Source organism: Heterodontus francisci, chromosome 28, assembly GCF_036365525.1.
Source record: "Heterodontus francisci isolate sHetFra1 chromosome 28, sHetFra1.hap1, whole genome shotgun sequence".
Lineage (NCBI taxonomy): Eukaryota > Metazoa > Chordata > Chondrichthyes > Heterodontiformes > Heterodontidae > Heterodontus > Heterodontus francisci.
The window spans coordinates 5,620,572-5,764,750 of NC_090398.1; positions in this window are offsets into that span (position 1 = coordinate 5,620,572).

Genomic DNA, 144,179 nt, shown 5'->3' on the forward strand with positions numbered 1-144,179 from the left:
CGGGCCTTTATTCCTCAGGCCCCCTTTATATACATTTTTAAAATAACTGCTTTTAAATCGAATAAATAAACCAAAAAATCAAATTAAAATGCCATTCTTGGCATCGATGATGTACTCCAGTCCCTGCAGTGCCCACCAGTCACAGAAGGCCTCAAGCGTACTAGTGGACACTGCCTGCTCCTTCTCCAAGGGCACCCAGGCATGAACGTAACCACGGAAGAGGGGCAGGCAATCAGGGAGGATGGACCCCCCATGGGCCCACAGCCTGGACCTGTGAGTTGCTACCTTGGCCAGGCGCAGGAGCAGACCGATGAGGAGATACTCCTCCCGGCCAACGAGCCCCCCCTCACCGGGTGCCCAAAGATCAGGAGTGTGGGACTGAAGTGCAACCAGAACTTGAGGAGCAGCCCCTTCAAATACTCTAAAAGGGGCTGCAGACTCGCACACTCCATATATACGTGGAACACGGACTCGTCCAGGCCACAGAAATTACAAGTGGCCTGGGAATCCGTGAACCTACTTAAAAGCCTATTGCACGGGGCTCCGGAGGGAACCAGATGCCAGTTTTAAGCAGGTGGAGATCGCTCCTTAGGCAGCAGAACGATGACCACCCTGCACCATGAGAGGGGCATCTCCCTGATCATCAGGCTTTCCCCCAGGATGCGCACATAATCATCCCGTGTGGGATGTGGTCACTGTGGATCACACCGGCGTCCACCAGCTCCCACATACTACAGATACAGCATATCACCTACCCAGCCATCACTATTCTATTTAATTAATTAATTTGTATCTCAGTATTTTTTAAAAAAGAATTATTTAAGTGTACTCTTAACCTGTAATGACGTCTCCTGATTTTCTCACTTGGCTAAAACAAAAGAAAACACAAAAAGAGACAAGGTAGAAAGAAATATCCACCAATCAACTACCAGCTCTCCTGTAACATCACACTTTAATTTCTGATGGTCAAGCAGGTCCACTGAACAGAAAAGAGCGATTTCACCACCGTCACTGCTTCTGGTCTCGGGCCTCGGCTCTTTTGTCTCCCAGCTCCTCTGGCCTGTTCCCACTTTCAACACCACGGCCGCTGCTTCTTAAACTGTGTCCCCTTGTTCTCGTCAGTTATGTTCGCCTTCGGCACAAAGGGTTTCGAGTACAGGAGTAAAGAAGTCTTGCTGCAATTGTATAGAGCCTTGATGAGAGAGAGAGAGGGGCAGAGACACGCAGAGAGAGAGAGAGAGAAAGCGAGAGGGAGAGAGACGTTGTGAAATGCCTCATCACAAATAGCAACACCAGATCCAACAGAAACTGAGTTGTGAAAATCCAATAAATTTCCTTTTTGAAAGTTCCCCATTGAATCTGCCTCCACCGCCCTCTCAGGCAGCGTGTTCCACATCACAACTCACTATGTGAAAAAACATTTCTCCTCATCTCCCCCTCTGGTATTTTTATTACCGATTATCTTAAATCTGTGTCCCTCTTGTTACTGACTCTCCTGCCACTGGAAACAGTTTCTCCCTGGTTACTCCATCGAAACCCATCGTCATTGTGAACATCTTGATTAAATCTTCCTCTTAACCTTCTCTGCTCTAAGTAGAACAATCCCAGTGTCTCCAGTCTCGTCACATTAACTGAAGTCCCTCATCCCTGGGACAATTCTCGTCAACCTCCTCCGGACTCTTCAAAAGTCTTCAACTCCCTTGTCAAGTGTGGTGCCCCCATAACTGAACACAGTACTCCAGTTGGGGCCGAACCAGTCTTTTATAAAGGTTTGTGCATTCTATGCCCCGACTTATAAAGCTCTGCATCCCGTACGCTTTCTCTACCTGTCCTGCCACCTTAAATGATTTGAGTACATGTACCCCCAGGTCCTTCTACTCCGGTCCTCATTGTTCCTACCAAAATGTATCACTTCACACTTCTCTGCATTAAACTTCATTCGTCATCTGCCTGCCCATTTCACAGGTTAGCTGTATAAAATGTGCATAGCAAGATTCAAGTAAGTTAATCTATCTGGTGAGATATTTGGAAAATTCTAAGAGAGCATTTCTTGAAATTTTACTCGTGTGGAAAAAATTACAAGAATACATTGGGAAATATTATACCAACATGTCTGATTAAACACCCAAAGCATTGTCAGTCTTTCACTCATCAATTTAATTCATAGTTTGCAGAGATAGACATGAACAGGAGGAGGCCATTATGCCCCTCCTCGAGCCTGTTACAGAGGAACAGGAGAAGGCCATTCAGCCCCGAGCCTGCTCCACCATACAGTAAGATGATGGCTGATACGATTGTGGCCTTAACTCTACATTCTTGTCTGACACCGAGAACCCTCGACTTCCTTGTTGATTAAAAATCCCATCCACCTCAGCCTGGAAGATGTTCGATGACACAGCCTCCACTGCTCTTTGGAGAAGAGAATTCCACAGACTAACTTCCCTCTAAGGGAAAACATTTCTCCTCATCTCCATATTAAAAGGGAGACCACTTATTCTGAAACTGTGCCCCTTGTTCAAGTCAGATATGTTGGCCTTCATCGCAACTGGTTTTTAGTACAGGAGTAAAGAAGTCTTGCTGCAATTGTATAGAGCCTTGGTGAGAGAGAAAGTAAGGCAGAGAGAGAGAGGGGGGGGGGCAGAGAGAGAGAGAATGTGTAAAATGCCTCACCACAATACAAAAACACCAGTTACAACATAAACTCAGTTGTGACATTCCACTAAATTCACCTTTTAAAATAATCTATTAAATCAGCTCTGCTGTCCTTTCAGGCAGCGTGTTCCAGATCACAACAACTCAATATTTCTCCTCATCTCCCCCTCTGGTTCTTTTACCGATTATCTTCAATCTGCGCCCCGCAGGTTACTGACTCTCCTGACACTGGAAACAGTTTCTCTTTATTTACTCCATCGAAACTCATCGTCATTATGAACATCTTGATTAAATCTCCCTCGTAACCTTTTCTGCTCTGAGGAGAACAATCCCACTTTCTCCAGTCTCTCCACATTAACTGAAGTCCCTCATCCCTGGGACCATTCTAGTCAATCTCCATTGAACTGTTCGAAAGTCTTCATGTGCTTTGCAAAGTGCGGTGCCCACCACAACTGGATACAATACTTCAGTTCAGCCCGAACCAGTGTTTTATAAAGGTTGAACATGACTTCTTTGTTTTTGTACTCTATGCCCCCACAGTGTGTACAATTACCTGAACATGGAGTGTGAGAGTGTGAGGGACACAGTGTTTACAATTATTGGAACATAGACATTGTGAGTGACACATTATGTACAATTACTTGAACATGGAGAGTGAGAGTGTGAGGGACACTGTGTGTACAATTACTGGAATATGGAGAGTGAGAGTGTGGGGACAGAGTGTGTACAATTACTGGAACATGGAGACTGAGACTGTGAAGGACAGAGTGTGTGCAATTACTGGAACATGGAGAGTGAGTGTGTGAGGGACACAGTGTGTACAATTACTGGAACATGGAGGGAGAGCGTGTGAGAGACATAATGTGTTTAATTACTGGAATATGGAGAGTGAGTGTGTGAGGGACACAGTGTGTACAATTATTGGAACATGGAGTGTGAGAGTGAGGAACACAGTATGTACAATTACTGGAACATGAGGAGGCAGCATCTTTGTGACACCTTGTGTAGAATTGCCCAATTGCTGTTTCCACGAAGTTGTGAAATTTTTGTCACTGTTTTTCCTGCTGTGTTGTCTTTCAGCATTCGGTGTTCGCACAATTCTGGGTGGCGTTAGCTGCCACTTGCCCCCTGGCTGACCAGCATCGATTATAATTTGCTGAGTTATCAGGAAGGATGTTTCAATGTGTATATAAACTCACTATGGGAGCTAGAAAACCATGGAGTGATTTCAATGCTGCTGATCACATTGAAATCTCAGAACATCTACAACATCGCAGTCAGGATGAACAAGATTATCCTGTTTGATTAGACACAATTCTCTGGCCAAGGGAAGGAGTTTATTGTCAGTGTACCTGACCTTGGTTCTGCCTCCTTCTCCTCCCTGAAAGTGGAGGGGAAACACTGGGTCGCTTACACCGGCACAAACTACCCCGCAGAGTTCACAGTTTATGGTGCAGGTGATCATGCAAATCTTGGTGAAATGGATAATAAGATTCAAATCATTACGCCTGGTGAAGGAAAATTTATTGGACTCAGAGATCAATTTATACAAAGACATCAATTTTCAAGGTGACAGCTGTCACATCACTGAAACCATTAACGACCTGAGTGTTATTGGGTTCAATAATCGGCCTCATCCCATGTGATGAAGGCAGATCTGTGGATTCTGTACCAGGAGGTGAATTTTAATTGGGCGCGCAAGCTCCTCTTTCCGGGTGAAAACTGGCCTGACTACAGCATTTTTGGCTGCGATAATAAGCTGTCTTGTGTCAGAGACTAACAGAACAGTGATCACAAAGTGTGAAAACTCAGCTGGAGAAGAGTTTGAGCAGGTCGGTGCCCAGGCGGATCCGCTCTGAATGCTTCGTGCCCTCTGATGATAGACTGAAACTCACCGCAGCAGCTCTCAGACTTTTCCAATTTTGTACCAGCCCCTGTCGGCTTTCTGAACCCACAGCAAGAAACCATCTGCACATCCCGCTGCCCTAAACATTCCCGATGAACAGTCTGGAGACAAATTCCCATTTAACCCTTAGATTCTATCTCTGTAAAACCCTTTCTCATTCCACCACCAGCACTGCATTGTCACTCAGTACTTCCAGTCGATCCGTTGCTGACTTTATTCACTTTCTGTATTAATTTACAAATTCATTATTAATAATTGCATTTTAAACATTTCACTGTGGAAAAGCACTGCCCAGGTCAATGAATCAGTTTTCACTGTTCGATGCAGCAACAAAGCTGGAAATGTCAGCCCAGATCCTGTCAAACTGTTGCTTTGTCTCCAGGTCTGATCAGTAATGTTCTGCTTCCTTTTCTCTCTCTTCCAGTTAACTTGGTGGCAATTGTGATCCTGTCCCGAGGAAAGTGCTGTCTCTCCAAATGTACCACTGTCTACCTGGTGGGAATGGCAGTGGCTGATTTCCTCGTCGTTATCAATCATCTCATATTGTTGTGGATTGTTTTATTTTATTTCCCAGTATCATTCCTGAGTACTATGCCCATGTATGCTCTTATTGCAGTTCTGAGTTCTGCAGCCACAGATATTTCTGTCTGGCTCACAGTCACTTTCACCTTTGATCGATTTGTGGCCATTTGTTGTGAGAAGCTGAGAGCAAAATATTGCACTGAGAAAATGGCAGCTGTGTTTGTAGGAACAGTGAGTGTGCTGGGCTGTTTACAGTCTGTCCCCTGGTATTTTACACTTGAAAATAAGGAAATTATTGATAATGCTCTCTTGGGATGTGCTTTTAAACCAAGCTTCTTCACTTCCCCCACATGGGGGGCATATGATTTGTTGTACTACATTTTAAATCGTTGTGTCCCGGTCTTTATGATTTTTCTGCTCAATGTTCAGACGGTCAGACGTATTTTATTCTCCAGTAAAGTCCGCAGGGGTTCCCGGTGCCACAGCAATGGAGAGAATCACAAAGACCCAGAGATGGAGAATCGCAGAAAATCAATTATTTTACTCTTCAATATATCTGGCAGTTTTATATTGTTATGGATGACCCGGGTTGTGTTTATCATTTATAAACGATTTGCAGATATTCGGTATTATCCGTCCTACACTGACCCTCACTTTATCTCTGAACACACATCACTAATGCTGCAGGCTCTCAGTTCCTGCACCAACATGTGTATTTACACTGTGACCAAAACTAAATTCAGGCAGGAGCTGAAGAAGGTGGTGAAATACCCTTTCAATCTCATTGTTAAATTAGTGAAATCATAGAAAGAGAGAAACACTGGAACTAAACCCCATTTCGTTTTCCAGTCCGTACACTTCCCACAGGACAGAAAGCCTTGATTACATTCAGAGCACTGAGCACGGAAATGATTTTAAATCTGATTCTGAGAAGATATTTTGTTGAGAATCTGACCTGTTGAGGAGGGACTTGCTCTGCCCGCCCTCCCACTATCTCCATCTGCTGGTGTTCCTGTCTCACTGCAGTTACTGTGCCCCTCTCAACATCTCGTTCAGCTGGTGTCCCTGCCTCACTGCAGTTGCAGCCCCCTCTCACTATCTCCATCTGCTGGTGGCCTGTCTGAATGCAGTTGCTGCCCCTCTCAACAACTCCTTCTGCTGGTGTCACTGTCTCACTGCAATTACTGCCACACTCTCACCACCTCCATCTGTTGGTGTCCCTGTCTCACTGCAGTTACTGTCCCCCTCTCAACACCTCGTACAGCTGGTGTCCCTGCCTCACTGCAGTTACTGCCCACTCTCACCATCTCCATCTGCTGGTGTCCTGTCTGAATGCAGTTACTGCCCCTCTCAACATCTCCATCTGCTGGTGTCACTGTCTCACTTCAGTTACTGCCCCTGTCACCATTTCCATCTGCTGATGCCCCGTCTCAGTGCAGCTGAAGGCCGCTCTCACCATCTCCATCTGCTGATGACCCTGTATCATTGCAGTTACTGTCCCCCTCTTACCACCTCCATCTTCTGGTGTCCCTGTCTCACTGCAGTAAGTCCCCACTCTCAACAATTCCATCTGCTGGTGTCCCTGTGTCACTGCATTTACTGTCCCCTCTCACCATCTCCATCTGCTAGTGTTGTTCTCTCAGGGCAGTTACTGCCCTCTAACCATCTCTATCTGATGGTGTCCCTGTCTCACTGCAGTTACTACCCCCCTCACCATCTCCATCTCCTGCTGTTCCTGTGTCACTGCAGTTACTGCCCGCCGCTCACCATCTCCATCTGCTGGTGTCACTGTCTGACTGCTATTCCTGCCCTCCTCTCACCGTCACCTTCAACTGGTATCCGTGTCTCACAGCAGTTACTGCCCCCTCTCAGCTTCTCCAGTTTTTAGTGTCACTGTCACACTGCTGTTAATGCCCCTTCTCATCATGTCCATCTACTGGTGTCCCTGTCTCACAATGCAGTTGCTGCCCCCCCCCTCACCATCTCCATCTGCTGTTTTACCTGTCTCATTGCAGTTACTGCCCCTCTCACAATCTCCATCTGCTGGTATCCCTGTCTCACTGCATTTACTGTCCCTCTCACCATCACCATCTGCTGGTGTCCATCTCACTGCAGTTACTGCCCCCCACTTACAATCTCCATCTGCTGGTGTCCCTGTCTCACTGCAGTTACAGCCTCCTCTCACCATCTCCATCTGCTAGTGTCCCGGTCTCACTTCAGGTACTGATTCCTGTCACCATCTCCACATGCCGGTGTCGCCGGCGCACTGCAGTTACTGTCCCACTCTCACTATCTCCATCTGCAGGTGCCCCTGTCCTACTGCATTTCCAACCCCCTCTCACCATCTCCATCTGCTGCTGTCCTTGTATCACTGCAGTTACTGCCCGCCGCTCACTATCTCCATCTGCTGGTGTCACAGTCTGACTACTGTTGCTGCCCGCCTCTCACCATCTCCATCAACTGGTATCCGTGTCTCACTGTAGTTAATGCCCCCTCTCACATTCTCCAGTTTTGGTGTCACTGTCACACTTCAGTTATTGCCCCCCTCACTATCCGCATTTGCTGGTGTCCCTGCCTCTCTGCAGTTCCTGCCCCTTCTCACCATCTCCATCTGTTGGTGTCCATGTCTCAGTGCCGTTACTCCCCACCCCCTCCCACCATCTCCATCAGCTGATGTCCCTGACTTAATGCAGTTACTCACCCTCGATTTCAATATGATAAAACAGGAGCTGGCCATAGTGGACTGGGAGAAGCTACTTATAGGAAAGTCTACATCAGACCAGCAGGAGCCATTCAAAGAGGAAATAGTGGAGGTTCAAAGCCAAATATACCCGTTAAGGTGAAGGGTGGGAGCAACAAGTCCAGACAACCCTGGATATCAAGGGATATACAGGATTGGTTCAGGGAAAAAACGGAAGCATATTGCAGATTCGAGCGCTGAAAACAGCCGAGGCACTGGAGGTGTATAGAAAATGTATTGGGTACTTAAAAAATGTAATAAGGAGAGCGAAGAAGGGAGATGAAAACATACTGGTGGGCAAGATAAAACTAAATTCTGAGGTGTGTTCTAAGTATATTAAGGGCAAGAGGATAACCAGGGAAAGAGTAGAGCCCATTAGGGACCAAACTCCCTCCTAGTTTAAACCTGGAGAAACTCCCCTCCCATTTTAAACCTGGAGAGGCTCTCCTCCCATGTTAAACACTGGAGAACCCCCTCCCATTTTAAACCTGGAGAACCCCCTCCCATTTTAACCCTGAAGAATCCCCCTCCCATTTTAAACCTGGAGAACCCCCTCCCATTTTGAACCTGAAGAATCCCTCACATTTTATACAAGGAGCTGCTTCCTGATGACCTGCAGTCTTTTCACTCCAAACCCCACTGGAGACAACATTGCTACAATTTACAGACAGACCTTTGCAGCAATCAGCTCCATTCTGTTCCCAGACACTGTGAAATTCTCTCTTTAAACTGAGATGAATGTTCCAATAGTTCATCACTGGGCTAGCATTTAATTTCACTGAATATCAAGACACACTCGAGGGTTGGAGATGGTGCTGTGGGCGGGGGAGCTTCTCTACAGGGGCTGGGAGCTGGGCAGTGACTAAACACTACAGAATCCCGCCCCCCCCAGAGTCTCTGTGTTTACCCTGTTATTTCCAGCTGTCTTTCTCTCTGTTTCTCCCTCTATTTCTCTGTGTGTCTCTCTACATCTGTTTCTGCCTCACAGTAAAAACACACAAACACTGGTGACCCCAATCCCCTCTCCCACAGAAGGATAGAGAGAAAAATCAACATTCCCATCCCTGGAAATCTGAGTTCAGATGGTCCCCAGGTGTTTCATGTCACTGTCAGATTCAACCCACAGCCTAAAACACCAGAATTACTTGGGAATGAAAACATGCCTTTTCAAACCATCGCATTTCGGCCATGTAACTGCTGAGTCACTGAAGCATTTGACACTCAATGAATTAATTATTAAAGTTGTCATCACTGTTGCAATGTTGGAAATGCTGTAGGCCATTTGTGCACGGCAAGATCCCACAAGCAACAGTGTGATAACAGCCGGCTGCCCCTCCTCTCCCCATCTCATTCCCTCCCCGTTTCCCTCACTCTCCTGCATCTCTCCCTCCTGTTACTCTCATTCGGAGAGACAGATGGAGAGAGAGAGCGAGACAGAGAAATCCACTCTCAGAACATTACTCCCAATTCAAATGGCAGCTGCATTTTTCATTTTTTTGCTGGTGTTCCTGGCTCACTGCACTTACTGTCCCGCCTCTCACCATCTCGATCTGCTGGTGTTCCTGTCTCACTGTAGTTCCTGCCCCCTCTCACCATCTCGATCTGCTGGTGTCCCTGTCTCACTGCAGTTACTGCCCACCCCCTCACCATCTCGATCTTCTGGTGTCCCTGTCTCACTGCAGTTACTCCCCATCCCCTCACCATCTCGATCTGCTGTTGTCCCTGTCTCACTGCATTTCCTGCCTCCCTCTCACCATCTCCATCTGCTGGTGTACTTGTCTCACTGCAGTTACTGCCCCCCCTCTCACCATCTCCAACTGCTGGTGTCCCTGTCTCACTGCAGTTGCTGCCCCCCTCTCACCATCTCCATCTGCTGGTGTCCCGGTCTCACTGCAGTTACAGTGCCCGTCTCACCATCGCCATCTGCTGGTGTCCCTGTTTCACAGCAGTTCCTGCTCCCCTCTCAACATCTCCATCTGCTAGTGTCCCTGTCTCACTGCAGTTACTGCCCCCCCCCCCTCACCATCTCCATCTGCTAGTGTCCCTGTCTCACTGCAGTTGCAGTGCCCGTCTCACCATCGCCATCTGCTGGTGTCCCTGTTTCACTGCAGTTCCTGCTCCCCTCTCACCATCACCATCTGCTGGTGTCCCTATCTCACTGCAGTTACTGCCCTCCTCTCACCATCTCCATCTGCTGGTGTCCCTGTCTCACTGCAGTTACTGCCCACCCCCTCACCATCTCGATCTGCAGGTGTCCCTGTCTCACTGCTGTTACAGCCCCCTCTCATCATCTCCATCTTCTGGTGTCCCTGTCTCGCTGCAGTTACTGTGCCCGTCTCTCCATCGCCATCTGCTGGTGTCCCTATCTCACTGCTGTTGGGATCCCATTTGCCACTTGCTCGTTCCAGACCTCTCTGTGAGGTGTGGGTTGAGTTGTGGAGAGCATTGATCAGTTTGACTGGGGTCTCTTCTTGTGGCCTAGCTTTAGTGCAGAGCCTGTGAGTGGGTCCAACAATGTTATAGTATCAAACTGCAGTAATGTTCCATTCTGATCGGGTGAGCGGAAGGTGGTGGGGGGGCGGGGTAGCGGGGTAGTGGGGGCGCGGGTGCGGTTGGGTTTCAAGAGACACAGGATCTGGAGCTCTCCAGGGTGTAGTTACTGCCCAGCTCCCAGCCCATGGAGTCAATCCTCTCAGTCACACCCTTCCACAAGGTCTGATTTACATAAATCATTCCTGGGACTGTAATTTTGAAAAGTAAAAAGTTCCCTTAAGGAATTTAAAGAGGGAGTTTTGCCCTTTCTGGTGACTAAGGGTAAGTCTGGCTATTATCACATTACTACTTGTTGGATCTTGCTGTGCATCAAATGCCCTGCAGCATTTCCTACATGACAAGAATGAGGAAACTTTATAATTCAGCTTCCTGAGGGTTTGACTGCGGATTTCTCTGTGTTTTCTCTCCATCTTCCTCTGCTTTTCTCTCCCCCACACTCTCTCTATTTTAACCATTGATCAATAGGTGCCACAATTTGATGTGTGGTTATTTTAACCTGTGATACAAACACTTCAGAGGACGTTTCAATCCATATTAAATTGGAGATCGACAGAAAAAGGAACGGATGTGGATGGTGTGGCGGGAGCAGTAGAAAGACAGGGAGAGGGGTGTTAGAGATTTTCAAACTGTAGGAATTTTCTTCTCTCTGGGATCCCTCAACTAACATCAATAAACAGATTATCTGTGCACTGTCACACTGCTGCTGTGGGATCCTGCTGTGCACAAATGGCCTGCACTGTTTCCAACTTTACACTAGTGACAAACACATTAACACTCAGTTAATTGAGTGTCAAATGCTCCTGATTCAGTTCAATTCATTTTACTGAAGTTCTGAGTTTAGAATTCTCTTTCTGTCTCTCTCCAGCTTTCTTTCCCTCTGTCTCTCGATTTAAATCTTTAGTCGTTAAAATCACGCACAACAATGTGAATTGTTGTTGTTTTAAATGGTGAGACGTAAATATTTCATAGCTCATTTCAATCAAGATTACATATGAGAAAGAGGGAAGAAAACAGAGATCTGGACAGAGAGAGCGAGGGGGGGGGGGGTGAATGAGATTGGAACAGAGAGAGATTCAGAGCCAAGGAGAGAGATACAGAGACAAGCAGACTCACGCACACACAGAGGTGGAGGTTGCTGTCTGATTCCTTTTAGCCTCTGGTTTATAACTGTGATTTGTCTGCATTTGGATGTTGCTGAGAGATTGTCTGTGTAACTTAGGAAAAATCTTGGGCTTTTGCTGTGCCATTTTGTTTAAAAATGTTCTTGCCTTTTAATCAGCTTGACTGGGGTCTGTTATTGCCGCCGTGGTTTGATGCAGAGTCTGTGAGTGGGGTCAACACTGTTATATTTTAATAACATCATTAAAAATAGATTATCTGCAGACTATCAGAGCACCCCGTGGGATCTTGCTGTGCGCACCTTGCCGACAGAATTCCCTGCATTGCAACAGTGATTACATTTTAGAAGTGAATTCATTGTGTGTAAAGCTCTCCTGAAAACATGGAATTAAATTCCTGAAATTGAAGCCGGTATAATTCCCGAATAATGCTGGTGTTTTGGGCAGTGCCGTGAATTTAGGGGTTAAATGAAATGTGCAGCAGCGATTTGAATAGAGAGTGGTGTTCTGAGAGTGGATTTCCCTGTCTCTCACTCTCCATCTTTCTGTCTGAATTACAGTAACAGGTGGGAAAGAGTCACAAAGGGTGAGCGAACCATGGAGGGAATCAAAGGAGAAGAGGACAGGGTGCCGGCTGTTATCACACCGCTGCCTGTTGGATCATTCTGTGCATAAATGGCCTGAGCATTTCCAACATTGTTACAGTGGTGACCACTTTAAAAATTAAATCATTGATTGTCAAATGCTTCTGTGAATCCGCAATTAAATAACTGAAATGAAAAGGTTTGTAAAGGCTTGTTATCATTCCCGAACAATGCTGGTGTTTGAGGCTGTGGGCTGAATTTGACATTGAAATGAAACACCTGGGGGCCATTTGTATTCAGATTTTCAGGGATGGTAATGTGGATTGCTCTCTCTATCCTTCTACAGGAGTTGGAATGGGGGTCACCAGTGTTTGAGTGTTTTTATAATGAGGCAGAAACAGATGCAGCGAGACACGCAGAGAAAAGGAAGGAGAGAGAGAGAGAGAGAGAGAGAGATGGAAAGAAACGGGTAAACACAGAATGAGACACAGAGGCTCCGGGGGACTTGCAGTGTTTAGTCACAGCCCAGCTCCCAGCCCCTGTGGAGAAGCTCCCCCCTCCTCCTCACATTCCCCTCAGCCCCCCTCCTCAAAGCACAGCTCCCACTCGAGGGTGTCTTGATTTTCTGTCAAATTAAATGCTGGGGCAGTGATTAAGTGTTGGCACATTCGTCTCAGTTTAAAGAGAGAATTTTACAGTTTCTGGGAAGAGAATGGAGCTGATTGCTGCAAAAGTCTATCTGTAAATTGCAGCAATGTTCTCTGCAGTGGGGTTTGGAGTGAAAAGTTTGCAGGTCATCAGGAAGTATCTCCTTGTCATGTCTCTGCTCAGAGCTGGCTCTGTTACCTGGATTAACAGGACAATGAGCATGTACTCAGCTCCCAAAACCGTCTCACACATCTCCAAAGACTTCCCATTCTCTGGCTGTGTATCGGGGATGCGTTTGTAAGATGGGGAGTCACTGAGAGATTGTTTTGTGTTCAAAAATGCTTTGCTTTGTTTAAATCAATTTTATTTCTCTTATTCCCAAGGAGAATCTTTTCGGAAGCTGCAGCTTTGATGATACAGAGGGAGAATCTTCCGGCCACGTGGAATTCTCAGACAAGAGCTTTAACCAGAGAGGAGAATAATAATAAATATATATTTGTCATTGTCTAATTCTTTTCTAGATACAGAAAAGAAGACTGTGTGTTTTCGGGGCTGATTGAAAAGCAAAGTGCTGAAAATGCTCAGTATTTCCAGCAGAGTTTTTATTTCAGATTTCCAGCATTTATAGTATTTTAGCGTGGGTGGAAGGGGCTTTTTACCACAAGAGAGGGGCTTGAGGGGCCTCTGAAGCAAGTAGTTTGTGAAGCGCTGCTCCAGAACAGTCAATGTAATCCCGTAGATTTCCCTCTCTCCATCTCTTGCTGCAACTTGTTCCCTGCATCTTCCTCCTTGTTCCTAACTCTGTTTGTTCACATCTTTAAATCCCTATCTCTTTATCCCTCAACATCCTTTCTATCTCTGCCTCTCTAGAGTCTCCCAAGTTTCCATTGTCAGTCTCATTCTGCGATTCTCTGTATCTTTATCTGTCTCTCTGTCCATTCCTCGCTCTCATTTCCACATCTCCTTTCCTGTAAGATTATCTCTGCAGCTCCCACCCGCTCCCTCTCCCCGGGACACCCCTCTCTATTCTGAATGTGCATCTTACTTTGTATCTCTGCCCCTCGACATCTTTCGGTCTCTGCATCTCTCTTTGTCTGGGATCTTTCTCAATATCGATATCGCTGCTGTATTCTCTCTCTACACCTCCAGCTCTCTCTGTGTATTTCTGTATCTCTCTCTCTCTCTCTCTCTTTCAGCCCTTCTGGGTTTTCCTGCTCTCTCCTCTTAGTTTCTCTCACTGGTTTCTGACTCCCTGCCTCTCTTTCTTGGGAGATGGAGCCACACACAGGAAAGTGCTGAAGGTTGGAATTACACAGTGGGGTAGGGGGTGTTCGCTGGGATAAGATTTACACAGGGAGGGGAGCTGTTCACAGGGGAGATGATAAAGAGTTGGGAAATAGTAGAGGGTGCTTTTATAGGGCAGAGGGGTATTTTGAAGGGGGCTGTTTACAATAGGGCCGGGGGGGAATCAGAGGGCGATAATCAGTGAGGGACTTAGTTATGTTTAAAATGGGAGGGGGAGGATTGTCCATGTTTAAAATGGAAGGCAGAGGATTGTCCAGGTTTAAAATGGGAGGGAGAGGATTGTCCATGTTTAAAATGGGAGGGGGAGGATTGTCCAGGTTTAAAATGGGAGGGGGAGGATCCTCGAGGTGGAATGTATTCGGGGGTTGGGGGAATTCTCCGGCTTGTTCATGGGGGGTTTAGATGTGGCACTGTTCACAAGGAGGGTGGGGGCGGGGGAAATGTGGTAATTCCACGGGGGCCTATTTACAAGGGTGTAATTAGATGGGGGCGTGTTTGGGGGGAGAGTAGTTAGATTGGTGTCTGTTACAGATGGTATGAGATGTGATAAGGTCTGTTAACAGGGGTTAATAAGATGGGTGTCTATTCCAGGGATGGGGAGGGGGGTTGAATCAGATGGAAACCTGTTCCAGTGTGCGGGTTAATAAGATGGGGGTCTATTCATGGGGGGAACGAGGGGTGTCTGGTCATAGTGAGGATATTAGATGGGGATCAGTGCATGGGGGGTATTAGAGGGGCGTCTGGTTATAGTGAGGATATTACATGGGGGTCTATTCATGGGGAGTACTAGAGGGGTGTCTGGTCATAGTAAGGATATCAGATGGGTATCAGTGCATGGGAGGTATTAGAGGGGTGTCTGGTCATAGTGGGGATATTACATGGGGGTCAATTCATGCAGGTATTAGAGGGGTGTCTGGTCATTGCGAGGATATCACATGGGGCTCTATTCATGGGGGTATCAGAGGGGTGTCTGGTCATAGTGAGGATATTAGATGCAGCCCTATTCATGGGGGGTATTAGAGGGGTGTCTGGTCATAGTGAGGATATTATATGGGGGTCTATTCATGGGGGTTATTGGAGGGGTGTCTGGTCTTAGGGAGGATATTAGATGCGGGTCTATTCATGGGGGTTATTGGAGGGGTGTCTTGTCATAGTGAGGACATTAGATGGGAGTCAGTTCATCGGGGGTATTAGAGGGGTGTCTGGTCATAGTGAGGATATTAGATGGGGGTCTATTCATGGTTGGTATTTGAGGTGTGTCTGGTGATTGTGAGGATATTAGATGGGGGTTTATTCATGGGGGTATTAGAGGGGTGTCTGGTCATAGTGAGGATATTAGATGGGGGTCAGTTAATGGGGGCATTAGAGGGGTGTCTGGAAATAGTGAGGATATTAGATTGGGGTCTATTCATGGGGGGCATTTGAGGGGTGTCTGGTCATTGTGAGGATATTAGATGGGGGTCAGTTCAAGGGGGGCATTAGAGGGGTGTCTGGAAATAGTGAGGATATTAGATTGGGGTCTATTCATGGGGGGTATTTGAGGGGTGTCTGGTCATTGTGAGGATATTATATGGGGATCAGTTCTTGGGGGTATTAGAAGTGTGTCTGGTCATAGTGAGGATATCACATGGGGGACTATTCAAGGGGGGATTTGCGGGGTGTCTGGTCATCGTGAGGATATTAGATGGGGGTCTAATCATTGGGGTCTTTGAGGCGTGTCTGGTCTTAGTGCGGTTGGGGATCTGTTCATGGGGGGTATTAGAGGTGTGTCTGGTCATAGTGAGGATATTAGTTGGGGATCAGTTCAAAGGGTGATATAAGAATGGGGTCTGTAGATGACGGATCTTAGATGGGGGATCTGTTCAAGGGGGAGGGAAGATTTGGGGCGGGTGGATTTTGCCGCAAATTTTAGGGGGAGTTTTCTGGGGGGCATTCACGGGAACGGGGGTGAAAATTGCAGAGGGTCATTATGGCATACATTCGCGGGGGCAAGGCGGTCTACTCCATGTTTAAAACGGGTGGAGCGTTCTCCAGGTTTAAAATGGGAGGGGGGACTCTCCAGGTTTAAAATGGGAGGGGGGATTCTCCAGGTTTAAAGTGGGAGGGGGATTCTCCATGTTTCAATTGGGAGGGGGGATTCTCCAGGCTTAAAGTGGGAGGGGGGTTCTCCAAGTTTAAAATGGGAGGGGGGATTCTCCAGGTTTAAAATGGGAGGGGGGATTCTCCAGGTTTAAAATGGGACGGGGGATTCTCCAGGCTTAAAATGGGAAGGGGTTTCTCCAGGTTTAAAGTGGGAGGGGGGATTCTCCAGGTTTAAAATGGGAAGGGGGATTCTCCAGGTTTAAAGTGGGAGGGGGGATTCTCCAGGTTTAAAATGGGAAGGGGGATTCTCCAGGTTTAAAATGGGGGGGGGATATTCTCCAGGTTTAAAATGGGAAGGGGGATTCTCCAGGTTTAAAATGGGAGGGGGGACTCTCCAGGTTTAAAATGGGAAGGGGTATTCTTCAGGTTTAAAATGGGAGGGGGTATTCTCCAGGTTGAAAATGGGAAGGGGGATTCTCCAGTCGATTCATGGGGCCTTTGGAGGGCGGTGGTGGGAGGGAGGGTCATAAGATGGGGGTCTGTTCAAGGGGGGAGGCATAATTTGAAGGGGTCACATGGGGGATATTAGATAGTGGTCAGGTCACAGTAGGGGGGAGGGAAGCGTATTATATGGGATCCGTTCTCTGGGGGCTAATTTTATGGGGTATTTTCACGGAAGGAGGTAATCCTGTGGATATTCACAGAGGGAAGTCACTAATGTTTAAATTGGAAGGGGGTGTAATTTCTCCAGGTTTAAAATGGGAGGGGATGTTGATGTGTGCGGATTTATGCAAAGGGTCAGGGAGCGAGAGAGGGCAAGGGGGAGAGAGGACAAAGTGAGGGAGAAGGAGACAGAGAAAGAGGGAAAAGTAATTGACTGGGAGTTGTTCAGGGGACAGGGGTAATAGATGAGGAGGGGGGCTATTGTCAGGAGTGGATATTTGCAGGAGGTGAATTTGCAGCGGGGGCAATTTGCGTCGGAAATATTGGCGAGGGGGCAAAATTGGTGGTGGTCGGAGGGAAGGGGGGGGGGGAACGGGGACATTTACAGCAGAGAAATTTGAAGGGGAGAGTTTGCCCAGGTGGCGCCAAAATTTATTGGTGGGGGTGAAAGAAATCCAGAAAGAGAGAAAAAGCCAGAGAACGAGAGAGATCAAACAAGAGAGACAGCCAGAGAGAGAGAGTGAAAAAGCCAAAGAAAGAGATGTCAGAGGAACAGCTGAAGATAAAGCCATAGACAGAGATAGAAAGCAAAGCCAGAGATTGAGAAAAAAAGACAAAGCCAGAGAGAGAGAGATTCAAGCAGAAAGAACCAAAGAAGGAAAGGGAAAGCAAAAGAGAAAGAGAAAACGAGAGAGCTAGAGAGTAATCGATAGACAAAGCCAGAGAGCGAGAGTCAAAGACACAGAGCCAAGAGAGAGAGAGAGAGAAAGTCAAGGAGGAAGAGCCAGAGAAAGAGAATGAACCAGAGAGAGAGAAAGAGAAAACCAGAGAGAGTGAGAAAAAGAAAGCTAGAGAGTAATCGATAGACTAAGCCAGAGAGCGAGAGTCAAAGATATAGAGCCAAGAGAGAGAGAGAGAGAGAGAAAGTCAAAGAGGAAGAGCCAGAGAAAGAGAAAGAGCCAGAGACAGAGAGAAAGAGCAAACCAGAGAGAGCGAGAAATTGACCACTGGAGAGTAATCGATAGACAAAGCTAGAGAGCGAGAGTCAAAGACATAAAGCCAAGAGAGAGAGAGAGAAAGTTAAAGAGGAAGAACCAGAGAACGAAAGAAAGCCAGAAAAAGGGAGAGAGAGAAAATGCTTCAAAGAGAGAACCAGAGAAGAGAGAGAAAAAGCCAACGGGGCAGAGATAGAGATGAGAGACAGAGAGTGAGAAAGAAATATAGAGAACGTGAAAGAGAGAAATGTTCATCATTATGTGTAGCTTGTTTACTCTATGCCTCCCATCCAAAAAGCCTCTATAACTTATTAACTGCTTTCTCAATCTGCCCTGTCACCTTCAACGATTTATGTACATATACAATAAGGTGCCCGGCTCCTGCATCACCTTTAGAATTGAATCCTTTATTTCATGTTATGTTCCCTCCTTCTTCCCACATTAAATTTATCTGCTGAGTGTCTCCCTATTCCGTCAATCTGTCTGTATCCTATAGAAGTCTATCACTGTCCTCATTACAATGTTGCATCATTTTCAAACGGTAAAATTGTGCGCTTCACAAGTCTAGGTCAGTAATATCGACCAGGAAATCAGCAGTCCTTGTATTGACCCCTGGTAAACCCCACTATGTAAGTCCTTCCAGCTAAAAAAAAACTATTCTTCACCACTACTTTCCATTTCCTGTCAGTTAGCTCGATTGAATTTTTCAACGTGGTAACTGGATGTGTAGATGAGGGTAAAGTAGTTGATGTAGTCGACATGGACGTCAGTAAGGCTTTTGATAAGGTTCCACATGGGAGATTGGTTAACAAGGTAGGAGCCCATGGGATTTAGGGCAATTTGGCAAATTGGATCCAAAATTGACTTAGTGGCAGGAGGCAGAGGGTGATGGTCGGGGGTTGTTTTTGTGAGTGGCAACCTGTGACCAGTGGTGTACCACAGGGATTAGTGCAGGGACCCTTGCTGTTTGTAGTGTAAATTAATAATTTAGACGTGAAGAGAGGAGGTATGATCAGTAAGTTCACAGATGACACAAAAATTGGAGTTGTAAATATTGAGGAGGAAAGCCTCAGATTACTGGACGATATAGATTGGCTGGTAAGATGGGTGGAGCAGTGACAACTGGAATTTAAACCTGAGAAGTGTGAAGTGATGCATTTTGGCGGTCTAACAAGGCATGGGAACGTACGATGGATGGTAGGACCCTAGGAAGTACAGAAGGTCAGAGGGACCTTGGTGTACTTATCCATAGATCACTGAAGGCAGCAGCACAGGCAGATAAGGTTGTTAGGAAGGCTTATGGGACATTTGCCTTTATTAACCGAGGCATAGAATATAAGAGCAGGGAGGTTTTGATGGAGCTGTATAAAACGCTAGTTAGGCCACAGGTGGAATACTGTGTACAGTTCTGTTCACCACATTATAAGAAGGATGTGCTGCATCCTTGCATCCACTGCACTACCCTCATCAATCCTCCTTGTTACTTCATCAAAAAACTCAATTAAGTTGGCAAAGCATGACCTTCCCCAAACAAATCCATGCTGACTATCCCTGATTAATCCGTGCCTTCCTAAGAGACAGTTTATACTATTCCTCAGAATAGATTCTAACAATATAACTACCACTGAGGTCAGACTGACAGGCCTATAATTATTTGCCCTATCCCTCGCACCCTTTTTAAACAATGGGACAACGTTCACAGGCCTCCAATCATCTGGTATCTCGTCTGTATCTCGTGAGGTTTTGAAAAATATCCTCAGCGCATTCACTACTTCCTCTCTGGCTTCCCTGATCAACCTGGGATGCAGTCCATCCGGTCCTGGTGATCTACCGACTTTCAGGGATGTCAGACCTTCGAGTGCTTCCTCTCTCATTATGCTTATCATATCTAATATTTGACACTCCTCCTCTTTAGCTACAATGTCTGCATCAACCCTCTCCTTTGTGAAGACAGAGACAAAAAAAACATTAACTATCCTGCCCACATCTTCAGCAACGACGCATAATTTCCCCTGTTCATCCCTGATAGGCCCTACCCTTTCCTTAGTTATCCTCTTGCTCTCAATGTACTGATAAAACATCTTCGGGATTTCCTTGATTTTACCTGCCAATAATTTTCATGTCCTCTCTTTGCATTTCTAATTTCGTTTTTTACTTCACCCCTGCAATTTCTATATGCCTCCAAGCTTGTTGATGTATTAAGGAGTTTCTGATCTCACTTTTCCTGTAAATTATCATCACGGACCTCACGCATACTGTAAATACTCAAACAGATGAATTAGTGATCTCACGTTTACTGTACATACAAAGCCAAATATAGCACTGACCTCACTTGTATTGTAAATACCATCCAGATATATCATTGACCTCACTTGTATTGTAAATGTCATCCAGATATATCATTGACTTCACTTGCATTGTAAATAGCATCAAAATATATCTTTGACTTCACTAGTATTGTAAATACCATCCAAATATATCTTTGAATGCACTAGTATTGTAAATATCATCCAGAAATATTATTGCCCGCACTTTCTTAAACAATTCATTCACGTGATGTGGGTGTCGCTGGCCAGGCCAGCATTCATTGCCCATCCCTAATTGCCCTTGAGAAGGTGGTGGTGAGCTGCCTTCTTGAACCGCTGCAGTCCCATGTGGTGTAGGTATACCCACAGTGCTGTTAGGAAGGGAGTCCCAGGATTTTGACCCAGCGACAGTGAAGGAACGGCGATATAGTTCCAAGTTAGGGAGGTGTGTGACTTGGAGGGGAACTTGCAGGTGGTGGTGTTCCCATGTATTTGCTGCCCTTGTCCTTCTAGTTGGTAGAGGTCGTGGGTTTGGAAGGTGCTGTCGAAGGAGCCTTGGTGCATTGCTGCAGTGCATCTTGTAGATGGTACACACTGCTGCCACTGTGTGTCGGTGGTGGAGGGAGTGAATGTTTGTAGATGGGGTGCCAATCAAGCAGGCTGCTTTGTCCTGGATGGTGTCGAGCTTCCTGAGTGTTGTTGAAGCTGCACCCATCCAAGCAAGTGGAGAGTATTCCATCACACTCCTAACTTGTGCCTTGTAGATTGTGGACAGGCTTTGGGGAGTCAGGAGGTGAGTTACTCGCCTCAGGATTCCTAGCCTCTGACCTGCTCTGGTAGCCACGGTATTTATATGGCTACTCCAGTTCAAATTTTAGTCAATGGTAGCCCCTAGGATGTTGATAGTGGGGGATTCAGTGATGGTAATGCCGTTGAATGTCAAGGGGAGATGGTTAGATTCTCTTTTGTTGGAGATGGTCATTGCCTGGCACTTGTGTGGCGCGAATGTTACTTGCCACTTATCAGCCCAAGCCTCGATATTGTCCAGCTCTTGCTGCATTTCGACACAGACTGCTTCAGTATCTGAGGAGTTGCGAATGGTGCTGAACATTGTGCAATCATCAGCGAACATCCCCACTTCTGACCTTATGATTGAAGGAAGGTCATTGATGAAGCAGCTGAAGATGGTTGGGCCTAGGACACTACCCTGAGGAACTCCTGCAGTGATGTCCTGGAGCTCAGGTGATTGACCTCCAACAACCACAACCATCTTCCTTTGTGCTAGGTATGACTCCAGCCAGCGGAGGGTTGTCCCCCTGATTCCCATTGACTCCAGTTTTGCGAGGGCTCCTTGATGCCATACTCGGTCAAATGCTGCCTTGATGTCAAGGGCAGTCACTCTCACCTCACCTCTTGAGTTCAGCTCTTTTGTCCATGTTTGAACCAAGGCTGTAATGAGGTCAGGAGCTGAGTGGCCCTGGCGGAACCCAAACTGAGCATCACTAAGCAGGTTGTTGCTAAGCAAGTGCCGCTTGATGGCACTGTTGATGACACCTTCCATCACTTTACTGATGATTGAGAGTAGGCTAATGGGGCGGTTGTTGGCCGGGTTGGATTTGTCCTGTTTTCTTTTGTGTACAGGACATATCTGGGCAATATTCCACATTGCAGGGTAGATGCTAGTGTTGTAGCTGTACTGGAACAGCTTGGCTAGGGGCGCGGCAAGTTCTGGAGCACAGGTCTTCAGTGCTATTGCCGGAATATTGTCAGGGCCCACAGTTTTTGCAGTATCCAGTGTCTTCAGTCGTTTCTTGATATCACACGGAGTGAATCGAATTGGCTGAAGTTTGGCATCTGTGATGCTGGGGACTTCAGGAGGAGGCCGAGATGGATCATCAATTCGGCACTTCTGGCTGAAGATTGTTGCAAATGCTTCAGCCTCATGTTTCGCACTGATGTGCTGGGCACCCCCATCAATGAGGATGGGGATATTTGTGGAGCCACCTCCTCCAGTTAGTTGTTTAATTGTCCACCACCATTCATGGCTGGATGGTGCAGGACTACAGAGCTTAGATCTGATCTGTTGGTTATGGGATCGCTTAGCTCTGTCTATCGCATGCTGCTTATGCATTTTGGCATGCAAGTAGTCCTGGGTTGTAACTTCACCAGGTTGACACCTCATTTTGAGGTATGCCTGGTGCTGCTCCTGGCATGCCCTCCTGCACTCTTCATTGAACCAGGTTGGTCTCCTGGCTTGATGGTAATGGTAGAGTGGGGGATATGCCGGGCCATGAGGTTACAGATTGTGGTTGAGTACAATTCTGCTGCTGCTGATGGCCCACAGTGCCTCATGCATTCCCAGTTTTGATTTGCTAGATTCGTTCGAAATCTATCCCATTCAGCACGGTGATAGTGCCACACAACAGGATGGACGGTATCCTCAATGAGAAGGCGGGACTTTGTCTCCACAAGGACTGTGCGGTGGTCACTCCTACCAATACAGTCATGGACAGATGCATCCGCTGCAGGCAGATTGGTGAGGACGAGGTCGAGTATGTTCTTCCCTCGTGTTGGTTCCCCCACCACCTGGCACATACCCAGCCTAGCAGCCATGTCCTTTAGGACTCGGCCAGCTCGGTCAGTAGTGGTGCTACCGAGCCACTCTTGGTGATGGACATTGAAGTCCCCCACCCAGAATACATTTTGTGCCCTTGCCACCCTCAGTGCTTCCTCCAAGTGGTGTTCAACATGGAGGAGTACTGAGTCATCAGCTGAGGGAGGGCGGTAGGTGGTAATCAGTTGGTTACCTTGCCCATATTTAACCTGATGCCATGAGACTTCATGAGGTCCGGTGTTGATGTTGAGGACTCCCAGGGTAACTCCCTCCCTACTGTATACCACTGTGCCGCCACCTCTGCTGGGTCTGTCTTGCCAGTGGGACATGATGTACCCGGGGATGGTGATGGCAGTGTCTGGGACATTGTCTGTAAGGTATGATTCCGTGAGTACGACTATGTCAGGCTGTTGCTTGACTAGTCTGTGGGACAGCTCTCCCAACTTTGGCACAAGCCCCCAAATGTTAGTAAGGAGGACTTTGCAGGGTCGACAGGGCTGGGTTTGCCGTTGTCGTTTCCAGTGCCTAGATCGATGCCGGGTGGTCCATCCATTTTCATTCCTTTTTATAGACTTCGTAGCGGTTAGGTACAACTGAGTGGCTTGCTAGGCCATTTCAGAGGGCATGTAAGAGTTAACCACATTGCTATGGGTTTGGAGTCACATGCAGGCCAGACCAGGTAAGGACAGCAGATTTCCTTCCTTCAAGGACATTAGTGAACCAGATGGGTTTTTTAAAACAATTGACGATGGTTTCATGGCCATCATTAGACTAGTTTTTAATTCCAGATATTTATTAAGTTCAAATTACACCTTCTGCTGTGGGAATCGAACCCATGTCCCCAGAGGAATACCCTGGGTCTCTGGGTTACTAGTCCAGTGTTAATACCACTATGCCTACCCGGTATTGCATTGTAAATACCATGCGGATATAGCATTGACGTCACATTTACTGTAAATACCATCCAGATATATCATTGACATCACTTGTATTGCAGATACCACCCAGATATATCATTGACCTCACTTGTATTGTAAATACCATCCAGATATATCATTGACCTCACATGTATTGTAAATACCATCCAGAAATATCACTGCCCTCACTTGTATTGTAAATACCATCCAGATATATCATTGACCTCACATGTAATGTAAATACCATCCAGATATATCATTGCCCTCACTTGTATTGTAAATACCATCCAGATATATCATTGGCCTCACTTGTATTGTAAATACCATCCAGATATATCATTGACTTCACTTGTATTGTAAATACCATCCAAATATATCATTGACTTCATTTGTATTGTAAACACCATCCAGATATATCATTGACCTCACTTGGAATGTAAATACCATCCAGAAATATCACTGCTCTCACTTGTAATGTAAATAGCATCCAGATATATCATTGGCCTCACTTGTATTGTAAATACCATCCAGATATATCACTGACCTCACTTGTATTGTAAATACCATCCAAATATATAATTGACTTCACTTGTATTGTAAATACCATCCAGAAATATCATTGACCGAACTTGTATTCTAGATACCATCCAGATATATAATTGCCCTCACTTATATTGTAAATACCATCCAGATATATCATTGACCTCACTTGTATTGTAAATACCATCCAGATATATCATTGACCTCACTTGCATTGGAAATGCCATCCAGGTATATCATTGACCTCACTTATATTGTAAATACCATCCAGATATATCATTGACTTCACTTGTATTGTAAATACCATCCAGATATATCATTGACCTCACTTGTATTGTAAATATCATCCAGATATATCATTGCCCTCACTTGTAATGTAAATACCATCCAGATATATCACTGACCTCACATGTAATGTAAATACCATCCAGATATATCATTGCCCTCACTTGCAATGTAAATACCATCCAGATATATCATTGCCCTCGCTTGTAATGTAAATACCATCCAGATATATCACTGACCTCACATGTAATGTAGATACAATCCAGATATATCATTGGCCTCACTTGTATTGTAAATACCATCCAGATATATCACTGACCTCACTTGTATTGTAAATACCATCCAGGTATATCATTGGCCTCACTTGTATTGTAAATACCATCCAGATATATTATTGGCCTCACTTGTATTGTAAATACCATCCAAATATATCATTGACTTCACTTGTATTGTAAACAACATCCAGATCTATCATTGACCTCACTTGCATTGTAAATACCATCCAGATATATCACTGACTTCACTTGTATTGAAAATAGCATGCAGATATAACGATGGCCTCAGTTGTATTGTAAATGCCATCCAGATATATCATTGACCTCACTTGTATTGTAAATACCATCCGTTTAACAAATTGACTCACTTGTATTATTGATACCATCCAGATATATCATTGACCTCACTTGTATTGTAAATACCATCCAGATATATCATTGACCTCACTTGTATTGTAAATACCATCCAGATATATCATTGACCTCACTTGTATTGTAAATGCCATCCAGATATATCATTGACCTCACTTGTATTGTAAATACCATCCAGATATATCATTGACCTCACTTGTATTGTAAATGCCATCCAGATATATCATTGACCTCACTTGTAATGTAAATACCATCCAGATATATCATTGACCTCACTTGTAATGTAAATACCATCCAGATATATCATTGACCTCACTTGTAATGTAAATACCATCCAGATATATCATTGACTCACTTGTATTATTGATTCCATCCAGATATATCATTGACTTCACTTGTATTGAAAATAGCATGCAGAAAATTAACGATGACCTCAGTTGTATTGTAAATGCCATCCAGATATATCATTGACCTCACTTGTATTGTAGATACCATCCAGATATATCATTGACCTCACCTGTATTGTAGATACCATCCAGATATATCATTGACCTGACTTGTATTGTAAATGCCATCCAGATATATCATTGACATCACTTGTATTGTAGATACCATCCAGATATATCATTGACCTGACTTGTATTGTAAATGCCATCCAGATATATCATTGACCTCACTTGTATTGTAAATACCATGCAGATATATCATTGACCTGACTTGTATTGTAAATGCCATCCAGATATATCATTGACCTCACTTGTATTGTAAATACCTTGCAGATATATCATTGACTTCACTTGTATTGTAAATGCCATCCAGATATATCATTGACCTCACTTGTATTGTAGATACCATCCAGATATATCATTGACCTGACTTGTATTGTAAATGCCATCCAGATATATCATTGACATCACTTGTATTGTAAATACCATGCAGATATATCATTGTCCTGACTTGTATTGTAAATGCCATCCAGATATATCATTGACCTCACTTGTATTGTAGATACCATCCAGATATATCATTGACCTGACTTGTATTGTAAATGCCATCCAGATATATCATTGACATCACTTGTATTGTAAATGCCATCCAGATATATCATTGACCTGACTTGTATTGTAAATGCCATCCAGATATATCATTGACATCACTTGTATTGTAAATACCATCCAGATAATTAAACTGACCACAAATGTTTTTTAATAGAATGTGGATACATCACTGACCTCACCTTTACTGTAAATACCCATCCTGATAGATCACAAACCTGATATATAATATAAATACCCATCCATATATATCATGGACCTCAGTTTTATTGTAAATAGCCTTCCATATATATCACTGGCCACATTTTTACTGTTACCTCCCATCCACATTTTTCACTGACCTAACTTTAATTGTAAATACCCTTCAGATATATGACGGATCTCACCTGTACTGTAACTATATATCCAGGTTTTCCTGTGACCTCACTTTAACAGTAAATAACCATCGAGCTATATCACTGATCTCACTTTGTCTGTTGCTGGTCGGCTAGATATATGATGCATCGCTATTATACGGTTATTACTCATCCAGATGCAGTACAGGCATCAAACATATTGACACAACCCTTCCAGTTATATAATTGACTTAAATTTACAGTTACTGTCCAGCCAGGTATATCAATGCCCTCACTTCTACTGTCATTAGCCATCCCCGTGCATCACTGATGCTTGTTGCAAGATGTCGCTGCCTCAGAAAAAAAAGACTCTATTTCAGTGTACCTTAATTATTTTTATTCTTTCACTGGATGTGAGCGCCGCTGGCTAGACCTGCAATTATTTCCCATATCTAATTTCCCTTGAGAAGGTGATGGTGAGAACTGCAGTCCATGAGGGGTAGGTATACTCACAGTGCTGTTAGGAAGGGAGTTCCAGGACCTTGAACCAGTGACAGCGAAGGAACAGCGATATAGTTCCAGGTCAGGATGATGTGTGATTTGGAGGGGAACATGCCGATGTTGATGTTCCCAGGACCATGAGCTTGCTGATCAAAGGTAGTGTTGTCCAATAGTGGGAGAGTTACCTGTTCAGTAAATTTATCTGCGCTGACCATTGTTTTAATTAAATGCTGAGCAAAGAACATTTTTCAGATTATTCCAAAGATTGTGGGAAGGAAACATGGTGTGAAAGCAACAGAAATGTCCGATTTCCCCTTGTCAAATAATTTTTCGGATCTAACCTGTTAATTGGGTCAGTTAATTGGGAGGTGGTGGAAGCAGGGACCAGAGAGACGTTTCAGAGGCATCTTGACAAATACCTGAATAGGAAGGGAATAGAGGGTTACAGACCCCGGAAGTGCAGAAGGTTTTAGTTTGGGCAGGCATCAGGATCGGCGCAGGCTTGGAGGGCCGAATGGCGTGTTCTTGTGCTGTACTTTCATTGTTCTTTGTTCTTTGTCCATGTGTGAGTCCTGAGCTTAATCCTAAGAAGTGGATTTAAAAACTATCCCCGAGAATGAAAAGATTACATCAGATCATGGAAATAATTCAAAATCTGTAAAGAAATCAGTTCCCACTTCATATTGTTCTTGTCAGATTGAGAGATTGGTTTCAGCTGTTATTTCTAATAGTCATTCAAATGATTATATTCAATTGTTTGTGCGGGTATTAATTTACATCTGTCTAATACCTGGTTTAAAATATACAATGTTTAAGAACAGCTAGATTGTAAAGGGTTAATGCTGCTGCTCAATGACTTGAATTAATATTACTCAGTTGGAAAATACATCTCTGCTTTTTATTAGTTACAGGTAGTTAAGACCAACAATTTTACGCAATTCCCCAGGAATATTTCTTAGGGCACAGAATGTAATTTAATAGATTCTCCGAACTCACACTCAGCTCAATTAAACATATTCAATCCCAATTACTTGTCACATTATATTCACTGATTGTTAAACGTTAGAGGCATCACAGTACAAGCAAACTGAAAAACTATATTCTGCCTCAAAACCATGTGAGGGCCGCCCTGGAAATGCTGGTCGATAGTGTTCAGACAGTCTGTAACTGCCTTGGGAATGTTTAATGAAGCAGTCTTAATTGGTAGTTTGATCTGTACCTCATCTGCTCAGCACATTCCACCCTCAGGTTTAAAGGGACAGTGTAGATGGCGCTTTACCCTCTATCTAATGTGACAGATAAATAAAACATAATTCTTTCGAAAGCTGGCCACTCCCTCCCAGGTATGGGCCTGTCTGTCATGAGACCCTCAGAACAGAAGGAAGTGAGTGCAGGAACAGAAAGACCTGGGGATATCTGTGCACACATTGAAGGTGGCAGGGTTAGTTGAGAAAGTGGTTAAAAGGCAAATTTAATCCCAGGCTTTGTAAATAGAGGATCAGAGTATAAAAGCAAGGAGGTTATGATGAAGCTTTATAAAACACTGGTTCATCCTCAACTAGTATTGTGTCCATTTCTAGACACCGTACTTTTGGAGGGATGTGGGGGCATTTGAGAGTGTGCAGAAAAAAATCACCAGCAAGGTTTCAGGGATGAAAGACTTAGTTACTTGCATAGATTAGAGAAGCTGGGATTGTTCTCTGTGTCTCTCTGTCTTCCTCTTTCTATCTTTCCATCCTGATATCTCTGACACTAGGAGAGAGATAGAGGGAGAGAGGGTTAGCTATGCAGACAGAGAGTGTGCTGTCGAGAGGGACACGGTTGGAGAGAGAGAGATTGTGGGGTCGATTGAAAAGGAGAATGTAAGATATATTAATTTGATGTAATCCTTCACTGCTGTGTGCACAATTTTGGATCTCGCTTCTGCAAACGGCAATTCATGCTGGCTTAATTGTTAATTTTTAAATCTGGGATTGATGGACTTTTGCTAACAAAAGGTTTTAAGTGATATGGGGCAAAGACGGGTATATGGAGTAAGATCACAGATCAGCCGTGATCTCTTTGGATCACAGAACAGGGTCGAGGGGCCAAATGGCCTCCTCCTCTTCCAATGTACTCTGACAAATATCCTGCTATCGCTCTCTGTGCCTGGGTCACCCTCTTGGTCTGTGTCTCCCTCTTTGTGTCTCTTTCCGGCTGTCTGTCTCTCTCTCTCCCTCCTCTGCAAAAACATTAGTCAGCTATTTTAGGTTTGTTCTTGGTGGCCATTATATGTTCCCACAACACTGGGACATTTATTTCAGAGATGGAGTCCGCACTAATGGAAGATAATGTTAGTGTTTTAAACTTGACAGGGAAATAGATCCTGGGATTCACTTGAATGTAGCTTCTCATCCCAAATAGTGTTAGCAAACGTGTTTTTCAAATCAATTCAGGAACAATCTCAACAGCAGAAAGAACACCAACAATGCAACAACACCCTCAACAGGAGAAAAAACACCAACAAATGCAACAACAACCTCAACAGGAGTAAAAACACCAACAAATGCAACAACAACTTCAACTGGAGGCAAAGCACCAACAAATGCAACAATTTCAACAGGAAATGAGGACAAAAAACCCAAATACAACAACAACTTCAGTAGGAGAAAAACCAGTAACAAATTCAACATCATCAGAAGGGGAAAACACACCGATCAATAGGACAATGGCACAAGACCAGTGCAGGCTTGGACGGCCGAATGGCCTGCTCCTGTGCTGAACCGTTCTGTGTTCTCTCGTCTTTGTTCAAACAATCAATTACAAATAAAAACTCTCTAAGTAAGTTGTGTTGAGTCCTTCATCACTAACGTTACAACATCTCTCTCTCACGTCTCTCTCTATGCTGGTATCTTCTCTACTATAACTCAGAGTAACTGAAGTTTTGATCCGATTGTCTTTTGAAAGTTAATATTGAATCTGCTTTCAGAAACCTGTTACAGTGAATTCCAGACCAGAACAACTCCCTGCCTATCTGGTTCTCTCCACTGCTAGTGTAAACATTCTCTCCTCCTGTCTCCAAACTGAGGGAAAGATTTTGAATACAATTAATTTCTCCAGAACAGCAGCTGCAGAGGAGCTGGAACCTCCTGCATGTGGACAAGCAATGAACATAAATCCCTCTGAATCCCCCAGGAGAGCAGAGGAAAGTAACAGTCAGGAAGCAAATGGAAATACGTGACATTTTTGTTACAGCAGTAAAAACTCTTTGTCAGAATGTGGAGGTCGTTATTGCTGAGCTTTATATGAACTGGAGGTGACAAGTGGAAGATCTTTAATACAATTTGTGCTAAATGTCCATTTCCCAGCTTTGTAAACCCTTGTAACATTAAACTGGTAAATGTTAAGAAGGTTTTTTCCGATTGATTACAGGCTAATGCATAAATACAGCAGCAGCACTAACAGTGCAAAGTATCATTGAGAAATATAACTGTAAATATGGGTGAGAATTGTTGTGTTAGATGTCACCAGTTGTTAAAGTTCTCTTGGCTGCATCATTAGAGGATTCCTCGGGACAGTATTTACTCCCATTTGGAAACAAATGAACTTATTAGCGAGAGACAGCATGGTTTTGTGAAGGGGAGGTCGTGTCTTATTAATTTGATTGAGTTTTTTGAGGAAGTGACGAAGACGATTGATGAGGGAAGGGCGGTGGATGTTGTCTATATGGACTTTAGTAAAGCCTTTGACAAGGTCCCGCATGGCAGACTGGTACAAAAGGTGAAGTCACACGGGATCAGAGGTGAGCTGGCAAGATGGATACAGAACTGGCTCAGTCATAGAAGACAGAGGGTAACAGTGGATGGGTGCTTTTCTGAATGGAAGGATGTGACTAGTTGTGTTCTGCAGGGATCAGTGCTGGGACCTTTGCTGTTTGTAGTATATATAAATGATTTGGAGGAAAATGTAAATGGTCTGATTAGTAAGTTTGCCGATGACACAAAGGTTGGTTAAGTTGTGGATAATGATGAGGATTGTCAGAGGATTAAGCAGGATATAGATCGGTTGGAGACTTGGGTGGAGAAATGGCACATGGAGTTTAATCCGGACAAATGTGAGGTAATGCATTTTGGAAGGTCTAATGCAGGTGGGAGGTATACAGTAAATGGCAGAAACCTGAGGAGTATTGACAGGCAGAGAGATCTAAGCGTACAGGTCCACAGGTCACTGAAAGTGGCAACGCAGGTGGATAAGGCAGTCAAGAAGGCATACGACATGCTTGCCTTCATCGGTCGGGGCATAGAGCATAAAATTTGTCAAGTCATGTTGCAGCTGGACAGAACCATAATTAGAATATTGCGTGCAATTCTGGTCACCACACTACCAGAAGGACGTGGAGGCTTTGGAGAGGGTATAGAGGAGGTTTACCATGATGTTGCCTGGTCTGGAGGGCATTAGCTATGAGGAGAGGTTGGAAAATCTCGGATTGTTTCACTGGAACGACGGAGGTGGAGGGGCGGCATGATAGAGGTTTACAAAGTTATGAGTGGCATGGACAGAGTGGATAGTCAGAAGCTTTTTCCCAGGTTGCAAGAGTCAGTTACTAGGGGACATAGGTTTAAGGTGAGAGGGGCAAAGTTTAGAGGGGATGTGCGAGGCAAGTTTTTTACACAGAGGGTGGTGAGTCCTGGAACTTGCTGCCAGAGGAGGTGGTGGAAGCAGATACGATAGCGACGTTTAAGAGACATCTTGACAAATATATGAATAGGAAGGGAATAGAGGGATATGCGCCCCGAAATTGCAGAAGGTGTTAGTTTCAGCAGGCATCAAGATTGGCGCAGGCTTGGAGGGCCGAATGTCCTGTTCCTGTGCTGTACTGTTCTTTGTTCTTTGTTATTAACCTGTCTCTATTTTCAGACTTTGCCACATAGTGGAATTGAAAATCTGAATAAAAACTGTCTGTTTATACTGCAGTCAAACCGGCCTCTCCAGCAAAAACTCTTTGTCAGAATTTCAAGGTAACTGCAGTGAGACACGTTCAGTCATTTTCTGTACTTTCTGTTCAGTGGAGGTGAATAGTGAAAGACATTTAATACAATTAGTGTTAAATGGCCGTTATCCTAACCGGCCCCTCCAGGTTTTAAATTACAACAGATTTTCTGCTCTGTTAATGACGTTTTTGGGGCGAGGGAGACAGACAGACAGACAGGTTTCTGTCTGGAATGGTCCATTTGGGATATGGCTTGAATATCCCTCTCTCCCCCATTACCTGTTTCCACAGAGACTCACCTTGGATTGTCCCATACCTGGGAGGCAGTGTCCACATGGAGGAAGCTGAGAGCTGGTTGGATGAGCTGTATTTTGGGTGGACTGTCTGTTTTGAGTGACAGGTTCTGGTATATAGTAGGACAATATCAGCCTCCATTCTTTCTTTCCATGCGGCTGGTTTGTGAAGGTGAGATTCTGTGTCTCAGTCTCTGTGCCCAGGTGAATTGCAAGCTGATTCCAGTGTGTGTGAGAGAGTCCAGTCTGAATCCCCCACTCTCTGTCCCAGTCCTGACCCTTGTCTCCAATTCCCACCCCAATCTCCCTCTCCAGGATATTTTCCCTATGGACGAGCTGACGGAGGGAAGGTGTTAGAGTCCAACGATGGAGCGCAGACCATGTGGGATGGTGAGTATGACATCTTTATTGTCTCTCTCTGTGTATCTCCATCATTCTGACTCAATCTCTCTTTCTATCAATCTCTCTCTCTCAATCTCTCTCCTTCAATCTCTTTCTCAATCTCTCTCCCTCAATCTCCCTCAATCTCTCTCCTCCAGTCTCTCTCCCTCAATCTCTCTCCCTCAATCTCTATCTCTCTCTGTCTATTTCTCTCTGTTTCTCTCTCTCTCTCTGTGTTTCTCTGTCTGTCTCTGTTTTTCTCTCTCCATTCCGCAATCTCTCTCTCAATCTCTCTCTCAATCTCCCTCTCATTCTCTCTCTTTGTTTCTCTCTCTCTGTGTTTCTCTCTCTCTCTCTGTTTCTCTCTCTGTGTATTTCTCTCTCTGTGTTTCTCTCTCTGTCTCTGTTTTTCTCTCTCCATTCCGCAATCTCTCTCTCAATCTCCCTCTCAATCTCTGTCTCTGTTTCTCTCTCTGTGTGTTTCTCTCTCTGTGTTTCTCTCTCTGTGTGCTTCTCTCTCTCTCTCTCTGTTTCTCTCTCTCTCTCTCCCTGTTTTTCTTTCTCTGGTTCTCTCTCACACTCTCTATTTCTCAATCTCTCTTTCCCTCACTTTGTGCTTCTCTTGCTCTCTGTGCTTCTCTCTCTGTTTCTCTCCCTCTCTACTTCATTCGCTCTCTGTTTCTCTTTCTATTTCATTCCCTCTCTGTTTCTCTCCCTCTCTGTGTTCCTCCATCTCTCTCTCTCTCCCTCACTTTGTGTTTCTCCCTCTCACTCTGAGTGTGCATCTTTCTGTCTCAATGGCTTTCTCTGTCCTTCTCTCTCTCAATCTCTCTGTGATTCTCTGTGTGCCTTTCTCACTGGCTTTCTGTCTGTCTCTTTGCTGCCCGCAATTTCTTTGTGACTCTGTTCTTTCCCTCCACTTTTTTCCCTCCTCTTTTTCTCTGTCTCTTTCTGTCTTTCCTCTATTTCTGACTTTCTTCAGTCTTTTCTCTATTTCTGACTTTCTGTCTTTTCTCTATTTCTGACTTTTTCTTTTCTCCATTTCTCTGACTTTCTGTCTCTTTTCTGTTCTCTGTCTGTTTCTGCCTTTTCTCTTTCTTTGTCTCTTTCGATCTTCTCTCTTTCTCTTTCTATCTTCACTCTCTTTCTTTTTCTCTCTCTTTCTTTGACTCTTTGCTGCCTGCAATTTGTTTGTCTCTGTTCTTTCCCTCCTCTTTTTCTCTGTTTCTTTCTGTCTTTTCTCTATTTCTCTGACTTTCTGTCTCTTTTCTGTTTCTGTCTCTGTTTCTGTCTTTTCTTTCTTTCTTGTTCTCTCTTACATTGTCCTTTCTATCTTCTCTCTTTCTCCTTCCATCTTTACTCTCTTTCTTGTTCTCCCTTTCTTTGTCTCTTTCTATCATTTCTCTCCTTTACCTCACTATTTCTTTGCCTCTCTATCTTTGTCTCTTTCCATCTTTTCTCTCTTTATCTCTCTCTTTCCTTTCTCTCTTTCTTTTTCTCTCTTTCTTTCTCTCTTCCTTTTTCTTTCTCTCTTTCTATCTTTTCTCTCTCTTTCCGACTTTTTCTTTATTTCTTTCTTTCTCTAACCCTAACCACCCACCCCCGCAATTTATTCTCCCCACGATATATACCCCCACGCAATTTATTCCCCCCGCAATTTATGACCCCCCGAAAATTTCCTCCCCCACGCAATTTTTACCACCACACAAATGTTTCCCCCCTTGTCCAGACCCCAACCTAATTATCCCCTTATAATAGCCCTGTTACAAATACCTCCCCCCCCCCCACGGGGACAGACTGCCATCTAAATATACCCCAGGAGAACAGACTCACATCTAAATACCCCCACCCCACTGGGGACATACCCCCATCTAAATACCCCCCGGGGACAGGCCCCATCTAAATACTCCCCGGGGACAGACCCCCATCTAAACATACCCACCGCCGGGAACAGACTACCATCTAAATACCACTGGGAACTGACCCCCATTTAAATACCCCCCCGGGAACAGACCCCCATCTAAATACCCACCCGGGAACAGACCCCCATCTAAATACATCCGCGGGAACAGACCCCCATCTAAATACCCACCCGGGGACAGACTCCCATCTAAATACCCCCCCCCGGGAACAGACCCCCATCTAAATACCCACCCGGGGACTGACTCCCATCTAAATACTTCCCCCCCGGGAACAGACCCCCATCTAAATACCCCCACCGGGAACAGACCCCCATCTAATTACCCTCCCCCCCGGGAACAGACCCCCATCTAAATACCCCCCCGGGAACAGATCCCCATATAGATACCGCCACCTCCAACCCCCGTGAACAGACATCCATCTAAGTACAGCCCCGGGAACAGAATCCCATCTAAATACGGCCGCCCCACTCTGGGATCAGACTCCATCTGAATTACCCCCCCCCCCCCATCCCTGGGAAAAGGACCCCATGTAAATACCTCTCGGGGAACAGTCCCCCATCTATTAACACACCCCCCATTAACTGACCCCAATCTAATTCTCCCCCCTGCCCCCACTGTACACCGTCCCCCCCATTCTAAGTACCCTCCCTGTCCTGTAAAAGCCCCCACTCTACTAATTCCCACCCTGTATCATCTCCCCCGTGAACAGTCTGTCTCCCCTGTGTAACTCCCGTCCCAGTCAACAGCCCCCTCTCCCCCCCCTTGTGTAATTCCCATCTCAATCACCTTCCTGGGTTTGGCTGCATCTCGCAACAGTCTTTAATTCACTTTAATTCCAGGTCTGGATAAGCCACTGGAATTCCATCAACTGGCTCCCGGAGGCCCCGGCACCTTTAACTCGTGACCAGCCAGACAAAGGTCCGGGTATAAAGCCAGGACCTCCAGAGGCTAACTGGAATTCTGAGCTTTTAATGCACAGGAAGATCCCAGACCCCGACACGCCACTCTCTGCAGAAAGGTGTTTCACCTGTTCTGTCCATCGGCTTCAGGGAATCAAACAGAGGGAGACACACACAAACACACACACTGACTGGCACAGGGACGGGAGGAGGCCATTCAGCCCTTCGATCCTCTCCCACCCCATTTTAGATCATGGCTGATCTGTCGCTTCCCCCATTGGGCCACAAGGAGACAGGCAGAGACAGTCGGGGAGCAGATACACAGAGAGGCAAAGAAACACTGGGCTGGACTGGGACTTGGTACCAATGATGCAAACCAGGGTGGAAGGGAGGAGGGTGGTTGTGAATCGGCTGCCCGTTCAGCATCTCTCCCCTGTTTTTACCTCAATGAGAGAAAAACTGGGCAGAGATGGAAAGCAGGATCCCGGTTCACAATCACCCTGTACAACACCAAGGCAGCGAGTTTCCGTGACTTTATCTGTGTCTCTCTCACACTGTCTCTGCCTCTTTTAATCACTCTCTCCTTCCCTCTATCCTTGGACAACCATGCTTTCAGTCATTAATTTCGAACCTGTAACTCTTGCCCTTGCTGGGAAAGTCACTGTAGTTTGAAAATATCAAACATAGATCCAATACTCACCCTAAAACACTCACACAAAAGCCCCAATAATGAACTGAACAGAACGTGGGGATTATTACTAAGGTTCTGTAAAGCACTCCTAACACCCTGTCTGCCTTCTTCCCTGCTTGTAAAGTGTTTCAGTTTTTTTAAAATAATATTTTTTCAACAACATTGTTTGTAAAAGTAAATGAAGCCTGTGGCTCAGCATCAATAGCCATTTGTGTCAGAAAGTTCCAAACAAATATCACACCTGGTGTGTTGATACCTTTCTTCATTTCACTCCTGAAAGGTTTTTAGGCTATGTTTAGGTTTTTAGACTATGTTCCAAAGTGCCTGACTCCGCAGCCAGTGGGAATAGTTACTCTCTGCATACCTTATCATTTTCCCTTATTATCTGGAAAACAGTAATCAAATCACCCCTTAACCTTCTAAATTTCAGGGGTACAGAGTAAGTCTCCACGGACAATGTCCCAGTAAACATTCCCAAGCCAAGCACAATGGGAACACAGAGAGGGGAAACCTGGGGTGAGATACAGGGTAAAGACAGGGCCTATTGTATTGGTCTTGTGCAGTACAAACTGAGACCGGGTGAAACAAAGCAGAACCAGAGACATAGCCGAGCGTAACATACCGAGACATTGTCCAGTGCAGTAATAACTGAAATAGATTGTTGGTCTTAAACAGATGAAGGCAAGGTCGCAAATCGTGGGGCTGTTTGATTGGGGGATGAAGGGATGGAGGGATGTATCCAGTTAGCTGATAACACAAATTGAGGTGAGACAGTAGGCTGTGAGGAGGACACAGAGGATATGGAGTATGGAGTATGGACTTCTTCAGTGAGTGGGCAAGAAAGTGGCTGATGGAATATACTGTGGTGAAAAGTCATGTATTCAGATTGGCTGAAATAAAAAGCCATTGACATTGTAATGATTGTGTTTTATTTAACACATTATTTACATCAGAGTCAAATCTGCTGATGTAATATATTTGTTCAGGTGAGTGTAAATAATAGCAATAATCAGGGGTATAACCGTGTCAGTGGGGACGTATCCCCTGTATAAATCAGCACCCATTGGAATGGATCAGCTCACAGTGCTGGAGCTGTGGGTTCCAGGCTAACAGAGGTCTCTGCTTCTCACAGAAATGGGATATCCAGCAATCCTTCAGATCGCATTCATTTATTATCCTGTACTTGCTGCAATTGGAGTTCCTGGTAAGACTGTATATCAGTTGATAATGCTGTAACTCGATGTTAACTTTGCTGCTGTACTCGGTATTATTTATCACTGTGTGTTTTACACAGCCACCTGTTCTTTACCAGTAATTTGCTGCTGGAATCTCCTCACTGTCTACTCTTTCAGTCTTGCAGGAGCTGCATTATATTTTATGGTATTGGTTTTAGTAACCCTGGAATAGTTACTGGATTATTGTGTTTATTTAATATATTTGAATCAGATGTCTCGGTTAAGATCAAGACAAAGAGCTTCAGGAGATTTTCACATTTTCGTGATGTGCAACTAACCGGTCCTGGAATATTTTTATGATTTTTTTTCGCTGTTTGATAATGAGACCACCCACAATATCTATGCTACAAGGAGGCAGCAAAATATTCTCCCAACCCAATAACATGGTTCAATTTAAGTGCGATTTCAATGTATTTATTTGTTATCACTGTTATAAAATATATTGTGTATGTCTGACGCTGCTTCAGAGGTCTGGCGACTTAACTGAGTTTGCTGCTGCCTCTTTCACGTCTCCTTCTCTGCTTCACTGTGGAGCCTTCACTCTCACTAAACTACATTTTGTAAAACAGAAAGTATTGATGTGATGTGTTTATTGGTTTACACTGTATCAGTTCAATCAAGAGTCTTTCCATTTATCTGCAGATTATCAGCTGCACCGCTGGTGTTGGTGTTTTATTAATTTAACAACCCCACATTCTAATGGTGTACTTTATAATTCCAGGAGAATGAATTTCAATGATTGTGAGGTTTGTCTGGAAGAAGCTTTTGATTCTGTTTATTCCATGTATTTTAGATGAAGTGAAGAGTGTTGTTGAACAGGTGGATATTTGTGTGCTCTATAGACACACTAAATTTTTCAAAGATGTTTCACCATTGAACAAACTTTCCCTTAAAATAGAATCATTGAACATGGGGCTGGTGAACAGAACACAGGCACAGCATGTGATGAACAAATCGCGTGTGAAAAGTGGCATTAAGTAACAGTTTTCAGGATATGAGGAGTCCAGAGAGCTCGGGAGGGCAACTTAGAGAAGGAGCAGGAAGAATGAAACAGAGGGGAGAAGATAACCTGAAGGAAGGTGAAAGAGAACATAGAACATAGAACAGTACAGAAGAGAACAGGCCCTTCGGCCCACGATGCTGTGCTATACCTTTAACCTACTCGAAGATCAAACTACCGACATACCCTTCATTCTACTATCATCCATGTACCTATCCAAGAGTCGCCTGAATGTCCCTAATGTATCTGCTTCTACTACCACCGCTGGCAGTGCATTCGACGCACCCACCACTCTCTGTCCGAAGAACCTACCTCTGACATCTCCCCTAAAGCTTCCCCCAATCACCTTAAAATTATGCACCCTGGTGATAGCCCTTTCCGCCCTGGGAAACTGTCTCTGGCTATCCACTCTATCTATGCCTCTCATCATCTTGTACCCCTCTATCAAGTCACCTCTCATCCTTCTTCGCTCCAATGAGCAAAGCCCTATCTCCCACAAACTTTCCGCATGACATGCCCTCCAGTCCAGGCAGCATCCTGGTAAATCTCCTCTGCACCCTCTCAAAGCTTCCACATCCTTTCTATAATGAGGTGACCAGAACTGAACACAATATTCCAAGTGTGGTCTAACTAGGGCTTTATAGAGCTGCAGCATAACCTCGCAGCTCTTAAACTCAATCCCCCTGTTAATGAAAGACAACACACCATACGCCTTCTTAACAACCCTATCCACGTGGGTGGCAACTCTGAGCGATCTGTCGACATGAACCCCAAGATCCCTCTGTCCCTCCACACGACCAAGAATCCTGTCTTTAAGTCTGTATCCTGCATTCAAATTAGACTTTCCAAAATGAATCACTTCACACTTTTCCAGGTTGAACTCCATCTGCCACTTCTCAGCCCAGCTCTGCATCCTGTCAATGTCCCTTTGCAACCTACAACAGCCTTCCACACTATCCACAACTCCAGCAACATTCGTGTCATCGGCAAACTTGCTAACCCAGCCTTCCACTTCCTCATCCAGGTCATTTAGAAAAATCGCAAAGAGCAGAGGTCCCAGAAGAGATCTCTGTGGAACACCACTGGACACCGAGCTCCAGGCTGAATACTTTCCATCTACTACCACTCTCTTATTTCAATCGCCAGCTAATTCTGTATCCAGATAGCCAACTTTCCCTGGATCCCATGCCTCCTTACTTTCTGAATGAGCCTACCATGGGGAAGCTGATCAAACGCCTTGCTCAAATCCACATGCACCACATCCACCGCTCTTCCTTCATCAATGTGTTTTGTCACATCATCAAAGAACAAAGAACATAGAAAATTACAGCACAGGAACAGGCCCTTCGGCCCTCCAAACCTGCGCCGATCCAGATCCTCTATCTAAACATGTCGCCTATTTTCTAAGGGTCTGTATCTCTTTGCTTCATGCCCATTCATGTATCTGTCTAGATACATCTGAAAAGACGCTATTGTGCCCGCGTCTACCACCTCCGCTGGCAACACGTTCCAGGCACCCACCACCCTCTGCATAAAGAACTTTCCACGCATATCCCCCCTAAACTTTGCCCCTTTCACTTTGAACTCGTGACCCCTCGTAATTGAATCCCCCACTCTGGGAAAAAGCTTCTTGCTATCCTCCCTGTCTATACCTCTAATGATTTTGTACACCTCAATCAGGTCCCCCCTCAACATCCGTCTTTCTAATGAAAATAATCCTAATCTACTCAACCTCTCTTCATAGCTAGCGCCCTCCATACCAGGCAACATCCTGGTGAACCTCCTCTGCACCCTCTCCAAAGCATCTACATCCTTTTGGTAATGTGGCGACCAGAACTGCATGCAGTATTCCAAATGTGGCCGAACCAAAGTCTTATACAACTGTAACATCACCTGTCAACTCTTGTACTCAATACCCCGTCCGATGAAGGAAAGCATGCCGTATGCCTTCTTGACCACTCTATTGACCTGCGTTGCCACCTTCAGGGAACAATGGACCTGAGCACCCAAATCTCTCTGGACATCAATTTTCCCCAGGACCTTTCCATTTACTGTATAGTTCACTCTTGAATTGGATCTCCCAAAATTCATCACCTCCCATTTGCCCTGATTAAACTCCATCTGCCATTTCTCTGTCCAACTCTCCAATCTATCTATATTCTGCTGTATTCTCTGACAGTCCCCTTCACTATCTGCGACTCCACCAATCTTAGTATCGAATGTAAACATGCTAATCAGACCACCTACGCTTTCCTCCAAATCATTAATGTATATCACAAACAACAGTGGTCCCAGCACGGATCCCTGTGGAACACCACTGGTCACACGTCTCCATTTTGAGAAAGTCCCTTCCACTGCTACTCTCTGTCTCCTCTTGCCCAGCCAGTTCTTTATCCATCTAGCTAGTACACCCTGGACCCCATGCGACTTCACGTTCTCCATCAGCCTACCATGGGGAACCTTATCAAACGCCTTACTGAAGTCCATGTATATGACATCGACAGCCCTTCCCTCATCAATCAACTTTGTCACTACCTCAAAGAATTCTATTAAGTTGGTAAGGCATGACCTTCCCTGCACAAAACCATGTTGCCTATCACTGATAAGCCCATTTTCTTCCAAATGGGAATAGATCCTATCCCTCAGTATCTTCTCCAGCAGCTTCCCTACCACTGACGTCAGGCTCACCGGTCTATAATTACCTGGATTATCCCTGCTACCCTTCTTAAACAAGGGGACAACATTAGCAATTCTCCAGTCCTCCTGGACCTCATCCGTGTTTAAGCATGCTGCAAAGATATCTGTTAAGGCCCCAGCTATTTCCTCTCTCGCTTCCCTCAATAACCTGGGATAGATCCCATCCGGACCTGGGAACTTGTCCACCTTAATGCCTTTTAGAATACCCAGCACTTCCTCCCTTCTTATGCCGACTTGACCTAGAGTAATCAAACATCTGTCCCTAACCTCAACATCCATCATGTCCCTCTCCTCGGTGAATACTGATGCAAAGTACTCGTCTAGAATCTCACCCATTTTCTCTGACTCCACGCATAACTTTCCTCCTTTGTACTTGAGTGGGCCAATCCTTTCTCTTGTTACCCTCTTGCTACTTATTTATGAATAAAAGGCTTTGGGATTTTCCTTAACCCTGATTGCTAAAGATATTTCATGACCCCTTTTAGCCCTCTTAATTCCTCGTTTCAGATTGGTCCAACATTCCCGATATTCTTTCAAGGCTTCGTCTTTCTACAGCCTCCTAGACCTTATGTATGCTTCCTTTTTCCTCTACGCTCGTCGAACAATTTCGCCTGTCATCCATGGTTCCCTAATCTTGCCATTTCTATCCCTCATTTTCACAGGAACATGTCTCTCCTGCACGCTAATCAACCTCTCTTTAAAAGCCTCCCACATATCAGATGTGGATTTACGTTCAAACAGCTGCTCCCAATCTACATTCCCCAGCTCCTGCCGAATTTTGGTGTAGTTGGCCTTCCCCCAATTTAGCACTCTTCCTTTAGGACCACTCTCGTCTTTGTCCATGAGTATTCTAAAACTTACGGAATTGTGATCACTATTCCCAAAGTAGTCCCCTACTGAAACTTCAACCACCTGGCCGGGCTCATTCCCAACACCAGGTCCAGTGTGGCCCCTTCCCGAGTTGGACTATTTACATACTGCTCTGGAAAACTCTCCTGGATGCTCCTGACAAATTCTGCTCCATCTAGACCTCTAACACTAAGTGAATCCCAGTCAATGTTGGGAAAATTAAAATCTCCTATTACCACCACCCTGCTGCTCCTACATCTTTCCAGAATCTGTTTACATATTTGTGCCTCTATCTCACGCTCGCTGTTGGGAGGCCTGTAGTACAGCCCCAACATTGTTACCGCACCCTTCCTATTTCTGAGTTCTGCCCATATTGCCTCACTGCTCGAGTCCTCCATAGTGCCCTCCTTCAGCACAGCTGTGATATCCTCTTTGACCAGTAATGCAACTCCTCCACCCCTTTTACCTCCCGCTCTATCCCGCCGGAAGCATCGATATCCTGGGATATTTAGTTGCCAATCATGCCCTTCCCTCAACCAAGTCTCAGTAATAGCAATAACATCATACTCCCAGGTACTAATCCAAGCCCTAAGTTCATCTGCCTTACCTACTACACTTCTTGCATTAAAACAAATACCCCTCAGACCACCAGTCCCTTTGCTTTCATCACCTGCTCCCTGCCTACTCTTTCCCTTCATCACGCTGACTTCATTATCTAGTTCCTTACAGGCTTTAGTTACTACCTCCTTTCTGTCCACTGACCACCTCATTTGGTTCCCATCCCCCTGCTACATTAGTTTAAACCCTCCCCAACAGTGTTAGCCAAAGCACCCCCAAGGACATTGGTTCCAGTCCGGCCCAGCTGTAGACCGTCCAATTTGTAATATCCCACCTTCCCCAGAACCGGTCCCAATGTCCCAAAAATCTGAACCCCTCCCATCTGCACCATCTCTCAAGCCATGCATTCTTCCTGACTATTCTTTCATTTCGACTCTGACTATCACGTGGCACTGGTAGCAATCCTGAGATTACTCCGCTGAGGTCCTACTTTTTAACTTGGCTCCTAACTCCCTAAATTCTGCTTGTCGGACCTCATCCCGTTTTTTACCTATGTCATTTGTGCCTATGTGCACAATGACAACTGGCTGTTCACCCTCCCCTTTCAGAATGTTCTGCAGCCGATCTGAGACATCCCTGACCCGTGCACCTGGGAGGCAACATACCATTCGGGATTCTCGTTTTCGACCACAGAACCGCCTATCTACTCCCCTTACAATCGAATCCCCTATGACTATTGCCCTTCCACTCTTTTTCCCGCCCTTCCGAACAGCAGAGCCAGCCACGGTGCCATGAACCTGGATAGAATTCAATATGGCTTGTGAGGCATGACCTGCCCCTCACAAATCCATGCTGACTGTCTTTAATCAAACTATGCTTTTCCAAATAATCATAAGTCCTGCCTCTCAGAATCCTCTCCAATACCTTGCCCACTACCGACGTAAGACTGACTAGTCTGTAATTCCCAGGGTTATCCCTATTCCCTTTCTTGAACAAGGGAATAACATTTGCCACCCTCCAATCATCTGGTACTACTCCAGTGGACAGTGAGGACGCAAAGATCATCGCCAAAGGCGTGGCAATCTCTTCCCTCTCTTCCCGTAATATCCTTGGGTATATCCCATCTGGCCCCGGGGACTTATCTGTCCTCATTTCATTCAAAATGTCCAGCACATCCTCCCTCTTAACCTCAACCTGTTCAAGCATATCAGCCTTTTCCACGCTGTCCTCACAAACGACCAGGTCCCTCTCACTAGTGAATACTGAAGCAAAGTATTCATTTAGGACCTCCCCTACCTCCTCCGACTCTCGGCACAAGTTCCCTCCACTATCCCTGATCGGCCCTACCCTCACTCTGGCCATCCTCTTGTTCCTCACATAAGTGTAGAACGCCTTGGGATTTTCCTTAATCCTTCCCACCAAGACTTTTTCATGTCCCCTTCTAGCTCTCCTAAGTCCATTCTTCAGTTCCTTCCTGGCTACTTTGTAACCCTCTAGAGCCCAGTCTGATACTTGCTTCCTCAACCTTAAGTAAGCTTCCTACTTCCTCTTGACTAGCTGTTCCACATCTCTTGTCATCCAAGGTTCCTTCACCCTCCCAGCCCTTCCTTGCATCATTGGGACAAACCTATCCAGCAGTCGCAGCAAGTGCTCCCTAAACAACCTCCACATTTCTGTCCTGCAATTCCCTGAGAACATCTGTTCCCAATTTATGCTCCCCAGTTCCTGCCTATTAGCATTGTAATTCCCCCTGCCCCAATTAAATGTTTTCCCACCCCGTCTGCTCCTGTCCCTCTCCATGACGATAGTAAAGGTCAGGGAGTTGTGATCACTATCACCGAAATGCTCTCCCACCGAGAGATCTGCCACCTGGCCTGGTTCGTTGCCAAGAACCAAATCCAACATCGCCTCCCCTCCAGTCGGCCTATCTTCATATTGAGCCAGGAAACCTTCCTGGACACACCTGACAAAAACTGCTCCATCCAAACTATTTGCACTAAGGAGATTCCAATCAATATTAGGGAAGTTGAAGTCACCCATGACAACAACCCTGTTACTTCTGTACCTTTCCAAAATCTGCCTCCCAATCCGTTCCTCCGTGTCTCTGTTGCTATTGGTGGGTCTATAGAAAACTCCCAATAAAGTGACTGCTCCTTTCCTGTTTCTGACTTCCACCCATAAAGACTCAGTGGACAAACCCTCCGCGACGACCTCCCTTTCTGCAGCTGTGATACTATCCCTGATTAGCAATGCCACTCCCCCACCTCTTTTACCTCCCTCCCTATTCCTTTTGAAACATGTAAACCCCGGAACATCCAACATCCATTCCTGCCCCTGTGATATCCAAGTCTCCGTAATGGCCACAACATCGTAGCTCCAAGTACTGATCCATGCTCCAAGTTCATCACTGTTATTCCTGACACAGAGGAAGAAGCAGAGTGAATAAATCACTCACATAAAGTGCTGGAATATCCAAAGTAATTATTGAGAAAAACAGAGAGTTGAAGCTGTCAGTTGTCAGATTGTGTTAATTTTACTGTTAGACTTGATCCCTCACTATTAATTTCTGTCAGGTCTTCATTTTGTTTTGTAGAAAGTTCCTATTCCTTACTTATTGACTTAATGAACATCATAAAATCAGTTCTTCGCTGATGGTTATTCATTATTTAAATACTGCACTTCAAAATCTCTGTGACGGTTGAATTCAATTAAGAGCGAGGCTGGTATCAGAAATATACTTAAATTGATATTTAATTGACCATGCAAACTAAATGTATTAACTATATTGTATAAACAATGACACATTCTCCAGCACCAATATTATTTTTTGAATAAATTAATTGAGTTGTGTTTCTGGGATCTATAAATTAGTTCTGCACTAACGCTTTGCTCCGCCTCTCCTCTCACTGTATTGAATCCTCTGCCCATTGCTTCAGTTCATCCACTTTCCCACTGTCTGCCATGCAGCTCGAACATGACCTTTTCCTTCTCTCCCTCCCAAACTCACTCACTTGCTCCACCTCCAGCTTCCTCTTCCAAATAAATCCCAACCCTCAAACTCACCGCAGCAGCTCTCAGACTTTTCCCATTTTGTACCAGCATCTGTCCATTCTCCGAACCCGCAGAAATGAACCAGCTGCACATCCCGCTGTTCTCAAACCTTCCCGACCGACAATCTGGTGATAAATCCCCATTTAACCCATTGGCTTCCATCTCTGTAAAACACCTTCTCATTTCCCCACCGGTACTTTCAGTTGATCCAGTGCTGACTTTATTCGCTTTCTAGATCAATTTCCCAATTCATTATTAATAATTGTATTTTAAACATTTAACTGTGGGAATGCACTGCCCAGGTCAATGAATCAGTTCGATGCAGCAACAAAGCTTGGAATTTCAGCCTAGATCCTGTCAAACTGCTGCTTTGTCTCCAGGTCTGATCAGTAATTTCTCTGCTTCCTTTTCTCTCTCTTCCAGTTAACTTGGTGGCGATTGTGATCCTGTCCCGTGCAAAGTGCGGTCTCTCCAAATGTATCACTGTCTATCTGGTGGGAATGGCAGTGTCTGATCTCCTGGTCGTTATCACTGGTCCCATATTGACTTGGATTGTTTTCCTTTATTTCCCAGATTCATTCCTGACAATTACTCCCATGTGTTCTCTGATTATCGCTCTGTTTAATGCAACCACATTTATTTCTGTCTGGCTCACAGTCTCTTTCACCTTTGATCGATTTGTGGCCATTTGTTGTGAGAAGCTAAAAACAAAATATTGCACCGAGAAAACGGCGGCTGTGGTTGTAGGAACAGTGAGTGTGCTGGGCTGTGCAGAGAATGTCCCAGTTTACTTTGTATATAAACCAAGGTACTATATTGATAATGTTCCCATGTTTTGTGTTCATAAACCGAGCTTCTTCACTTCCCCCACATGGGCCGCATTTGAATTGCTTCACCGCATTTTAACCCCTTTTGTGCCGGCCTTGCTAATTTTGCTGCTCAATGTTCTGACGGTCAGACGTATTTTATTCTCCAGTAAAGTCCGCAGGGGATTCCGGGGCCACAGAAATGGAGAGAATGACATAGACCCGGAGATGGAGAATCGGAGAAAATCAATTGTTTTACTCTTCAGTATATCCGGCAGTTTTATATTGTTATGGCTGCCCCGGGTTGTGTATGTCATTTATAAGCGAATTGCAGATATTTGGGATAAATACTCCGACACTGAGCCTCAGATATTGCAAATTATACATCAATGATGCTGCAGGTTCTCAGTTCCTGCACCAACACATGTATTTACGTTGTGACCCAGACTAAATTCAGAGAGGAGCTGAAGAAGGGGGTGAAATACCCTCTCAATCTCATTGTTAAATTAGTGAAATCATAGAAAGAGATAAACACTGGAACTAAATCCCATTTCATATTCCATTCACTACCCTCCCCACAGGACAGAAAGTACATTTTGTATTCACATCACTGAGCCCTGAAATGATTACAAATCTGATTCTGGGATCACATTTTACTGATAATCTGACCAATTGAGGTGGGATTTCCTCTGCAGATGATTCATGAATTGTTTTGAAAATGTGTCACTGGAATGCGCAGCTGAATTCAACTAAACCACCCCTGGACCCACAGCAAAATGGACAAAGTTGCAAATCACAGCGATTCTGAGAGGCAGAAACTGCAGTGAATCAGGGACACCAGCAGATGGAGATAGTGAGAAGGGCAGAAAGTGCAGTGAGACAAGGACACCAGCAGATGGAGATGGTGAGCGGGGCAGAAACTGCAGTGAATCAGGGACACCAGCAGATGGAGATGGTGAGAGGGGTAGTAACTGCAGTGAGATGGGGGCATCAATAGATGGAGATGGTGAGAGGGGGCAATGCTTGCAGTGAGGCAGGGACACCATCAGATTGAGGTGGTGAGAGGGGTCAGTATCTGCAGTAAAGCAGGGATACCAGCAGATGGAGATGGTTAGGGGGGGCAGTAACTTCAGTAAGAAACGGACACCAGCAGTTGGTGATGGTGAGAGGGGATAGTATGTACAGTGAGACAGGGACATCAGCAGAGGGAGTGATGAGAGGGGGCAGCAACTGCAGTTTAGACAGGGAGACGAGCAAATGGAGATGGTGAGACGGGCAGGAACTGCAGTGAAACAGGGACGTCAGCAGATGGAGATGATGTGAGGGGGCATTAACTGCAGTGAGATAAGGGTGAGGAAGAAAGAGCTAGAGAGAGAGACAGGGTGACATAGAAAGTGAAAGACAGGGAAAGGTGCAGACTGAGGAGGCGAGGAGGTGGTATATGTAAACAGAACTTCACTCCATCTAACCTGTGCTGTACCTGCACTGGGAGTTTGTGGGACAGAGTAGGCAGAGCTTTTCTCTGTATGTATTGTGTACTGCAGCTGCCGTGTGCATGTTTGACGGAACATAGTGGAGGAAACTTTACTCTGTACCATAACTTGTGCTTTACCTGCCCTGGGAATTTTGAAGGGACAGTGTAAATGTAGAAGCCTGGGACCAACTGCCTCATGAGGAGGTCATAATGGTACCTCATAACTGACTAGTTAGCAAAATGAATTCTCATGGGATGAACGAGACAATCACAGAGTGGATGCAACGTTGGCTAAGGTACAGTACACAGAGTGTAGTTTTGAATGGCTATTTCAGAATGGAGGGCGGTATCTTTACTTGACATAATCTTGTAAACATCTATTGAATCATCCCTCAATCTCCTTTGTTCTGAGGAGAACACACTCAGCTTTGCCAACCTAACCTTGTAGCTAAAATCCCTCATCCCAGGAACCATTCTGGTAAATCACCTCTGCACCCTCTCACAAGCACCCTCACCTCCTTTCTGAAGAGTGGGAAACAGAACTGGACACAATACTCCAGTTGTGGCCTAACAAGAGCTTTATAAACGTTCAACATAACCTCCCTGCTTTTGTAATCACTGTATACAGTGTACACTGTGGTACAGTGGTATTCCCAGAGGTTTGGATTAGGACGAATGATCTTTTTGATAATATTAATTAGTTTGACTTGGGTTTACGGGGCATAACTTCAATATTCTGCCATCTGCAATGTATTAAACAGGATAGGTAAGAGTTACAGACCTCAGGAGGATAGAGGCAGTCTGGTGAAATGGACAGTCACATGGCAGGATAACTTCAATGCTGAGAAATGTGAAATGATGCATTTTTGAAGGAAGGCTGAGGAGAAGTTATATAACCTAAATGTTACAATGTTAAAATGGGTGCAGGGATGACTTTTTTCTGTCTTAAAGATTCAATTTGGGACTTGGAATTTCTCAGCTGAATCCAGTGTTAGCAAACATGTTAGGTAATGTGTCGTAAGTTTGTTCCATTCAGGCATTCCTGCATTGAGGAAGTCATAGAGAGATACGGCACTGAAACAGACTCTTCAGCCCACCGACTCTGTGCTGAGTAACAGCCAGCCAATTATACTAATCCAATATTAATCCCATATTCTCTACCACATCCTCACCATTCTCCTACCTACACTAGGAGCAATTTACAATGGCCAATTTACTTATCAACCTGCAAGTCTTTGGCTGTGGGAGGGAACCAGAGTACCCGGTGGAAAGCCACGTGGTCACAGGGAGAACTTGCAAAGTGCATGCATGCAGTACCCAGAACCAAACCTGGGTTGCTGGAGCTGTCGTGCTAACCACTGCGCCACCTGAGCGATTTTTTTTAGAACCAGGAAATAGTGGTGTTTCAATGGACTTGCACATTTTGGTTCAAAGGTTAACGTGAGAATTTGATTTGTGTCCCTTGCAAATGCACAGAATTGAAGGTATTTATGGTGCCCCACATGAAGGAAACAATATACAAAACCAGATACAGTCAGACAATAGCAGTAGAAAAGTCAATCTCTTTTTAATGGTTTTAAGTTGAAGACCTGAGCTGATGATTGAAAAAGCCACAGTTCAAATCCCAATGGGCTGTTGTGAATTTAAATTCCGTTTTTATCCCCCTAAAAACGAAAACATAAATCTGGAATTAAAGAAAAACTCCAGGATGGAATGATTCACTCCTGTCTGCTAATGCAAAATCCGTCTGTGTCCCAGTTTTTCTACATTTATTAACGATTGAAGATGAGGGTTGAATACCACAAGTTCGCCAATGACACAAAATAGGCAGCATTGTGAGCAGTGTGGCAGGGAGCATACATTTACAGAGATATTAATATTTTAAGTGAATGGGCAAAACTGTGGTGGATGGATTTCAATGTGACATGAAAAAATAACAGAACAGAGTTATTTATAAATGCTGAAAAACTGGAAACACTGGAGGTGCAAAGAGACTAGGTGAGAGGGAGCAGTACCTGCAGTGAGACAGGGACATCAGCAAATGGAGTGGTGAGGGTGCAGTAACTGCAGTGAGACAAGGACATCAGTCAATGGAAATGGTGCAAGGGGTGTGGAAGAAGTTTTGCTGTGCTTTCTAATTATTACTTAACTTTGTAGAAACAGAAAAACAGGACACAGCTTGTAGCTAATCTAACCACAATCAACTGTCATAAATTGTAGACAGAGCAGCTAACCACAATCAGACATTACGGCCAGATATGGTGTCTGGAGTGGGCATTGAATTAAGGAGCTAGCTTGTTATTTTTGAAACTGATGTTTTGCTGACATCAGACTCTGCATGGTGCACAGTCACGTAGGCGGTCTTGTGATCATCTTGTGGGCGTTTATCTAATTGTAAAATTGTTAGCTCTGCCTCTGTTATACTATATAAATCCACAGCGATCTGTAGCTCTTTGGGAGTAGCACTGGACCGCCTTTAGGAAAGGTGTGCTCTCCCATGATATCATGCAATAAAGTGTTTGTTCTCAACGTCTGAGTCCGGAGAATTTGTTCAACAATTGGGCACAATCTGGATTTTCTCCAACAAGGGGACAGTAACTGCAGTGAGACAGGGACACCAGCAGATGGAGATAGTGAGAGAGAAGAGTAACTGCAGTGAGAGAGGGGCACCAGCAGATGGAGATGGTGAGAGGGGGACAGTAACTGCAGTGGGACAGGGACACCAGAAGATGGAGATGGTGAGGGTGCAGTAACTGCAGTCAGACAGGGATACCAGCAGATGGCGATGCTGAGCAATTGCTGATGGGCCATTCTGTGTTCCTGAGGATTTGGAAGTTTTCACAAGTTTGTGAAATTTATTTTATGTAAACTTGAGATGCTGAATAAAAGAAAACAATTTGTGTGAAATGGATGTTTTGCAACTATCTAAGCACTTGTAACATTAACCTGCTTCCTGTTTGGATAATTATTTTGGGTGATTAACGGTAATGCATAAATTAACAACTGCATCAAATAAAACTCAATCACTTACAAATAAAAACTCTCCAAATAAGTTCTGTTGAGTTCGTCATCACTAAAGTTATGGCATCTTTCTCTTTCACATCTCTTCTATGCTGGTATCATCTCTACTATAACTAAGAGTAATTGAAGTTTTGATCCAGTTGTTTATTGTTTATTGAAAGTTAATATTTAATCTTCTTTCAGTAACCTGTCAGAGAGTGAATTGTCTGTAAATTATGAATTTTACTCCTGCTTCCCAATCCCCTGTAAATTCTATAATGGGTGAATAAGAGTGGTCCAAGTGCCAATGCTTGGGGAATATCAATGACAACCTTCTGTCAAAGTGAGAACACCAGCTAGAAGTCCATTCTGCTTCTTGTCCCCTAACTCCACTTGCTCTGAGATTAGTCATGAGTCTGCTGTGTGGTGCTTATCGAAGGCCGTTGGAATGCTAATGAATATTACATATACCATATTATATTTGTATCTATTATTTCTGACACTTATTCAAGTATCCTTTAAGAATGTCTGCTGGCTTCTCTTCATTATGTCATGTGTTTGTTTTAGATGTTTATCTATTTCATCTTTGAATAAGGGTTCCATTATTTTTCCTACCATTGATGTTATGTGAACTGGACGATAGTTCCTTGAACTTAAACAAGAAATGCTGGATTCACTCAGCAGGTCTAGCAGCATCTGTGGAAAGAGAAGCAGAGTTAACGTTTCGGGTCAGTGACCCTTCTTCGGAACTGACAAATATTAGAAAAGTCACAGATTATAAACAAGTGAGGTGGGGGTTGGGCAAGAGATAACAAAGGAGAAGGTGCAGATTGGACCAGGCCACATAGCTGACCAAAAGGTCACGGAGCAAAGGCAAACAATATGTTAATGGTGTTTTGAAAGACAAAGCATTAGTACAGATTAGGTGTGAATATACTGAATATAGAACATCAGCAAGTGCAAACCTGAAGAAAAACAACCTGAAAAAAACAGTGGGTAAGCAAACTGAACAAACTAAGATGAAATGAAATAAATGCAAAAAATGTAAAAAGGAATGCAAAAAAAAGGAAGAAAAAATAACTAAAAATGACTAAAAATGAAAGTAAAGTGGGGGGCTGTCATGCTCTGAAATTATTGAACTCAATGTTCAGTCCGGCAGGCTGTAGTGTGCCTAATCGGTAGATGAGATGCTGTTCCTCGAGCTTGCGTTGATGTTCCTTGAACTTGTTCGATCTTCCTTTTTTAAGTGCCAGGCTCACAGTAGCTTTTCATCATTCCTCTGGTAGTATTCCCTATTCTGATGATTATTAATGAACAGGTAATCGTGCCTCTACTATCTCTCCTCTATCTTTTCAGTCTGTGAATGCAATCCATCCGCAGCAGAAATTTACCTTCTTTTTGATAACTTGACCAAATATCTCCTACTGAACATCTTGAAGGATTTTTATGTCAAATTTATTCACTCTATTTTCAGAATTTACTTCCATCCCTCAGAGATCTCTATCCCTCCTCCCTCAAGCTCAGAATCCTTATTCACGGGTTCATTAAGCCCCGATGGTCCCACGACACACGAGACTTACTTCCTTCTGAGCTCAGAGGTGTGCTCCAGAATTCCATCTACATTTCTGTCCATGTCAATCTGCCCCACTCTGATCCAAATTCCAGTACACCCGAGCTGTCCTTAAAGTCATAGTGGATGAGATCTTGCCTGACAGACACTACGAGGCCATTTGAAGCCAGTTTCCCTTCACCATCTCCTGCTGATACATTCCGAGGGCCCCATTTGTAATTGATTTCTTTCATTCACTTGCTATTCCCGTTGGAACACCTCTTTTCCTCTGCGACTCTCATCTGGGAATGGAAATCCTCCCAGGATCCTAATCTTGACCTGGACTCAATGACCCTGTTGTACAGTGGATGTCCCGAGTATAAACATTGGAATATTCCACACTCAAAGGCTGTCGTTAAGGAAGCCTGTTCGGGTCCGAGAGATGAGACTTAGTGCAGGATAAATGGACCATCCTTTGTTCCAATTCTACTCAGCTTCCTCCCTTTACATATTGTTTTTCTGATATTTTGATAACTGTGCTGGTGCCATTTCCTTCTGCTGCCTTGAACTGGAATCTTCTGTCAACTTTGCTTCTAATTTCTAACCATCCCCCGTCTACAAATTGTTCATCTCTGACACTCCCCTTCTCTTCCCCGACTTCTGCACCTCCATTGCAGGAAATTGGCTTCCCACTAATATCCGCTATTATTCCACTAACTCCCACAACTACCTTGACTATACTTCCTCCCACCGAAATTAATGGAAAGACTCTGTTCCATTTTCCCAGTTTCTCCACCTCTGTTACTTCTTTTCTGATGATGCTTCCTTCCACACCAGTGCTTACGAAATATATTTATTATTCCTCAACCAGATATTACCCTCTACTGTGGTTAACAGGGCCCTCGACTGTGTCCATCCCGTTTCCCACGTTACTGCCATCACTCCTTCCCCTCCGTGCCAGGACCACGATAATGATCGATGCGTCCTCGCCTTCCATCCTACCAGCCTTCATATTCAAAGCAACATCCGCCAGATTTCTGCCACATTCGGCTATGTCCATGTACAACCGTATATTCTGCTCCCCTCCCGTCCCCCTGCTCATTATGAAACCCTTGTCAACTCCTCAATTCCCCCAATAACTGCTTCCTTTCCTGCAGCACCTTTCCATACGAGCGCAGGAGATGCAACACCTGGACTTTCAGCTCCTCGTTTCCCACTATCCAAGGACAAGTACTCCTTCCAGGTGAAACAGGGATTTGCTCCCACTTCTTCTTCTTCTTTGGCCTCCTTGTCTCGAGAGACAATGGGTAAGCGCTTGGAGGTGGTCAGTGGTTTGTGGAGCAGATCCTGGAGTGGCTATAAAAGCCAATTCTATCCATTTCTTACACGCCAGTAATTGTATTCACTGCACGCAATGGAGTTCCCTGGGCATTGGGAGAGGAGCGAAGGAGATTGTGTGATTGCTTTGCTGGACTCCTCCGATCTGTCTGCAAACATTATCCTGGGCTCACAGTCCCTTGTCACGTTAATTCTACATCCAGTCCCACTCTGACCTTTGTAACCCCGACCAATACCACGCTTCCACTGAAGCTCAATGAAGAACGGCACCACATATTTCGACGAGGCATTTTATTGCCTGTCAGATTATCACCATTGTTTCCACTTTCTCGGACGGTTGTGCTGTCAATGGAGGATGGCTACACCAGACACACTGAGAGTGGAGGCAGTGCAGGCTGGTACTTTCCCTGGGGATCACCGCTTGGTGCACCGCTGGCAGACTTGTCCATGCCCCCGGTGTTTACTCGCCATTCTCTGTCACTTCTCCAGTCGAATGGAACCTTCTGCTCTTTGCCAGATTTTCCATACTTCCCTCCCACTCTGTTATTCTATAACCATTTACACCTCCTCTGGATCCAGCCTCTTGCTCTTTAACTATCTCATTCGCCTTGCACCATCATCCTTTTTGTCATTGAATCATTCTTGCCTTCCATTCGATCACCCTTTGTTATTTCTACCCTTTACCCCACTTTTCACTGACCTTACCATTGCTTTAAATCTGTTATTCAGCAATACATTCAAATTCTGATGAAAACCTTTCAGCCTGAAGCATTAACTCTCTTTCTCTCTCCACAAATGCTGCCTGACCTGCTGAAGGTTTTCAGAATTCTCCTAATTTTATCAGATTTAAAACCGTTTCATTATTTTATTTTTAATCCAGTAATTAGGCCTGGATATTACAGAGGTGAGTGACATAGGTGGGGTGCGAGTTGCCAGAGTTTTAGCTCCACAGACTGTCTGTTTTTACCTTGACTTGTTCCCATCCTGAAGTCTGAAGTCAGGCTGGTTGTAATTGCCTTGGCTTGGCTTTCGGTCGGACAGGGGGGGACTCTGGAGCAGGACTCGGGCCCAGGATTGTTCAAACAATAAGCCCGAGGTACAGGGAGCTCCCTGGTATTGGGGAGTGTCCAATCTCCAACTCCGGAGGTGGGGAGGGTGGTGACATTACTGATCGACAGACTGTCGATTCACAAACCCTGGAGCGGTCTCCTATCGGGCAGTGTAGTCAGAGTCCTGAGAGGTGAAGTCAGAGAGAGAGAGAGTGTGTCTAGTCCTTAAATCCAGGGTAGCGTCTCCCAAGATGGAGATTGGTCTGACACCTGGGACAGGGAAGGGTCTGGAGGAGGGAAAGTGATTCCCAACAGCGGGAGTGGTCTCCCATGCTGGAGTGTGGTCTGACAACTGGGACACAGAAGGGTCTGGGGGTGGGAGAGTGATTCCCAAACCTGGGGAGGGGTCTCTCATCCTGGAGTGTGGTCTGACAACTGGGACACAGAAGGGTCTGGGGGAGGGAGAGTGATTCCCAAACCTGGGGAGGGGTCTCCCATACTGGAGTGTGATCTGATAACTGGGACAGAGAAGGGTCTCGGGGGGGTCGAGAGTGATTCCCAACAGCGGGAGGGATCTCCTATGCTGGAGTGTGGTCTGATACCTGGGACATGGAAGGGTCTGGGGGAGGGAGAGTGATTCCAAAACCCGTGGAGGGGTCTCCTATACTGGAGTGTGGTCTGCCAACTGGGAAAGAGAAGGGTCTGGGGGAGGGAGAGCTGTTCCCAAACCTGGGGAGGGGGTCTTCCATTCTGGAGTGTGGTCCGAGTCCGGAAGGTGGATGGGGCACGCGGAGTGTCTGATTCCAGACTTGAAGTGCGGTCCTGACTCCCGGGATGTCAGATCGATGGGTGGTGTTGCAGTCCCATGTGGGTGGTCGAATCCCTGCGGGAACTCTGATACCAGAATATCCAATTGTGGGGGGGGGGGGTGGTTTGAGTTCCCAGTCCTGCTAGTGGGTGTGATAAATCTCTGGGAGGGAATCTGATCCAGGGAGGTGGGATATCAGACCAGGGTGGGTGGTCTGATCCTGAGGAGAATCCAATCTCAATGGATATCTACTCTTATTGGAGGGGAAGTGTCTGATCCTGGGGAGAATCCTATCTCAGGGGATATCCAATCTTAGTGGAGGGGAAGTATCTGATCCTGGGGAGAATCCAATCTCAGGGGATATCCAATCTTGGTGGAGGGGAAGTGTCTGATCCTAGGGATAATCCAATCTCAGGGGATAGCCAATCCTGTTGGAGGGGAAGTGTCCGATCCTGGGGAGAATCCAATCTCAGGGGATATCCAATCTTGGTGGAGGCGAAGTGTCCGATCCTGGAGTGGGTGTCAGTTCTGACTCTGCCAATACTGAGTGTTTTTGTTTGCGGTGTGTTGTTATAATGGGGATAACCAGGGGCCAGAGTTACATGTCAAACACAGATTAAATCAGAAAATTCCAGTCTCATTTAAATATTTGCATTTCCAACGTGCCCCCTGTGAGCAGTTGCCTGCCCCTCCCTGTTCCAGCTCAGTTATACCCAGAACTGGGTGGCTTGGAGGTCAGTTGTGATTTGTTTATTAATTTCTACCTCTAACTGGCCTCTGACAAACCTGTTTTTGGTACTAAAATCCTTCCCTTACTCTTTGGCTCAGACACGCAGAATGTTTGATTAGTAATTCGAGTCCCTTTTTGCTTCTCTCTCTTACAGTTAATTTACTTTCGACTGTGATGCTAAACCGTGGAAAATGCGGCCTCTCCACCTGTCCCATTGGCTACCTGGTGCCCATTGCAAAGGCGGATCCACTGCTCATTACTACTGCCGTGATAATGAACCGTATCAATTCGTATTACTTTCCAATATCTTTCCTGGATATCACCCCTGTGTTTATAGTGACCACTGTCCTGCCTGGTGCTGCCAGAGACTTTTCTGTCTGGTTCACCATCACTTTCACCTTTGATTAATTTGTGGCCATTTGTTACTAAAAGCTGGAAGAAAAATATTGCACCGAGAAAATTACGACTGTGGTTCTATCAGCAATCTGCATTCTGCTCAGTTCAGAAAACGTCCGTTTCTATTTTGTACATCAGCCTGCAGAGATCATCAGCAATATATCATGCTTCTGTTTTCCAAAGACAAGCTATTTTACTGATCCTGGATAAGTGTGAATTGACAGGTTTGAAATGTTTTTAACCCTATTGTACCCAATCGCTTTAATTCTGTTCCTCAACTCTCTGACAGGCAGACACATTTTCGTGACCAGTTGAGTCCGTAAGGGACTAAGGGATGAGAGCAAGGGGGAGAATCACAGTGACCTAGAGATGGAGAGCAGAAGGAAATCTGTCATTTTACTCTTCACCATATCCGATAATTTCATGTTCCTGTGGTTGCTATTTGTTACAGATTTCTTATATTACATCATTGCAGGAAGAGATCCCTTGTATTGCAGGCTCTCTGAATGTATATTCCAATAAGTCGGATGGATGTTGCTGAATTTAAGTTGCTCCCCAAACACATTTATTTCTGTGGTGACTCAGTCCAAGGTCAGAGAGTAGTTCGAGAGTGTGGTGACATATCCAGTTACATCAATTAATGTATAAACAAAATGAATTGCGAGCAGCCCAGAGACTGTCCCAGTGTTTCCAGTCCATGAATGTAATATTTACCCCGAATTTCCAAGGGGTGACTGACTGTTGAATGCCCCAAAATTCACTGGCAGGGTGGAGGTCACACACGCCCAAATGTAGCAGCAACAAAGAGGTGACTGACAGCTGGATGACCGGAAATCCACTGATGAGGGTGGGTGACTCGTGGTCACATACAGCAAAGGACAGCGGGGCAGCAGGAAGATTTCACTTTTAGAGGGCCCGACAGAAAGGTGGCAGGATGATTGTCAGAGCGCTGCCTGCAGGACAGGAGGCGGAACAGCAGCCACACTCTCTCTTCCACCTCCATTGATTGCATTCTCAGTTCCATAGATCTGCTCTGAAAATAAAACTTGCTCTTATAAAAGCTGTTTTATGATTCCTTCCATCTTTCTTCGAAAACAATGCTTTAAGGGCTGATATTTGAATTGTGGACTGAATGAATTGAGCTCAGACTGCAAGGCACCTGTTTGCAAACAAGTCAACAGGGAAATGACAGGGAAATTTATGACTGTCTTGTGACATGACTGTTGAAAAAGTTAGTTTCACTTTTGGATTGTGTTCAGTCGCTGCTAGACCTGCCAGAAATATAGTCAATAATGTCTTTCTCTTTGAAAATAATTCCTGCATAGAGTGTAATTGCAATTTCCTCATGAAGTTAAACGAACTGTGAATGAGTGTGAATTAAATGTATGGGAGCTGAACCCTTGTTGCTGTGTCTGTCTGGAGAGAGGAAGCCTATATTTCACTTGCAACCGATTACTGTTGCCCCTTGTCTCTGAAGAATCTCTGAATTAAGCTGTACTGTTGCCTCTTGTGTTTGAAGAAGTCCTGAATTTGCAGAAATCATGCATTTTTTATGGGGAACTTTTGCATTGAGTGTGAGAACTGACAGCTGTTGCTGCAGCCCTGATGGCACACCTTGTGTGATGCCTGCTGCGAGCGAATTGCCTTGACGTCGTACCCATCACAGACTGTTCATCAACGTCGCCTGCAGTTACTTCGAGGGGAATCAGACTGTTTGACTCTGGGACGCTTCACCGACCCGGAAATACCAAACTAGACAGTGAAAACCCAGTTTTTTATTATTTCCAAGTAACAGTTATAATTCAAAAAAGCCTTTTACCCAGTTAACCTGTTTTTTGAGTGCATGTCGGTGTACATGAGGGTTAAGAAGAATAAGGAGTTTAAAATCTTTCAGATATAGATTTATATCATTATTGTTTAAGATTTCGTTTATTAATAAATAGTTAATGTTGCTGTTAAATTAAACCTGATTTGGTGCACTTCATTCTGGTGCACAAATAGAGTGCTCAATTTGGCTATGTTCCACTAGCTGGTAAACTTTACATGATATGCTACTACCTGTGGAGATGTGGGACTTAATTAACAGTGCATTACTCACGCCTTGGTCGTAACATATTAATTGGGGACTCTTGGGATCGTTTCCAGCACTAATTACGTGAAGTACAAGGGAAGTAAATAATTGAAAGAGAAAATAAATAGCCAGCTTTCCCATATAATAGGTTGAAGGCTATACCATCAGAATGATATTTGCAGTTGCAGCAGTTCGTTTTTTTTCTGGGAGAGGAGAATATGTCCATCAGTGACTTGAAGTCTTTAAGAAACGAGAAAGCTAAAATAGTTGGCAGCACAATTGGGATTAAAATTGAAATCAGGTACCAAAAAAAAACAGAGATAATTAATGAAATAGACCAACATCAGAAATTGGAAGAAGAAGAATAGAGTACGTCAGTTGAATTGGCTGGCATTCAGTAAGAAATGGAAAAAGAAAAACTTGAGGCTGAAAAATAATTTTCAAAACTTGACTTGGAAGAAGAGGGAAGGGAGAAAGAGAGAGCATTTCAGCGAGAAAGTGAAAGAGGAGAAAGGGAATACAGATCAAAAAAAGATGGAATGAAGACAAATAATAATCATAGCCCCTCCTTGGCGAATCCTTGTTTTCAATTTTAAGGCAAAGAAAGCAGCACAAACAGGCTTTTTCAGGTTTAAAGAAGAAAAGTTGACATTTATTAAACTTGAACTCTAATTTGGTTGATGTCTACAGATGCAAGACGTGCCCTCGCTTGCATGCATACACGATACACGCATGCAAATAGTGACAGAAAAGAGCAGAATAAAAAAGTAGAAATGTTTGAGGAAATATCTGAAGAGTTGTTGTTACTGTTCTTTGAGCTCACTTTAGAGCCCTTTATTGTAGGTAATCTTGCTTTTCGTTTGGGACCAGTATTCTTCTTAAAGCTTGTTCACTGCAGGAGACTTTTTTCTCTTGTGGTTCTTGTGTCTTCAAAGGCTTGTGAGAAAGAGATGGGAGCAGACAGGAGAGAAATCTTCTCAGTCCATGAGCAAAGAGATCTCTGCCTTTTGCAGGCTCTCAGTAGAAAGAGCCAAAGGGAAAGAGCCAAAGAAATAAAAAGCAAGAGGAAGAGAGAGAAAAAAAAACAGACAGATATGGAAAGAGATAGCTAGAGGAGAAAGAGAAAGCCACAGAGAAACAGCCAAAGAGAAAGAGCCAGAGATAAAAAGCCAGAGAATGAGCGAAAAAAGACAGAGATAAAGAGAAAGAGAAAAGTGGCCAGAGAAAGATAGAGAGAAATAAAACCATTGAAAGAGAGAGAGAGAGAGAGAGAGAGAGAGAGAGAGAGAGAGAGAGAGAACCAAAGAAAAAGAGCCAAATATAAAGAGAAACAACCACAGATAAAAAGCCAGCGAATGAGCGAAAAAAGACAGAGATAGAGAGAAAGAGAAAAATGGCCAGAGAAAGATAGAGAGAAATAAAACCATGGAAAGAGAGAGAGAGAGAACCAAAGAAAAAGAGCCAAATATAAAGAGAAAAAGCCAGAGAAAGACAGAGAAAGCGAGGAAAAAGAGAAGGAGTCAAAGAAATAGAGCGAATGGAAGCCAGAGAATATGTCAGAGAGGCACCAAGTGAAACAGTCAGAGAGAGAGCCAGAGTAAGACAGAGAAAAAGGGACAAAGGGGAAGCAAGAGAACGAGAAAAAGCGTCTAAGAGAGAGAGAAAATCCCGAGAAAGAGAGAGAACGCCAGAGAAAACGAAAATCAAAGCAACAGCGAAAAAGAAATTCAGAAAACAGAGAGAAGGAGCCAAAGAGAGAGAGAGATGGAGAGATGAAAGCCGAAGAGAGAGACGGAGAGACAGAGACAGAGCCTGTGAATGAGAGAGATATAAAGAGAAAGAGATAGAGAAAGAAAGCCAGGGAATGAGCTAAAGAGAAAGCCAGAGAGAGAAATAGAGAGCAGATATAGACAGAGAGAGAGAGAGAGAGAGAGAACCAGAGAGAGAAAGAGTCAGAGAGAAAGCGAGAAAGAAAGCTAGGGAAGAGAGCGAAAGAGGCAAAGAAAGAAAGGGAAAAGAATGCCTGAGAGTGAGAGAGAAATAAAGACAGCCAGAAAAAGAAAGAAAGAAAAGAAAGGGAATGCCAGAGAGAGAGAGAGAGAACCAGAGAGAAAAGAAAGCCAGAGAGAGAGAGACTGAGAGCGAAAGAGAGACAGAAAGAAGGAAAGCCAGAGAAAGAAAGAGGCACAAAGAAGGGGAAAGAGACACACAAAGAGAGACAGAGGGAGAAAGACAGTGAGGGACATTAAATATTTAGTACTCAGCATCCCACACGGTCTGTGCTCCATCGTTGGACTCTCTCCCCTTCCGTCCATCAGCTCGTCCATGATGGGGGTGGGAGGGGGGGTGGGTCGGTGAAAAACCCTGGGACAGGGGGACTTTAGTGTTGGAATTGGGGGAAAGGGTTAAAACTGGGACAACGAGAGGGGGATTAAAGCTGGACTCTCTGTCTCACACACACACCCACACTGTAATCAGTTACAATTCACCTGGGCACACAGACACAGAGACTGAAACACAGAAACTCACCTTCAGACAGTGGCCGAAATGCAAAGTTTTGTAAAGGCTTGTTATCATTCCCGAATAATGTCGGTCTTTTAGGCTGATGGATGAATTTGACAGTGAAATGTAACACCTGGGGGATATTTGAATTCAGATTTTCAGGGCTCAGAATGTGGATTTCACTCTCTAGCCTTCTACGGGGAGGGGATGGGGTCAGCAGTGTTTGTATATTTTTACAATGAGGCAGAAACCATATAGAGACACACACACAGAAATGGAGAGAGACAGAGAGAGAGAGAGAGAGAAACAGCTGGAAGTACAAGGGCAAACATAGAGCGAGACACACAGGCTCTGGGGGGCCTGCAGTGTTTAGTCACTGCCCAGCTCCCAGCCCCTGTAGAGAAGCTCCACAGCCCATCGCAACAATGCACACCACATTTCCCACTCTTGAAGGTGGCTTGACTTTTAGTTAAATTAAATGCTGGGGCAGTGATTAAGTGTTGGCACGTTAATCTCAGTTTTTTTTAAATAAGAGAATTTCACAATTTCTGGGAACAGAATGGAGCTGATTGCTGCAAATGTCTGTCTGTAAATTACAGCAATGATGTCCACAATGGCGTTTGGACTGAAAAATTTGCAGGTCATTAGGAAGCAGCTCCTTGTCATGTTCTGCTCAGAGCTGGCGATATTACCTGGATTAACAGGACAATGGGCAGGTACTCAGCTCCCAAAACACTCTCACACATCTCCCATCACCTCCCATTCTCTGTATCGGGGGATGTATTTGTAAGATGGGGAGCCCCTGAGAGATTGTTTTATATCAGTGAGTGAGAGAAAGCGCCCTGGGCTCTTGCTCTGTTTGTTTGATGTTCAACAATGTTTTGCTTTGTTTTAATCATTTTTTATTTCTCTTATTCCCGAGGAGAATCTTTCCAGAAGTTGCAGCTTTGATGATGCAGAGGGAGAATCTTTTGATACGTGGAATTCTCAGAAAAGAGCTTTAACCAGAGAGGAAAATAATAATAAATATATATGTGTTATTGTCTAATTCAGTTTTAGATTCAGAAAAGAAGACCTTGTGTTTTCGTGGCTGATACAAAATCAAAGTGCTGTCCTTCTTGGTATTTCTGCCCTCTGCTCTTAGTTTCTCTCACTGTTTGCTGACACCCTGCATCTTTTTCATTCTCCATCTCCCTCTCCATTTGTTTCTCTCTCACTCTCTCCCTCACTCAGTTCTGTCCTGATCCCTGGATATCTGTTTTCTGTGCCTATGTTCCTCTCTCCGGGGGTGGATTTGAACTCGCTGCCATGGTATTGTACAGGGTGAGTGTGAACCGGGATCCTGCTTTCCATCTCTTTCGAGTTCTCCTCCCAATAGAGGTAAATTAGCAGAGAGATGCTGAACCCACCGCGGTTTATATGATTGGCACCAGTTCCAAGTCCAGCCCAGCGTTTCTTTGACTCTCTGTGTATACGCTCCCCGACTGTCTCTGCCTGTCTTCTTGTGGCTCAGGGGGAAAGGGAAAGTTCAGCCATGATCTAACATCGGTGGGACAGGTTCAAAGGGCTGAATGGCCCCGTCCTGTCCCTGTTCCAACCAGCGTGTGTGTGCGTGTGTGTGTGTCTGTGTGTGTGCGTGTGTGCGTGTGTGTGTGTGTGTCTGTGTGTGTGTGTCTGTGTCTGTGAGTGTGTGTCTGTGTGTGTATGTCTGTGTGCGTGTGTTGTCTGCGTGTGTGTGTATCTCTGTGTGTGTGTATGACTCTGTGTGTCTGTGAGTCTGTGTGTGTATGTATGTGTGCCTGTGTGTGTGAGTCTGTGTGTGTGCGTGTGTGTCTGTCTGTGTGAGTGTGTGAGTGTGTGTGTGAGTCTGTGTGCGTGTGTGTGTCTGTGTGTGTGAGTCTGTGTGTGTGTGCGTGTGTGTGAGTCTGTGTGAGTCTGTGAGTCTGTGTCTGTGTGTGTGTGTGTGTGTGTGAGTCTGTGTGAGTCTGTGTGTGTGTGTGCGTGTGTGCGTGTGTGTGCGTGCACCTCAGTCTGATTCACTGATGCTAACGGGGGTGATGGGAAGTACAGTTGAACACCTTTCTCCAGGGAGGGATGCGTCTGGGACTGGGATCTTGCTGTGCATAAAAGACTCAGAATGCCAGGTCGCCTCTTCGGGTCCTTGCTCTCTGCTTGGCCCTGTGTTAGGCCAGAACGAGTTAAAGCTGCCGGGTGCCTGAGAACCATTTGATAGAATTCCAGATGTTTATCCAGGCCGGAATTAAAATGAACTAAAGACTGTCGGGTGATGGCGCCACACCCGGGAAAGCAATGGCGGTTGGAATTACACAGTGGGCCGTTCACTGGGACGGGAGTTACACATAGGGGGGATGTTCACAAGGGAGATGATACAGAGTGGGAATTCATAGAGACGGGCAGCTTTTACTGGGCCGAGAGGGTAACTTAGAAAGGGAGGTGTGTTTACAGTGGAGGCAGGGGGTGAATTAGAGGGCGATGTTCACAGAGGGAATTAGGTAATGTTTAAAATGGGAGGGACAATTTTCCAAGCTGAAAATGGGAGGGGGGCTCTCCAGGTTTAAAATGGGCTGGGGATTCTCTCGGTTTCAAATGGCAGGTGGACTATCCAGGTTCAAATTGGGAGGGGGAATTCAGGTTTAAGATGGGAGCTAGGTCTACTGCAGGTTTAAAATAGGAGGGGGTGGTCTCCAGGTTTAAAATGGGACGTGGATCTACGCCAGGTTTAAAATCGGAATGGAGTCTACTGCAGGTTTAAAAATGGAGCGGGGTTTACTCCAGTTTAAACTGTGTGGGGTTGGGGTCTACACCAGATTTAAAATCGGAGGGTAGTCTTCTTAAGGTGTAAAACGGGAGGTGGGTCATCTCCAGGATTTAATTTGAATTGGGGAAGGGGCTTCTACTGTCTGTTCATGGAGGGTTTAGATATGGGACTGTTCATGGGACGGGGGGAAGGGGGTTTGGGGGCGTGGGGATTGGGAGTGGAATTAGATTTGGGGAACCCATTCACAGGATAAACTAGATGGGGGTCATTTCCCGGGAGGGGGGGGGGGTGGGGAGGTGGGGGGGGGGTTGATGGGAGGGGTAATTTGCTGTGCTGGGGAATTAATAGTGGGGTGAGGCAGAGAAAGTGTCAGAAAGCAGAGAAAGTGTCAGAAATCAGAGAAAGAGACATAAATCAGAGTCAGAATCAGAGAGCAGAGAAAAATACGGAAAATGGAGAAAGAGACAGAATGCACAGAAAGAGACAGAGAGCAGAGAAAGAGACAGAAAGCAGAGACAGAATCAGAAATCAGAGAAAGAGATGGAAAGCAGAGGAAGAGGCAGAAACCAGAGAAAGAGTCAGAAAGCCAAGAAAGTCACAGAAAGCAGAGAAAGTGACAAAAAGCAGAGAAAGGGACAGAAAGCAGAAAAAGAGATTGAAAGCGGAGAAAGAGACAGAAATCAGAGAAAGTGTCAGAAAGCAGAGAAAGTGCCAGAAAGCAGAGAAAGAGACAGAAAGCAGAGAAAGCGATGATTGCAGAGAAAGGGACAGAAAGCAGAGAATGTGCCAGAAAGCAGAGATAGCGACAGAAAGCAGAGAAAGAGACAGAAAACAGAGAAAGTGCCAGAAAGAAGAGGAAGAGACAGAAAGCAGAGAAAGAGACAGAAAGCAGAGAAAGAGACAGAAAACAGAGAAAGGGACAGAAAGCAGAGAAAGAGACAGAAAGCAGGGAAAGACGCAGAAAGCAGAGAAAGCGACAGAAAGCAGAGAAGGGGACAGAAAGCAGAGGAAGAGACAGAAAGCAGAGAAAGAGACTGAAAGTGGAGAAAGAGACTGAAAGCAGGGAAAGACGCAGAAAGCAGAGAAAGGGACAGAAAGCAGAGAAGGAGACAGAAAGCAGAGAAAGAGACAGAAAGCAGAGAAAGAGACAGATTGCAGAGAAAGAGAGGAAAGCAGAGGAAGAGACAGAAAACAGAGAAAGAGATTAAAAGTGGAGAAAGAGACTGAAAGCGGAGAAAGAAACAGAAAGCAGAGAAATAGATAGAAAGCAGAGAAAGAGTCAGAAATCAGAGAAAAAGTCAGAAAGCAACGAAAGAAACAATGTTCTAGAGGATAGAAAATCAGAAAGAGCCAAGAAAGGGACAGAAAATGTCATAGAAATGGTGAAAAGACATAAAGAAATTAGAGCAATAGAGAAAAGACAGCAAGAGACAGAAACAAAAACTGGAGGTATGAAGCGGAGGGAAAGGATGGAGGCACAAATAAATTGCAGGCACCAGAGAGACAGCCAGAAAGCCAGTGAGAGAGAAAGACACATGCAGAATCACAGAGAGAGAGAGGGAAACACACACATAAAGAAAGGAAGAGAGAGACAGAGAGACAGAGAGAGAGAGATTGAGAGAGAGAGGTTGAACAAGAGAAAACCAGTGAGAGAGAAAGACACACAGAAAATCATACAGAAAGAAACACGGTGTGAGAGAAAGAAAGATAAAGAGAGAGAATGAACACAAAGTGGCAGTAAGTTAGAGAGAGAGAGAGAGATTGGGATTGAGAGAGATTGAAAGAAAACCAGTGAGAGAGAAAAACATAGATAGAGAGAGGTTGAGAGAGAGATTGAGAGCAAGAGATTGAGTCAGAATGAGAGTGAAAGACAGAGGGAGACAACAAACATGCGATACTCACCATCCCACATTGTCATCGCTCCATTGTTGGACTCTAGCATCTTCCCTCCATCAGCTCGCCCAAGGGGAAAAATCTTGTACAGGGGCAGTGGGGTGGAATTGTAGAAAAGAGACAGGACTGGGACAGAGAGAGGAGGATTCAGGCTGGAATCTCTCTCTCTCTCGCTCTAATACACACACACACTCACACACACGCTGTAATCGGCTCCAATTCACCAGGGCACAGAGATACAGAGACTGAGACACAGAAACTCACCTTCAGACACTCGCCGCATGGAAAGAAAGAATGGTGGATGATGTTGAGTTTAGTTTAGAAATACAGCACTGAAACAGGCCCTTCGGCCCACCGAGTCTGTGCCGACCATCAACCACCCATTTATACTAATCCGACACTAATCCCATATTCCCCACCTGTCCCTATATTTCCCGACCACCTACCTATACTAGGGGCAATTTATAATGGCCAATTTACGTACCAACCTGCAAGTCTTTTGGCATGTGGGAGGAAACCGGAGTACCCGGAGAAAACCCACGCAGACACAGGGAGAACTTGCAAACACCACTCAGGCAGTACCCAGAATTGAACCCGGATCACTGGAGCTGTGAGGCTGCGGTGCTAACCACTGCGCCACTGTGCCACCCAAAAAAATGTTGTCCCAATATATCTCTATGTTGTTCCAATATATCCCAGAATCGGTCACTCATATAGCTAGTCCACCCAAAATGCTGCTCATCCAACTAGCTCTCAGCTTTCTCTATCTGGCCACTCCCTCCCAGGTATGGGACAGCCCAAGGTGAGTCTCTGTGTAAATAGGAAATGAGGGAATGAGGGATCTAACAGCCATATCCCAAATGGACCATTCCAGACAGAAACCTGTCTGCCTGTCTGTCTCTCTCCCTCCCCAAAACATCATTAACAGTTCAGAAAAACTGCTGTAATTTTAAACCTGGAGGGGCCGCTTTGGATAATGGTCATTTGACACAAATGGCTTTAATGTCTTTCAATATTCATCTCCAGTGAACAGAAAGTTCGTAAAATGACTGAAAATGTCTTATTGTATTTACCTTGAAATTCTGACAGTTTTTTTCTTGAGAGGCCTATTTAACTGCAGCACAAACTGGCAGTTCTTAATCGGTTATTGATGCAGCCAAGAGAACTTTTGCAACTGCTGCCATTTCATACAACAATTTTGACCCGTATTTGCAATTATATTTGTCAATGATTGTTTGTACTTTATTTGATAATGCTGTATTTATGTATTATACTGTAATCAATTGAATAAACTTTCTTAACATTTATCACTTTAATGTTACAGGTGTTACACAGCTGGAAAATGGCCATTTAGGACACATTGTATGAAGGATCTTCCACTTTTCACCGCCTGTTTATATAAAGCTTAGCAAAAAGACCTCCACTTTCTGATGAAGAGTTTGTGCTGTTGCCATAAAGTGTCACTTGTTTCCCTTTGCTTCCTGACTGTTTCTTTCCTCTGCTATCCTGGGGTATTCAGAAGGATTTTTGATCATCGCTTGTCCACATTCAGGAACTACCAGATACTCTGCAACTGCTGTCCTGGAGAAATAAATTGCATTCAGAAGCTTTCCCTCAGTTTGGAAACATGAGAAGACACTGTTTACACTAGCAGAGAGAAGCAACAAATAGGCAGGGAGTTGTTATGGTCTGGAATTCAATCTCTGACAGGTTACTGAAAGCAGATTAAATACTAACGTTCAATAAACAATAAACAAAACTTCAATTACTCGTAGTTACAGTAGAGAAGATACCAGCATAAAAGAGATGTGAAAGAGAAAGATGCCATAACTTTAGTGATGAAGAACTCAACATAACTTATTTAGAGAGTTTTTATTTGTAAGTGATTGAGTTTTATTTGATGCAGTTGTTAATTTATGCATGACCTTGAACCACTCAAAATAATTATCCAAACAGCAACCAGGTTAATCTTATAAGTATTTAGAGAGTTGCAAAACATCCATTTAACACAAATTGCTTTTTTTAAATTCAGCATCTCAAGTTTACTTAAAATAAAATGCACAAAATTGTGGAAACTTTCAAACACGCAGGAACACAGAATGGCCCATCAGCAATAGCTCTGCATCTCCATCTGCTGGTGTTCCTGTCTCACTGCAGTTAATGCCCCTCTCACCATGTCCATCTTCTGGTGTACCTGTCTCACTGCAGTTACTGCCCCTCTCACCATCTCTATCTGCTGGTGTTCCTGTCTCACTGCAGTTAATGCCCCTCTCACCATGTCCATCTTCTGGTGTACCTGTCTCACTGCAGTTACTGCCCCTCTCACCATCTCCATCTGCTGGTTTACCTGTCTCACTGCAGTTACTGCCCCTCTCACCATCTCCATCTGCTGGTGTCCCTGCCTCACTGCAGTTACTGCCCCTCTCACCATCTTCATCTGCTGGAGGCCCTGTCTTACTGAAGGTACTGCTCCCTCTAACCAAGTCTGTTTGCACCTCCAGTATTTCTAGTTTTTCAGCATTTATAAAGTACACTGTTCTGTTCCTTTTCCCCCTAATATTGAAATCCATCCACCATAGTTTTGCCCATTCACTTATGGTATTAATATCTCTGTAAATGTTATGCTTCCAGCTACACTGCTCACAATGCTGCCTATTTCGGTGTCACTAGCGAACTTGGGTATGTGGCATTCAACCACTCATTTTCAATCGTTAATAAATACAGAAAAACTGTGACACAGACGGGTTTTGCACTGGCAGACAGGAGTGAATCATTCCATCCTGGAGTTTTCTTTGATTCCAGATTTATGTTTTAGTTTTTCGGAAAAAAAAACAGAATTCAAATTCACAACAGCCCAGTGGGATTTGAACTGCGGCTTTTTCAATCATCAGCTCAGGCTTTCAAATTAAAACCATTAAAAAGAAACTGACTTTCCTCCTGCTATTGTCTGACTGTCTCTGGTTTTGTATATTGTTTCCTTCATGTTGTGCACCATAAATACCTTCAATTCTGTGCATTTGCAAGGGACACAAATCAAATTCTCACATTACCAAAACGTGCAAGTCCATTAAAACACCACTATTCCCTGGTTCTACAAAAATCGCTCAGGTGGCGCAGTGGTTAGCACCACAGCTCCAGCAACCCAGGTTTGGTTCTGGGTACTACATGTGTGGAGTTTGCAAGTTCTCCCTGTGTCCACGTGGCTTTCCACCGGGTACTCTGGTTTCCTCCCACAGCCAAAGACTTGCAGGTTGATAAGTAAATTGGCCATTGTAAATTGCCCCTAGTATAGGTAGGAGAATGGTGAGGATGTGGTAGAGAAAATGGGATTAATATAGGATTAGTATAATTGGCTGGTTATTACTCAGCACAGAGTCATTGGGCATAAGAGCCTGTTTCAATGCTGTATCTCTCTATGACTACCTCAATGCAGGAATGTTTAGTTTAGTTTAGTTTAGTTTAGTTTAGAGATACAGCACTGAAACAGGCCCTTCGGCCCACCGAGTCTGTGCCGACCATCAACCACCCATTTATACTAATCCTACACTAATCCCATATTCCTACCACATCGCCACCTGTCCCTACATTTCCCTACCACCTACCTATACTAGTGGCAATTTATAATGGCCAATTTACCTACCAACCTGCAAGTCTTTTGGCTTGTGGGAGGAAACCGGAGCACCCGGAGAAAACCCACGCAGACACAGGGAGAACTTGCAAACTCCACACAGGCAGTATCCAGAATTGAACACGGGTCGCTGGAGCTGTGAGACTGCGGTGCTAACCACTGAATGTCTGAATGGAAGAAACTTATGACACATTACCTAACACGTTTGCTAACACTGGATTCAGCTGAGAAATCCAAGCCCCAAATTGAATCTTTAAGACAGAAAAAAGTCTGTCCCTGCAGCCATTTTAACATTGTATCATTTAGGTTACATAACTTCTCCTCAGCCTTCCTTCAAAAATGCTTCATTTCACATTTCTCAGCATTGAAGTTATCCTGCCATGTGAGTGTCCATTTCACCAGACTGCCTCTATCCTCCTGAAGTCTGCAACTCTTCGCTATCCTATTTAATACATTGCAGATGGCACAATATTGAAGTTATGCCCCGTAAACTCAAGTACAAGTTATTAATATATGTCAAAAAGATCAGTGGTCCGAATCCAAACCCCTGGGAATAAAACTGTACCGCTGTGTACACTGTATACAGAGATTACAAAAGCAGGGAGGTTATGTTGAACGTTTATAAAGCTCTGGTTTGGCCACAACTGGAGTATTGTGTCCAGTTCTTTTTAGTTTTAGAGATACAGCACTGAAACAGGCCCTTCGGCCCACCGAGTCTGTGCCGACCATTAACCACCCATTTTATACAAATCCTACACTAATCCCATATTCCTGTCACATCCCCAACTGTCTCTATATATTTCCCTACCATCTACCTATACTAGTGGCAATTTATAATGGCCAATTTACCTACCAACCTGCAAGTCTTTTGGCTTGTGGGAGGAAACCGGAGCACCCGGAGGAAACCCACGCAGACACAGGGAGAGCTTGCAAACTCCGCACAGGCAGTACCCAGAATCGAACCCGGGTCCCTGGAGCTGTGAGGCTGCGGTGCTAACCACTGCGCCACTGTGCCACTGTGCCGCCCAGTTCTGTTTCCCAAACTTTAGAAAGGAGGTGAGTATCCTTGTGAGACGGTGCAGAGGTGATTTACCAGAATGGTTCCAGGGATGAGGGATTTTAGCTACAAGGTTAGGTTGGCAAAGCTGAGTGTGTTCTCCTTAGAACAAAGGGGATTGAGGGATGATTCAATAGACGTGTACAAGATTATGTCGGGTAAAGATTCCGCCCTCCATTCTGAAACAGCCATTCAAAACTTCTCTCTGTTTACTGTACCTTAGCCAATGCCGTATCCACTCTGTGAATGTCTCGTTCATTCTATGAGCTTTTTGCTAACTAGTCAATTATGAGGCAACATTATGACTTCCTCATGAGCCAGTTGGTCCCAGACTTCTACATTTACACAGTCTCTTCAAAATTCCCAGGGCAGGTAAAGCACAATTTATGGTATGGAATAAAATTTCCTCTGCTATGTTCCATCAAACATGCACAGGGCAGCGGCAGTACACAATAAATACAGAGCAAAGCTCTGTGCAACCTTTCCCGAAAACTCCCAGTGCTTGGACAACAATGGTTAGCTGGAGTGAAGCTCTGTTTACATATACCAACTTTTCGCCTCCGCAGTCTATACCTCTCCAAATCTCTCACCTTCTGTGTCACCCTGTCTCTCTCTCTTTTGCTCTTTCTTCCTCACCCTCATCTCACTGCAGTTAATGCTCCCTCTCATTATCTCCATCTGCTGGTGTCCCTGTTTCACTGCAGTTACTGCCCATCTCACCATCTCCATTTGTTCATCTCCATGTCTCACTGCAGTTACTGCCCCCTCTCATCACTCCATCTGCTGATGTCCCTGTCCCACAGTACTTACTGTCCCCTCTCACCATCTCCATGTACTGGTGGCCCTATCTCACTGCAGCAACTGTCCCTTTCACCATCTGCAACTGCTGGTGACCCTGTCTCACAGCATTTACTATCCCCTCTCAGCATCTCCAACTGCTGGCATCCGTTTCTCACTGCAGTTACTGCCCCCCTCTCACAAACTCCATCTGCTGGTGTCCCTGTCTCACTGCAGTTACGATCCCCCTCTCAGCATCTCCATCTGCTGGTGTCCCTGTCTTACTGCAGTTACTGACCCCTCTCACCACCTCAATCTGATGCTTTCCCCGTCTCACTGCAGTTACTTCCCCCCTCTGACCTCCTCCAACAGCTGGTGTCTCTGCCTCACTGCAGGCACTGCCCGATCTCACTCTCTGCATCGCTTGGTGTTCCTGCCTCACTGACGTTTCTGCCCCGCTCACCATCTCCATATGCTGTTGCCCCCGTCTCACTGCAGTTGCTACCCCTCTCAACATTTCCATCTGCTGGTGTCTCTGACTCACTGCAGTTACTGTCCCTCGCACCATCTCCATCTGCTGGTGTCCCTGACTCACTGCAGTTACGATCCCCCTCTCAGCATCTCCATCTGCTGGTGTCCCTGTCCAACTGCAGTTACAGACGCCTCTCACCACCTCAGTCTGATGGTTGCCCTGTCTCACTGCAGTTACTTCCTCCTTCTGACCTCCTCCATCTGCTGGGGCCCCTGCCTCACTGCAGGCACTGCCCACTCTCACCATCTCCATCTGCTGGTGTCCCCGACTCACAGCAGTTACTGCCCCTCTCATCATCTCCAGCTGCTGGTGTCCCTGTCTCACTGCAGTTACTGCCCCTCTCACCATCTCCATCTGCTGGTGTCCCTGTCTCACTGCAGTTCTGCCCCTCTCACCATCTCCATCTGCTGGTGTACCTGATTCACCGCAGTTTCTGCCCACTCTCACCATCTCCCTCTGCTGGTGTCCCTGATTCACTGCAGTTGCTGCCCACTCTCACCATCTCCATCTGCTGGTGTCCCTGATTCACTGCAGTTACTGCCCACTCTCACAATCTCCATCTGCTCGTGTCCCTGATTCACTGCAGTTTCTGCCCCGCTCACCATCTCACAATCGCTGTGATTTGCAACTTTGTCCATTTTCTGTGGATCCAGGGGTGGTTTAGTTGAATTTCACTGCGCATTCCAGTGACACATTTTCAAAACAATTCATGAATCATCTGCAGAGGAAATCCCACCTCAATCGGTCCGATTATCAGTAAAATGTGATCTCTGAATCACATTTAAAATCATTTCAGGGCTCAGTGCTACGAATATAAAATGTACTTTCTGTCCTGTGGGGCGTGTAGGAAATGGAATATGAAATGGGATTTAGTTTCAGTTGTTGAAATCTTTCAGATATTTCTATGATTTTACTAATTTAACAATGAGATTGACAGGGTATTTCACCGCCCTCTTCAGCTCCTGTCTGAATTTAGTCTGGGTCACAACGTAAATACACGTATTGGTGCAGGAACTGAGCATCTGCAGCATCATTGATGTGTAATTTGCGGTATCCTGAGGGTCAGTGTCGGAGAGTTTTATGTGAATGTCTGCAATTCGCTTATAAATGACAAACACAACCCGGGTCAGCCATAACAATATAAAACTGCCAGAGATTGTGAAGAGTAAAATAATTGATTTTCTCCGATTCTCCATCTCTGGGTCTTTGTGATTCTCTCCATTGCTGTGGCGCCGGAATCCCCTTCGGACTTCACTGGAGAATAAAATGCGTCTGACCATCAGAATATTGAGCAGCAAAATCAGAAATACCGGGACACAAGGGATTAAAATGAGGTCAAGCAATTCAAATGCCCCCCAGGTGGGGGAAGTAAAGAAGCTCGGTTTATAAGCACAACCCATGGGAACATTATCAATAAAGTACCTTGGTTTAAATGCAAAGTAAATTGGGACATTCTCTGCACAGCCCAGCACACTCACTGTTCCTGCAACCACAGCCGCTGTTTTCTTGGTGCAATATTTTGTTTTTAGCTTCTCACAACAAATGGCCACAAATCGATCAAAGGTGAAAGTGACTGTCAGCCAGACAGAAATAAATGTGGCTGCAGAAAACAGAACAACAATGACAGAACTCACAGGAGTAATGATCAGGAATGAATCTGGGAAATAAATGAAAGCAATCCAACCCAATATGGGACCAGAGATAACGACCAGGAGATCAGACACTGCCATTCCCACCAGGTAGACAGTGATACATTTGGAGAGACCGCACTTTCCTCGGGACAGAATCATAATCGCCACCAAATTTACTGGAAGAGAGAGAAAAGGAAGCAGATAAATCACTGAACAGAGCTGGAGAGAAAGCAGCAGTTTGACAGGAACTGGGCTGAAATTTCCAGTTTTGTTGCTGCATTGAACAGCAAAACTGATTCATTGACCTAGGCATTGCTTTCCCACAGTGAAATGTTGGAAACACAATTATTAATAATGAACTGGGAAATTGATACAGAAAGTGAATATGGTCAAAACTGGATCTACTGAAAGTACTGAGTGAGGATGCAGTACCGGTGGGTAAATGAGAAGGGGTTTTACAGAGATGGAATCCAATGGGTTAAATGGGGATTTATCTCCAGATTGTCAGTCGGGAAGGTTTGAGAACAGCGGGATGTGCAGCTGGTTCGTTTCTGTGGGTTCAGAGAGCTGATAGGGGCCGGTACAAGGTGGGAAATGTCTGAGAACAGCTGTGGTGAGTTTGAGGGTTGGAATTTATTTGGAAGAGGCAGCTGGAGGTGGAACAAGTGAGTGAGATTGGGAGACAGAGAAGGAAAAGGACATGTTAGAGCTGGAGAGGAGACTAGAGCAGATGGTCTGGGAAAGGGGATACAAAGAAGCAATGAACAGAGGATTCAATGCAGTGAGAGGACAGGCTGAGATTCACAGGGAGAAACTGCTTCAAAGTGTTAGTGCAAAGCTAATTTATAGATCCCAGTTAAACAACTCAATTAATACATTCAAACAATAATACCTGTAGTTATTGGTGCTGGAGAATATTTCATTGGTTATACAATTTAGTCAATACATTTAAATTTGCACAGTCAGTTAAATGTCAATTTAAATATATTTCTGACATCAGCCTCGCTCTTTATTGAATTCAATGGTCACAGAGATTTTGCAGTGCAGTATTTAAATAATGAACTACCATCAATGAAGAACTGACTTTATTATGTTTATTAAGCCAGGAAGTAAGCAATAGGAACTTTCTACAAAACAAAATGATGACCTGACAGAAATAAACACTGAGGGACCAAGTCCAACAGTAAAATTAACACAATGTGAAAACTGACAACTTCAACTCTCAGTTTCTCTCACTAATTACTCTGGATATTCCAACAATTTAAGTTAGTGATTTATTCTACCTCTGCTTATTCCTCTTTCACTTTCCTTCGGGTTATCTTTCCCCTTCTGTTTCATTCTCCCTGCTCCTTTTCTAAGTTGCTCACCCTTGCTCACTGGACTCCTCAAACCTTGCAAACTGTTACTTAATGCCACTTTTCACATGCGATTTGTTCCTCACATTCTGTGCCTGTGTTCTGTTCACCAGCCCCATGTTCAATGATTCTATTCTCAGAGTCAGTTTGCTCAATGGTGAAACCTCTGTGAATAATTTAATGTCTCAACAGAGCACACAAAACTCCACCTGTTCACCTACACTCGTCACTTCATCTGCAATACATGGAATAAACAGAATCGAAAGCTTCTTCCAGACCAACCTCAGAATCATTGAAATTCATTCTCCTGGAATTATAAAGTACACCGTTGGAATATAGGATTGTTTAATTAATAAAACACCAACATCAGCGCTGCAGCAGGCAATATGCAGATAAATGGAAAGTCTCTTGATTCCAACTGATAGAGTGTAAGCCAATAAAACATCACATCAATACTTGTGTTTTACAATCTAGTTCAGTGACAGTGAAGCCTCCACTGTGAAGCAGAGAAGGAGAAGTGAAAGAAGCAGCAGCAAACTCAGTTCAGCAGCCAGACCTCTGAAGGAGCGTCAGACACACACAGTTTGGAATAATATTTTATAGCAGTGATAAGCAATAAATACATTGAAATCCCAGTTAAACTGAAACATGTTATTGGGTTGGGAAAACATTGTGCTTCCTCCTTGTAGCATTGATACAGTGGGAGGTCTCGTTATCAAACAGCAAAAGAAAACATCATAAAAATATTATGGGACCGGTTAGTTGCACATCAGGAAACTGTGAAAATCTCCTGATGCTCTTATTCTTGATCCGAACCGAGACATCTGATTCAAATATATTAAATAGACACAATAATCCAGTAACTATTCCAGGGTTACTAAAACCAATACCATTAAATATAATGCAGCTCCTACAAGACTGAAAGAGTAGACAATGAGGAGATTCCAGCAGTAAATTGCTGGTAAAGAACAGGTGGCTGTGTAAAACACATAGTGAGAAATAATACTGAGTACAGCAACACAGTTAACATCGAGTTACACCATTATCAACTGATATACAGGCTTACCAGGAACTCCAATTGCAGCAAGTACAGGATAATAAATGGATGCGATCTGAAAAATTACTGAATATCCCATTTCTGTGAGAAGCAGAGACTTCTGTTAGCCTGGATCTAACAGCTCCAGCACTGTGAGCTGATCCATTCCAATGGGTGCTGATTTATACAGGGAATGCGTCTCCACTGACACGGTTATACCCCTGATTGTTGTGATTAGTTACACTCACCTGAGCAAACACATTACCTCAGTGGCTTTGACCTTTTACACTTAAGTAAATAATGTGGTTGATAAAACACAATCATTTCAATGTCAATGACATTTTCTTTCAGCCAAAGTGAATACCTGACTTTTCTCCACAGTATATTCCATCAGCCACTTTCTTGCCCACTCATTGAAGAAGTCCATACTCCATACACCATACCCTCTCTGTGTGCTCCTCACAGCTTACTGTCTCACCTCAATTTATGTTATCAGCGAACTGGATACATTACACTCCATCCCTTCATCCCCAAATCAAGCAGCCCCACGATTAGCGACTTTGTCTTCATCTGTTTCGGACCAGCAATCTATTTCAGTTATTACTGCATTACTGCCTCCGTTCATAAAACATAAGATCTTGCCTCTATTATAACTGCACTAGACAACGTCTCGGTTTGTTACACTGGACCACGTCTCTAGTTCTGCTATGGTTCACCTGGTCTCAGTTTGTACTGCACAAGACCACTTCCTTGTTTATAATACAGTAGGCCCCGTCTTTACCCTGTATCTCACCCCAGGTTGTTCATTCCCTGGGAGTGTTTATCAGTACAGTGCAGAGGGAAATATACTCTGTGTCTAACCCCACACTGTGCTTGGCTTCGAAGTGTTTAATGGGACATTGTCGGTGGAGATTTACTCAGTGTCCCTGGAATTTAGAAGATTAAGGGGTGATTTGATTAATGATTTCAAGACAATAGGGGAAAATAATAATGTATGCAGAGAATAACTATTCCCACAGTCTGCGGAGTCAGAAACTTTGGGCAATAGTCTAAAAATCTAAACATAGCCTAAAAACTTTCAGGAGTGAAATGAAGAAACACTTCAACACACCAGGTGTGGTATTAGTTTGGAACTCTCTGACACAAATGGCTATTGATGCTGAGACACAGATTTTATTTACTTTACATATAATGATTAGAAAAAAAATCATTAAAAAAACTGATACACTTTACAAGCAGGGGAAAAGGGAGACTGGGTGTAAGCAGAGCTTGACAGAACCTTAATAATAATCCCCACGTTCTGTCCAATTAATTATTGGGGCTTTCGTGTGAGTGTTTTAGGGTGAATATTGCATCTGTGTTTGATATTTTTAACGACAGTGACATTCCCAGCAAGGTCAAGAGTTACAGGTTCGAAATTAACGACAAAATGACTGAAAGTATGGTTGTCCAAGAACAGAGGGAAGGAGAGAGAGATGAAAGGAGAGAGAGGGAGAGATAGTGTTGGAGTGACACAGATAAAGTCATGGACAGGGGTGGAGAAAGAGAGAGAGAGAGACGGGGGTGAGAGACACAGAGAGATAGACAAAGAGAGCGGGGAAAGATAGAGGGAGAGGGAGGAGGATAGAGAGTGAACAAACAGGAAACACACGTGGGAACACAACCACCTGCAAGCTTCCCTTCAAGTCATACACCATCCTGACTTGCAATGACATCACTGCTCCTTCACTGTCCCTGGGTCAACATCCTTGAACTGTCTTCTAACAGCACTATGGGTGTACCGACATCACATAAAGTGCAATAGTTTAAGAAGGAGATTCACTATCACTTTCTCAAGAGTGATTAGACATGGGCATTAAATGCTGGCCTAGCCAGTAATGCACACATCCAACAAATAAAGAAAGAAAACGCAAATTTGACACTGAGTCACTTAAGGAGGTATTAGACGAGACGACCAAAAACTTGGTCAAAGAGTTTGGTCTGAGGGAGCGTCTTCAAAGAGGAAAGAGAGGTAGTGAGATGGAGAGGAATACGAAAGGAATTCCAGAGTTAGGGCCTTGGCAGCTGGAAGGTACGGCCACGAATGGTCGGGCGATTAAAACTGGGGATGTTCAAGAGGCCATAATTAGAGGATCTCAGATATTGGAGGATTGTGGAGCTGCAGGGCATTGCAGAGATAGGGATAGAGAGGGGTCACTTGTGGAAGACATTTCCAAACTTCTGCCATGCTTTGTTTGTACAAATGTTTTTTAATTTCACTCTTGAAAGTGTTTTAGAATAATGTTCGATTTTTAGACTGTGCCCCTGGTCGAAGACCCCCCCAGCCAGTGAGAAGGATTTCTTTCTATCGACCTTTAGTTCCATTATAATCTTGTGAACTTTGATCATCCCTTAATCATCTAAATTCCAGCGATATAGAGTAGAGCTCCGTCCACACTGTCCCATCAAATACTGACAAGCAATGTACCAAGAGTACAGCCCATAGTCAGCTGCAGAGCAAATCTCCATCTTCTCTGTTCTATCAAACACTCCCAGGGCAGGTACAGTATGGGATTAGATGCAGAGTAAAGCTGCCCGACAAGTGGACTGTAACACTGCAACAAACAGCAAGACAAAAAAGGAAAGAATGTACCAACTCTTCATTTTGCAAGTTGGAACGTGAGAACTATGTGTCCCGGCCTGTTGGAAGGCCTTACACAAATCAACGATTCTCGGAAGACCGCCAATCATTAACAACGAGCTCAGTAGACTCAATGTGGACATTGCAGCACTTCAGGAGACACGCCTCCCTGCGAACGGATCTTTAAGCGAGCAAGACTACACCTTCTACTGGCAGGGTAGGGAACCTGAAAATCCAAGACAGCATGGAGTGGGCTTCACCATCATAAACTTGTTGCTCAGCATGATAGAGCCACCTTCAAATGGCACGGAGTGCATACTGTCCATCCGACTGCTCAGCACCTCTGGTCCAGAACACTTACTCAGCATCTATGCTCCATCAGTCTGCTCCCCCCACCCCCCGAAGGAACTCCATAATATCATTAGCAGCATTCCTAGTATCGATCATTTGTTCCTGCTGGGGGACTTGAATGCCAGGGTTGGGGCCGACCATGACACAAGGCCCTTCTGCCTTGGGAACTATGGATTTGGAAGTATGAATGAGAATGGACAGAGACTGCTTGAGTTGCGTACCTGTCACAACCGCTGCATCACCAACTCGTTCTTTCACACTAAACCCTGTCACCAGGTTTCTTGGAGGCACCCAAGATCACGTCTTTGGCACCAGCTGGACCTCATCATCACAAGGCGAGCCTCTATAAACAGTGTCCAAATCACATGCAGCTTCCACAGTGCGGACTGTGACACCGATCACTCCTTGGTGTGCAGCAAAGTTAGACTCAAACCAACGAAGCTGCATCACTCCAAGCAGAAGGGCCCCCCACCCGCAAATCAACACAGCAGAATTTCTTATCCACTGTTTTACATAAGTTTCTAAATTCACTTCAAAAGCCCTTCAAAACAGTCCTACAGGGGATGCAGAGACCAAGTGGGCCCACATCCGAAACACCATCTATGACTCAGCAATGACCACCGATGGCAAATGTGAGAAGCAGAATGCAGACTGGTTTCAATCTCACTTCGAAGAGCTGGAACCTGTCATAGCTGCTAAGCATTGCACTGTTGAACTACAAGAAAGCCCCCAGTGAGTTAAAATCTGTAGCACTTAAAGTAGCCAGAAGCGCTGCACAAAGAACAGCCAGGCGCTTTGCAAATGACTACTGGCAACACTTATGCAGTCGTATTCAGCTGGCCTCTGACACCGGAAACATCAGAGGAATGTATGATGGCATTAAGAGAGCTTTTGGGTCAACCATCAAGTAGATCACCCCCTCAAGTCTAAGCCAGGGTACACGATCACTGACCAACGCAAGCAAGTGGACTGCTGGGTGGCGCTTTACCTAGAACTGTACTTCAGGGAACCTGTTGTCACTGATACCGCTCTCAATACAGCCCAGTCTCTGCCAGTCATGGATGAGCTGTAAAGTCAGCCAACAAAATCGGAACTCAGTGATGCTATTGATTCTCTAGCCAGTGGATAAGCTCCTGGAAAGGACAGCATTACCCTTGAAATAATCAAGAGTGTCAAGCCTGCTATAATCTCAGCACTCCATGAACTGCTTTGCCTGTTCTGGAATGAGGGAGCAGTACCACAATACATGCAAGATGCCAATATCATCATCCTTTGTAGGAACAAGGGTGTCCGCGGTGACTGCAACAACGACCATGGAATCTCCCTGCTCAGCATAGTGGGGAAAGTCATCGCTCCAGTCGTTTTAAACAAACTCCAGACGCTGGCTGAGCGTGTTTGCCCTGAGGCACAGTGTGGCTTTCGAGCAAAGAGATCCATCATTGACATGCCATTCTCCCTTCGTCAGATACAGGAGAAAAGGCGTGAACAACAGGTGCCTTTCTACATTGCTATCATAGATATCACCAAAGTCTTTGACCTCCTCAGCAGATGTGGTCTCTTCAGACCATTAGCAAAGATCGGATGTCCACCAAAGCTAATAAGTATCATCACCTCATTCCCTGATAATATCAAAGGCACAATTCAGCAAAGCGGTGCCACATCAGACCCCTTTCCAATCCTGAGTGGCGTGAAGCAGGGCTGTGTTCTCGTACCTACACTGTTTGGGATCTTCTTCTTCCTGCTGCTCTCAGATGCATTCAAATCTTCAGAAGACGGAATTTTCTTCCACACAAGATCAGGAGGCAGGTTCTTCAACCTTGCCCATCTTAGAGTGAAGAACAAAGTACGGAAAGTCCTCATCAGGGAACTCCTCTTTGCTGACGATGTTGCTTTAACATCTCACACTGAAGAGTGTCTGCAGAGTCTCATCGACAGGTTTGCGGCTGCCTGAAACGAATTTGGCCTAACCATCAGCCTCAAGAAAACGAACATCATGGGACAGGACGTCAGAAATGCTCCATCCATTAATATCGGCGACCACGCTCTGGAAGTGGTTCAAGAGTTCACCTACCTAGGCTCAACTATCACCTGTCTCTTGATGCAGAAATCAACAAACGCATGGGAAAGGCGTCTGCTGCTATGTCCAGACTGGCCAAGAGAGTGTGGGAAAATGGCGCACTGACACGGAACACAAAAGTCCGAGTGTATCAAGCCTGTGTCCTCAGTATCTTGCTCTACGGCAGCCTGGACAATTATGTTAGCCAAGAGCGACGTCTCAATTCATTTCATCTTCGATTACTCTGGAGAATCCTTGGCATCAGGTGGCAGGACCGTATCTCCAATGCAGAAGTCCTCGAGGTGGCCAATATCCCCAGCATACTGAGCCTTACTGAGCCAGTGGCGCTTGAGATGGCTTGGCCATGTGAGCCACCTGGAAGATGGCAGGATCCCCAATGACGCATTGTACAGCGAGCTCGTCACTGGTATCAGACCCTTCGGCCATCCAAGTCTCCGCTTTAAAGACCTCTGCAAATCGACATGAAGTCTTGTGACATTTACCACAAGTCATGGGAGTCAGTTGCCAGTGATCCCCAGAGCTCGCGGACAGCCGTGAAGGCGGAGCTAAAGAGTGGTGAGTCGAAGAGGCTTAGCTGTTGGCAGGAAAAAAAGTCAGAAGTGCAAGGAGAGAGCCAAGTGTGTAACAGCCCCGACAACCAATTTTATCTGCAGCGCCTGTGGAAGTGTCTGTCACTCTAGAATTGGCCTTTATAGCCACTCCAGGCGTTGCTTCACAAACCATTGACCACCTCCAGGCGCTTACCTATTGTCTCTCGAGACAAGGAGGCCAAAGAAGAGGAAGAGAAGAAAACTGCCTCTATATATACCTCTCTGTCGCCTCCTCCATCCGGATGGAGAGAGCAACAGTGAGAATGAACAGGGATAGAGAGGGAGAGAGAATAACAAAGAGAGGGAGGTATGGCAATGGGGAGAAAGAACCAGCGAGAAAGAGGAAGAGACTGGGAAGGAGAGTGTCGCTCAGTGTTACTGCAAAGCTGTCTGCAGCAATCTGGAAGGCACCGTGCAGGTCCTGTTCTGTGATACAGTACATGTGTCTGTAAAGATTCTTGAACAATTTCACGGCATTGCTCATGAAAAAAAAAACTGGGCACTCACAACAACTATACTTTCACGGGAACATTGGCGCCAGCAGCGGATATGGGTTTCTTACCAGCCTGCATATGGAAGTGCACTCTATGCAGTTGTGCTGTCACCAAAAGCAGCCAAACAGATGTATGTGGAGTTTTGCAAAGGTTCTGAAAAGGGAGAGAGAAATAGGCATAGCCAGACACACTCATAGAGGCACACTCACAAACACACAGAAACACACACACAAACACACAGAACACACACATGCACACAGAAACACATGCACACAGAAACACATTCACACAGAAACACATTCCCACAGACACACATTCACACAGAACATACTCACAGAAACACACGCACTGAAACACATAGAGAAACAGAGTGACTCAGAGACAGAGAGCGACAGAAGAATATTTCAATTTCCAAAAGGAATTCCATGAGGTCAGCTTTAGATTTAAAAATGAACAATTGGTTTATCATCAAAGGACTAATACCACCTTATGTGTGTAGAAGTCTTGCCTAAATTCACTCCTGAAATGTCTGCCTTTTTTTTTATACTATGCTCACTAGTCCCAGACTACCCGACCTGCCGAAATATTATTTTTTCCCCCAATATACCCCATCAGTTCCATTTAACATCTCACCAGCTTTGACTAAATCATGCCTGATCCTACAAAATTACAGGGAATACATCCCTAGTTTGTTCAATATTGCCCTGTAATTGAACCCTTGGAGCCCGGTAAACATTCTGGGAAATCACGATGCACTCAAATTGACATGGACCCCCGAGTCACTTTGAAACTTACGGGGGAGAAATTGGTGGGCGATGAAATTGGTGGAAAGAGAAAGTCAGAAAATGCCAAAGAAAGCGAGAGAAAGCAGAGAAAGAGACAGACAAAGTCAGAGATGGAGTGAAAGTCAGACAGAGTGAGGTCAGTCTGCTCTCCGCGGGGTCAGTGATACAGACACAATGGGGACAGTCTGCTTTCCCCTCGGGTCTTTGATACAGACACAGTGGGGTCAGTCTGGTCTCCCCGGGTCAGTGCTATAGACACAGTGGGGTCAGTCTGCTTTCTCGTGGGGTCAGTGAAAGAGACACAGTGGGATCAATCTGCATTCCACGAGGTCAGTGATACAGACACAGTGGGGTCAGTTTGTTCTCCACAGGGGTCAGTGACACAGACACAATGGGGATAGTCTGTTCTCCACAGGGGTCAGTGATACACAGTTTTTTCAGATTGCCGTACCCCTGGGGTCAGGGAAACAGGCACAGTGGGGTCAATCTGCTCTCCACAGTGTCAGTGATACACAGAGGGGCCAGCCTGCAATCCCCTTCAGTCAGTGACACAGACACAGTGGGGTCAGTCTGCTCTCCCACGGAGTCAGTGAAACAGAGGCAATGGAATCAGACTGCTCTCCCCGGAGTCAGTGATACAGACACAGTGGGGTCAGTCTGCTCTCCCCGGGCACAGTAATGCAGACAGATTGTGGTCAGACTGCTCTCCCCGGGTCAGTGATATAGAGACATTGGGGTCAGTCTGCTCTCCCGTGGGGTCAGTGAAAGAGACACAGTGGGGTCAATCTGCACTCCACGAGGTCAGTGATACAGATACAGTGGGGTCAATATGCTCTCCACAGTGTCACTGATACACAGAGGGGCCTGTCTGCTGTCCCCTTCGGTCAGTGATAGAGACACAATGTTGTCAGTCTCCTCTCTCCGTGCTCTATGATACAGACACAGTGGGGTCAGAATGCACTCCTCTGGGGCCAGTAACACAGACACGTTGTGGTCAGTCTGTTCTCTGGCGGTGTCAGTGATAAAGACAGAGTGGTGTCTGTCTGCTTTCCCAGGGGTCGGTGATGCAGACACAGTGGGATCAATCTGCTGGATCCCGGGGTCAGTGATACAGACACAGTGGGGTCAGTCTTGTCTCCCCGGGGTCTGTAATACAGACAGTCGGGGGTCAGTCTGTTCTCCTCCAGGGCCAGTGACACGGACACTTTGGGGTCAGTCTCCTCTCAGACGGGGTCAGTGATAGAGGCACTTTGGGTTCAGTCTGCTCTCCCCGGGTCAGTGATACAGACACATCGGGGTCAGTCTGTTCTCCCCGGGTTTTGTGTTATAGACACAGACAGGTCACTCTGCTCTCCTGCGGAGTCAGTGATACAAACACAGTGGGAAAAGTCTGCTGTCCCCGGGGTCTGTGATACAGACACAATGGGATCATCCTGCTCTCCCCAGGGTCTGTGATACAGACTCAGTGGGTTCTGTCTGCTCTCCCCTGGCGTCAGTAATCCAGCCACAGTGGGCTCATTCTGCTGTCCCATTTGTTCAGTGATACAGATGCTGGGGTGATAAGGGGAAAACATTACATAAAATATTGTGATATATTAGCCTATGTTGTGGAAATTGGAAAAGAGATAGTTGGAACGACGTTTTCTGAGTGTAATCTGGAAAACCAGGTGGTCAAATGTCCTCATCCTAAATCTAAAACAGCAGAGTCAAAATGTGGATTTAATGCCACTGTGAATTGCATCATGGAAACCAGAAAAGCATTGTCAGGGCTAACCCAGGTGGCCTATATGGGAAAGGGGAGATATTTCTTAACCACCACAGCGAAGGAATACCAGTATAGACATAACCAGACTTGTCCAGTGAGCAACAGTACGTTCCATTTCAACCCACAAATACCAAGCAGAGTAGGAAAAATTGAGTTGGTAGACATACATAAACGAAAGACAGAAACGATAAGTGTGATAGAAATATTAAAGAGGACTTGATAACTTACCTCCAGGAATACAAATATATTATTCAGACATTGCCCACATGCTTGAGTAAAGAGAGAAAGCAGCGAGAATCCATTGCTGTAGTGTACAACAATCTGGAACAACAGTCAAAGAAGCAACACGATGAGGTTGATGAGATAAACGATTCTACTTGGTGGGAGGACTTCTCGAACTGTGGGTCAAATGTGCAGATTCACCCCTGGTTTAACATGATCTCCCATGTCCTGATAATGATTTTGGTTATTATGGTGATATATGCGCCGTGCTTAATTTGAAATCATAAGGGAGTGCTGCACTACCGCAGGGTCAGTAGTGAGGGAATGCTCCACTGTCGGAGGGTGAGTACTGAGGGAGTGCTGCACTGTCATAGGGTCAGTATTGAGGGAGTGCTCCACTGTCAGAGGATCAGTACTGAGGGAGTGCTGCACTGTCTGAGGGTCAATACTGAGTCAGTACTGAGGGAGTGCTGCACTGTCAGAGGATCAGTACTGAGGGAGTGCTCCACTGTCAGAGGATCAGTACTGAGGGAGTGCTGCACTGTCTGAGGGTCAATACTGAGTCAGTACTGAGGGAGTGCTGCACTGTTACAAGGTATATACTGAGTGAGTGCTGCAATGTCAGATGGTCAGAACTGAGCAAGTTCTGCAGAATCAGAGGGTCAGAACTGAGGGAGTGCTGCAATGTCAGAGGGTCAGCACTGAGGGAGTGCCACACTGTCAGAGCATAGGTACTGAGGGAGTGCTGCACTCTCGGAGGGTCAGTACTGAGGGAGTGCTACATTGTCAGTGGGTCAGTATTGTGGCAATGCAGCAGCATCAAAGGGACAGTACTGACTGTGTGCTGCACTGTCGAAGGGTCAGTACTGAGGGAGTGCTGCACTGTCGGAGGGTCGGCAGTGAGGGAGTGCTACAGTATCGGATGGTCAGTACTGAGGCTGTAATGCACTGTCGGATGGTCAGTAGTGAGGGAGTGCCACATTGTCAGAGGGTTAGTACTGAGGGAATGCTGCAGTATCGGGGGGTCAGCACTGAGGGAGCGCTGCACTGTCGGATGGCTAGTCCTGAGGGAATGCTGCACTGTTGAATGATCAGTACTGAAGGGTGTGCCTCACCCTTCCGGAGGGCCAGAACTGTGTGACTGTCACATTATCAGGGGTGCGGTTTTTCGCGATGAGACATTGAACTGAGGCCACCTCTGCCCTCCTGGGCGGATGTAAAAGATCCCAAGGGCACGATTCCAAGAAGAGCAGGGGGTGGGCTGTTTTCCCAGATGTTCTTGGGCCCAATATTTAACTCTAAGCAACATCAGTTCAAAATAAAAGCAGGAAGTGCTCGAAAAACTCAGCAGGTCTGGCAGTATCTGTGGAGACAGAAACAGAGTTAATGTTTCAGGTCAGTGACAGGCCTTTCCGTGGGATCTTGTTGTGCACACATTGCCTGTCACATTTCCTACAACACAACAGTGACCTCACTTCCGATGTCCCTCGTTGGCTGTGAAAAAGTTTGGTATTTCTGGAGCTGGTGTCAGGCTCAGTATCATTGGGAATTCTGTCTTTCCGATTGGCAGGTCTGAGTTTGGGAATTCTATTTTTCTGATTGTCAGGTTGGATTTTGGGAATTCTGTCTTTCTGATTGGCTGGTTGGATTTTGTGAATTCGGTCTTTCTGATTGGCAGGTCGGAGTTTGGTCAGTTTGTCATCCAATGGCCATGGGGAATCTTGTGGTGATTCCAAAGTAAACCCAGAGCTGAACCTGGTGCAATTTTCCGCTGCCTGTTACTTCACACAGGCAGATGACTGGGATGACATGGCAATACAATATCTGTGGAAAGATCTACGGAATGACTCAGAGTTTGAGAAGATCTGGAACGAGGACAAAGAAAAATCTGAAAGCCTGGGTGGGTCTCTGAGAGGACATGATCACGGTGACAGCTTACACCATTAACGGGAGCCTGGTGCAAGAACTTGAACAATGATGTGGAAAGCTACGGAGCCGTCAACACATACAACGCTGAGTTTAAACACAAGAGCTTCCACAATCTCCTAACCATCATCCTGAAGAGTTTGAGAAAAGATTCCAGAGTGTCATAGAGCCATTTGCAGCACCGAAGGAGGCCATTCAGCCCATTGAGTCCATGCTGGCTCCCCATGGAACTATCCAGTCAGTCCCACTCCCGTGCTCGATCCCCGGAGACATGCACGTTTATTTCTTTAAGTTATCATCCAATTTCCTTTTGAAATCATTTGTCTCCACTTCCATCACCCTCATGGGTAGTGAGTTCCAGTCATTTCTGCACGCTGTGTAAAAAAATCTTCCTCACCCTCCCACTTACATCTTTCATACTAAGCCTTCAATCTGCATCCCTTAGTCCTTGTCCCAGCAGTTAATGGCAAGAGATTTTACTTGTCTAACTTATCAAATCCTGACATAATCTTGTAAACCTCTATCAACTGTCCCCTCAATCTCATTTGCTCTAAGGAGAACAATCCCAGCTTTTCCAATCTAACCTTGTTACTAAACTCCCTCGACCCTGGAACCATTCTGGCAAATCTCCTCTGCACCCTCTAAAGGGCCCTCACATTCTCCCTGAAGTGTTGTGAAGGAATATAGTATAATAGGCTTGATTAAGTAGAATTTGGAAATAGTTGGTAGATTATACCTTTCAAGTTAAATATTTAATAAATGGTTAGTTTTCAGCGCTCACTGAGGTTCCCTTTAAGATGGTAGAGGAAAACATTTCAAGGTCTTTGTCAGAATAGATTCGCCATTACCAGGGACATGGGCGATAAACACACAGATTGAAATTACCTGTGTGACCTCAGTAAGAGGTAGCAATAAAACATAATTAGTTTATGGGGTTGTTGTTCAGACAGGGCGGCTCCTGAGGTTGCTTTGGAGTGCCATGGAAAGGGTAATTAACAACAAATGGGAATGTACTCGCAGGAACAAGGGAGGTCAGGTAAACACCATTATAAATATTTTCACCAGATAAAAGCTCACAAACTGCAAATTCCTGTAAAACAAAGATATGGATTTTCAAAGGAACAACAGAAAGGTCACATGTAAACTGCAAAAATCATATAACACTGTTGGAGAATTTTCTGAGCTTTGCTAATTATTACTTAACTTTGTAGAAGCAGAAAAGCAGGACACAGCTTGTAGCTAATCAAACCACAACCAACGGTCATAAAATGTAGACAGAGCAGCTAACCACAATCAGACATTACGGCCAGATATGGTGTCTGGAGTGGGCATTGAATTAAAGAACTAGCTTGTTATTGTTGAAACTGATGTTTTGCTGACCTCGGACCCTGCATGGTGCACCGTTACGTAGGCAGTCTTGTGGGTGTTTATCTAATTGTGAAACTGTTAGCTCTGCCTCTTTTATACTATATAAATCCACGGCGATCTGTAGCTCTTTGGGGAGCAGCACTGGACCGCATTTAGGTAAGGTGTGCTCCTCCATGATATCATGCAATAAAGTGTTTGATTCTCAACGTCTGAGTCCGGAGAATTTGTTCAACAATTGGGCACAATCTGGATTTTCTCCAACAGACACCTTAGACATAGTATAGAAATACAAGGTACGAAAGAAAACACTTAGTGGTGTTGAATCCTCGACACCACTTCTCATCCCATGCCTTAATCGGGGATGTAAGGTATACGTTTACTTTAAATTTTGATGGATCTCCTGGATATTCCAATATAATTTTTCTGCAGCATTAGCAAGGGCAAAATTTGGATTCTATGTTAGGAATAAGAATGTGTGTTGCATCTCTCAGTAATATTTGATATTGTGATATATGTGTCCATTTATGAAGTTTATTGCAGGTTAAATATTTTAATAAATACATAAAAGTTAGTAAATTGTCTCATGTAGTATTCTGTATACAACTGGAAGATCCACCTCTCTGTGTCTCTTTAAGTGGAGAGATACGTATTGAAGAGAGTTTCCAAGACCCTTATAATATCTGAATATTTATGACTAAGCGATAAAAATAGTAGAAATAGGTTATCTGAAAGATGGTAAAATTCTCTGTTGGTTTTCTTTCTTTGTGGGAAAGCTGGTGCAATTCTTTGGACTCAAATAAGTGTCTGAGAGTTTGTCTGGTTTCAACTTGATTAAAGGACATTCGTGGGGATGTGCTCCTGATTTGGTTTAGTCCCCACAAGGGGTAAACGTCATAAATCACTTCACTGTGGTGACCAGAACTAGACGCAATACTCCATTTGGAGCTGAACCAGAGCTTTATAATGGTTCAGCACAATTTCCCTGTTTTTATACTCAATGCCTACATTTATGAAGCCCAAGATCCCAAATGCTTTGCTGACGACTCTCTCAAAGTGTATTGGGGGATGATCAACTATCATTTTGGTTGATGGAACAAAGAGGTGGGAGTTGGGAAATCTGCCTCCACTTCCCACAAGGAGACGGTGTCCAAGGGTGGCAGCAAACACTTTCTTTGTTGTAACCACGTCTTATTGTGTCGCACTCTGAATCGTCTTGCTCGATGAGATGTTGTCAGGGTAGGTGGTGTCGGCCTGGACATGTGCTGCTGTCTCAACTGCAGTATTGTGGCCAGTTCATGGAAACTACACTTTATGAAAGACATGAAGGCTTTAGAAAGGGTGAAAGAGGAGATTGACCAGAATGGGAGCAGGGATGAGTGACTTCAGTGAATGTGGAGAGATTGTAGAAGCTGGGATTGTTATCCTTAGAGCATGAAGGGTGATATTGAATAGAATGGTCCCAGGGATGAGGGACCTCAGAGCCCATGAAGTCTCATGGTATCAGGTAAAACATGGGCAAGAAAACCTCCTACTGATTAACACATACCACCCTTCACCCCCTCACTCAGCTGATGAATCAGTACTCCTCTAAGTTGAACAGCACTTGGAGGAGGCATTAAGTGTGGCAAGGGCACAGAATATACTCTGCTTGGGGGACTTCACTGTCCATCACCAAGAGTGGCTCGTTAGCACCACTACTGACAATAGTGGCTGTGTACCAAAGAGCATAGCTGCTCTATCGAGTCTGTGGCAGGTGGTGAGCGAACCAGCAAGAGGAAAAAACATACTTGACATCGTCCTCACCAATCTGCCTATCGCAGATACATGTGTCCATGGCAGCATTGGAATGGGCTGTGGCAGAAATATGTACCATCAGCAAGATGCACTGGAGTAACACACAAAGGCTCCCCTGACAGCACCTTCCAAAACCGCGAACTCTTCCACCTAGAAGGACAAGGACAGCAGATAGATGGGAACACCACCACCTGCAAGTTTCCCTCCAAGCCACAGACCATCCTGACTTGGACAATGTTGCTGTTCCTTCACTATCAATGATTTAAAATCCTGGAACACCCTTTCTAACAGCACAGCGGTGCATCTAACCCAAATGGGCTGTAACGGTTCAAGAAGGCAGCTCACAACCAGCCTCTGAAGGGCAATTAGGGATGGGCACTAAATGCTGGCCTAGCCAGCGATGTCTACATCCTATGAACAAATAAAGAACAAAAAAGTTTCTCAGGTTCAATGTAAAACTAACTGCAGCTTTCTTTTCACTTTGTATTGTTTATCAAGACCAATATAGCAATGAACTGCAATACAATTCGCCAATACCTTATGAAGCCAAAGATTACAATCAGCAATAACTTTATTCAACGTCGTTTAGAAGCACAGATCGTGAGTATTGCTGAAAATAGAGACATGTTATCGCAGTTCTTCATCTTACACTCATCGGGAAAATTCGCAAGAATAACCAATGTAAAAAGAGAAAAACAGCTTTTCCTGCTGAGAAGAGAGTGTTGATGGTTTGACAACTGAACTCGGATTAGTAGAGGTGTTGCCATGGAGAATGCACGAGTTTACGGTGACTGACAGGTAATTGCCAAGCTTTGTTTTAAATTTAAACCAGTGAGCTTGACTCGGATTGGTCAAGTTATTACCCTGAGGAATGAACCAGCGAATGGCTGTCACTTGTTTGGTTCAGCTCAAACAGGCGCAATGCTTGTACATATTCTTTCTGTCTGCAAAGAAGAAATAAGTGACAGTCATTCGCTGGTGAAATGAAAGAAAAGGTGGGCAAGGAAGCCTCCTGCTCAAGCCCAGTTGATGAATCAGTTCTCCTCCGTGTTGTACACAACAAGTCAGAAGGAACGGGTAGAAAGGGCATAAAATGTACATTGGAGTGGGGACTTCAAGGTCCATCACCATGAATGTCTCAGTTACAGCACTACTCACCGACCTGGCCGATTGTTGAAGGACAAATACTCCAGCCGAGGACAAACTATCATCTTTTAGAGGTTTAGCACCACTTCCTCACTTTTGTACTCTCTACCTCTGCATCCTCTATACCTTTTACAATAATCTCAGTTATGGTGGAGTCTCAGATGGAGATGGTGCGATGGGACAGTAACTGCAGTGAGGCAGCGAAACCAGCACATGGAATGGAAGAAGTCCCTGGTGGGAGTAATTTGCAGATCCCCAAACAGTAGTTCAGCAGTGGGGCACAGTATAAACCAGGAAAACCTGGGAGCGTGTAAGAAAGATACAGCAATAATCATGGGTGATTTTAATGTATATATAGACTGGTTTAATGAAATTGGCAAGGGTAACCTCGAGCGAGAGTTCAATGACTGCATTAGAGATTGTTTTTTTGCAGCAATATATTGTGGAACCAACCAGGGATCAGGCTATTCTAGGTTTGGTATTGTGTAACAAGGTGGGATTAATTGATGATCGCATAGTTAATGATTCTCCAGGGAAAAGTGATCATAGCAAGCTCGAATTACAAATTCAGTTTAAGGCGAGAAGCTGGAGTCCAATATTAGCGTTCTGGAGTTAAAGAAAGGTAATTACATAGGCATGAGGACAGATTTGGCACTAGTGGACTGGGCAGGAAGACTAAAATTTAGGACAGTAAATGAGTGTGGCAGATATTTAAGAAGATATTCAATTCCTCCCAACTAAAATATATTCCAGAGAGGAAGAAAGATTCTAAGAGGGGGAGAAAAACATCCATGGTGAAGCAAGGATGTTAATGACAACAGAAAGACAAAAACTAAGGCATACCATATTTCAAAGGCCAGTGGTAGGCTGGAAAATGGGAAACTTTTAAAGATCAATAAAGGGGTACTTAAAGAGAAATAAAAAGAGCAAAGGCAATTTATGGAAGAAAACTAGCACAAAATATAAAAACGAATAACAAAAGCTTCTATAAGTATATAAAAGGTAATAGAGTAGCTAAAGTGAATGTTGGTTCCGTTGAAGGATGAGACTGGGGAGTTAATAGAGGGGAACATAGAAATGACGGAGACATTAAATTAGTATTTTGCCTCAGTTTTCAATGTGGAGGGAACTTGCACCATCCAGACAGTAACTGGTCACTCAGCTCCTGACCTCATTACAGCCTTGGTTCAAACATGGACAAAAGAGCTGAACTCAAGAGGTGAGGTGAGAGTGACTGCCCTTGACATCAAGGCAGCATTTGACCGAGTATGGCATCAAGGAGCCCTAGCAAAACTGAGGTCAATGGGAATCAGGGGGAAAACCCTCCGCTGGCTGGAGTCATACCTAGTGCAAAGGAAGACGGCTGTGGTTGTTGGAGGTCAATCATCTGAGCTACAGGACATCACTGCTGGAGTTTCTCAGGGTAGTACCCGAGGTCCAACCATCTTCAGCTGCTTCATCAATGATCTTCCTTCAATCATAAGGTCAGAAGTGGGGATGGTCGCTGAAGATTGCACAATGTTCAGCACCATTCGTGACTCCTCAGATACTCAAGCAGTCCGTGTAGAAATGCAGCAAGACCTGGACAATATCCAGGCTTGGGATGATAAGTGGCAAGTAACATTCGCGCCACACAAGTGCCAGGCAATGACCATCTCCAACAAGAGAGAATCTCACCATCTCCCCTTGAAATTCAACAGCATTACCATCGCTGAATCCCCCACTATCAACATCCGAGGGGTTACCATTGACCAGAAACTGAACTGGAGTAGCCATATAAATACCGTGGCTACAAGAGCAGGTCAGAGGCTCGGAACCCTGAGGCGAGTAACTCACCTGCTGACTCCCCAAAGCCTGTCCACCATCGACAAGGCACAAGTCAGGAGTGTGATGGAATACTCTCCACTTGCCTGGATGGGTGCAGCTCCAACAACACTCAAGAAGCTCGACACCATCCAGGACAAAGCATCCCGCTTGATTGGCACCCCATCTACAAGGATTCACTCCCTCCACCACCGACGCGCAGTAGCAGCAGTGTGTACCATCTACAAGATGCACTGCAGCAATGCACCAAGGCTCCTTAGACAGCACCTTCCAAACCCACGACCTCTACCAACAAGAAGGACAAGGGCAGCAAATACATGGGAACACCACCATCTGCAAGTTCCCCTCCAAGTCACACACCATCCTAACTTGGAACTATATCGCCGTTCCTTCACTGTCGCTGGTTCAAAATCCTGGAACTTCCTTCCTAACAGCCCTGTGGGTGTACCTACCCCAAATGGACTGCAGTGGTTCAAGAAGGCAGCTCACCACCACCTTCTCAAGGGCAATTAGGGATGGGCAATAAATGCTGGCCTGGCCAGCGACACCCACATCCCATGAATGAATTAAAATAAACCTTTTTCTGGATATTCGGAAGACTGCATTCCTCAATCTTTATTAATGACTTAGACTTTGATGTACAGGGCACAAATTCAAAGTTTGCAGCTGACACAAAATTTTAAAGCATTGCAGACTGTGAGGATAGCGACAAACTTCAAGAGAATATAGACAGGCTGGAGGAATGAGCAGCCACGAAGGCAGATGAAACGTAATGCAGGAAAGTGTGAAGTGATACATTTTTGGAGGAAGAACGAGGAGAGACAATATAAAAGAAAGGGTACAATTGTAAGTGCAGGAGCAGAGGGAACTTGGGGTTTGTCGGCACAAATTGTTGAAGGAAGCAGGCAGGCCAGTTTCAGAAAGTGTTTAATAAGGCTTGTGGGATCCTGGCTTTTATAAAATAGAAGCATAGAGTAAAAAAGCAAGGAAGTTATGAGGACGTGTTATCGAACACTGCTTCAGCCTCAACTGCAGTATTGGAGGAACTGTTCCCATTGGCTGAAGGGACAAGAAGAAGAGGACGCAAATTTAAAGTGATTGGCAAAATATCAGCGGCTACATGTTGAAAATGTATTTTTTCTGTAGTGAGCGGTTAGGATCTGGAATGCAATGCCTGAGTGCATGGTGGAAGCAGATCCAATCATGGCTTTCCAGAGGAAATTTCATATTTTTCTCAATGCAGTGTAAGGTTAAAAGTGAGGGTCTGGGACTAGGTGGGTTGCTCTCGCAGAGAGCTGGCACGGACACAACAAGCAGAATGGCTTCCTCCTGTGCTGTCACCATTCTATGATTCTATCTGTCTCAATCTGTTGCTTCCTATTATTATGACCAGCCGCTCCTGTCAAAGTCCCCTATCAAAATATACGATTCTGATTGTGTTGGGACCAATGCACTGTTAATTCAATTTCGTCACTCCACAGATCGGCTAACATATCACTTTAAAATGTCCAAATTAAAGAAAGACCCAACCAAATTGTACCAACTATTGACCCCCGAATGAGGCTAACCAAACCAGGTGTCTTTAAATCAATACATCAACTGTTTAATTAGAAGAACTAAACACTATGAAGATAAAAGCAACATTTGAAATAGAAAAAAGTAGAGTCCTTGAAAATTTACAGTCCAATGTTGCTTCAAGTCAACACAGGATGTTGCTCGTAGTTCTCACAGGATGTTTGTTGCTTGAAGTCTTCATGGAATGTTGCTTTCCTTCTCGAGCGAATTTCAATAATTAATGACTTGCAAACTCTTTCAATGGAATCAAGCTGACTTTAGAGTTTTTGAGGGGTAAAAGATTGTCACTGTCCAACTTCCCTTCCTTCAGTTTAAATTACCAGAGATCTCTGTCTTGTCTTGCGTTTTTATAATTTTGAAAGATGATAACTAGACTAAATTCCCATTCCTTCAGTTTAAATGGTTGAGAGCTCTTTTTCCAAGTGCTGACACCACAGCGGTATCATCTGTTAGTCTGCCTGTTAGAAAAAAATGTCTTCAACTCATAAGCCAGTTCAAAACTGAATTGTAACAAATGTATTGCATCAGGTTCACTCCCAGTGACTATATCTATGGTAATGAGAATGCACCCTTTAATCGCAGTCTCCAAATGGCTGTTTCTAAGGCAATGAAAATGCACCTTCCTCTAACTCCTATGGCGTGCCGGCTGTTAAAGCAATATGGATCACTTGAAAGCCTCAAAGGCAAACCACATATTCTGAAAAAACTACAGGACCATGACACCTCCACACCTAGTGGAATGAAACGCCATTCCTGAAATGCGTTTCATTACAATGACTAAAAAAAATTGAAAAAATGCAAATATCTTTTTTCCACGCATTTACAGATATACACATTTCCAAAAAAAAAGTTTAAACTACAGTAACAATTTCCACCAGAATATTTCGGCTTTAAATTTTCAAAAGGTTGTTGCAATTAACCCATTAAAATTTACAAGCAGCATCTTTCAACTGTTTAATGTTTTCATTCCAAGTGTCCATCACCTCAGCCAGGTGAGCTGCACAACTAGGAGCACCGACCATTACTGGGTTCGCTATTCTCTCAGAAGTTGCTCGAGTACCCCTTTACCTATGTGGCATCACTTGACACTGAAAAGCCCTGTCCGGTGTAACAGAAGCTGATTTTTTCTTACCCTGCGGTGTCAAAGAAATTTGACAGTATCCTTCCAACATAGCTGTCTCTTTAAGACACATTGTGTTGCCCACTCTGTCCATACAGTCATTTAAATCATATTTTGGGTAGGAGTCTGCCTTCTTTACCACAGTGACGTTTCTAGAGTCTATGCAAGTTTGAGCCGTCCCACCAGGCTTAGTCATTAAGACCATCTAGGAATTCCAGCTGTCCTGACCAGGTTCATCTCAGCTGCCCTTCAGCATGCATTGTACCTCTGCTTCCACGTGGGCCTGTCTGGCTGGACCGAAACTACAAGGATGTCAGTTTAAAGGAATGGCTCCCCATATACCCACATCATGTGTGGCTAAGGTTGTACATCCTGGCTTATCCCTACAAACTTTTTGAAACGTTTTGAAAACCCTGGTTAGGACCTCACACTGTTTTGCCTCTAACTGTAAAAGCCTATTGTTTAATTTTCCCTAGCCATTCTGCATTCGCTAATGGAATAGTTGGAGGTTCAATCTGAGAATTTCCTCGGCTTACTTCTGCCTCACCCTCTCTATCCTTTTCCTTCTCCACAGTCCTGATTACCTGACATACCTGTACTGGCTTATCCTCCTCCCTGCGGTAATATGGTTTGAGCATATTAACTTGACACAACCGATTCTTCACCCGGCGATCAGGTGTTTCAATCAAGTAATCTACGTTACCCACTCTTTTGATCACTCTATATGGGCCACTAAACAGTGTTTTCACTGATTCTCCCTGTCTCAGTAACAACACTAATACCTCATCCCCTGGATTTATGGTAGGTTGTGGATTCCCCACTATTTGACAGGTGTGGCATGCCCTACAAAATTGTCTCACATTCTTTGTAAGACCTGCCACTGATAATGCTTGTTTAGGTATGATTTGGTCATCCGAATTCCCCTACATCCTGGAAAAGGAATGTCGTGTGCAAACCGTAATAATCCTAATCGATATTCAGGTGGTACCACAATCTGTTCAACAACTGTCCAGTTTTCACCGGCAGGTCTTTGAGGCAGTCTCCATTTCCTCCTCAAAACCCCGTTGTCTATATACTAGCTTTCCAGAACCCCTTTCACCTCATCTTCTGACAGAGCCATCTGTACTATTTGGCAGATCTCTGGATCAGCTTGCTGTGCTGCAATGATAGATTATCTGTTAAACATCTCATTTGGATTGTCTAATTGTCTAAACCCCCAAATAAGTTTTAAGATGCCTGATTATCTATTTGTGGTGCCCCAGTTACCTCCAACAATGGATCCTGTTTAGCCATTGCTCGGGTAATTAACATTGCAGGACATATTCCAGGACGTTGTTCCAGTAATTGATCCTTTTCCTTAATTTCACATGATTCCTCTGTGATAGGAGAAACTGAAATTTTTGATCCTGCAAAATTAATTTCCTAGGAGTAGATAAATTCCCTTTAATGGTAAACTGTGGACAACACCTAGAGTTACTATCCCAGATATTAAGTCACTCTCTTGGCGTACTTTATGCAAAGGTACGGGTATACAAACCTGCAATTCCATTTACTAAACATTTAGCGTTCGAGGCGCTCTCTGGTGGAAACCGCATATGTTTCCCCAGCAAGAGGGCTTCGGTCGCTCCTGAGTCCCTGAGTATAATGATAGGTTTTCCTGCCTCACAACCTGTCTTTGGCAGGAGGCAGTGGCGTAGTGCTATTATCACTGGAGATAGTGAGAGGGAGACAGTAGCTGCAGTGAGACAGGAACAACAGCAGATGGAGATGGTGAGAGGGGGACAGTAACTGCGGTGAGACAGCGACAGCAGCAGATGGAGGTAGCGAGAAGGGGTAGGTCGTGTTGGCATCACGGTATTATGAATGGACTCGTAACCCAAAAACCAAGGGTATTTTCCTGGACACTTGGGTTCGATTCCCACCACAACCCAAGGTGGAATTTGAATTTAATCAATAAATCTGGAATTTCAAGCTAGTCTAATGATGGCCATGAAATCATTGTCTATTGCTGTAAAAACACATCTGGTTCGTTCCGAAAAAGGGTCACTGACTCGAAACGTTAACTTTGCTTCTCTTTCCACATATGCTTCCAGACCTGCTGAGTGGTTCCAGCATTCCTTGTTTTTATTTCTGGTTCTTTAGGGAAGGAAATCTGCTGTGCGTACCTGGTATGGCCTACATGTGACTCCAGACCCACAGCAATGTGCTTACATGCCCTCTGAAATGGCCTAACAAGCCATTCAGTTGTACCTAACTGCTACAATTCAATAAAAAGGAATGAAACCGGATGGACCACCCGGAAACAACAACGGCAAATCCAACCCTGTTGGTCCTGCAATGTCCTCCTTACTAACATCTGGGGGATTGTGCCAAAGTTGGGAAAGCTGTCCCACAGACTAGTCAAGCAACAGCCTGACATAGTCATACTCACGGAATCATACCTTACAGACAATGTCCGAGACACTGCAATCATTATCCCTGGGTATGTCCTGCCCCACCGGCAGGACAGACCCCAGCAGAGGTGACGGGACAATGGCCGATAGTAGGGAGGGAGTTGCCGTGGGAGTCCTCAACATCGACTCTGGACCCCATGAAGTCTCATGGCATCAAGTCAAACATGGGCAAGGTAACCTCCTCCTGATTACCACCTGCTGCCCTCCCTCAGCTGATGACTCAGTACTCCTCCATGTTGAACAGCACTTGGAGGAAGCACTGAAGGTGGCAAGGGCACAAAATGTACTCTGTGTGGGGGGACTTCAATGTCCTTCACCAAAAGTGGCTCAGTAGCACCACTACTGGCCGAGGACTAAAGGACATAGCTGATAGTCTAGTCATGCGACAGGTGGTGGGGAACAAACACGAGGGAAAAACATACTTGACATTGTCCTCACCAGTCTGTCTGCTGCAGACGATTCTGTCCATGACAGTATTGTTAGGAGTGACCACCGCACTGTCCTTGTGGAGACGAAGTCCCGCCTTCACATTGAAGGTAACGTCCATCGTGTTGTGTGGCACTATCACCGTGCTAAATGGGATAGATTTAGAATGGATTTAGCAATGCAAAATTGGGCATCCATGAGGCTCTGTGGGACATCATCAGCAGCAGAATTGTACTCAACCACAATCTGTAACCTCATAGCCCGGCATATAACCCACTCTACCATTACCATCAAGCCAGAAGACCAACCATGGTTCAATGAAGAGTGCAGGAGGGTTGGAAGAAACAGCACCAGATATACCTCAAAATGAGGTGTCAATCTGGTGAAGCTGCTAACCCAGGACTACTTGCATGCCAAACTGTATAACCAGCATGCAATAGACAGAGGCAAGCAATCCCATAACCAACGGATCAGATCTAAGCTCTGAAGTCCTGCCACATCCAGTCGTGAATGGTGGTGGACAATTAAACTACTGACTGGAGGAGGTGGCTCCACAAATACCCCATCTTCAATGATGGGGGAGCCCAGCACATCAGTGTGAAACGTAAGGCAGAAGCATTTGCAACAATCTTCAGCCAGAAGTTCCGCGTTGATGACCTATCTCGGCCCCCTCCTGAAGTCCCCAGCATTCCAGATGCCAGACTTCAGCCAATTCGATTCACTCCGCGTGATATCAAGAAACAACTGAAGGCACTGGATACTACAAAGGCTATGGGCCCTGACAATATTCCGGCAATAGTACTGAAGTCCTGTGCTCCAGAACTTGCCACACCCCTAGCCAAGCTGTTCCAGTATAGCTGCAACATTGGCATCTACCCGGCAATGTGGGAAATTGCCCAGGTATGTCCTGTAAACAAAAAGCAGGACAAGTACGAAACGGCCAATTACCGCCCCATCAGTCTTCTCTCAATCATCAGTAAAGTGATGGAAGGTGTTATCAACAGTGCCATCAAGCAGCACTTGATTAGCAATAACCTGCTCAGTGATGCTCAGTATAGGTTCCGCCAGGGCCACTCAGCTCCTTATCTCATGACAGCCTTGGTTCAAACATGGACAAAAGAGCTGAACTCAAGTGGTGAGGTGGGAGTCACTGCCCTTGATATCAAGGCAGCATTTGACCGAGTATGGTATCAAGGAGCCCTAGCAAAATTGGAGTCAATGGAAATTAAGGGGGGAGCTCTCTGTTGGCTGGAGTCAGACCTAGCGCAAAGGAAGCTGGCTGTGGTTGTTGGAGGTCAATCATCTGAGTTCCAGGACATTACTGCAAGAGTTCCTCAGGGTAGTGTCCTAGGCCCAACCATCTTCAGCTGCTTCATCAATGACCTTCCTTCAATCATAAGTTCAGAAGTGGGGATGTTCGCTGATGATTGCACAATGTTCAGCACCATTCGAAACTCTTCAGATACTGAAGCAGTCCGTGTAGAAATGCAGCAAGACCTGGACAATATGCAGGCTTGGGCTGATAAGTGGCAAGAAACATTTGCACCACAGAAGTACCAGACAATGACCATCTCCAACAAGAGAGAATCTAACCATTTCCAATTGACATTCAATGGCATTATCATCGCTGGATTCCCCACTATCAACATCCCAGGGGCTACAATTGACCAGAAACTTAACTGGAGTAGCCATATAAATACCGTAGCTACAAGAGCAGGTGAGAGGTTAGGAATCCTACGGCGCCTAACTCACCCCCTGACTCCCCAAAGCCTGTCCATCGTGTACAGGGCACAAGTCAGGAGTGTGATGGAATCCTCACCACTTGCCTGGATGGGTGCAGCTCCAACAATACTCAAGAATCTCGACACCATCCAGAACAAAGCATCCTGCTTGATTGGCACCCCATCCACAACACATTCACTCCCTCCACCACCGATGCGCAGTGGCAGCAGTGTGTACCATCTACAAGATGCACAGCAGCAATGCTCCAAGTCTCCTTAGACAGCACCTTCCAAACCCACGACCTCGACCACCTCGAAGGACAAGAGCAGCAGATGCATGGGGACATCACCAACTGCAAGTTCCCTTCCAAATCACACACCATCCTGACTTGGAACTATATCGTCATTCCTTCACTGTCGCTGGGGCAAAATCCTGGAACTCCCTTTCTCACAGCACTGTGGATGTACCTCCCTCACATTCACTGCACCGGTTCAACAAGGCAGCTCAAAACCACCTTCTCAAGGGAAATTATGGATAGGCAATAAATGCTGGCATAGCCAGTGACGCCAACATCCCATGAATGAATTTTAAAAAACTTACAGGATACGGAGTAATTCTCCCCTTTGACAAAAAAATAATAATTATAACTCCCAGGTATTTTATTCTTAACCTCTACATTCCTCTTAGCTTTAGTATTTGGTTTCACATTCACAGCTGTCGTTCAAGCTACAGCCTGGTCTGCTGTACGCTCAGTCAGAGTCTTTTTCTCCGCACTAACCTTGCGTACCCCAACAAGTCATATGGGTTCACCTCGCAATTTCCAGCACTCTGAACGAAGATGACGGGTTTGCTGCAATGATAAAACTTTAGCTTGCAAACCGCACTTCTATCCTCAGCATCTTCCTTTCTAACATGAGTAGGCAGTTCAAAATGAATTGTAAACAATGTATTGCATCAGGTTCACTCCCAGTGTCTACATCTATGTTAACGAGAATGCACCCTTTGAATCATCGTCTCCAAATGGCTATTTCTAAAGCAACAAAAATGAACCTTCCAATAACTCCTCGGGCTTGCCGGCTCTTAATGCAATAATGATCCCTTGCAAGCCTTAAAGGCAAACAGCATATTCCACAAAAAGACTACAGGGCCATGACACTATAAACAATCAGTCTGCAACATGAATTCAAATAGGCACAGAGCCGAGTCTTCTCACTGTCGGGCAGCCCATTCCTGAAGGTCCAGCTCTCCATAACCAGACGACGTTGTTCATCACAAGAACACCATGGAAAATGGTCACAGTGAGTAGATGGTCAGTAACAGAAAACATCTTTATATACAATAATAGAAACTTTGTACCACAGAAAATACCTCCAGACAAGTGGAGTACAACAGGAAGCCAATTCAGGCCAAAGAAGATAGGTTACCCAGCACCAAATACGTTTGCATAACCAAAACATCTCGACACAACAGGAAACACAATAATGCAAATGCTTTGTTTCTCAATCTCAGGCTATTTCTCTGTGCCTCTCTCTCTCTGACCCTTCCTCCCCATCTCCCTCCCTCCATCCCTGTCTCTGTCTTGCACTCTCTCTCTCCCCGCTCTCTCTCCCTCTGCTTCTCTCTTTCAGTCGCTCTCTGTCCCTCTGTCTCTCGCCTTTCCCCTCTGATTCGATCTCACTCCATCTGCCTCGCCCTAACGATCGCTCTGTCTTGCCCTGCGCGAGGTAGTTCAATCTGAAGCCAGGGTGTTAATTTTGAACAAAGGAAATTATGAAGGATGAGGGGCTGAGGTGGATTGGGAAAATACATGAAAAGATATTACAGTACATGGGAAATCGATAGTCTTTAAATAAATATTGCATAGTTTAGAGCAACTATACAATCCTTCAAGGCACAAAAACCCCAAAAGTAAAGGCAGTCAAAAGTGGATAACAAAGGAAGTTAAGGATTGTATAAGTTTAAAGAAAAGGCCTTTAAAGTTGCCAGAAATAGTAGTAAACCTGAGGATTGGGAGGATTTTAGAATGCAGCAAAGGATGGTGAAGAAACTGAAAAAGAAAGGGGGAATAAAATATGAATGTAAACAGGCAAAAAAACATAATAATGGACTGTAAAAGCTTCTACAGGTATGTAAAAAGGGAATGTTTGGCTAAGACAAATGTGGGTCCATTGCAGGCAGAAACAAGAGAATTTATAATGGGGTATAGAGAAATGGCAGAGAAGCTAAATGATTACTTTGTGTCTGTCGTCACTGAGGACGATACAACAAATCTCCCAGAATTTGAGATCCAAGCGATTAGGAGGAATGAGGAATTGAAGGAAATAAGTATTAGTAAGAAGGTTGTATTGGAGGAATTAATGGGGCTGAAGGTTGATAAATCCGCAGGACCTGATATTCTACATCCCAGTGTATTGAAAGAGTAACTATGGAGATAATGGATGCATTGGTGATCATCTTCCAAAATTCTACAGACTCTGGAGCGGTTCTTGCAGTTTCGAAAGTTGCAAATGTCACCCCACTATTTAAACAGGGAGGGAGAGAGAAACCAGGGAGTTACAGTCCTGTCAGCCTTACATCAGTCGTTGGGAAAATGCTGGAATCTATTCTAAAGGATTTGTTAAATGGACATTTGGATAATAATGCTCTGATTGGGCATAGTCAACATGACGTTATGAATGTGAAATCATGTTTGGTGAAGCTGATGTAGTGTTTTAGTACCCAAAGCCTATCACCAAAAGTTTAGGACCTTTAAGAAAGATATGAATCAAACCTATCTGGAGGTTGAAAGAAGCAAAAATCTGGTTTTTGACCAGTGACTGAGGGCTCTTAAAGTACAGCCCAGCGATGAGAATCTCAGAGAAGTAATTCTGTTAGAGGAATTTAAAAACTCTCTCCCACTCTCAATAAAGACCCATGTGGAGGAGCAACAGGTCCATAGAGCCCGGTAAGAGGCCCTTTTAGCTAATGAGTTTGCTTTAATTTATAAGTCGGTTACCCAGGGGAGAACCTTTCTTAGTCACCCCCACAAATCTTAAAAGGAAGACGGGTGGGAAGGTGAGAGGAGCCAAGGCAGTCGTGGGAGAGAAAGAAAAACTGCAATCAGAAAGGGATACCAGCAGTTGGAGATGATGAGAGGGGGCACTAACTGCAGAGAGACAAAGACACCAGCAGATGGAGCCGGTGAGGGGAGCAGTAACGACAGTGAGAAAGGGACACCAGCACATGGCGATGGAGAGAGTGGGGCAGTAACTGCAGTGTGACAGGAATACCAGCAGATGGAGATGGTGAGAGGGCAGAAACTACAGTGAGACAAGGACAACAGCAGATGGAGATGGTGAGAGGGAGACAGTAACTGCAGGGAAACTGCTACACCAGCAGATGGAGATGGTGAATGGGACGGTAACTGCAATGAGACAGGGACACCACCAGTTCCACATTGTGAGGGGGAGCAGTAACTGCAGTCAGATCAGGACACCAGCAGATGGAGATGGTGAGAGCCGGACAGTAACTGCTGTGAGACAGGGATGCCAGCAAATGGAGATGATGAGCAGGGGACAGTAACCAAAGGGAAACAGGGACAACAGCAGTTGGAGATGGTGAAAGGGTGACATTACTGAAGGGAAACAGGGACAACAGCAGATGGAGATGGTGAAAAGGGGACAGTAACTGCAGTGAGACAGGGACACGAGCAGATGGAGATGGTGAGAGTGGGGCAGTAACTGCAGTGAGATAGGCACACCAGCATATGGAGATGGTGAGAGTGGGGCAGTAACTGCAGTGAGATAGGCACACCAGCATATGGAGATGGTGAGAGCAGGACAGTAACTGCAGTGAGGCAGGGATGCCAGCAGATTGAGATGGTGAGAGAGGAACAGCAACTGTAGGGGAATAGGGACAACAGCAGATGGAGATTGTGAGAGGGGACAGTACCTGCAGCGTGACAGTGTCACCAGCAGATGGAGATGGTGAGAGGGACAGTAACTGCAGTGAGACAGGGACACAAGCAGATGGAGATGGTGAGAGGGCTTGTGTGATTCTGTGAGATAGCGAACGTTTGTAGCCTATTGTTAAATAAATGTATTCCATGCTTCAATTTCTGATGCATTAATATTTATTTTAATGGATCAGACAGTTATTTTCTTTAGGTGTTGTGTTATTTCTTAGTTTCATGGTTCGTTTTATCAATGCAGGAAAATCACACCACACGTCTGTTCCTGATTATCACAGTGCATGTCCCCTTTCCACTTCCTGTGTGTCGCTGCCATATGTGTGGCTTGTTTAGTGTTCAGAACAGGGTTTGTTCCAACCGTCCTTATTCCGAGGAGTCTCCCTTTTCTCCCTTACAGGAAATTCTGAAGTTTCCCAGGAAACCTGACTTACAGTTCTTTGCTCAATACCACCACAATGTTGGATTTGTCTGACTGATATTTCCACGAATACATTCCAACTGTACTCCAAATCCTTCATCCACAACTACAAATCATTACTTTCCTGCTTGTCATTAAAATGTAATTATCCTTTTCATTCTCCCGCTAGTATTATTAATGCTGTTACACAGCTTGGCGTGTTCCCTGAGCCGCAGTTTTACACTGTCATGTGTATGTATTGTTATTGTGGGTCATAAATTCAGAACAACACAACTTAGTCGCGTTTTGTGATGATTTGTAAGCCACAGTGCTTCTTTTCCAGCTCCCTGTTGATCTAACGTGTAAAAGGCAGCATCTCTGGTACTGGTACAAGTATATTCAAAGCAGACCCTCTGTTCATGTTCAACTGCGTAGCTTTATCATGTTAATGTCAGTTTGCCTGATGTAAAGTGACCCTACAGTTTTGTATCTGCGGGCCTCATAATTGTTAGGGTACAATTTTGCCAGAGTTTATTCCAAGAAATATTATTCCCAATCAGTAGTATAACGTGTAACATCTTCATCACTCCTTATCATGCAGACATAAGACTAAATGTAACACTTATTCTCAATTCAACACCAGTCCCCTTCTATTTAGATAGTTTACACCGAGTGCTATGATACCACAAGTACTGCATTTTCTTTCATCGTCTCTGGATGGCCAATGTCATGTTGGTTCCTCCCAGGTTATATATGATGTCCGACAAATCTTCCCTATCAGCCATCCAGACAAGCCCCATACGAAACATTATTATTAGCATCACTTCATTACCAATTGTTTAGTGCCCATCACCCCTTCCCACTCCCTCCATGAAATCACACAGCTTACTTGTTAGGGCCTCTGCTCAGGGATAGGAGCTAACAGCCCCACTGCCTTGTGGGTGTCTCGAGAGAGACCAAGGCTAAGGGAGTAAACCCTAACAGAAAATCAAGAGTGGAACCCCACAGGTGGTCATCTGTCACCTTTGCATGTTTCCAGCAGTTTCTGCAGCCATACCGATGCCAAACGTCGTGCTCTGCACTCCTTTGGACCCCACCAGGAAGGGGGTTTTGACGCTTGGGAAACTCACAACCTCCATACATTCGCCCAGACATGCGCCATGGAGAGGTCACTCTATAGTCGCCTCACAGCGACCAAAACAACACAGAAGGCAGCAGTTACGGGTTTTTGGTCCAGCTCAATTGGCAGAGAGATTGGGCGCCACGGGTTGCCTTTGAGGGTGGGAGAGTTCATCGCATCTCACTGGACAGCTACCGCCCGCCTCAAACCGGGCAACCCCAGGTCAGTACGGTTCTGTCCCTCCACAGTCCACCTGCTTCAATGGGTGCTTGGAGATCAAGGTCATTGCCCGACAAGTAGACTGCAACACCGCACCAAACAGCACGATAAAAAAGGAAAGAAGGTACCAGCCCTTCGTTTTGCAAGCTGGAACATCAGAACTATGTGTCCTGGCCTGTCGGAAGACCTTACACAAATCAACGATTCTCGGAAGACCGCCATCATTAACAACAAGCTCAGGAGACTCAATGTGGACATTGCAGCACTTCAGCAGACACGTCTCCCTGGGAGCGGATCTCTAAGAGAGCAAGACTACACCTTCTTCTGGCAGCGTAGGGTTCCTGAAGAATCAAGACAGCATGGAGTGGGCTTCGCCATTAGAAACTCTGCTCAGCATGACAGAGCCAACTTCAAATGGCTCGGAACGGTTGTGGAGGGAGTGAATATTTGTAGATGGGGTGCCAATCAAACAGGCTGCTTTGTCCTGGATGGTGTCGAGCTTCTTGAGTGTTGTTGGAGCTGCACCCATCCAGGCAAGTGGAGAGTATTCCATCACACTCCTGACTTGTGCCTTGAAGATGGTTGGCATGCTTTCGGGAGATGAGTTACTCGCCGCAGGATTCCTTGCCTCTGACCTGCTCTTGTAGCCACGGTATTTATATGGCTACTCCAGTTCAGTTTCTGGTCAATGGTAGCCGCTAGGATGTTGATAGTGGGGGATTCAGTGATGGTAATGCCATTGAATAACAAGGGGAGATGGTTAGATTATTTCTTGTTGGAGATGGTCATTGCCTGGCACTTGTGTGGTGTGAATGTTACTTGCCACTTATCAGCCTAAGCCTGGATATTGTCCAGGTCTTTCTGCATTGTTGGGCCCAGGAATCTACCCTGAGGAACCTCTGCAGTGATCTCCTGGAGCTCAGATGATTGACCTCCAACAACCACAACCATATTCCTTTGGATTCGGTATGACTCCAACCAGTGGAGATTTTCCCCCCTAATTCCCATTGACCTCAGTTTTGCTAAGGCTCCTTGACGCTCTACTCGGTCAAATGCTGCCTTGATGTCAAGGGCAGTCACTTTCACCTCAACTCTTCAGTTCAGCTCTTTTGTCCACGTTTGGACCAAGGCTGTAATGAGGTCAGGAGCTGAGTGGCCCTGGCAGAACCCAAACCGAGCATCTCTGGGCAGGTTATTGTTAAGCAATTGCTGTTTGATGGTACTGTTGATGACACCTTTCACCACTTTACCGATGATTGAGAGTTGACTGATGGGGCGGTAATTGGCTGAGTTGGATTTGTCCTGATTTTTGTGCACAGAACCTACCTATACAATGTTCCAAATTGCCAGGTTGATGCCAGTGTTGTAGCTGTACTGGAACAGCTGGGCTCGGTGTGCAGCAAGTTCTGGAGCACAGGTCTTCAGTACGATTGCCAGAATATTGTCAGGGTCCATAGCCTTTGCAGTATCCAGTGTCTTCAGTTGTTTCTTGATATCACACGGAGTGAACTGAATTGTCTGAAGTCTGGCATCTGTGATGCTGGGGACTTCAGGAGGAGACCGAGATGGATCATCAACTCGGAACTTCTGGCTGAAGATTGTTGCTAATGCTTCAGCCTTATCTTTTGCACTGATGTGCTGGGCTCCCCCATCATTGAGGATGGGGATATTTGTGGAGCCACCTCCTCCTGTTAGTTGTTTAGTTGTCCACCACCATTCACGGCTGGATGTGGCAGGACTGCAGAGCTTCGATCTGATCCATTGGTTATAGGATTTCTTAGATCTGTCTATTGCATGCTGCTTACGCAGTCTGGCATGCAAGTAGAGTTCTGTTGCAGCTTCATCAGGCTGACACCTCATTTTGACGTTTGCCTGGTGCTGCTCTTGGCATTCCCTCCTGCACTCTTCATTGAACCAGGGTTGGTCTCCTGACTTGATGGTAACAGTAGAGTGGGGGATATGCTGGTCAATGAGGTTATAGATTGTGGTTGAGTGCAATTCTGCTGCTGATGATGGCGCACAGCGCCTCCTGGATGCCCAGTTTTGCATGTGAGATTTGTTTGAAATCTATCCCATTCAGCACGGTGATAGTGCCTCACAACACGATGGAGGGTATCCTCAATGTGAAGGCGGGGCTTCATCTCCACAAGAACTGTGCAGTGGTCACTCCTAACAATACTGTCATGAACAGATGCATCTGCAGCAAGCAGATTGTTGAGTACATGGGCAAGTTTGTTTTCCCTCTTGTTGGTTTCGTCACCACCTGCCACAGACCCAGTCTAGCAGCTATGTCCTTTAGGATTCTCCCAGCTCGGTCAGTAGTGGTGCTACCGAGCCACTCTTGGTGATGTACATTGAAGAGCCCCACCCAGAGTATATTCTCTGCCCTTGCCACCCTCAGTGTTTCCTCCAAGTGTTGTTCATCAGCTAAGAGAACGTGGTAGATGGTAACCATGAGGAAGTTTCCTTTCCCATGTTTGACCTGATGCCATGAGACTCATGGGGTCCAGAGTCGATGTTGAGGACTCCGAGGAGAACTCCCTCCCGACTGTACACCACTGTGCCGCCGCCTCTGCTGGGTCTGTCCTGCCAGTGGGATCGGACTACCCGGGGATAGTGATTGCAGTGTCTGGGACATTGTCTGTTAGGTATGATTCCGTGAGTATGACTATGTCAAGCTGTTGTTTGACTACTCTGTGGGACAGCTCTCCCAACTTTGGCACAAAACCCCAGATGTTAGTAAGGGGAACTCTGCTGGGTCGACAGGGCTAGGTTTGCCATTGTCATTTCCGGAACCTAAGTCGAAGCCAGGTGGTCCAAACAAAGAACAAAGAAAGAACAAAGATAATTACAGCACAGGAACAGGCCCTTCGGCCCTCCAAGCCTGCGCCGATCCAGATCCTCTCTCCAAACATGTCGCCTATTTTCTAAGGTTCTGTATCTCTTTTCTTCCTGCCCATTCATGTATCTGTCTAGATACATCTTAAAAGACTCCATCGTGCCCGCATCTACCACCTCCGCTGGCAATGCGTTCCAGGTGCCCACCACCCTCTGCGTAAAGAACTTTCCACGCATATCCCCCCTAAACTTTTCCCCTTTCACTTTGAACTCGTGTCCTCTAGTAATTGAAACTCCCACTCTGGGAAAAAGCCTCTTGCTATCCACCCTGTCTATACCTCTCATGATTTTGTACACCTCAATCAGGTCCCCCCTCAACCTCCGTCTTTCTAATGAAAATAATCCTAATCTACTCAACCTCTCTTCATAGCTAGCGCCCTCCATACCAGGCAACGTCCTGGTGAACCTCCTCTGCACCCTCTCCAAAGCATCCACATCCTTTTGATAATGTGGCGACCAGAACTGTACGCAGTATTCCAAATGTGGCTGAACCAAAGTCCTATACAACTGTAACATGACCTGCCAACTCTTGTACTCAATGCCCCGTCCGATGAAGGAAAGCATGCCGTATGCCTTCTTGACCACTCTATTTACCTGCGCTGCCACCTTCAGGGAACAGTGGACCTGAACACCCAAATCTCTCTGGACATCAATTTTACCCAGGACTTTTCCATTTACTGTATAGTTCACTCTTGAATTGGATCTTCCAAAATGCATCACTTCGCATTTGCCCTGATTGAACTCCATCTGCCATTTCTCTGCCCAACTCTCCAATCTATCTATATTCTGCTGTATTCTCTGACAGTCCCCTTCACTATCTGCTACTCCACCAATCTTAGTGTCGTCTGCAAACTTGCTAATCAGTCCACCTATACTTTCCTCCAAATCATTAATGTATATCACAAACAACAGTGGTCCCAGCACGGATCCCTGTGGAACACCACTGGTAACACGTCTCCATTTTGAGAAACTCCCTTCTACTGCTACTCTCTGTCTCCTGTTGCCCAGCCAGTTCTTTATCCATCTAGCTAGTACACCTTGGACCCAAAGCGCCTTCACTTTCTCCATCAGCCTGCCATGGGGAACCTTATCAAACGCCTTACTGAAGTCCATGTATATGACATCGACAGCCCTTCCCTCATCAATCAACTTTGTCACTTCCTCAAAGAATTCTATTAAGTTGGTAAGACATGACCTTCCCTGCACAAAACCATGTTGCCTATCACTGATGAGCCCATTTTCTTCCAAATGGGAATAGATCCTATCCCTCAGTATCTTCTCCAGCAGCTTCCCTACCACTGACGTCAGGCTCACCGGTCTATAATTACCTGGATTCTCCCTGCTACCCTTCTTAAACAAGGGGACAACATTAGCAATTCTCCAGTCCTCCGGGACCTGACCCGTGTTTAAGGATGCTGCAAAGATATCTGTTAAGGCCCCAGCTATTTCCTCTCTCGCTTCCCTCAGTAACCTGGGATAGATCCCATCCGGACCTGGGGACTTGTCCACCTTAATGCCCTTTAGAATACCCAACACTTCCTCCCTCCTTATGCCGACTTGACCTAGAGTAATCAAACATCTGTTCCTAACCTCAACATCCGTCATGTCCCTCTCCTCGGTGAATACCGATGCAAAGTACTCGTTTAGAATCTCACCCATTTTCTCTGAGTCCAAGCATAACATTCCTCCTTTGTCCTTTAGTGGGCCAATCCTTTCTCTAGTTACCCTCTTTCTCCTTATATATGAATAAAAGGCTTTGGGATTTTCCTTAACCCTGTTTGCTAAAGATATTTCATGACCCCTTTTAGCCCTCTTAATTCCTCGTTTCAGATTGGTCCTACATTCCCGATATTCTTTCAAAGCTTCGTCTTTCATCAGCCGCCTAGACCTTATGTATGCTTCCTTTTTCCTCTTAGCTAGTCTCACAATTTCACCTGTCATCCATGGTTCCCTAATCTTGCCATTTCTATCCCTCATTTTCACAGGAACATGTCTCTCCTGCACGCTAATCAACCTCTCTTTAAAAGCCTCCCACATATCACATGTGGATTTAACTTCAAACAGCTGCTCCCAATCTACATTTCCCAGCTCCTGCCGAATTTTGGTATAGTTGGCCTTCCCCCAATTTAGCACTCTTCCTTTAGGACCACTCTCGTCTTTGTCCATGAGTATTTTAAAGCTTACGGAATTGTGATCACTTTTCCCAAAGTAGTCCCCTACTGAAACTTCAACAACCTGGCCGGGCTCATTCCCCAACACCAGGTCCAGTATGGCCCCTTCCCGAGTTGGACTATTTACATACTGCTCTAGAAAACCCTCCTGGATGCTCCTTACAAATTCTGCTCCATCTGGACCTCTAACACTAAGCGAATCCCAGTCAATGTTGGGAAAATTAAAATCTCCTATCACCACCACCCTGTTGCTCCTACATCTTTCCATAATCTGTTTACATATTTGTACCTCTATCTCACGCTCGCTGTTGGGAGGCCTGTAGTACAGCCCCAACATTGTTACCGCACCCTTCCTATTTCTGAGTTCTGTCCATATTGCCTCACTGCTCGAGTCCTCCATAGTGTCCTCCTTCAGCACAGCTGTGATATCCTCTTTGACCAGTAATGCAACTCCTCCACCCCTTTTACCTCCCTCTCTATCCCGCCTGAAGCGGGTCCGTCCAGATTCATTCCTTATTTATTGACTACGTAGTGGTTAGATACAACTGAGTGGCTTGCTAGGCCATTTCAGAGGACATGTAAAAATTGACCACATTGCTATGGATTTGGAGTCATCTGTTCGCCAGAGCAGCTAAGGGCAGCAGATTTCCTTCCTGGAAGGGCCTTAATGAATCAGATCTGTTTTTACGGTTGACAATGATTTCCTGACCATCATTTCAATTCCAAATTTTTTTATTAATTGAATTCAAATTCCACCTTCTGTTGTGGTGGGATTCGAACCCATGGCCCCAAAGCAATACCCTGACTCACTCGTTCAGTGATGATACCAGCCACCGCCAGCCGTAAAGCATTCCACAATGCAAGGCTGACAAATTTAACACACGTCTCCTTTTTGAGTCACGCTGCTCTGTTCTGATTCTCTGAGGGATTACTGATGCTTACCCTGCACATGAGCAGTCGTCCTAATCCCGTGTACCTGTCCTGCTCCCAAACCCGGCATCCATTTACAATAAGGCAAGTGACACAGGAGCGTCTCAGTGACTGAGGCAGGTGAGTCTTGAGTCTGAGTCGGCACAGTGTGTAACCCGGCTTAATCCGATACACCAGGGACAGTTTAAATGGAGCTTTACCCTGTACATAACCGGTGTTGTACCTTCTCTGAGAGTATTCGATGGGACAGGTTAGACATGGAGAAGTTACTTCATCAATGCAAATCCAAGTGTTCTTTAAATGTGATGAGGTTTTCTGTCTCTGCCACCCTTTTAGGCTGTGAGTTCCAGTCCCTCAGCAGCCGCTGGCTGAAAAACAAAATAGTCTGGGACAGGGTAGATGTGGAGAAATAATTCCTTGAAGTACGTATCGAACCAGAGCACTATATCTCTCTCTGCCACTGCCTCTTCTCTCTCTGTCTCTCTCTCTATATATCTATCTATCGCTCCCCCTCTCTGTCTGACTCTCCCCCTCTCTCCCTCCATCTGTCCCCCTCTCTCTCACCGTTTGCATCTCCTTCTGTCTCTCCCTCTCTCCCTATCTGCCCCCTCTCTCTGTGTCTTTCTCTGTCTCTCTCTCTCTCCCTATGTCTCTCCCTCTTACTCCGTCTGTCTGTATTTCGCTTTCTCCACCTCTGGCGATGGCTTTGTCTGTCTCCCTCTCACAGCATCTCTCCCTCTCTCTTTTCATCTCTCTCCCTTCCTCTGTCCTTGGACAGCAATGTTTTCAGCCATTCCATGGTTATTTTCGAACCTGTAACTCTTGCCCTTGCTGGGAATGTCACTGCAGTTTGAAAATATCAAAAACAGATCCAATACTCACCCCTAAAGCACTCAAACTAAAGCCCCAAATATTGGACTGAACAGGGCATGGGGATTATAACTGAGGTTCTTCCCAGGTCTCCTCACACCCTGTCTCCCTTTTCCCCTGGTTGTAAAGTGTATCAGTTTTTCATTTTTTTCAACGACATTATATGTAAAGTAAATATAAACAAGTGGCTCAACATCAATTGCCATTTGAGGAATAGAGTTCTAAACCGATACCACACTTGGTGTGTTGATTTGTTTTCCATTCCGCTCCTGAAAGGTTTTTAGACTAGGTTTAGATTTATAAAATAAGTCCCCAAGTTATAGGCTCCACAGCCAATGGGAATAGTTACTCTCTGCGTACCCGATCAGTTTCCCTTAGTATCTTGAAAACTTTAATCAAATCACCCCTTAACCTTCTAAATTCCAGGGATCAGAGTAAAGTTTCAGCGACACTGACCCACTAAACACTCCCAAGCCAAGAACAGTGTGGGGTTAGACACAGAGTCAATTTCCGTCTTCACTGTTGTATTAAACACTCCGAGGGAAGAGGCAGCATGGGGTGAGGTACAGGGTAAAGACAGGGCCTATTGCATTATAAACTGATAATGGGTCTTGTGCAGTACAGACTGAGACCGGGTGAAATGTGGCATAAGCAGAGACCTGGCCGAGTGTGTCAAACTGAGAAGTTGCCTAGTGCAGTAATAATGGAGGCAGTTTCTGGTGTATTATGAACAGAGGCAGGATCTAGTGCAGTAATAACTGAAATAGATTATTGGTCTTAAATAGATTAAGACAATGGGGCTACTTGAATGGGGGATGAAGGGATGGAGAGTAATGTATCCAGTTAGCTGATAACACAAATTGAGGTGATACAGTAAGCTGTGAGGAGGACACAGAGAGTGTATGGAGTATGGAGTGGGGACAGGTTCAGTGAGTGGGCAAGAAAGCGGCTGATGGAATATACTGTAGAGAAAAGTCAGGTATTCACTTAGGCTGAAAGAAAAAGTCATTGACATTGAAATGATTGTGTTTTATCCACCACATTATTTACATCAGAGTCAAAGCTGTTGATGTAATGTGTTTGTTCAGGTGAGTTTAACGAATGACAATGATCAGGGGTATAACCGTGTCAGTGGAGACTTATCCCCTGTATAAATCAGCACCCATTGGAATGGATCAGCTCAGAGTGTCTGCTGGAGCTGTTAGATCCAGGCTAACAGAAGTCTTTATTTCTCACAGAAATGGGATATCCAGTAATGATTCAGATCATATCCATTTATTATCCTGTACTTGCAGCAATTGGAGTTCCGGGTAAGCCAGTATCTCAGCTGTTAATGGTGTAAATCTATGTTACCTGTGCTGCTGTATTCGGTATTATTTCTCACTGCGTGTTTTACACAGCCAGTTGTTTCTTTCCCAGCAATATACTGATGGAATCTCCTCATTGTCCACTCTTTTGGTCTTGCAGGAACTTCATTATGTCTTTGATAATATTGGTTTTAGTAACCTTGGCATTGTTACTGGATTATTCTGTGTACCGAATGTATTTGAATCAAGCGTCTCGGTTAGGATCAGGAATCAGACCATCAGGAGATTTTCATAGTTTTATGATATGGAACTAACCGATCCTGGAATATGTCTATGAATTTTTTTCATTGATTGATAATGAGAGATCTCACGGTAACAATACTACAATGGGTCAGCATAATGTCCTCCCTCCCTAATAACATGTTCAGTTTAACTGGGATTTCAATGAATTTATTGGTTATCACTGTTGTGAAATATTATTTCATTCTGTGTGTGTCTGACGCTGCTTCAGAGGTCTGGTTACTGAACCGAGTTTGCTGCTGACTCTTTCACATCTCCTTCTCTGCTTCACTGTGGAGCCTTCACTGTCACTGGAATACATTGTAAAACAGAAAGTATTGATGTGATGTTTTATTGGTTTACACTCGATCAGCTTCAATCCATTTATCTGTAGATTATCAGCTGCAGCGCTGATGATGTTGTTTTATGAACTAAACAATCCCACATTGGAAGACTTACTTTATAATTCAAGGGAAGGAATTTCAATGGTTGTGAGGTTTGTCTGGAAGAAGCTTTCGATCCTATCTGCAGACACATTAAATTATTCACAGAGGTTTCACCATTGAACAAACCGACTCTGAGAATAGAATCATTGAACACGGGGCTGAAGAACAGAACACAGGCACAGAATATTAGGAATATATCGTATGTGAAAAGCATCAATGGGTAACAGTTGCAGGGTGTGAGTACTTCAGAGAGATAGGGAGGGCAACTGAGAGAAGGAAGGAGAAAAGGAGGAGGGAGCACGAAATCGATGGAAAGAGATTGTTAGAAGGAAAGAGAAAGAAGCAGAGGTGTGAATATTTCACGAACATAAAGTGCTGGAATATCCAGAACAATTAGTGAGAGTTGAAGTTGTCAGTTGTCAGATTGCGTTAATTTTACTGTTAGACTTGATCCTCTGTGTTTATTTCTCTCAGGTCCTCATTTTGTTTTGTAGAAAGTTCCTATTCCTTACTCAATGACTGAATAAACAGAATCAAATCAGTTCTTCACTGATGTTAATTCATTATTTAAACACTGCACGTTAATATTTCTGTGACTGCTGAATTCAATAAAGAGCGAGGCCGGTATCAGAAATATATTAAAAATCATATTTAATTGAATGCACAAACGAAATATATTGACTGTATGGCAAAACCAATGAACTGTTCCCCAACACTAATAACCACAGGTATTATTGTTTGAATGTACTCATTGAGTTGTGTTACTGGGATCTGTAGATTAGATTTCCTCTTACACTCTGCTGCAGTCTTTCCCTGTGAATCTCAGCCTCTTCTCTCACTCGACTGAATTCTCTGTCTCCTCATCCATCATTTCAGTTTATCCACGTTCACAAACCATCTGCTCCTGTCTCCCCTCCAGCTCCAACATGTCCTTTTCCTTCTCTCTCTCTCAATATCACTCACATGCTTCACGTCCGGCTGCCTCTTCCAAATAATTCCAACCCTCAAACACACCGCAGCAGCTCTCAGACTTTTCCCATTTTGTACCAGCCCCTGCCAGCTCTATGAACCCACAGCAACAAGCCATCTGCATCTTCCACGATCCTCAAACCTTCCGGACGAATAGTCTGGAGAAAAATCCCCATTTAACCCATTGGATTCCATCTCTGTAAAACACTTTCTCACTTCCCCACCGGTACTGCATCCTCGCTCAGTACTTCCAGTATTTCCGATGCTGACTTTATTCATTTTTGTGTCAATTTCCCAATTCATTATGAATAATACTGTTTCAAACATTTCACTGTGGCAAAGCACTGCCCAGATCAGTGAATCAGTTTTCACTGTTCGATGCAGAAACAGAGCTGGAAATTTCAGCCCAGATCCTGTCAAACTGCTCCTTTGTGTCCAGGTCTGATCAGTAATTTCTCTGCTTCCTTTTCTCTTTCTTCCAGTTAACTTGGTGGCGATTGTGATCCTGTCCCGAGGAAAGTGTGGTCTCTCCAAATGTATCACTGTCTACCTGGTGGGAATGGCAGTGTCTGATCTCCTGGTCGTTATCGCTGAACCCATATTGATTTGGATTGCTTTAATTTATTTCCCAGATTCATTCCTGAGAATTACTCCTGTGTGTTGCCTCATTGTCTTTCTGATTAAGGCTGCCACAAATGTTTCTGTCTGGCTCACAGTCACTTTCACCTTTGATCGATTTGTGGCCATTTGTTGTGAGAATCTGAAAACAAAATATTGCACCAAGAAAACGGCGGCTGTGGTTGTCGGAACAGTGAGTGTGCTGGGCTGTTTAGAGTCTGTCCACATTTACTTTCTATTTATACCAAAATATATTATTGACAATGTTCCCATGGGTTGTGCCTTTAAACCCAGCTTCTTTACTTCCCCCATATGGGCCGCATTTGAATTGTTTGACCTCATTTTAACCCCTTGTGTCCCGGTTTTCCTGATTTTTCTGCTCAATGTTCTGACGGTCAGACGTATTTTATTTGCCAGTAAAGCCCGCAGGGGATTCCAGGGCCACAGTAATGGAGAGAATCACAAGGACCCAGAGATGCAGAATCGGAAAAAATCAATTATCTTACTCTTCAGTATATCCAGCACTTTTGTACTGTTATGGGTGACCCGGGTTATGTATGTCATTTATAGGCAAATTGCAGATATCCGGTATATTTCCTCTTACACTGCCTCTCACTTCATCGTAGATAACACATCACTAATGCTGCAGATTCTCAGTTCCTGCACCAACATGTGTATTTACACTGTGACCCAGACTAAATTCAGAGAGGAGCTGAAGAAGGGGGTGAAATACCCTCTCAATCTCATTGTTAAATTAGTGAAATCATCGAAAGAGCTGAAGGGTTTCAAACACTGGAACTAAATCAAATTTCATCTCCCATTCCCTATACTCCCATTCAGGACAGAAGGTACATTTTATATTCACAGCACTGAGCCCTGAAATGATTTTAAAACTGATTCCTAGATTATATTTTATTGATAATCTGACCTATTGAGGTGGCACGAGCATTGCCCCCCTCACCATCTCCATCTGCTGGTGTCTCTGTCTCACTGCAGTTACTGCACACCTCACCACCTCCATCTGCTGGTGTCTCTGTCTCACTGGAGTTACTGTCCCCTCTAATAATCTCCATCTGCTGGGGTCACTCTCTAATTGCAGTTACAGCCCTCTCTCACCATCCCCGTCTGCAAGTGTCCCTGTCTCATGGCAGTTTCTGTCTCCTTCTCACCATCTCCATCTGCTGATGTCCCCGTGTCACTGCAGTTACTGTCGCCTCTCACCATCGCCATCTGCTGGCATCCCTACATGACTGCAGTTACTGTCCCCCTCTCACAATCTCCATCTCCTGGTGTCCCTCTCTCACTGCAGCTACTGTCAAAGGAACATCGGAAGATCGGAACAGGAGTAGGCCATTCAGCCCTTCAAGCCTGTCTCGCCATTCAATGAAAGCATGGCTGATCCGCGGCCTGACTCCATAAACCTGCCTTTGGCTCATATCCCTTTATGTCTTTGCTTCACAAAAATCTATCTATCTCAGATTTAAAATTAACAACTGTTCTCGATTCAGTTGCTGTTTGTGGGAGAGAGTTCCAAACCTCTACCATCCTTTGCATGAAGAAATGCTTCCTAACATCTCTCCTGAATGGTCTGGTCCTAATTTTTAGACGATGTCCCCTAGTTTTAGAATCTCCAACTAGTTGAAATAGTTTATCTTTATCTAGCCTGTCTTTTCCTGTTAATATCCTGAAGACATCGATCAGATCACCCCTTAACCTTCCAAATTCTAGAGAACACAGGCATAATTTGTGTAATCTCTCCTCTTAACTGAGCGCCTTAGTCCAGGTATCATTCTTGTAAACTTACCTTGCACTCCCTCCAAGGCCAATATATCCTTCCGAAGGTGTGGTGCCCAGAACTGCTCACAGTACTCCAAGTGGGGTCTAACCAGGGTTTTGTACAGCTGCAGCATAACCTCTGTGTCTTTATACTCCAGTCCTCTAGATATAAAGGCTAGCATTCCATTAGCCTTTTAGATTATTTTCTGCACTTGCTAGTGGCATTTTAAAGATCTATGCACCTGAACCCCCCAATTCTCTTTGGACATCCACTGAACTTAACCTCTTCTCATTTAGAAAGTAACCTGTTCGATCCTTTTTTGGTCCAAAATGGTTAATCTCACATTTGCCTGCATTGAAATCCATCTGCCACAGTTTTGCCCACTTACTGGTCCGTCAATATCTCTTGACAGTTTTATGCTATCATCTAGACTGTCTACAATGCCGCCTAACTTTGTTTCATCAGCAAATGTTGATATATGGCTTACTATGCCATCATCCAAGTCGTTAATGAATGATTCGAATAATTGAGGCCCCAACACAGATCCCTGTTGGACACCACTAGTCACATCCTACCAATCGGAGTACTTACCCATTATCTCCACTCTCTGTTGCCTACCACTCAACCAACTTCCTAATCATGTCAATAATTTGCCCTCAACTCCATAACCTTAGTTAACAGTCTCTTATGTGGGAATTTATCAACTGCCTTCTGAAAGTCCATATAAATAGCATCCATAGACACACCCCTGTCCACTACCTTAGTTACCTCTTGGAACAATTCAATGAGATTTGTCAGCATGACCTTCCCGTCATGAATCAATGCTGGCTGTCCCTGGTTAACTGAATTTTATCTTGGTGTTCAGTCACCCTATCCTTGCTTATAGACTCCTGTAACTTGCCTGCCACAGGTGCCGGGCTAACTGGTCTGTAATTTTCTTTGTTCCCCTTTCACCCTTCTTAAAAAGTGGAGTGACGTGTGCAAATTTCCAATCCAGAGGGACCACTCCTGAATCTAGGGAACTCTGAAGGACTCTGGTTAAGGCATCTACAATGGGCTCACCTACTTACTGTAACACTCGCGGATGGAAACCGTCAGGGTCCTGAGGATTTTTCAGTCTGCCGTTGCATTAATTAGTGCACAGTGGCGCAGTGGTTAGCACAAAAGCTTTACAGCTCTAGGGACCCGGGTTCGATTCTGGATGCTGCCTGTGTGGAGTTTGCAAGTTCTCCATTACTGTGTAGGTTTTTGTTGGATGATTCTGTTTCCTCCCATAGCCAAAGACTTGCAGGTTGATAAATAAACTGGCCATTTAAAAAAATGACTCTAGTGTAGGTTTTTTAGTTTTTAGTTTTAGAGATACAGCACTAAAATAGGCCCTTCGGCCCACCAAGTCTGTGCCGACCATCAACCACCCATTTATACTAATCCTACACTAATCCCATATTCCTACCACATCCCCACCTGTCCCCATCACCTACTTATACTAGCGGCAATTTATAATGGCCAATTTACCTACCAACCTGCAAGTCTTTTGGCTTGTGGGAGGAAACCAGAGCACCCGGAGAAAACCCACGCAGTGAGAACTTGCAAACTCCACACAGGAAGTACCCAGAATTGAACCCGGGTTGCTAGAGCTGTGAGGTTGCGGTGCTAACCACTGCGCCACTGTGCCGCCCTAGGTAGGTGGTAGGGGATATGGGATTCTTGTAGGGTTAGTATAAATGGGTGGTTGCTGTTCAGCACAGACCAGGTGGGCCGAAGGGCATATTTCAGAGCTGCATCTCTAAATAAAGAATAATTTCCTTGTTACTGATGTTTTACTTATGTCAATTGTATTAAGTCCCTGTCCCCTATCGGCTATTATTTTTTTCGGGACTTCCAGGAAGTTATCCTCCTTTTCAACTGTAAATACTGAGGGAAAGTAATTGTTCAACATGTCTGCCAATTCACCATTATCAATGACAATGTCTCCATTTTCAGCTTTATTGGGCTGACATTGCTCTTGACCACCCGCTTCCCTTTATGTAACTATATATTTTTAACATTGATTTTGATGTCCCTTGCACGTTTAATTGATTTTGATGTCCCTTTCAAGTCTGTCCGCTCTCACCATCGCCATCTGCTGGTGTCCCTGTCTCATTGTAGTTACTGTCTCTCTCACCAACTCCATCTGCTGGTGTCCCTGTCTCATTGTAGTTACTGTCTCTCTCACCAACTCCATCTGCTGGTGTCCCTACCTCACAGTAATTACTGATCCCCTCTCTCCATCTCCACCCACTGGTGTCTCGGTCCCGCAACTACCCAACCACGCCCCCACAGCAAAGTTTCTGTCCAGTGAATTCCCACCCACAAATTCCCCTCAGCGTGAAAAGAGCCTCATCTAATTACCCCCGTGAACAGACCCCATCTAATTACCCCCTTTGAACTGACCGCCATCCATTACTCCCCGTGATCAGACACCTGGCTTATTACCCCCGTGAACAGCCCACATCTGATTACCCACCGTGCACAGACTCCCCTCTAGTTACTCCCGTGAATAGAACCCATATAATAACACTCTGTGAGCAGGCCGCAATCTAATTACCTCCTGGTGAACAGACCCTCATCTAATTACGTGCAGTGAACAGACCCTCATCGAACTGTCCCACTTTGAACAGACCCTCATCCAATTTGCCCCAATGAAAAGACCTCCATTCATTTACCCATTGTGAACAGACACTCATCCAATTACCCCGCCTCTGGTGAACAGACACTCATCTAATTACCCACCCCCCCGGTGAACAGACACTCATCAAATTACCCCCACCCACGGTGAAAAGACCCTCATCTAATTACACCCCCAGTGAACAGACCATCATCTAATTAAACCCCCCGGTGAACAGACACTCATTTAATTACCCCCACCCACGGTGAAAAGACCCTCATCTAACTACCAACCCCCACCGGTGAACAGACCCTCATCCAATTAAACCCCCCGGTGAACAGACACTCATTTAATTACCCCCACCCACGGTGAAAAGACCCTCATCTAATTACACCCCCACCTGGTGAACAGACACTCATCTAATTAACCCCACCGCCGGTGAACAGACACTCATCTAATTACCCCAACCCCGGTGAACAGACCCTCATCTAATTACTCCCCCAGTGAACAGACCATCATCTAATTACCCACCCCCCCCTTGAACAGACCCTCATCCAATTAAACCCCCCCGGTGAACAGACACTCATCTAATTACCCACCCCCCCGGTGAACAGACACTCATCAAATTACCCCCACCCACGGTGAAAAGACCCTCATCTAATTACACCCCCACCCGGTGAACAGACCCTCATCTAATTACCCCCCCGGTGAACAGTCACTCAACTAATTACCCCCCCCTGTGAACAGACACTCATCTAATTACCCCAACCCCGGTGAACAGACCCTCATCTAATTACTCCCCCAGTGAACAGACCATCATCTAATTACCCACCCCCCCCTTGAACAGACCCTCATCCAATTAAACCCCCCCGGTGAACAGACACTCATTTAATTACCCCCACCCACGGTGAAAAGACCCTCATCTAATTACACCCCCACCCGGTGAACAGACACTCATCAAATTATCCCCCCCGGTGAACAGACACTCATCTAATTACCCATCCCCCGGTGAACAGACCCTCATCTAATTACCCCCCCCTGGTGAACAGACATCCATCTAATTATCCATCCCCCGGTGAACAGACCCTCATCTAATTCCCCCCCCCCCCCGGTGAACAGTCCCTCATCTAACTACCAACCCCCACCGGTGAACAGACACTATTCAATTATCCCCCCCCCCCCGCGGAGAACAGACCCTCATCTTATTACCCCTCCCGGTGAACAGGCACTCAGCTAATTACCCCCCCCACCCCAGTGAACAGACCCTCATCTAATTACCCCGCCTGGTGAACAGACCCTCATTTAATTAGCCCGCCAGGTGAACAGACACTCATCTAATTACCTCCCAACCCCCGGTGAACAGACACTCATCTAATAATCCCCCCCTCGGTGAACAGACCCTCATCTAATTACCTCCCCGGTGAACAGACACTTATCTAATTACACCCCTCGGTGAACAGACACTCATCTAAGGACCCCCCCGGTGAACAGACACTCAGCTAATTACCCCCCCCCCCCCCCGCGTGAACAGACACACATCAAATTAACCCCCCCGGTGAACAGACCATCATGTAATTACCCCTCGGTGAACAGACACTCAGCTAATTACCCGCACCGGTGAACAGACATCTAATTACCCCCCCGGTGAACAGACCATCATGTAATTACCCCCCGGTGAACAGAACCTCATCTAATTACCCGCACCGGTGAACAGACATCTAATTACCCCCCCGGTGAACAGACACTCATCTAATTACCCCCACCGGTGAACAGACACTCATCTAATTACCCCCCGGTGAACAGACACTCATCTAATTACCCCCCCCCCCGGTGAACAGACACTCATCTAATTACCCCCCCCCCCCGGTGAACAGACACTCTTCTAATTACCCCCCGGTGAACAGACACTCATCTAATTACCCCCACCGGTGAAAAGACCCTCATCTTATTACCCCTCCCGGTGAACAGGCACTCAGCTAATTACCCCCCCCCCAGTGAACAGACCCTCATCTAATTACCCTGCCCAGTGTACAGACCCTCATTTAAATACCCCACCCGGTGAACAGACACTCAGCTAATTACCCTGCCCAGTGTACAGACCCTCATTTAAATACCCCACCCGGTGAACAGACACTCAGCTAATAATCCCACCCTCCGGTGAACAGACCCTCATCCAATTACCTCCTCGGTGAACAGACCCTCATCTAATTACCTCCCCGGTGAACAGACACTTATCGAATTACCCCCCCCCCCCCCCGGTGAACAGACACTCATCTAATAATGCCCCCCCCCGGTGAACAGACACTTATCTAATTACCTCCCCGGTGAACAGACACTCATCTAATTACCTCCCCGGTGAACAGACACTTATCGAATTACCCCCCCCACCCCCGGTGAACAGACACTCATCTAATAATGCCCCCCCCCCGGTGAACAGACCCTCATCTAATTACCTCCCCGGTGAACAGACACTTATCTAATTACCCCCCCCCCCCCCGGTGAACAGACACACATCAAATTAACCCCCCCCGGTGAACAGACCATCATGTAATTACCCCCCCCGGTGCAAAGACCCTCATTTAATTACCCACCCCGGTGAACAGACAATCATCTAATTACCCCCCCGGTGAACAGACAATCATCTAATTACACCCCCCGGTGCAAAGACCCTCATCTAATTACCCCCCCCCCGGTGAACAGACCATCATGTAATTACCCCCCGGTGAACAGACCCTCATCTAATTACCCCCCCCGGTGCAAAGACCCTCATCTAATTACCCCCCCCCCGGTGAACAGACCATCATGTAATTACCCCCCGGTGAACAGACCCTCATCTAATTACACCCCCCGGTGCAAAGACCCTCATTTAATTACCCACCCCGGTGAACAGACAATCATCTAATTACCCCCCTGGTGAACAAACCCTCATCGAATTACCCACCCCGGTGAACAGACACTCTTCTAATTACCCCCCCGGTGAACAGACCCTCATCTAATTACCCCCCTGGTGAACAAACCCTCATCGAATTACCCACCCCGGTGAACAGACACTCTTCTAATTACCCCCCCGGTGAACAGACCCTCATCTAATTACCCCCCTGGTGAACAAACCCTCATCGAATTACCCACCCCGGTGAACAGACACTCTTCTAATTACCCCCCCCCCCCCGGTGAACAGACACTCATGTAATTACCAACCCCCCCGGTGAACAGACCCTCATCTAATTATCCCCCCACGGTGAACAGACCCTCATCTAAATACCCCCCCAGTGAAAAGACACTCATCTAATTACCCTCCGCGGTGAACAGACCCTCATGTAATTAGCCCCCCGGTGAACAGACACTCATCTAATTACCCCCCCCGGTGAACAGTCACTCGTCTAATTACCCCCCGGTGAACAGACCCTCATCTAAATACCCCCCCAGTGAAAAGACACTCATCTAATTACCCCCGCGGTGAACAGACCCTCATCTAAATACCCCCCCGGTGAACAGACCCTCATCTAAATACCCCCCCAGTGAAAAGACACTCATCTAATTACCCCCGCGGTGAACAGACCCTCATCTAAATACCCCCCCAGTGAAAAGACACTCATCTAATTACCCTCCGCGGTGAACAGACCCTCATGTAATTACCCCCCCCCCCCGTGAACAGACACTCATCTAATTTCCCTCCCCCCCCGGTGAACAGACACTCATCTAATTATACCCCCCGGTGAACAGACCCTCAGCTATTTACCCCCCTGGTGAACAGACAGTCATCTAATTACCCCCCACCCCCGTGAACAGACCCTCATCTAATTACCCCCCCGGTGAAAAGACACTCATTTAATTACGCCCCGCGATGAACAGACCCTCATGTAATTACCCCCCCTGGTGAACAGACCTTCATCTAATTAACACCCCCCCCGGTGAACAGACACTCATCTAATTACACCCCCCCCCCGGAGAGCAGACACACATCTAATTACCCCCCCGGTGAACAAACCCTCATCTAATTACCCCCCCCCCGGTGAACAGACACTCATCTAATTACCCACCCCGGTGAACAGACACTCATCTAATTACCCCCCCCCCCGTGAACAGACACTCATCTAATTACCCCCCTGGTGAGCATACACTCATCTAATTACCCCCCCCCCCCCCGTGAACAGACCCTCATCTAATTACCCACCCCGGTGAACAGACAATCATCTAATTACACCCCCCCCCCCGGTGAACAAACCCTCATCTAATTACCCCCCCCCCCCCGGTGAACAGACACTCATCTAATTACCCCCCCTCGGTGAAAAGACAATCATCTAATTACCCCCCCCCCCCCGGTGAACAGACACTCATTTAATTACCCCCCCCCCCCCCCCGGTGAACAGACACTCATCTAATTACCCCCCCTGGAGAACAGACCCTCATCTAATTACCCCCCCCGGTGAACAGACACTCATCTAATTACCCCCCCTGGAGAACAGACCCTCATCTAACTACCCCCCCCCCCCCCCCGGTGAACAGACACTCATCTAATTACCCCCCGGTGAACAGTCACTCAACTAATTACCCCCCTGGTGAACAGACACTCATCTAATTACCTCCCCGGTGAACAGTCACTCGTCTAATTACCCCCCCGGTGAACAGACACTCATCTAATTACCCCCCTGGTGAACAGACCCTCATCTAATTACCCCCCCGGTGAACTGACACTCATCTAATTACCTCCCCGGTGAACAGTCACTCGTCTAATTACCCCCCCCCCCCGGTGAACAGACACTCATCTAATTACCCCCCCGTGGTGAACAGACACTCATCTAATTACCCCCCCCTGGTGAACAGACACTCATCTAATTACCTCCCCGGTGAACAGTCACTCGTCTAATTACCCCCCCTGGTGAACAGACACTCATCTAATTACCCCCCCTGGTGAATTGACACTCATCTAATTACCTCCCCGGTGTACAGTCACTCGTCTAATTACCCCCCACCCGGTGAACAGACACTCATCTAATTACCCCCCCGGTGAACAGACACTCATCTAATTACCCCCCTGGTGAACAGACCCTCATCTAATTACCCCCCCCCGGTGAACTGACACTCATCTATTTATGCCCCTCGGTGAACAGACACTCATCTAATTACCCCCCTGGTGAACAGACACTCATCTAATTACCCTCCCGGTGAACAGACACTCATCTAATTACCCACCCCCCCGGAGAGCAGACAATCATCTAATTACCCACCCCGGTGAACAGACACTCATCTAATTACACCCCCCCCCCCCGGAGAGCAGACACTCATCTAATTACACCCCCGGTGAACAAACCCTCATCTAATTACCCCCCCCCCGGTGAACAAACCCTCATCTAATTACCAACCCCGGTGAACAGACACTCAACTAATTACCCCCCCCGGAGAGCAGACACTCATCTAATTACCCACCCCGGTGAACAGACACTCATCTAATTACCCACCCCGGTGAACAGACACTCATCTAATTACCCCCCCGGTGAACAAACCCTCATCTAATTACCCACCCCGGTGAACAGACACTCATTTAATTACCCCCCCGGTGAACAAACCCTCATCTAATTACCCCCCCGGTGAACAGACAGTCATCTAATTACCCCCCCCTACGGTGAAAAGACAATCATCTAATTACCCCCCCTCCCCCGGTGAACAGGTACTCATCTAATTATGCCCCCCGGTGAACAGACACTCATCTAATTATGCCCCCCGGTGAACAGACACTCATCTAATTACCCCCCCTGGTGAACAGACACTCATCTAATTACCCCCCCGGTGAACAGACACTCATCTAATTACCCCCCCTGGAGAACAGACCCTCATCTGACTACCCCCCCCCCCGGTGAACAGACCCTCATCTAATTACCCCCCTGGTGAACAGTCACTCAACTAATTACCTCCCCGTTGAACAGTCACTCGTCTAATTACCCCCCCAGTGAACAGACACTCGTCTAATTACCCCCCCGGTGAACAGACCCTCATCTAACTACCCCCCCCCCCGGTGAACAGACCCTCATCTAGTTACCCCCCCCGGTGAACTGACACTCATCTATTTATGCCCCCCGGTGAACAGACACCCATCTAATTACCCCCCCGGTGAACAGTCACTCAACTAATTACCCCCCCCGGTGAACAGACACTCGTCTAATTACCCCCCCGGTGAACAGACCCTCATCTAACTACCCCCCCCCCCGGTGAACAGACCCTCATCTAGTTACCCCCCCCGGTGAACTGACACTCATCTATTTATGCCCCCCGGTGAACAGACACCCATCTAATTACCCCCCCGGTGAACAGTCACTCATCTAATTACCCCCCACCCAGGTGAACAGACCCTCATCTAATTACCCCCCACCCAGGTGAACAGACCCTCATCTAATTACCCCCCACCCAGGTGAACAGACCCTCATCTAATTACCCCCCAGCCCGGTAAAAATCATGCTGGAAATACTGAGCATTTCCGGCACTTTGTTTTTATATCAGCCACGAAAACACCAGGTCTTCTTTTCTGTATGTAAAAATGAATATTATAATAACGCATATATATATTTGTTATTATCTTCCTCTCTAGTTAAAGCTCTTGCCTGAGAATTCGACGTGGCCAAAATATTCTGCCTTTGCATCATCACAGCTGCAGCTTCCCAAAAGATTCTCCTTGGGAATAAGAGAAATAAAATTGATTCAAACAAAGCAAAGCATTTTTGAACAAAAATATAACACAGCAAGAACCCAGGGCTCTTTTTCTCACTTACTGACATAAACAATCTCTCAGTGACTCCCCAACTTACAAACACATCCCCCGACACAATGCCAGAGAATGGGATGTAATTGTAGACGTGTGAGAGGGTTTTCGTAGCTGAGTTCCTGCCCATTGTCCTGTTAACCCAGGTAACAGAGCCAGCTCTGAGCAGGGACATGACAAGGAGCTGTTTTCTGATGACCTGCAAACGTTTCACTCCAAACCTCATTATAGACAACACTGCTGCAATTTACAGACAGACATTTGCAGCAATCAGCTCCATTGTGTTTCCAGAAACTGTGAAAGTCTTCCTTTAAACTGAGATGAATGTACCAACACTTAATCACTGCCCCAGCATTTTAATTAAACTAAAAATGTAGAAACCCTCAATGCTGGGAAATGTGGTTTGTTGGGGTGGGCGGGTGGGCATGGGGGTGGGGTTGGGGCGGCAGTGTCGCGGATAGCTTCTCTACAGGGGCTGGAAGCTGGGCAGTGACTAAACACTGCAGACCCCCAAGAGTCTGGGTGATTCCCGCTATATTTATACAAACAAACTAATGCAGATGCTGGAAATCTGAAATAAAAATAAGAAATGCTGGAAATACTCAGCTCGTCTAGCCGCATCTGTGGAGAAAGAAGCAAGACCGCCACTTAATTACTACCCCCCACAAGCCGAGAACAGACCCCCATCGAGTAAACACCCCCTGTGAATAAACCACCAATCTAATTACCCTCAGAACAGACCCCCATCCAATTACACAAACCCCTCTCTGTTTACCCTGTTATCTCCAGCTGTTTCTCTCTTGCTCTCTCCTCCTCTTTCCTTCTATTTCTCTGTGTATCTCTCTCCATCTGTTTCTGCCTCATTGAAAAACCACACAAACACTGGTGACCCCATCCCCTCACCTGTAGAAGGATAGAGAGAGAAATCCACATTCTGATCCCTAAAAATCTGTAATCAAATGGTCCCCAGGTGTTACATTTCTCTGTCAAATTCAGCCCACAGCCTATGGAGAAAGAGAGACAGAGAAATTCACTCTCAGCACCTCACTCTCAAGTTAAATGGCTGCTGCACATTTCATTTAACCCTCAAAGTCACAGCACTGCCCAAAACACCAGCATTATTCAGGAATTATACCGGCTTCAAGCTCAGGACTTTAATTCCAGACCTTCAGGTATTCACTTCTAAACTGCATTCGCTGTTGTAATTCAGGGAATTCTGCAGGCAAGCTGCGCACAGCATGATCCGACGGGCAACTATATGATAGTCTGCAGATAATCTGTTTTTAGTGATGTTATTAATATATCACAGTGATGACCCCACTCACATATCCATGCATCAAACCTCGACGGCAAGAACAGGTCACAGCCAAACTGATTAAAAGGCAAGGACATTTTTAAACAACATAGCCCAGCAAAAGCCCAGGAATTCCCGTCAGTTACTCATGCAATCTCTCAGCAACACCCAAATGCAGACCAGTCACAGATATAAACCAAAGGCTATAAGGATTGAGACAGTGTCCTCCACCTCTATGTGTGTGTGTCTGTCTGGCTCTGTATCTCTCCCCCGTTTCTGTATCTCTCTCTATTCCGATCTCATTCACCCCTGTGTGTGTGTCTCTCTCTGTCAATATTTATTTTTTTCCCTCTATCTCATATGTAATCTATATTGAAATGAGCTGTAAAATATTTCTGTCTCACCATTTGAAACAACAACAAATCACACTGCTATGTCGGTTTTTAACAATGAAAGGTTTAAATGGAGAGACAGAGGGAAAGAAAACTGGAGGGAGAAAGAGATAGAAATCTAAATTGACAACTTCAGGAAAATGAATCGAAATGAATCAGGAGAATTTGACACTATATGAGTTAATTTTTAAAGTGGTCATCACTGGTGCAATGTTGAAAACATTACAGGCAATTTGTGCACAGCAAGGTCCCACAAGCAGCAATGTGATTAACGCAGGCTACCTCGCCCCTTCTGTTTCCATCACTCTCCTGTGTGTGTGTCTATCTCTCTCTTCCCCCACAGTCCTGCTACACTCAAGAGTAAGATGGAGCGAGGCAAAGAAAAAATCCACTCTCAGAAATTTAACCCTCACATTCACTGCACTGCCCAAAACACCAGCATTATTCTAGAATTAGAACAAGCCTTTAGACAGCTTCCCCTTTCTGATGTTTAATTTAGTCTTGTGAGGTGGAGAGTGCCTTTTTGTCAGGCACTGGGGGTTAACGTGTCTGTGTTAAATTGCAAGGCTGGGCTGCTCCTTTAACCCAAGGCTTTAAACTAGTTGAACCGCCATGGCCCCACTCCAAAGGAACTAGTTTGTCAGGCACCCGAAGCACCAAAAACCAAGGGCTCCAGAGAGGAAATTAAACCTCGGGTTATAAACGGACACAACTAACGTGGGCCGATTGGGTGCAGACTGTGGACAAGGCCTCAGTCCGTCCCCTCTGGAGGAAGCTCCTGTCCAAGCACCTGGCACTGCTCTCTGTCTCAGGTACAAAAGATGTGGTAGGCCGCCCCCGGAACTCCAAATTATGTTGGCCCTCCAAGACCTTCTCCTGCACCAACTGTATAAGTAACTGGCATCAGAAGAAGTAGACATGCGGGTTTGGGGTGCTCCCCAACCTCACCTCCCCCAGATGGTTCAGGTGGGGGTGGAAGAGCTCACTGGGAATGAAGATTGGTACGTTTGGCAACATTATCCACTGTGCAGTGGCCCCCAGAGGCTCCACCAGCAGTAAGGTCCCCGCCACAGTGAGACCCTTACTCAGGGCCAGAGACACTGCCTGCTCAGTCTTCAAGGAAGAACACAGTCTTCCCGTACAGATTTGAGGCTGCCACAATGGGCGAGGGCCGACAACCGTGGCCAGTGCCTTTACACAAGCCTCGATATACATATTGGTGTGGGGATAGCTCTTTACCCCATGGCTAGATGTATTTAATTAAAGGGTGACAGAGTCACATGGGCGGCCACAGAGGCTGCAGCCGCATAGGTATGAGAGGGCCCCGCCAGTGGTGATAATTGGCTTGCCACGTGTTCAAGAGTCATACCCACCCAAAGTTTCAGGCTTGCAAAAAACAAAAACAACAGAGAAACAAAAGTTGGCAAGAAAGAAACAACTAGTCGGTTTGGGGAGAGGCTGAGGATATACAGGAAAGGGGAAAGACAGGCTGTAAGCGATGACTTTTGCTTTAAGGGTGGTACACAGAGCACTCTATATAGTCCTGAGTACCATTCCTGGTCTCCTAGTCTTCTGGTATTCCAGTCTTCTGGTTGTGGGAGGGGTCTTCACCTGGGTCAGCCGAAAGCTGCCCAGGCACAAACTATATCCTTCTGTCTCTTTAGCCAGGCAGCTTCAGTGGATACAGGCTGGGCAAATGGGGTGGGGAGGGAGCTTACTTGTGTATTCAATGCAATTGCACAGCTCCCTGCAGAATTGTACAGCCCCCACCCTTTGTTGTTCCAGCCTGTTCCACCTCCCGCAACAGTCTAAATCCAACAAACGCCTTATGCTCAATGACCCACCATTAAATACAGCCTTATTTCTCCAAAGCATCTTCCTCCTCGGCAGAAAATGTTGCCCAGAAGAAACAGGGACACCAGCAGATGGAGATGGTGAGAGGGACAGTGACTGCACTGAGACAGGGACACCAGCAGTTGGAGATGGTTGGGACAGTAACTGCAGTGAGACAGCGAGACCAACAGATGGGGATGGGGAGAGGGGACAGTAACTGCAGTGAGACAGGGAGACCAGCAGATGGAGATGGTGAGAGAGGAAGAAGATGCACATAGCCAGGGAAACCAGTAAATGAAGACCGTGAGAGTGGGCAGAATCTGCAGTGAAATGTTGACACCAGCAGATGGAGTAAGTGAGAGGGGGTCAGTAACTTCAGTGAGACAGTGACACCAGCAGATGGAGATGGTGAGAGAGGAAGTAACTGCAGTGAGATAGGGAGACCAGAAGATGGAGATGTTGCTAGATGGACAGTAACTGCAGTGAGACAGGGACACCAGAAGATGGAGATGGTGAGAGGTGTAGTAACTGCAGTGAGACAGGGACACCAGCAGATGGAAACCATAAATTTAGCATGGCACATAAACTACTGCAGGAAAAACTTAATCATCTTAATTTCAAACATCAATAAAAGGGTAGTTGAAAGGTAGGCCTTTCGAGACTGAGCCTCGCTACCATGACCCAGTCAGAACTGAAACATCACCCATCTGCTCACTCAGCTACATGGACTCCCGTTAAGCATCCCCTTGATTTTAATGTTGTCATCCTTGTTTTCAAATCCCACCATAGTCTCTCCTGTCGCTATCACTGGAACCTCCTCCAGCTCTACAACTTTCCACGATTTCTGCACTCATTCTATTCTGGTCTCTTGTTCACCCTGATTTTAACTTTTCCATCATTGTTGACCGTACCTTCAGCTATGTATGCTGTAAATTCTGGAATTCTCCCCCTAAATCTTTCCACCTTTCTCCTGCTTTCCTTATGACACCTCTTTAAAGCCTAATGTTTTGACTGAGCTTTAGTCCTCCTGTCCTAATAATTCCTGCTGGTGCACGGTGTGACGTGCTTTGGGACATTTCACTATGTTAAAGGTGCTATAAAAATGCAAGTTGTTGTATGGAACCATCTATTTTAGTGGGTGGAGTACCTGAGTGAGTATCCTGCAAATAACCTCTTTCTTTAAAAACATCCTCTTCTGTCTGTTCAATGGAAAATATACTTCCATTGAGAAATAGGAACTGTGAAATCACAAAATTAATTTTCTTGTCGTTGTTGGTAGCAGGTATCTTTTTTGAGGCAGGTGTCTTGAAAAGATAATTCTATGAATCTAAAGCGCACGGAGCACATAGTTCTAACAATTCTAAAGAGAAAAGACACACCCTGTAACAAAACTGAATAGGAACGTTTGCAATTGTCGTGCTAGTACTGAAGGCAGTTGTAGCACTTAACTGGATTTGAGTAAAATGGGGTATTCCTCTTAGAAAATATCAATGTTACTTTGCCCTGCAACTCTGTTACTGACTGAACTACTTCCTGGACAGCAAATTTCAAACCAGCATTTTGAAATGCCGCGAACAACAGATGCCCCTCTATGGTTCTTTCATAGATCTCACCAATGTCCTTGACCTCGGCAGCAGACGTGGTCTCTTCAAACTACGAGCAAAGATTGGATCTCCACCAAAGCTACTAAGTATCATCACCTCATTCCATAACAATATGAAAGGCACAATTCAGCATAGCGGCGTCTCATCAGAGCCCCTTCCTATCCTGAGTGGCGTGAAACAGGGCTGCGTTCTCGCACCTACACTGTTTGGGATCTTATTCTCCCTGTTGCTCTCACATACCTTCACGTCTTCAGAAGAAGGAATTTTCCTCCACACAAAATCAAATGGCAGGTTGTTCAACCTTTCTCGTCTCAGAGCAAAGACCAAAGTATGGAAGGTCCTCATCAGGGAACTCCTCTTTGCTGACGATGCTGCTTTAACATCTCACAGTGAAGAGTGTCTGCACAGGCTCATCGACAGGTTTGCGGTTGCCTGCAACGAATTTGGCCTAACCATCAGACTCAAGAAAATGAACATCATGGGACAGGATGTCAGAAATGCCCAATCCATAAATATCGGCGACCACGCTCTGGAAGTGGTTCAAGAGTTCACGCACTGAGGCTCAACTATCACCAATAAACTACCACATGATGCGCGTGGGAAAGGCTTCCACTGCTATGTTCAGACTGGCCAAGAGAGTGTGGGAAAATGGCGCACTGACTCAGAACACAAAAGTCCGAGTGTATCAAGCCTGTGTCCTCAGTACCTGGCAGCGAGGCCTGAACAACGTATGTCAGCCAAGAGCGACGTCTCAATACATTCCATTTTCCCTGCCTCTGCAGAATCCTTGGCATCAGGTGGCAGGACCGTATCTCCAACACAAAAGTCCTCGAGGTGGCCACCATCCCCAGCTAAGACACCCTACTGAACGAGCGGCGCTTGAGATGGCTTGGCCATGTGAGCCATATGGATGATGGCAGGATCCCCAAGGACACATTGTACAGCGAGCTCGTCACTGGTATCAGACCCATTGGCCGTTCTTGTCTCCGCTTTAAAGACATCTGCAAACGCGACATGAAGTCCTGTGACATTGATCACAAGTCGTGGGAGTCAGTTGCCAGCGATCGCAAGAGCTGGCGGGCAGCCATAAAGACGGGGCTAAAGTGTGGTGAGTCGAAGAGACTTAGTAGTTGGCAGGAAAAAAAGACAGAAGCACAAGGAGAGAGCCAACTTTGTAACAGCCCCGACAACCAATTTTATCTGTCTCACCAGTGGAAGAGTCTGTCACTCTAAAATTGTCCTTTATAGCCACTCCAGGTGCTGCTTCACAAAGCACTAACCACCTCCAGGCGCTTACCCATTGTCTTTCGAGACAAAGAGGCCAATGAAGAGAAGATATCTTAGCAGTGTTTAAGAATTTAATTATTCTAATTAAACAATTAATTTGTTGATTTTAAGACACCTGGTTTGGTTAGCCTCTTTCGTGGGGGAAGGAGGGGTGATTAATAGATGATACAATTTGGCTGGGTCTTTCGTTAATGTGGAAAGTTTAAAAGATATGTTAGCCGATTTGTGGGGTGACGGGATTGAATTAACAGTGTGTTCCTCCAACCAAAAATAAGAATCATATATTTTGATTGGGGGCTTTGAATGGGGCATCACATTACACATCCAGATATATGATTGATCCCTATTATACAGTTATTGCTCATCCAGATACAACACTGACCTCACTTTTACTGTTACTAAACATCCAGATATATGATTGATCACTTTTATACTGTTATTTCTCATCCAGACACACCACTGACCTCACTTTTACTGTTACTAAACATCCAGATATATGATTGATCACTTTTATACTGTTTATTGCTCATCCAGATACAACACTGACCTCACTTTTACTGTTACTATCCATCCAGATCTCTGATTGATCACTTTTATACTGTTATTGCTCATCCAGATACAACATTAACCTCACTTTTACTGTTACGACCCATGCATATATATGAATATTCCTGTTATACTGTGACAGAGCATCACTGGCCTCAGTTTTATCGCTACCACCCTTCCATATATATCACAGATTTAACTTTACAGTCACTGTATATCCAGGGACATCACTGCCCTCACTTGTACTTTCATTAGATCCAGTTGAAACACTAGCACAGTGTTGTACAAGGGCACTGTTTGAGAAAAACTACTCTCTTTCAGTGTACCTTATATCTCACTGAACCGAGGAAGAGTTACACAATTTAAATGGAGAGTTAACTAGTTTAGTAAATTTATTCACAGTGATCGTTAGTTTAATTAATTAATGAGCATTGATCCTATTTGGAATTTACAAAATTTCCACGAAGGAACCATAATGTATTGTGTAAAATAGATAGAAATGTCTGATTTCCCCAGGTCTGATATTTGATGGAGTTTGACCAGTTCATTATTTCAGTTCCCATGTGTGATTACTGACCCCAGCTCTGAGAAGTGGATATATATTCTCTGGAATTACATCGGATCATGTAAATAATTTGAAATCTGTAAATGAATCAGCTCCCACTTCACATCATTCCTATCAGATCAAGAGATTCGTGTCAGCTGTTATTCCCAATATCGTTCATCACATGATCATATTCACTTGTTTGTGGGGCTTTCAATTCACATCTGTTTAATATCTGGTTTAATCTGTATTGCTGTATAAAAAGATTAGATTGTCAAGGGTTAATGCTGCTGTTCAGTGATTGGGATTAATGTTTCTCAGCTTGGAGCCTAAATATTCTCGGCTCCTCATTAGTTACTGTAAGTTCAGGAGAACAAATTTCACAATTCTCCCATTAACACTTCTCAGATCACAGAATATATTTTAACAGATTTGTCCAAACAAACACTTAGCTCAATTTAACAATTCAATCCCCTTCAAGACAGTCATGATAGTCTCTGCTGGTCTGAATGGGAGATGTAACTATGACTGGGAATGTAACCTGTCTTGTTTACCACTGGGGTTCAGGGTCACTCTGACTGAGGGAAATTTCAAGGGGATCTTGTGTTGCTCTGTGTCAGCTTAGATTCAGAAAATTAGAAACAAAACATATGTACCAGATGCCCAGCTGTGTTAGCAAAATTTTCAGACAGACCTCCCTCCGACCCCCTCCCCCTTCCACCCCAATGAGGGTGTCTCCATTATTAGGATGGCTGAGCATTTGCACAGTGATTCTTTGTAGACTCACATGTATGAAGAGGAATAGAGAATCTGCAAAATGTACTGCTTCCAATTCTTAGAATCTGTTACCATATTTTGTCAGCTCTGCTATTAAACTAGCACTGTTCCGTCAAAAAGACTGTATTTTTAATAGACCACAGTGAAGCTGATCTCCATAGGAAAACTTCTCTGAGTCAGATGAACATTTAATAGTTTGGTATTGAGTGTTTAATCAGAAAATTATATGAATTGAATTATTGATGTGTGCAAATCCACACCTAAAAAATCTTTAAAATATATTCCATTAAAATTAACAGTGGGAAGTATACTGTCTGAATCTGCTATGTTCATCGAACTGGAATTAATAAAAAACAGAGACAATGAGTTCCCATGGAGACTGATATTAATTACAGTCAGTGAACAACTGAAATTAACTCATTTTACTCAGGCATTTTACAGATATAATAGAAGGTTTATCAGGTCTATAGAAGGGGCATTGATAGGTTAGATAGGAAGAAACTTTTCCCTGAGTGGAGGGGTCAATAACCAAAGGGAATAGATTTAAGGTAAGGGGAAGGAGGTTTAGAGGGGATTTGCAGAAAACGAAATTTCACCCAGAATGTGGTTGGAATCTGGAATGCACTGCCTGAAAAGGTGGTAGAGTCAGGAACCCTCACAACATTTAAGAAGTACTTAGATGTGCACTTGAAACATCATAGCATACAAGGCGACGGGCCAAGTGCCGGAAAACGGGATTAGAATAGTTAGGTGCTTGATGACCGGCACAGACACGATGTACCAAAGGGCCTGTTTCTGTGCTGTATAACTCTATGACTCTACGTGTACATTCATATTACATAATGCAACATTTGGCAGATATTTAACATCTCTAACGTGAGTTTTCCAAACTGTTGGGAAGGTATATAACATGATAGCTGCAGTCTGGTAACACTGGCAGGAAGAAGGAGGAATCTTTTAGTTACCGATTACAGATAATTTCAGTGGTAAATTGTCATTTCAATGAAAGATTACACAATTCTCACAGATCGGTTTACCCTCAGATACTGCCCCTGAAACATGGAGAGGGTCAGCTGAAAACTAAACTCATCTGACACAGCACAGTGCAATGCCAATATGTTTTGCCAAGATTGGATTTTTCAGGAACAGATCTTTGTGCGAATTGGATTGTCCTTAATGACCCTCCTTATTGTTGTTATTTAAATAGATTCTGTGCCGTAATAAACAGGAGCTGAGATAATGCCTGCTGCTTCTGTGGCCACCTGACTGGAAGTAATAGGATTGTGGAACCTGAGAGACTCAGTGGAAGTTTCAAGAACTCATCGCTTCTCACAGAAACTGTGGAATGACCTGAATGTTATCTGGAAATGTCACTGATCTCATACCTAAACTTTTACTGTTATTATCCAGCCAGGCACAATAATTCCCTTACTTGGACTGCCACCAAAAATCCATGTATATTACATTACTATATGATTAATTTCTATTATACAGTTACTGCTCAACCAGATACAAAAGTGACCTTACTTTTCTAATAGCCCAGGATCAATCCCAAACTATAGCCACTGCCCCACTCCTTCCCTATACCGCTGTATCAATCCCAAACTAATCCCACTGCCCCGCTCCTTCCCTATACCGCTGTATCAATCCCAAAATAATCCAACTGCCCCACTCCTTCCCTATACCGCTGTATCAATCCCAAACTAATCCCACTGCCCCACTCCTTCCCTATACCGCTGTATCAATCCCAAACTAATCCCACTGCCCCACTCCTTCCCTATACCGCTGTATCAATCCCAAACTAATGACACTGCCCCGCTCCTTCCCGAGACCACTGTTTCAATCCCAAACTAATCCTACTGCCCCACTCCTTCCCTATCCCACTGTTTCAATCCCAAACTAATCCCACTGCCCCACTCCTTCCCGATACCGCTGTATCAATCCCAAACTAATCCCACTGCCCCACTCCTTCCCTATACCGCGGTATCAATCCCAAACTAATCCCACTGCCCCACTCCTTCCCTATACCGCTGTATCAATCCCAAACTAATCCCACTGCCCCACTCCTTCCCTATACCACTGTTTCAATCCCAAACTAATCCCACTGCCCCACTCCTTCCCTAAACCGCTGTATCAATCCCAAACTAATGACACTGCCCTGCTCCTTCCCTATACCGCTGTATCAATCCCAAACTAATCCCACTGCCCCACTCCTTCCCTATACCGCTGTATCAATCCCAAACTAATCCCACTGCCCAACTCCTTCCCTATACCACTGTTGCCATCCCAAAATAATCCCACTGCCCAACTCCTTCCCTATACCACTGTTTCAATCCCAAAATAATCCCACTGCCCCGCTCCTTCTCTATACCGCTGTATCAATCCCAAAATAATCCAACTGCCCCACTCCTTCCCTATACCACTGTATCAATCCCAAAATATTCCCACTGCCCCACTCCTTCCCTATACCGCTGTATCAATCCCAAACTAATGACACTGCCCCACTCCTTCCCTATACCGCTGTATCAATCCCAAAATAATCCCACTGCCCAACTCCTTCCCTATACCACTGTTTCAATCCCAAAATAATCCCACTGCCCAACTCCTTCCCTATACAGCTGTATCAATCCCAAACTAATCCCACTGCCCCGCTCCTTCTCTATACCGCTGTATCAATCCCAAAATAATCCAACTGCCCCACTCCTTCCCTATACCGCTGTATCAATCCCAAAATAATCCCACTGCCCCACTCCTTCCCTATACCGCTGTATCAATCCCAAACTAATGACACTGCCCCACTCCTTCCCTATACCGCTGTATCAATCCCAAAATAATCCCACTGCCCCACTCCTTCCCTATACCACTGTTTCAATCCAAAAATAATCCCACTGCCCAACTCCTTCCCTATACCACTGTTTCAATCCCAAAATAATCCCACTGCCCCGCTCCTTCTCTATACCGCTGTATCAATCCCAAAATAATCCAACTGCCCCACTCCTTCCCTATACCACTGTATCAATCCCAAAATATTCCCACTGCCCCACTCCTTCCCTATACCGCTGTATCAATCCCAAACTAATGACACTGCCCCACTCCTTCCCTATACCGCTGTATCAATCCCAAAATAATCCCACTGCCCAACTCCTTCCCTATACCACTGTTTCAATCCCAAAATAATCCCACTGCCCAACTCCTTCCCTATACCGCTGTATCAATCCCAAACTAATCCCACTGCCCCGCTCCTTCTCTATACCGCTGTATCAATCCCAAAATAATCCAACTGCCCCACTCCTTCCCTATACCGCTGTATCAATCCCAAAATAATCCCACTGCCCCACTCCTTCCCTATACCGCTGTATCAATCCCAAACTAATGACACTGCCCCACTCCTTCCCTATACCGCTGTATCAATCCCAAAATAATCCCACTGCCCAACTCCTTCCCTATACCACTGTTTCAATCCAAAAATAATCCCACTGCCCCACTCCTTCCCTATACCACTGTTTCAATCCCAAACAAATCCTACTGCCCAACTCCTTCCCTATACCGATGTATCAATCCCAAAATAATCCAACTGCCCCACTCCTTCCCTATACCGCTGTATCAATCCCAAAATAATCCCACTGCCCCACTCCTTCCCTATACCGCTGTATCAATCCCAAACTAATGACACTGCCCCACTCCTTCCCTATACCGCTGTATCAATCCCAAAATAATCCCACTGCCCAACTCCTTCCCTATACCACTGTTTCAATGCCAAAATAATCCCACTGCCCAACTCCTTCCCTATACCGCAGTATCAATCCCAAACAAATCCTACTGCCCCTCTACTTCCCCATAGCCCTGGATCAATCCCAAACTAATACCACTGTCCCACTCCTTCCCTATATTCCTGTACCAATCCCAAACTAATCCTCCTGCTCCACTCCTTCTCCATAGCCCTGCACCAATCCCAAACAAATTTCACTGCTGCGCTCTCTCCTCATAGCCCTGTAGCAATCCCAAACTAATCACACTTCCCACTCCTTCCCTATACCGCTGTATCAATCCCAGACTAATCCCACTGCTCCACTCCTTCTCTCTACCTCTGTATCAATCCCAAACTAATCCCACTGTCCCACTCCTTCCCTATAGCCCTGTATCAACCCAAACAAATCTCACTGCATCGCTCTCTCCCCATAGCCCTATATCAATTCCAAATTAATCCCACTACCCCACTCTCTGCACATAGCCGTCTACCAATAAATATAAAAACTCACTGCCTGCTTTCTCCCAATAGCCCTGTTACAAGCTCCAAACAAATCCCACTGCCCTGCTCGCACCCCATAGCCCTGTATCAGTCTCCAAATCAATCCCACTGCCTCACCCTCTCCGCAATGCCCTGTGTCAATCCTACACGAATGCAACTGCCCCACTCTCTCCAGATGCCCGGTATCAATGCCAAACTAATCCCACTGTCCAGCTCTCTCTCCATTTTCCTGTATCATTCACAGCAAATCTCACTACTCTGCTCTCTCCCCCATGCCCTGTATCAATCCCCAAACTAATACCACGGCTCTGTTTCCCCCATAGCCCTGTATCAATCCCCAAAGTAATCTGATTACCCCACTCTCTCCCCCACCACTGAATCAATCTCGACCAAATCCCACTGCCGCACTCTCTCCCCATACCACTGTCTCAATCTCGAACAAATCCCACTGCCGCACTCTCTTCCCATACCGCTGTATCAATCTCGAAAAAATCCCACTGCCACACTCTCTTCCCATACCATGGCAGCAAGCTCGAAAAAATCCCACTGCCACACTCTCTTCCCATACGGCTGTATCTATTTCGAACAAGTCCCACTGCCGCACTCTCTTCCCATGCCACTGTATCAATCTCGAACAAATCCCACTGCTGCACTCTCTCCCCATAACAGTGTTATCAATCTCGAACAAATACCATTGCCGCACTCTCTCCCCATACCACTGTATCAATCGCGAACAAACACCATTGCCACAATCGCTCCCCATAACACTGTTGTCAATCTCGAACAAATCCCACTGTTACACTCTCTCCCCATACCACTGTATCAATCTCGAACAAATCCCACTGTTACACTCTCTTCCCATACCACTGTATCAATCTCGAAAAAATCCCACTGCCACACTCTCTTCCCATACCACTGTATCAATCTCGAACAAATCCCACTGCCACACTCTCTTCCCATACCACTGTATCAATCTCGAACAAATCCCAATGCCGCACTCTCTTCCCATACCACTGCATCAATCTCGAACAAATCCCACTGCCACACTCTCTTCCCATACCAATGTTTCAATCTCGAACAAATCCCACTGCCGCACTCTCTTCCCATACCACTGCATCAATCTCGAACAAATCCCACTGCCACACTCTCTTCCCATACCACTGTATCAATCTCGAACAAATCCCACTGCCGCACTCTCTTCCCATACCACTGCATCAATCTCGAACAAATCCCACTGCCACATTCTCTTCCCATACCAATGTTTCAATCTCGAACAAATCCCACTGCCGCACTCTCTTCCCATACCACTGCATCAATCTCGAACAAATCCCACTGCCACACTCTCTCCCCATACCAATGTTTGAATCTCGAACAAATCCCAATGCCGCACTCTCTCCCCATACCGCTGTATCAATCTCGAAAAAATCCCACTGCCAAACTCTCTTCCCATACCGCTGTATCTATTTCGAACAGGTCCCACTGCCGCACTCTCTCCCCATACCACTGCATCAATCTCGAAAATATCCCACTGCCGCACTCTCTCCCCATACCGCAGTATCAATCTCGAAAAAATCCCACTGCCGCACTCTCTCCCCATACCACTGTATCTATTTCGAACAAATCCTACTGCCGCACTCTCTCCCCATACCACTGTATCTATTTCGAACAAATCCCACTGCCGCACTCTCTCCCCATACCGCAGTATCAATCTCGAAAAAATCCCACTGCCGCACTCTCTCCCCATACCACTGCATCAATCTCGAAAAAATCCCACTGCCGCACTCTCTCCCCATACCGCAGTATCAATCTCGAAAAAATCCCACTGCCGCACTCTCTCCCCATACCACTGTATCTATTTCGAACAAATCCCACTGCCGCACTCTCTCCCCATACTGCTGTATCTATTTGAAACAAATCCCACTGCCGCACTCTCTCCCCATACTGCTGTATCTATTTCGAACAAATCCCACTGCCGCACTCTCTCCCCATACCACTGCATCAATATCGAACAAATCCCACTGCCGCACTCTCTTCCCATAACACTGTATCTATTTTGAACAAATCCCACTGCCGCACTCTCTCCCCTACCAGTGCATCAATCTCGAACAAATCCCACTGCCACACTCTCTCCCCATTCCACTGCATCAATCTCGAACAAATCCCACTGCCGCACTCTCTCTCCATACCGCTGTATCAATCTCGAACAAATACCACTGCCGCACTCTCTCCCCATACCGCTGTATCAATCTCAAACAAATTCCACTGCCACACTCTCTCCCCATACCGCTGTATCTATTTCGAACAAATCCCACTGCCGCACTCTCTCCCCATAACACTGTTATCAATCTCAAACAAATCCCACTGCCGCACTCTCTCCCCATACCACTGTATCTATTTCGAACAAATCCCACTGCCACACTCTCTCCCCATACCGCTGTAACTATTTCGAACAAGTCCCACTGCCACACTCTCTCCCCATACCACTGTATCTATTTCGAACAAATCCCACTGCTGCACTCTCTCCTCATACCACTGTATCTATTTTGAACAAATCCCACTGCCGCACTCTCTCCCCAGACTGCTGTATCAATCTCGAACAAATCCCACTGCCACACTCTCTCCCCATACCGCTGTAACTATTTCGAACAAGTCCCACTGCCACACTCTCTCCCCATACCACTGTATCTATTTCGAACAAATCCCACTGCTGCACTCTCTCCTCATACCACTGTATCTATTTCGAACAAATCCCACTGCCACACTCTGTCCCCATACCACTGCATCAATCTCGAACAAATCCCACTGCTGCACACTCTCCCCATACCACTGTATCAATCTCGAACAAATCCCACTGCCACACTCTCTCCCCATACCGCTGTATCAATCTCAAACAAATCCCACTGCCGCACTCTCTCCCCATACCACTGTATCAATCTCGAACAAATCCTACTGCCGCACTCTCTTCCCATAACACTGTTATCAATCTCGAACAAATCCCACTGCCGCATTCTCTCCCCATGCCACTGTTATCAATCTCGAACAAATCCCACTGCCGCACTCTCTCCCCATACCGCTGTATCGATTTCGAACAAATCCCACTGCCACACTCTCTTCCCATAACACTGTTATCAATCTCGAACAAATCCCACTGCCGCACTCTCTCCCCATACCACTGTTTCATTCTCGAACAAATCCCACTGCCACACTCTCTTCCCATACCACTGTATCAATCTCGAACAAATCCCACTGCCACACTCTCTCCCCATACCACTGTTTCATTCTCGAACAAATCCCACTGCCACACTCTCTTCCCATACCACTGTTTCATTCTCGAACAAATCGCACTGCCGCACTCTCTCCCCATACCACTGCATCAATCTCGAACAAATCCCACTGCCACACTCTCTCCCCATAACAATTATCAATCTGGAACAAATCCCACTGCCGCACTCTCTTCCCATACCACTGTTTCATTCTCGAACAAATCCCACTGCCGCACTCTCTTCCCATACCACTGTATCAATCTCGAACAAATCCCACTGCCACACTCTCTTCCCATACCACTGTATCAATCTCGAACAAATCCCACTGCCACACTCTCTCCCCATAACAATTATCAAACTGGAACAAATCCCACTGCCGCACTCTCTCCCCATACCACTGTTTCATTCTCGAACAAATCCCACTGCCGCACTCTCTTCCCATACCACTGTATCAATCTCGAACAAATCCCACTGCCACACTCTCTCCCCATACCACTGTATCAATCTCGAACAAATCCCACTGCCGCACTCTCTCCCCATAACAATTATCAATCTGGAACAAATCCCACTGCCGCACTCTCTCCCCATACCACTGTTTCATTCTCGAACAAATCCCACTGCCGCACTCTCTCCCCATACCACTGTATCAATCTCGAACAAATCCCACTGCCACACTCTCTTCCCATACCACTGTATCAATCTCGAACAAATCCCACTGCCGCACTCTCTCCCCATAACAATTATCAATCTGGAACAAATCCCACTGCCGCACTCTCTTCCCATACCACTGTATCAATCACGAACAAATCCCACTGCCGCACTCTCTCCCCATAACAATTATCAATCTGGAACAAATC